At 35.0% G+C, this 144,179-nt stretch overlaps 1 protein-coding gene across 1 annotated transcript; it reads right to left on the reverse strand.

Moving 5' to 3' along the window:
* Window positions 1–13,527: 13,527 nt before the first annotated feature.
* LOC145695192 (G-protein coupled receptor moody-like) lies at window positions 13,528–105,724 on the reverse strand. The gene is made up of 2 exons (XM_081772163.1): window positions 105,490–105,724; window positions 13,528–15,421 (listed from the first exon to the last, which is right to left on the reverse strand). Exons 1-2 carry the CDS (start codon window positions 105,675–105,677, stop codon window positions 14,149–14,151), a joined length of 1,461 nt encoding a protein of 486 aa, XP_081628289.1. The 5' UTR covers window positions 105,678–105,724; the 3' UTR covers window positions 13,528–14,148.
* Between the last annotated feature and the right edge of the window lie 38,455 nt (window positions 105,725–144,179).

Here is a 144,179-nt window from a genome sequence, read left to right on the forward strand (position 1 = left end):
ACGCACAAACCACAACTCACACGCACTACAAAAGTTTTCTCCTAAGATTTTCCAAAAAAAAAGCAATTCGGAGGGAGAAATGCCTCTCGAAAAGGCAGGCAGACATCCACATATATTCTTGTAGGCGAAAGTCGTAATTCATTAGCTGAAGAAACGGACATCGAGGGGGAAGGAAATTGGATTTTTTCCCTCCTTCCTTTGCTTTTCCTTCTACGCTCTGCTCCATTTGCTTCTGACTTGCTTTCCATCAAACGAAACGCAGGAAATAAGAACACAGGCTTTTCCAGATAAAAGCTAAACTTGTGTACGCACTACGGTACACATACACACTACTTCACAACACTTCTGGGACAACTGCTGCCGACGCCTAGCGGTTGAATCTGTCGTCAGTGTGTTTCTACTAGAATAATAATTCTTGTCTGTTAGTGTCTCTCTTTTCGTGGAGTTTCGAAATCATTTTCGTAGTTCTTCTTTCCTTACACTTTTTTCTTGCGTTGTTTAACCTGCTTTTCTTTAAAGTTTTCATAAAAATTCAATCGTGTTTCGAATCTAACGAGTAAATAGAAATATTCTACACTTAATTAAATATATTAAACTTGTGAGCCCATATTCAGAGTCGTTCTTACGTGTAATTTGCGTCAAAATTTAGGGCTTAAGTAATATGAATCATGCATTGCTCAAACCGTTCGTATCATGCTGATCATAAATGAGAGCGACCCTGAATGTCCGAATACGGCTCTTGGTGTTGAATGTGTATTTTATTTATTTTCACTGATATTTCAAGAGTGATTCACAGTACACTCATTACATTTATCATCACAGTTACAATAAAATAGATACTTGTTGTTCAGGCGTGAAGCTATTTCCTTTTCCCCATATGTAAACATTATTATAACGTTAATATGTATAACATTATTATAGCGTTAAAGTTCATTTCAATTTAGAATACTGTTTCCTTAAATTAATTTCATTTGTTTAGTTTTACGTCCTACGTTTATGTTACGAGACTAAGAGAAACGGTGATGATGAATACAATGAACTAAATGGTGGAATGAGGAAAGTAGGAGGAAGAGGGAGAATAATAAAAAAAACCTCGCACACGTAGTTTGTCTTCCACAAAGCCCACTTGGTTAGAGCTGGTATGTACTCAGATACCCCACACATCAGATCACTTAGCCACTGCGACCTCAATCATAACTTCATATTTATCTTACAATAAAAGGTACAAAATCTTACACAATTTCAATCGCTCCACTCTATATTCATAGTGTATCTTTTATTTCTAATGCCTCTTTTTAATCTTTTATATCTATGGGCGATTTTGCTTATATCTGTTGTATTTCCAAACAAAATTATATTATGTAATTGATGTGTGTGTTGATAATATAGACTTTTTTGTCTAATGTAATACGATATATCTCTTATTTTCATTATGTCTGGTTCCAATTACACTTCCCGTTTGTCCAGCGTATGGAAAGCCACATTCACATAGGACTTGGGTGATGGTGTTTAGTTGTTTTTGCTTTTCAACGGAGCGTAGCATTTGTCTAATCTTTATAAGGTTGCAATGTGTATTATTATTATTATTATTATTATTATTATTATTATTATTATTATTATTATTATTATTATTATTATTATTATTATTATTATTCCGTATTTAACACAGTATTTCTTTTCTCTCTAGCTCTCCTGATCAACGTAGTGCTTTTAGCTGTTGTTAGCAACACCAGGTAATAGCAAACTAATAGCATCGTTGTTTCGAAACGGAGAAACCAAATATCACACAAGATTACCCTAAAAGTAAGAATGGGAACAGTGTACGACAGAGCTGCATCTTTGATATTTAAATCGTTTTCTCGAGAGTGCCAAGAAATCTAATGAGAAGAAGGAAACGTAAAAGCACTAAAGGCTGTGCGGAGAAATAGAACTGTTTTCGTGTCGCGGCAGAGATCATTGAATCCCTTCCAATGATATAGAACATTTCAACAAGGTCATTTAGAAGGCTGCTTATTTTATTTCTAGATATTTTAAAAGCATTAATTGTAACTCAGAATGTGGAAGAAACATCTCATGATGAGTCACAGCATATCGGTTAAGCCCAATCAGGTAAAGTAAGACGTGATCACATGCGGTGTGTTGTGTGCGGATTGTGAAATCGGTGACCAAAAAAAACTGTGTTAAATTTTGTTTTAAACTTAGAAAAGTTGAGTATAGAGACGTTTATCAATATTACAAATAGTATTCGGTGATGCTTTCATGAGCTGCGTAACTATCTTTGTGCGATTAGTACGTTTTCAAGCCAGAAAATTGTTTGTGGAGGATTATTCTAGTTCTAATCTCCTGTCCGTGACTCGGAATAAGGAGGAAATTGCCTTCGTTAATGCACTTATGAAATCCGACCGCCGGCTGACTGTCCGTGAGGTAACCGGAAAGTTAAACATTTCCCCATATCGCCCAATCTTACATGAAGACCTACAGATGTCGCGTGCATTGGCGAAATATATGTCCAGGATTCTCGCACAAGACCACAAGGGCACCCGTATCACCATCAACAGGATACTGGAGGAAACAAAAGCCAACGATCTAACATTCCTGGTCACTGTCACCACAAAAGATAAATCATGGATTCACAGATATGATAATGAAACTATGTTAAAGTTGTTTTAATAGAAGTCATTCAGATTTCCACGATCCAAAAAGGCCAGTGAAATCCGACTCTGATAGGGATCGTACTTTACGATATTTTTTCTACTTCGCCAAACTAAAATAAGAATGTGTACAAAGCTGTGTTGCATTGGCGACAACGTTGGAGTTAGTGTGTATGTGCATCAGTAAAGTATTTCCAAAGGCTCATGCACAAATACGTGTGCCTATGGTTCTTACAGTATTTCCAGTCCTGTACAGTGAACAGTCCTGTAGATTATTAACACGATATCCATGTAAATTTTAGACTTACTTATTTTGTCAATGACTAAGTCGAAGATACCATTAAATTAATGCGAATACTATTAATGCATTTTTCGGTTTATCCTGAAGATAATCAACACCGTGTGCGGGTTCTCCCGTTTCCTCCCACTTCCTTCATTTCACCATTTCATTCATTTCTCCCTTCACCGTCTCCTTTAGCCTATCCGGCATAACCGCGGGACTTAAAGATTTCATTTTCTTTTTTTAAGACAATCATTAGGCCGTTCCTCCTCTATGTTTATAACTAATGAAATGCAAAGACAATTCATTGAAAAGACAGACAACGTGAATAGTATCTTTGTACATAATATGTGTATTCAATTTAAAAGTTAGCTTGTTACACATTCAACTAGATCGCTTCGAAAATTGCGTTCCCTACCTAATTAATCTCAACCATGTACTTTTTAATAGAGCCAAATTGTACATGTAACACAATAATTCAGATTTTACGACTCATAATTACAGTATGTGGTATTTTGTTAGGGAAAAATTATATATATTAAGTTTGTGGCTTAAATATGGTTTTAATTCATGTGAGTTGCAGAGCAGATGTGGCTTGCAATAGTAGAATATTATTGTTTTGTTAGTATTGGGAAATGTAAATGACTATAACTCTTAATATAAATTATTTCTATCATTAATTGTTTGATTGTAAAAGAAAATAAAAAGTACAAAATATGTGTGCATGAACTAAAAAGTAAAATCCTCTTCGCTAGTGCAGATGCAAGGTAGGATTCGATATTGTTGTTCCCCTAAGCTTTTTAAATTCGAATTCACAATAGGATATTTTATCAACATGTAAAATACATTTACGACAAAATCTACCATATTATTAATTTCCAGATTACATTTGTATGATGTACTATTTGTCAAATTACTTACCACTACACCAAATCTAAAAACTTGGAATCTTAGCTAAATCTTTACTTTAAATCTGTACCACGTATTTCACACCTATATTTCCATTACCCAAATACATCAAACGAGCAATTCCTGAATCCGCCTTCAAATTCTTAAAATCAATATCTTCATAATGCCAACTAACAATATCTTCATTTATATATCAACTGTTTCATTTATATATTTGCACATGCTCTCTCTCATAACTTCCTACTGGTTTATGACTTACGGGTTCACTTTTGCCCCTTTTCTTAATCCTTAATTCCTCTTGCAGAATTCAAGTATAGCCCCATCTTTCGGGCAAATTTGTTTTCCTTGTTGATCATCTGAGATTCTCCTGGTAGTTTGTTTCAGCCTCCTGCTCCGGTAGAGAATGTTTTAAAGATTGATGTGTATAATTTATCCAATGATTAAATACTTCGTGTTGAGGCAATTCATCTTTGTTTTCCATCCTTCATCCATCTGACACAATGCATTTTTTCTCTTCCATTAACCAATTGATCCCTTTCTTGAGTAAATGTATGAATTTGATGCTTGTGATACAGTCGAATATAACCATTTACTAATACCGGATAAGTATTTTTCCTACTTTACTTTGAACTATGCCTTTGATAAATTTAGGTATTTGTACTTGGACATTTCTAACCCACACAATCTTTCCACACAATTCCCCTAAAATATATATTTTCTGTTGCAAAGTATGTGGGGTCGTAAACCAGCTGCGAGGCCGGAAAGATAACATTGTTTCCGCCGGTGTTTTGGACGAACATTTGGAATTTGTATGCCACAAAACATTTTTTTTTGCTTTATCCATTTCATAAACATCTTTTGGGTCACATTATAATTCGATTGCATAAATTTTATTTTCAATAATTTCTTACTGATCGTACTGCTCTTTCGGCTGTACCATTACTTTGTGGATGATACGGCGGAGCGTGGATTAATTTTATTCCTCTCTCCGAACAATAAATCTGAAATTGGTTCGATGAATACGGAAGGCCATTTTCCGTAACTATGGTCGCTGGAAAACCAAACCATTGACAAACTTCTTCTAATTGTTCTATTGTTTCTTCTAACCGTGTACTTTGTACTACCCAGACTTTGTTCCACGTGGAGAACACGTCTGTCAACGGTAATACTGTGAAGCCAAAAAAGGTAAAAGTGATCTAAATGTAATCTTTGCCATGCTTGATATTCCTTTGGTCAATTACTATATTGCGTCCGAGGTGGTGTGTTTGCCGTGGATTTACAGTAATTACATTCATGAACCCAATTAATTATATCATATATTATATCAGACCACCAAACTTGTATTCTTGCCATACTTATCATATTTCTACTTCTAAATGATTTTCATGCAGTCTGGTTAAGTAGTTATGTCGTAACTTAGCAGGAACAATTACGCAACCATTAAGAAACAAAAGATTTCCTTGCACTTCTAATTCATATCTATGCTTGAAAAACGTTTTATGTTCCTTGGTGTCTAAATTTTGTGGAAGTTTCTTAGGCCACTTTGATGCAGACGATAAAATATGGTCTCCCTCCAAATCATGTCCTAAGTATGTTATCTTGTGATTAAAAAAAAATCTTATCCTTCCTCACTTTCACATTAAATTGTTTAAATTTTTCTAATATTTGAATAGTTCTTATATAACATTGCTCGACTGATTGTCTCCAAATTAATATATCATCTAGGTATGCTGTTGTACCATCACATTCACGAAGAATATGGTCCATAAAACGCTGAAAAATTTGGGGTGAAGAACTTAACACAAATGGAAATTTCGTTTGTCTAAATAATTCCCAGAGTGTATTTATAACCAGGTACTTTCTCGAACTCTCATCAACCTCTAATTGTAAGTATGCATTAGTTAAATCTAAAACCACATAACGTGCACCTTCCAACCTATTTAAAATATCCTGAATTTTGGGGATAGGATATGCACATTTCTCTGTATATCTGTTTAAGGTTTGCTTGAAATCAAAACATAATTGTAGATCACCATTCATTTCCGCACTACCACTATGGGCGTAGCCAATCTGAATATTCCACTTTATGTAAAATGTTTAAATCACACAATTTGTCTATCTTTTGCTTGACTGCATTTCGTAAGGCATTTGGTATTCCATATGCTTTTCTGAAAATTAGAATGCCTTCGTCTCTCATTGGAATGTTTACTTTGTAGACTTTTACTAGTTTATCAATATTATCTGTAAATACTGAATCAAAATCTTTTAAAATTTGTTGATGATACTGTTGTATATCCTTTTCCTTTTCAAAAACCGGTATCAAAAGTATCTACCTGATTACCAAAATTCATAATGTTTTGTTGTCTATCAATTTTCAGGGTATAAGGATGGATTACATCTCCACTCTCATCTCTCTACCACTTTTCAGTTACAAGGATAGATTTAACCTCTGCTCTAATATCTCTATCAGTTTTCAGGGTTGTAGGGGTAGATTCCATCTCTGCTCTAATCTATCAGTTTTCAGGGTCGTGGGTGTAGATTCCATGTCCGCTCTAATCTGTTTGTCACTTTTCATACTCACTAGGCTTGATTCCACTCTGTTTTAATCTCTTTGTCACTTTTCATGCTCACTAGGCTAGATTCCCCTCTGTTTTAATCTCTTTGTCACTTTTCATGCTCACTAGGCTAGATTCCACTCTGTTTTAATCTCTTTGTCACTTTTCATGCTCACTAGGCTAGATTCCACCTCCACTCTAAAATCTCTACCAGTTTTCAGGGTCGTAATGGTAGATTCCATCTTTGCGCTTATCTTTTTGTCACTTTTCGTGCTCACAAGGCTAGATTCCATCTTGACCCTAATCTCTGTCTCTTTTCAGGGTCGCAAGGCTAGATTTAGGCTAGATTCCATCTCATCTCTCATCTCTACTACTTTAAAGGGTCACAAGGCTAGATTTCATATCTTCTTTCATCTCTCTTTCACTTTTCAGGGTCATAAGGGTAGATTCTTCCTCCGCTCTCATTTCCTTGCCACTTTTCAGCGTTGCAAGGGTAAATTACATCTGCTTTCTCATACTATTAGATTCCCATAGTCTGAAAGCTTCATAATGTGAAAGAAAACTCACTTGTCATGAGGCGTTCCGGGTAGTAAGACTAAACTAAACAAAAATCTTCTTTCTCAATAATTTTTCTTATCATGTTACTAGTGGATTCTGAACGATCGGAAAGATCGTAAATTTATCTTCAAACCGTTATTCTCTTAAGGGACAGACAAACGAAAATCTGTACATATGTAAGTCTCGAAAACTACGTAACTGCCACAGACCAGTTATGTCTATACATCACCATGTCACACATTCAGAACATCTCAGATTGCACATAGTAGCCTTTATTAAAATTATCCTTACTACCTGAAAGAACGTCTCATATATTTAGTCTTAATGCAGTTCTTCAGTAATCTAAATCTTCACAACATTCATCTAGAATATTTATGCCATAAAAATTTGTTCGTTATGGTAAGAACATGAGTAAGCAAGCGAAATTATGTCTTTGCTTCTATCATCCATCTTTTTCCATCAGACTGATTTCATTAAGAATTGGTCCTTAGATCATGTTCATAGTAAGAGGTAAGTTGAGTTATTGACTACTTAAAAGTTCATTACTGTGAATTCCAATATTATTCATTAAAATTTAATGTGAAAGACAAAAAAAAAAGACGTTGAAAATGATTCTAAAAACTGGCTAAATTATGATGAAAGCATGAACCAGTTTAATTTTTTTCTTTTTAGCCATCTTCCCGGTTTCTACTACCACTTTGTTAAGGTCCTCATTCCACCCAATTAGTTATCTAGATTATTTTCTATGCTCACATTTCGAACATTTCCAATCACTTTTCATCATTCTTTTCTTGATGTCTACGTCTACTCCCAGTACTTGCTCCATACAAAGCAATTGGAAAGCCCATTTTTCCAGTTATTTGACTCCCAACCTATGTTGTGCATACATTTCAGAAATTGACTCAGCATATCAAAAGAACACTATTACTTCTGGAACACTCTACTAAAACAGGAAATTGTTGGAATTTACTAGATTTCAGGTTTCAATATTATCACAGAGGGGCCGCGGTGGCTCAGTGGACCGCTGGTCTAGTGGCTAGAACTTGCAACTTTGGTGTACAGGGTCCTGGGTTAGATTCCCGGTAGGAGAGCCTTTGGAATTTTAACTGTCCTAGATATTTCTGTGTTCGTGTCCCTATCGTTCTAGGTTATTGGAAAAGCTATTTCAACAAGTAAAAGGCGACTAAAACAAGTAGAAACCTAGTAATAAGTAGTTAAGCAAGTTAATGAGGCATGTTCGGTTAATCAGTTAACTTTTATAAAAGTAGTAGAGTGTTCACCTCTGGCGCATGGGGTCCCTGGTTTGATACCAGCTCGCTCCAAGTGAACTTTGTGGTGGACAAACATCGTGTGTGAGAGTTTCTTCGGGATCTCCCGTTTCTTCGCACTTTCTTCATTCCACAATTTAATTCATTTCTCATCATCACCGTCTCCTTTAGCCTAACCTGCATAAACGTGGGATGTAAAATTCAAAGATTTCATTTCAGTTTTTGATTATCATAGATAGAAATTCAGCAACCCCAAAAATAGGTTCCACGTCCTAAGTTAACCCTCTATTCAAACCGAAAATGGTTCAAATTAGTCATTTCCGGTTACAACGGTCATCGCAATAGAACGAAAACGGTAACAGATAGTGACAAGCGGCTTTTGGTAAATAATTGAGTCTCAGGCAACTTACCACAACTATCCCGAAAACTCTACCAAAACAGAATTTAGTTCAAATGTAATACTACCACTGGTTTCAATACTGATTTTCATACAGCGAAAACGTAAGATATATATCGAGATGCGGTTTTCTTTAATGAATTCAGCGTCTCAAAAATAGGTTCTGTCATTCGTTAACCTTCTGTTCAAACCGGGAGTGATTCAAATGGATCTCTTTGCCCAAAGATATTAGCCATGTGCAGCAAGGTAATAGTGTCATGTGATGTTTCTTGTTGGATAAGGTATCTATGTTGTACTCCTACGTTATTCTGTACTTCAGAGACAGACAGGATGTCTATGAAGTCTGTGACTGCAATTTCCTACATTATTTTCGTCCTGTACTCAGAAGAAAGACATGGCACTTGCTGACAACTACGCTTACCTTCTTACCTGGCAATACCAGGTGTAACACAGTTAAGACTGTGTAAGATTGCTTGAATAACTACTTGAATATCCGGATGTGAGTCTGTGTGATTAGCTAGGTAAGATCTGTGCGCAAGATGAAAAATACTTCACAGAAACAATTACGATACAAGAGAAGCCACCATTGATGCAGTAGAACAGTCTCTGTAAAACATCGACAGAGACGTGAGCGCTGGAAGTACAGTAAGCCTTGCACAGATGTGGTACAAGATCATAGATACGGCAAGCAATTTCTTGCTTCAAGGTAACTGACATTTACTCTACCAATAAAACCAAGTAAGAAATATACCAGTGCTGCATCTGGTACTTATCTAGCCCTTGTAAATTCATCCTTACCACTGCCATGGCTTTGTTCTGAGGGATCACAATTACTTTCGTCTCTTACGATTAGAATTAATTAGAAAAAATATTATTTGAACGTGCTACTAAGTGAAAAGATTTATGCGATCGGAGATGATTACCATAAGTTAGCACACAGAATGACACCAACCCTAAAAGAATGCAATAAACTTAAAACAATATACAACCAAATAATGGTTTTCTGTTTATCATATGATTGTGTATCTTGTTGAAAAAACGTTTTTGAACTTATTTTGTGAATAATGTACGCAGGCAGTCATTAAAAGTCACCTTTTTGTTACATATAAAAACAAGTCTAGTTTTATTACCATACAAAAAACTGTTTCTCTTCATTACAATGGCAGACGAAAGTGTCTGAAATGTTTCACACTTAATTAATTATATGTGACAGAGATTATGCGTATATAATTTTAATGTTTTGAATACAGCAGTAGTGACAAACATTTTTCTTTTCACACTAACTACCGTATAATAACTGCTACAGATAGAACAGTATGGCAGCATATTTTTTCTTCATAATATACATATATACATACAGCTAAAACATTCTGTATATTTGTTTTTACATGTTGCGCTTATATTTACATATTCTTTTTTCGTTGTTTCCGAAACAACGGTTTCCCGGTGGAAATAAACCACAAATTCTATTATAATTATTTTCAGTCTTTGAGCATAATTTATACTATAATGTCTTCACTGAAATTGTTTCAAATATCATTTCAAATATTATTATTACATCAATTTTCATAGGACGAGATTTATTATTAATAATAATTGGACGAAATATTGTACACTATAAAATATATGTATATATAGAAATACATTCTCGTCTGCTATATCAAGACCTAAGAACAAGAAGCCATTGAAGATATAAATATTATGATTATTTACATCAGTCAAATAGAATTTCTTCTGGAAGCTATATACATCAGTCAAATTTACAACACACTCTCTCTCTCTTCCTCTTCGTACATCATAAACTGAGTTTTGAAACATAATACAAAAATGCTTAAAATTCGAATTACATAGTAAATATTTGCTTTCACAATGTTGGAATTTATTCATTTGTTGATGTTTTTTATATCTTGAAGATACTACTAAACTAGGTAATAATTAACTTATTCTGATAATAGTGCCCTTCTTTAATTCTTATAATACATAATTAAACAATCTTGATGATTGAAATGAGCAACCATTGACTATTTGAATTTTTAGAATCGGTACCACAGGAAGCAAGAATTGCGCGATGTTATACATTCAACACATTGAAAATAGTTTCCCGTAATGAAAATAGTTTGAACGTCATCCTTGAAATAACTTTAAAAGTTATCAGTGCAAAGTTTCTAAGTCATAAATGAAAACAGTTTAAAAATCATCAATGAGAAGAACACAAAAATCATGAATGAAAAAAAGTTTAGAAAATTAGAATAAATGAAAGAGTTTAAAAGTCATTAAGGAAAATAGTTTTAAGTAACCAATAAAAATAGTTTTAAAACGGTCATGAAAATTTTGTAAATTCTCGTTGAAAAAATGTTTAAAAGTTATCACTATTTTGGAGAAAAAAATGCAGTGGAAAAGTGTAATTTTCAACGTAAAATGATCTCTCATAAAAAATATTTTCTTTCTCACAAAATGCTTTAATTAAGACATGTACATGAGATGGCATCATCATAAATGCATTGTTTATTTCAAATTTTGAGAATTTTGAGTAACTAACTAAGGAATTTTAGCCAAATTCTTTGCAAATTTCAAGATAAAACAATGAAAATAAAGGATTATGTCATCGTATCGCAATTTTATGTTTCTAATGTAACATTTACTATACAATAAACATAATTTTGTTGTAATAAATAGAAAAAGAAAAACAGTTAACCTCCATGTTACAAACTTCTCATTACTCTTTCCACTCCCTCCTAAAGAATTACAGACTCTTAGCGTTTATAATCACCTAATGACTTTTATTAATACTTAAATCTTGAAATAAAATTTGAAAATCACCTTCGTCCAGTGTTACATGTTGATTTATACTGTAAAAAATAATAATTTTGGCATATGATAAACAACATGAAATTATTATTATTATTAAAGCACTATCATTATTTCTAAAATACAATTATTTTATAATAATAAATGAGCACAACACTTTCATTACAGTATTACATGAGTTTTTCCAAATAAAAAGTAATCGCAATAAACGTTATAAATTACAATTATTTTGGTAGTTTACAGAATTGTAATTATGTAATTTTCTCTTTGTTATTTTGGGCAACATATTTAATTTCTCTACGTACTTAGAATGTTCTTCTAAGTAAGTAACCTGCTTTACCAAAGAAACAAATCTTTCTATTGAATATATATGTATCTACTTAACGTTTTTCTAGTATAAATTCTAAAATATTAGTGAAAATTTTAGGCTTTCATTGTTCGTTTCAAAATCAGTGCCAGGGAAAGTCCGATGGCTCTTGCTCAGTCATAACAAAAGCTGTAACTCAAAGATCAGCACTGGTAACAAGACAGACAACAATTGTTCTGATTCGTTGATGTTATAAAGGTGTTTCAGACATGCAACAAGCATATTTAGTGTGTCTGTCTCTTCTCTTAAAACAAGAATTCAATAATGTATGTGATGTAATGAAATAAATATATTTTCGGCATCCAATTTATTCGTTTTTCTTATTATTTAATTGAAAAAGATGGTTTTCTTTGTGCGCATTTTTCTTTTTCCTTCTAATATGACACTGATGATAAATAATTGTCGTATAAGTAATCAAATCTCAAGAAGTACTCATGTTAATTTTTACGCACATATACTTTTCATTTCGTTAATAGATTTCACTTACGTAATGGATTTGAAAACTTGAACAGGATGGAACACGAACTAAAAAAAAATACATCACCTATACTTCATGTGCTTAGTCCTTAGGAAATGTTTACTAATAAATAACTCCAAATGATCACTTTAGACGAGCAGTACTACAATGACTTTATTTGGACAAAGTCTTTTCCTTATGCTGTTTTATTTAATACTAGATATGGTTGCAAGAAGAGTGTTTAAGACCAGAGTGGGTTAGGGCGTCCAAGATGTAGGGAAAGGTGGTATTTGAAGTCACTGAAACATGATTCTTTCATTTCTTATTTGAAAGTAACTCTGGTTTCCAATGGAAAATATTTTTCTATTACTCCAGAACAAGCACACTTATTGCATAAATTGTGAATGAACATACGTACAGTAAATACGCACCTTTGAAAACCTACGATTATAGACCATAATTAAGTGTAATTGATGCTTTTCAGAATGGAAGTTTTTTTAAGTAACATTTTAAGAATTTTTGTTTGTTTGTATATTTCTAAAAATTATTTAAATATAAATGCTTTCATTCTTCTATAAATTTTGCAAAATTGTGCTCAGATATTACGAACCAAGATTCAGGTTTTTTTAAACAAAAACTCACAGTATGTAAGCTGTAATGAGGACTAAACATATAAAACCCTAATTAAGCCACCCATCTCAAAAATATACTTTTAAAATAATTCTTAGAACATAATTGAACACCTCCCTACAGTATACCCCAAAACTAACAAATCGTTCTAAATATTTCCGTTTAGTTTTTGGCTGTATAATTCAAATTTCAACTTGAGCACTTTCGACCAATTTTCTATATTTATTTACAGGCACGTTGTAATTCTTTAGTGAAGAAGTTTGTTCGCGAAGATAAATGTAGCAACATCACAAACAGTGCATCTACTATATATCTTTATCTGCAAGGCAGCAACCGAACTTCTGTCCTGGCACATGTAGTTATTTTGGAAACTCTGAAGGCAATTTTAGACACAAACTGAGAGTAAACCTTTCAGAAGTACTTTTTGCTTATCTGTTTTTACTTCAAAATGCATTGTGGTACAATGTATAAAAATATAGCTTTAAGCTATTTGTTTTATAAAACTGGATTAAATATTAGGCACTCGTTTAGTAAAACTTAAGAAAGAACACATTTTTTAAATATATATATATATATATATATATATATATATATATATATATATATATATATATATATATATATATATATATATATATATATATATATATATATATATTGTGTAAACATAAAGCAAATTGGAGTATTAAGTCGATAATATTAGTTAAAATTTCGCAGCCTACAAAATTCCTAATTTCTACAGAGCAATAACTATTTTCGCTTCCACTAGCTTCAAGTCTTCATTAATTAAACATCATACTTACATATAAAAATTAAGACTGTTTACGAAATATGAAGTTATTTACATGTATTTGATGTCAACAAATAACATAACTAAACAGAGTACATATTATCGATATGCATCATGCACTTATATTTGGAGTGTTCTTTGGTACTGATTTTCTATATGGTTAAATTGTAGCGTTTCAGTGAGAAGAATAAGTTTCGAAATTGAATCAAACCATTGTTATTGAATGAAAAGTCTTCACTCCCGTCACTGAAATCTCCGGAAAGAGCAAATCAATTCATTCTGAAATCCGACAGAAATTGTGATCTTCCCGAAAGAATTGTGACTCGTGTGGCGGCAGTGTATCTTTGGTTGTTCAAACCTTCTTATGACATATAGTTCACGTGTTCTCTTCTGAATGTCCATTCTCTTGTTGCGACACTTTGGCTCGTTTCCTCGAGGGTTTCTTTCTCTTGGAAGACGACCCTCGTTCTCTTCTTTGTCATGCTCGTTGCGAAACGCTTCTACTCGGAGCATGTGGGTTTTGGTGGTCAAATTCTCTTCGACACATCAACAGGTTCTTGTACGCTTGACGGTATTCAGAGCTCATTACTACGTAGATAATAGGATTTATGCATGTTGTCAGATAAATCAGTACATATCCGATTATATTTAATCCTGGAAGATCCAATCCCCTGAATGTCTTTGTGATGGTGATTGGTAGGTAACAAACAACAAAAGATACAAATATAACGAATATCATTTTGAGCAGTTTCTTATCTTTAGGCGTCATCTTTCCAGGTTGCATTGGCATCATGTGACGGGGACTTTTCCTGAACACAGACGCAATGTGTGATAGGGCGGAGTTGACGGTTACAGAGGACGGAATTCTTTCTCGTTTAGGAAGTGTTTGTGGCGACGTTGGCCCCGAGCTTGCAGAAGGCGTAACACTTCGACTATGATCAGGAGTTTGTGGCATTGGTGTGTTGTCTGTGCCGAGATCCTCCAAAATACCAGTGTCAACTCCCGACGAGGATTGCTCTTCGATTCGAGATTTGTCGAATATCTTCCCAGGTAATTGAAGACGCATTGGTGAAGGTGGCGATAAATGTTGATGGTGACCTTTATGCTCTGGAGGCGTTCCCCCACCACCATTGACAATTCTAGAGTGATGGTTCTTTGCTGACGACGGTATGTCATTACTGTTCCTATCGGAACCTTCACCAGAAGGACTTGCAATTTTGGACACTTCAATGCGGACATTACCGGACGAATCAGATTTTGCGACACAGCTGGTAGGTAATTTGTAAGTGTGCCCATTCTCCAGTGGTCGGTCTGTTGTTGCAGTACTGGAGGAACCCACAGCTGAATCTTCGTTTGAAAACGCGCGGCGGAATCCTTTAGGAATACTACTGGTTGACATCATCTCCGATCCCGGGATATTTCGTCCACAATCACTCGCGCTACCAATTCCCGAAGACATTGGATTCCATGTCTTCTCGTTCCTTGTTCGTGATTTGATCGCAGTTTTACGAACAATATAAAAGATCCTGGCGTAACATACAACAATTGCAAGGCAAGGAATTAGAAAGGCCACAATAAATAGAAATTCTTTTGGCGACTTTCCTTGATCATCTCGCAATATGGAGCAACTTCCAATCTCTCTGTCCAAACCAAACTTCCCCCACTGCTCCAGCCACGTCGGCAGTAGGGCGCAGAAACCACTCAGCCAAGTGAAGGCCACCATAAGGCCCAGGTATTTCTTTTTATAAAGTCTGAAACGAGAAAAATAAAATAGAGAAATATTAATGACTTGTGTAATTATAATTACCTATTCAAATAATTGAGACTGCACAGAAAATACAAACTTACAAATATTCATTTTTCCAAACCTATGATAACAATTGTTTTCTAATATGGACGAATAATTAGCTCAACTCCATTTGGTACGCTAGTTTTTGGGTGGATTGCAGAGGAATGGACCATCCAGCTGAACCTCGCTTCATATATAGAAACTTTTCAATTCAATACATATTCGGTTACTTAGCAACGTGAGACAAATGAGAAGCTATCCGTATTAATAATCATCGGTGTAGACACCTAAAAATAAAGGCGTTTGTGCCCTGACTACGTACTATTCAGTTGAATAAGCGTTATCGGACTGACCACAGCTCTTCATGGGCTATATCGCCAGGGAAACATCAGCTATTCTAGTCAGGATACTTACTACACAACATTATAACACAAGATTTTCACTGGTTAAAATAGGAAGATATACTTGTAAATTTAATTTAGTTTTTATTTGAAGATCCACTAATTTAAACTTATTGACAATACTTGAATAATTCTTTTAGAATAAAGAATAACTAGTTGTTATTCCCAAGCTTTAGAGCCTCTGTATACTAGAGGTTAAAATCGTGCAAAATTAGAAGTCTCAATCTTTACTTGACGTAATAATAAACAGTTCAGTATCATTAAGTTTATGTTCAGTATCGACATTATCCATTTTCACATAACTATACGTTTAATACATTTTGCACAGATGGGTATAATATTTTTATTAGTTGCAATATGACGATGAAATTTTAGGAGAATATACGATTGTTTGGTTTCAAAGTGGTAATAATCAGTGTACAACATGTGATTACAAGTAAACCACAATGGACACTGAAGTACATATCAAGACCAGACATCGATCGATAATGGAATTCCTGTTCAAAACTGATAATGAATGACCCACATTAATTAATAGGAAGTTGCTTCCGGTTTATGGGGTTCACACATTGGACCGCGCAAGTATTCAACGTTGGTTGCAGCGGTTTAATAAAACATAGACTTTCCAGATCAGGCCAGAAAATTATGACCTCCTCTTTTTGGGATCAAAGCTGTGTCATTTTCATAAACTTCCTGGAGTATAGTTCCACAATTAACAAAGAGTATATTATTTGTTACTGAATAAGGTACGACGTGCTCTCCAGATCAAGAAACCGCAACTGCTAGGTAAGATAATCGAACTCCACCATGACAATACCAGACCTCGCACACCCATAACCACACAGCAGAAAATCGTGAAAATGGGATGGGAAGTCGTCTCTTATTCGCCCTACTCCAGAATTGACTGCTTCAAATTTCTTCCTATGTGGTCGACTGAAGACCTACCTTTGAGGAACAACTTTAAGGACTTTGAGGACAGTGACAAAGCACGCATTTCTCGTGTGAAAGAACAGTGTAAAAGTCAACCATCTGAATTTTATCAAAGTGTATTCAAGGCATGGAAAGAACATTAGAAGAGAAGCATCACAGCACATGGAGCTGAATTAAGTGGCATGGTCTTTTAGTCAAAGGATCAAATTACGTTCACCTAAGATGTTATCACCATATCGCAATAATAACAATGTTATAACAATACGTGCAAAACTTACTGAACGCCTTTCTCGTAAATTGAAGTATATATTTTTTAACCCTCAACCTGTCTTGTTTTAGAAATTTACGTACAACATTTATATACTAATTTGGTTTCTTACTTTCATCTAGTAGTGATCAGAATCCTTTTGCATCACGAGAGCTACACACAGGGTGTGATATAACTACATTTAAGTAATATTTATTATCAGAGTATATCGTGGAATGACTTGCGTATTATTAGATGTTGATAAATGCTCATCATTGTGTTTGTACTATCATTTTATTAATTTATAGTTTTTACACTATGAATCATGTAACACTAAAAACGTGTTTGAGGTAAGACTTGGATAAACTAGTACTTTTCACGAGATACGGGAAAATTCTTGTCTCGTCTCGAATTTATAAAAGATACACTCATGTCCAAAATTATTGTCGCATATCTATAAATATGTTGTTGTGGGAATATATTTTGATAACGAATTCGCCCGATATTTCTTATAATGTTAGTATGTGTATAATCGGCAAAGACATGCATGTGGCAAATTTCATGTTAAAAGAACAGTAAATAAGAACAATAAAACAAAAATAAATCTTTCTTGTCCATTTAGCAACATTTTGTTTCACTCATTTTAATTTTCGCATTTATAATTCTTTTCCTACGAAATTTACCACAAATATACATTTCCCCATTATACACATAGTATCAGTATTAAAAGTACCCTGCAAAATCATTATCAAATTATAATCTTACAAGAAGACAGTTAAATATATGCGACAATCATTTTGGACATGACTGTACTTCTTGTCTTGTTTTCCAAACTAGACAAACAATTGTTCGTCCCGTGGACAACACTAGTTGAGGGTACCATTCTATTCCTTGTAAATTTGGACCTCAAGGGGAAGGGGCTGTAACTGCCCGTGACTACAGACTTGCTACAAATTGGCAATTGTAGAACTTCCTTAACAAAACAGTTGCTCGCGTAATGGTCAAAGGAAATTAACTGGTGCCTATTTCTCAATATAATAAGTGTATCACTTCACAAATTAAAAATCTTGAATCTTGCAAATCCTTGTAATTATTATTTCTCCGAAAAGTTTGAATGGTTGGAAAATTCTAAAGGAAGTATGCAGCGAATTGTATATATATGTATGTATGTATAAGCCTATCTGTCTAAGTTACGAAAAAAATTGTTCTGTTCTCACATTATACATAAGAGCAAACTTTATGTATGAGGTTAATTTTAAATGGTTATTCTTGATGGATTTGAACTTCCGAAAAATATGCTTAATTCCTAGAATTAAAGGAAGGTATATGCAAAATTTCATTAAATTTTTTCCGACACTTATGACAGGACAGAAAATGATATCTTTCAGTTTAATGCCCTTTAGGCTAAGAGAGACGGACGAGTAAAGCAAGTGAGTGATGCTGGAAAAATTGGTGGAAGGAAAATGTGGGAGGAAAGGGAAATATCGCGAAAAAACCCACGAATACAATGTTGTCCACCATAAACTTACTTGGCCAAGTATTGAACCAAGGACCCCACGCACCAGAGGTAAGTGCTCTACCGCTGTTCCACCGTGCCCCCGTTATCCTTATTGCAAGACAGACAGATATACATACAATCGTTTGACAGAAGCTTGCTTTTTTCTGTTAAATTATTTTAAAAGTAACAGCAAAATTGTTAGTCCTCATGAGAAAACGGTCTGTCCTCATTAATTACTACAATTAGATATACCAATGAAGTTCCCACATATATATTTCACCACCTTACAAAACAGCAGTGCATATTAACAGTATAGTTGGAAATGAAATGAAATATTTTGGGTTTTACGTCCCACGATAATGACGGTTAGGCTAAAGGAGGCAGTGGTGATGAGTAATGAATGAAATGGTGGAATGACGAAAGTGGGAGAAAACAGGAGACCTCCGAGGAAACCCACCCACACGGTGTTAGTCCACCGCAAAGTTCACTTGGCGGGGGCTGGGATCGAACCCGGGACCCCAAGTACCAGAAGTGAACGCTCTACCACTGAGCCACCGTGGCCCCAGTATGGTTTGATTCCATGCAAACAATTTACATCCTTGACGTCATGTTCTCAATGTCAAGAGAACCTTTAGTATTAAATTCAACAAAGTATTCTAGTATTGTATGCTCTGCTGGTATTTTGTAGCACATTTGTGTATGTTTCTCGTGTAATAGTGGGTCAGACGTCTAAAAACCTTTAAAGAAACGAAAATTAGAAGAAAAACAGGCTATATTAAAGTTATTTGGTTTTATACACATTAACGGTCTTTGCAAATGATAGATATAGTGGCGCGAGGACACGTGCTGTTGACACCTTCCTTTCCTTGGACGGATCGGCATCTTCTCTCGGTCGTTCATTTTCTGTCGAAGCCCGCACTCAAAGGAAAACTTTACGAGCCTTTTACGACGTCGCTCGTTTGCTATCGTTCCTCAGCGTCGTCGAAATGTACAGAACCCAAAAGTCGTGAAGAAAACGCTGAAGTGACACCTCGTCTGCTCTTTTTCCTTTCCTCAATCTTCAATAAACTTTACTTTGTTCTCCAATCATGATCTTTCAAGGAAAAAGTACATTTGTAAGGAAAACTTTTTCTTTTCTTACTCTACGTACGGGCTCATCGATAGCACAGCCATTTCTTCCACTCGTAAGTTAAAATTTGATGTTTTGCGTAATGCAACTCCATTTGATGAGCTCAAGTGCGCTTGAGTGCAGAAGTAAAACTTCACATAAATTCTTTGACTGAAAAGGTTTCTGCCTTTGGAGACGTGCTTTTAAATGAAATCCTGTGAACTTTTCAAACCATGAATGCAATTTTCTCCCGTTTTGACTACTATAACTTAGTTGTTCCACTTACGAAAGGAAACGAATCTGGAATTATCCTTCAAATTTTATCGTTTAAAAGCTTTGAACTGTTTTAGCTTTCATTTGTTCCTTTTTCTTCCTAATAAGTTAAGGTAATGGAAGATAAGGTCTACGCGAAAATAGTCAACGTTTATGGTGATATATCATAAAGAGTGCTACATGTCTAATTACTGTCACTGGAAATGCCCTTTGACACCAATAGGGTAACCAGGGGGACTTAAAAGTCTTAAAAGCCCCAAGACTAAGAGAGAATATCGTAAACTGATTTTTTAACAGATTTTTTTTTTTTTTTGCTTGCTTTCCATCCTTACATACACCACAGATCCCTGCTGCAATATTATTCGAAACTAGTTTTCCTAACAAGCATTCGGCTTGTCTTCAAATTGGCTGCACTCAAGCGACATCTCTTGGTGTCAGACAGAAGACAGTACAGCTAGCGACAGGACACATCCACAGCGTGTCCACCATCATCCCCAAAACTTCCTAACTCAACATACATTTGTATACTTTCTCGATGAAACTATACTTATTTAAAAGGGAAATGATTGATGTAGCATGACAATTTGATCGTACACTTCATCTGTACTCTTTTTCACATAAAAACAATACAGTTCTATTTTTTCTTGAAAATATAGGTGGAAATATTTTACAATTACTCTTCGTCTTTTCGGGTGCAGAAGAATACCCTTTAATACTACATAGGCGTATGGCTAGTACTATTAGACCCCCCCCCCCCAAAAAAAAACTTGGACCCCTCCTAACAAAAATTTCTGGGTGTGCCCCTGGCTAGCGACAACTGTCAGCCTGACTGTAGACTATTAGAAATTAGTCTAATTGACAGATAAGGGTCTTGGGTTTATAATAAGGATTTACAATATCTAAATATTATCGCTTATATGTTTATGCTACCCATAACTCTAAAATATTTTGAAGTTTGCAATTAACGTTTCTTACAGATTGACATGTTTTTGCTTTAAAATAAACATTGAGATTGTCATTAATATGCCTAGTACTAGAAAAAAAGATGTGAAGAAACTCGGAAATGGTTACACGTTGAAAGTAAGCCTGCCATACGTCCCGTCAAAAAACGGGACAGTCCCGATTTTGGTCCCAAATGTCCCGCGTCCCCGTAAATTTAGTCGGGACAGACAAATGTCCCGTAATTTAATCCCGTCCCATTTTTGCTCTCAATATCAGCTTATCGAAAAGTGAAAAATCAAAAATTTTTACATTGACTGGGAACCCTGTTACTAGTGAATGAACATTAAGCTGTGATAATTAACAGCTTGGAGCAAGTTATTACACCACCCTCTCCGATTTCATAGTGAACAAGCCAATAGACTCGCATTACAGAGTTGCATTGTCCATCGGCAGTCAAGGGGATCTGGAATCTTTGATAAAGTGTACAAGCTGAGCTGTTGTTGATAATACATTGCAAGTGAAGCGTTCCGATTTTGTATGAACGAAAATGCCTAAACCAAAATGCACGGTTTCTTCCAATTTGAAAAAGTACTCTTTTCTGAAAGCAACGAAATAAAACTATGAAGTTGACTGCAAAATTTGGCATGCTACTTTTTCCATCGTACTGTACATGGTGAAAATTCGGACACTCGTCTTCAACACCGAAAAACAAGCAAACCTAAAAAAAAAAAAAAAAAAAAAAAAAAAAAAAAAAAAAATTCGGCGTAAGCTCTAAACTGCGATAAACAAAGCCACGTGAAACTAAATCTCGCTGATTTGCTGTTGTCCTACCGACGCTTGTACTCCTTTGCAAAATAGTTCATGTGATTGCATTATTACTTTTACTATGAAGCTTCATATAAAACTGATTTATATTATTATAAATGACAAAAATATAATACGGATTATCTAATAATACTGCAATCGAGTGTGGCTAATGAAACAATAGAAATAAACACTAAGCATGCGCAGTAATTCTGGCGCCAACTCAAGTGTGGACACGTGTTCTGCTTTTAAAGTCTGAAATATGACTGGCATGAATCTCGGTTCCGCGAGTGTGTGAAAGACGACAAGGCAAACCTTTACTCACTAAGCAACAATTATTTACGAGCAAAATTCAAATACTTTTTTTTTTTAATCTTTCGAGTTTCTTTTCTTTCTTTTCTGCTGCTGCTGTAAGTATCTGGACAACACGAGACAGTATTATCAAAATGCATATGTATAGTTTGCTCCTCCCCGTAGAAGCCGAATAAGTGCTTCTACATCTGCAAGCACAGGGAAAATGAGAGACTTTTTCTCCAGCAATAGGCCTACATTAGATAAATTAACAGAAATTAAAAATACTCTTTTTGAGGGGCATGAGGCTCAGAATTGTGCTTTGGATTAGGGCTTAGAAATGTGTAAATCCGGCCCTGACAATCACACACGACGTAAGGGAAAAATCAGCTAAGTTTTCATCAGATTAAATGACAAATGTAATTTTGGCCAATATATTGTAAACGCGCGAAGAATATTGAAAGTATATAATATCACCGATTTAAATAAAACGTGATTATTTGCATACTGTTTCCTGTAAAGCATGTTTATAAGACGCCATCTTGAGTTTTTAAGGCGATTCTTTTGTAGTTACTTTGCAGAAATATCAATTCTGTACAATTAATTGCAGGGGACAAGTAGCTGCATCTGAGGGAACTTTTGCTTATCATACTGTTGTTCGCAACAGTACGATTCACTGGATTGTGTTGGAAAGTTTATTGCAGGAGGGGGATGCTCCGCAGATGTCCCGTATTCTCATGAAAAAATATGGAAGGCTTAGTTGAAAGTTACCTAGAAGACTACATCTTATACAGGGTGAAACATTTGTCTTGAAACTCTTGTAATTTATAAACTAATAGAATGAAAACGCTGAAATTTTGTAGGATGCACATATCGACATGTTGGCATTGATCAATATTCACTGCCAGACCACCAGAATACAGTGTTGCCAATTCAACATAAAGTATTATTTACAAAAATAGCATACTACGTCATGCTATCACATATTTAAAATCTATATGTTAAACCTAAACTTACAATATCACCATTAATTATTCAGCATTACTAACCAACAGCGCTTATGTATTACCAATATCCAAACTATGGAGGCTTCTAGAATAATAACAGCGCAAGTGAAACGGACGTGGCAATGCATATTCAAGTATCTCATTGTTAAATACTGCGTTCATGATATGATGAATTTCTAATGAACAGAAACAATGTTACAAGGGATTGAAAAATTGGTTTTATCAAAAGATTTTATTTTTTAAAAAAGTGTTTACATCAGTATTACACATAAACACATGGCTTTCAACATACGTAAAAATTAGAACGCTGTTTATAGGAATTTTGTATTCTAATATAAATAAAATAAAGAGTTTGTTTTTGTTTTTGTTTGTCTATCTGTCTGACTATGTGCGGCCAGGAAACCAGACGAGTGGACCGAGAGTTACCAAGTTTTAGTCACGGGTACCTTGGCCCAGGCCCCAGATTAAGACGAAGCGTTTTTTTCTTTCAAATTTCGAACCAGGGGTCTCACGGGGGCGTTTATCGGGACCGGCCTGGGGACCAGACAAGTTAACCGAGAGTTAACAAGATTTGGCCACGGGTACCTTGGGCTAGGCCCCAGACGAAGGCGAAGCGTTTTTGTCAAAATTCGAACCAGGGGGGTATGATGGCAGAATTGGTGGAATGACGTGAGAAGAAACTGGAGCATCCAGAGAAAATCCACGGACACAGCGTGTCCAGAACAAACTTACTTGGTACGGGATCGAACCAGGGACCCCATACACCAGAGGTAAGTGCTCTACCACTGAGCGTTCGTGCCTTATACTTCGGCTTTAAATAAGTACCTAAAAAGCATTAACATCTCTTGAGCATTACGTTTCTTTTTTTTAAAATTATGATCAGCGTCTTGTCTATTTGACTACTTAATCTAATACTATAAGCTAGGATTGCTATACAAGAGCTATTTTCTTGCATTGCAAGATACAAGCAAATGAAGATTAGACAAACAAATAACTTCTCTGGTTTCCTAATACAGCATTAAAGTATATAAATGGTAAATTGTTTATTTCAGTGGTTACGGATACTCATTTTCTGTATATATACACATATTTAAGATATATTTAAAGCATTTTTTTTTTTTTTAGTTTGGACTTGACTTCATTGCGAGCTCCTTTGTGCCTAAGCGGTTAACGTACGCGCCTTTGGCGTGGGAGATCCAGATTCGATTCTCAGCGGAAGCTCATGTGATTTGGATTCCACGTTAATCAGTAGGTCCGTCTCATATAGCCTCGCTGCTGAAAGGGACTTTAAGCTCAAAATCAACTCAACTCAATTGACTTAATTGCCCTAGTTTGTCCGTTGTCCGACATTTAGAAACATCAGTTGTTTGTACATAAACATTTTTTTTTTTTTTAAAAAAACTGACATGTTTGTAGAAATACAAATCTTGGTCTACCTTTGTGCAAGCCGAAAAAAGGAAATGACAATGACATGAAACGAAATCTTTGAGTTTAACGTCCCATGATTATGCCTGTTAAGTTAAGGGCGACGGATGATTTAGGCAAATTAATGGAAGAATTGGTAGAATGAGGAAGTGGGAAGAAACGGAAGTACCCCGATAAAACCCACAGATAACATAAAATATATTTAAACAAAAGAAATATTCTTAAAATTAATAGGCTATTATCAATGAGAAATAATTGAAATATAAATGGTAGCAGTGCAGAGTCAAACCTTCGAAATTCTCAACTTTATATGGAATTAAGTTGTATTTAAAGGAGAAAAGACTTTTTCATTCTACATTCTTTTTTCTTCTTCTTCTTCTTCTAAACGTTTCGATTGATCTCAACCAAATTTTACATAAATATCAAGACCATTAATGGACAGGTTTTTGAAATACATATTCGATTAGCACGTGTCAAAGAGAAACATTCATCAACTAACCACACATACTTCTCTCATAGAACTTAATGAAACAAAGCGATACGTAAATACATACAGTGATGCTATTCAGCCGGTTCGCACCGGTTCGCTAGAACCAGTTGTTAAAATATCCAGTTCGCAGAACAGTTTGTTATACCCAGACATGACAGTAAATTTTACTCTGTTATATCCACGCTCAATAAATTTTATTTCAAGTATCTTTGTGTTTAGAAATCCTTACAGCTACAGGGTTAAACATAAACATCTCTCAGAACAAGGTACAAGCTTTATTTTTTAATTTTAAATGCTCAGATATCAAGAATGAAAACTAGGATGACATGAGTGTAGTTTTAATGGTTATTAATATTTGAAACGCATATATATATATATATATATATATATATATATATATATATATATATATATATATATATATATATATATATATATATATATATATATATATATATATATATATATATATATATCATTATCAATAATTGTTGATCCATTCTTGAATTAAGATCTTTTCAATACTTTTTAACAACCATCTATCTTGGATAAGTTCTTTCCAATATACTAGAAGTGCTACCTAATTTTGTCAAACTACTTGTATTACGTTGAATTCACTCGCGCGCAAAAAACTTCTTTCATAGTGAATATGTGGATTATCCTCGAAGAACTGTTAAGTTCTTTTCTTCCAATTTTGGTTTCTAACCTATCATCATTAAGTTTACAATATTTTCAAGTCTCTCTGGTAAATGTTTTCTTGCTATTTTTTGAAACAAAATCCCCTCTATTTTCACTATGAACGATATCTTTGCTAACAATTGACCGCTATCCGTTTGATTTCTTTTGTGAATGTACTTCTACTTTTAAGCAATCAATCAATCTTGTATGAACTAATTCTTTGGAAAGCAGATTTTTTTTTTCAACAACCACATCATTTTCCGCCTAAACAGCTTCTTCAACCACTGCGTTTGCATTGCAGTGAGAGGCTTTGAGGCCTTTGCTAGAATGAATGGGCGGATATTCATTCCAGAAATTGCTTTTAGGAAAATTAGGTCTTCCGCGGTTACTGTTTGTTCAACACATAAGTGGAGGATATATTGCAGTTATTTTTAGAAAACAACAGCAGCAAACACTCTCGTAAATTATAAATGCATGAAGTATGTGTACTTAACAACCGAGTTATAAACAATGTTCATGGGACATGAACATCGAAACGACAAATTAAATAATGAAAGGGAACTGACTTTTCGTTCTTAAGTTCCTTCCTTTGTTAAAAGAATAAATCAATAGTTTCTAATTAGTTCTACACCTCTCTCATGATACATTTTTTCAGTTGATTTTACGTCACAAATTACGTAATTAGTGAATTAATCAGAATTCCCATTCAAGTTAAATAGATCATATTCTTCAGTACAAGCTCATGTGTTTTATCTACAGTTCCGCCGTGCATGGTTTATGCAAAAAAAAAGTGATGATATGTTTTCTCAAGCTATTGAGTTTTTTCCACTTTATTATTCTGCCAATTACTGGTTTGTACTTTAGTCCTCCCACTGTCTAATAGTAAGCGAGATTGTATTTATAGATTCATAGTGTGCAAGTATTTTACAGTGTTCAATTGGATAGTATGGTTGATTAAAAGTACAGCAATACGAAGCACTTGTCTAAAAAAGGGAATGAATATCAGTTGCATTCTGTCCTTTGGCGATCAGAAATCAAATGACAGATCTATTTCACATTTGACAGGATTTTGTATTATGGCAACCATTTCACCTTACTGCTATTCTCATGTACGTAAATCCACTCGGACAATACTATCTCTGTTGCAATCACAGAATACTAGAGCATGCTTAACTGCATCAGTTTAGCCAACTCTTCGTAAGAAATTATCTGACTTTTTTTTTCTACATGCGCCTCATATATTTTTTACTATTCCTCTTTCTTTCGTAGCGATGCAGACTTAGTATCGGAACTAAGGACAATTGGCAATGTCGGATCACTATTGCCCCTTTAGCCTCCCACCGTATGTTCCTTAAATACATCATTTATTTAGTATTTAATAATTTAGGTCAATTACTGAGATAGGACTGCAACATATAAAATGAAGTGAAATGAAATTTCTGCGGTTATGTCGTGTAAGCTAAAGAGCTTGGCAAAGCTGAAGGATAATGAAAGAATTGGTGGAATGACAATGCGGGAGGAAATGCGAAAACTTCAAGAACACCCACCGGTACGAAGCTATTTACCATAAACTGACATGAATCGAACCAGGGACCCCTAGCACCAGAAGTGAGAGTGCTACTAATAAGCCACCATGGCCCTCCGAGATACATAATTTAAGTTACACTTTCACGTAAAGATAGCACTTGGTCTACGACACCCTCATCGATTATGTTAATTGATACATGATTAGAATACATTGCAATTCTCGTACTATCACATTGTTCGTAGAAATTGTAACATATACAGCAAAAATAGTAATGCAAAAACAACGAGAAATCAGATCAAGTGCATGGGAAATTTATTTACAACAAAAGTAACTAACTAAAAGCACACTGGCGATGTTGAGAAGAACATACACAGATCCATGGAATACACACGTACAGTGGTCTGTCTGATGTGCACTGGAAATGTATACAGCCTGGCAACCTTAAAAAAATTGGAGACCAGCCAAAAAGGTCAAGTGGACAACAATTTCACAGAAAAATAAGTCATCTTCCATTGATATCTTCAGAACAGAAAATAGTTTATTGTGAAAGCTTGTTTTTAAGATGCTCGCCAGCGGAGGAAATTGATAGTACCTACCATTAATCGTTTCATTACATCGTTAACAGTTTTTTTAAAGAAATACTTTCTTGGGTATTCAAATTTATCATTACTTTGTAATAAAATATATTGGATTATCATAGAAAGAAAAATATGGCAATCCCTTCAAAATATATAGCTAATTTCTCAATGTTTCTGTTTTCATTAGTCAATTTAATTCTTCTTTTCTTACTTACACAACTTACACGCTTTTTAAATGTTTTATTATTGTCAAATAAAGAACAAAAAGATTTTAATTTCACTGCAACTTCGCCTAAATTGTAAATTGTTCACCTCTGGTACTACAGGTACACACAAGAAAGAAAGTATTTGACTGTTGACAAAATTTCTTTTGCCAATAACTCGGGAACAAATGAATTAATTTGGATCTTTTTGTTGTTATCCTTTGAATAGTTATAACTTGACAACTTGTCAAAGTCGGTACTCTAATAGGTTAATTTATTGTTGAGTTATTAGGAAAAGAAACTTTATCAACTGAAGAATATTTTCTTTCGTGACTGTACCTGGTGCGATCCACGACCAGGCGTGTATAGTGCACAAGGTCATGCCCGTGGGTTTTCTCAGAATTCTCCCAAATTCTTATTTTCCACCAATTCCTTAATAACCATTCTCTAGCCTACAGGGCATAATCCTAGGCCCGCAAAACTAGTGGCAGGCACTTCAAAATGGGAGAAGACGTTTGCTACTCGTTGGTGCTGAGACGGAAGCCATTTTGAAAACGCCCTACTACCGCAATCAATACAGATCTTCAACTCAAATTTGACCATTCTTCATTGTTGGTGTCAGGTAACATTTGTGCAAAATTTGAAACAAATCGGTGGAGTGGGGACTTTTTTCCAAACTGGTTCACTTGACATGGAATGACCCTTATTATTATTATTATTATTATTATTATTATTATTATTATTATTATTATTATTATTATTATTATTATTATTATTATTATTATTATTATTATTATTATTATGGGAAGGCGAGGAGAGAGGATATTATTTTAAAACATGATAACTACGACACACACTATTTCTCCACTATGTGATAGATGTTGAAAATAACTATTAGTTCTTTAGTATTATTTCGCAAGTGGCTTATTTATCAAAATCTTCGTATTGCTTGTTGTATTGATGAATTTAAAAAACATAGTTAGGGATTTCTAGGGAAGACCAGGGGTAAAAGTGAGGGGGAAGGCGGGGGACGCCATCCTCCACCTCGAAACAATATGCACAGCGTCCCCCATTCCTAAAATATTACAATGGGCAAAGATAGGCAGGGGGAGTGATGTGAAGTCATGCTGCTGCCTACCGTTTCCCAACCTTTTCAGATCCACTTTTACCTCTGGGGAAGACCCTTAAGATACTATTAGTGGATGATATTAGACATTATCCTAATATTCAGAAACAATTTATTACAAACTCAAAACCCAAATATCCATTAATTAAAAAAAGAGAGAGACAGAAATAAATTATCTATTCTGCAGAAAGTGGATAGAGAAGAAGCCGGATTCCACACTGTTGAATAGCAACTTGCGAGAGAGTGGCTCCGTGCAGAGAAGCATTGTCATGCAGCTTTTGCAGCCATCGTTGGGTATAACGTTTGGTACTATCAAAACCGAACAATAAATGGCAGCACTTTCTAATTTTGTTTCTACGCTAACGAAGGATGATGTAATCGTTTAACCTACTTTCGTCATCTCACGATTGTTGCGTCACTTTTAGGCTTCGAATATAATGTACGTCCCCCGTAGATTACTTTAAGTTCTCCTCTGGAACCTTGTATTTACTTATATGTGTATCTTTTTTACTCTATAATTTTTAATATACTCATTTACTTTTACCGTTTCTTCGGATTTTGCTACTTCTTTTTATTATTGCTCTCTGTTGTTTTTCCTTTTTATTTCTTAATAACAAGGGTTAAGTGCTAGAATATCTTGACTGAACCTCGTCCACTTTAGTGAATCTTTGAATTTCATGAATACTGTGAATCATATCTGCAAAACAGGGAACAATGGAGTAAATAATATTTTATTTCGTTTCCTTCACTTAATCTCCGAAACTAAATATGCACGTCAATAGGTACGATTTACAATCGGCCAGCAACTAGCAAGATTTTTTTTTTTTTTTTTTTTTTTTTTGCAACGGGGTAAAAGATCGAAACATAAGCGAAGTCATGAATCCCGACACCTTCATCTACATGATATTTGATATAAAACAGCACGTTGTACCTGGGTATGACTTAATTAACTATAGTAAATACATTAAACAATGTAGTGGATGAGTAAGAAAATATATTATGTTTTGACATGTATTTCGAATTACCGAACCCTTTTGAAAAATTCAAAGGAAAAATTGTCCTTTCGTCTCTGCGAGCTGGCATGCAGTCAGCAATAGATTCGTAAGCGTTTCACGTTCTGCAAATAGCAACAGTCTCTTATTCGTTCTGCATATGTTTATTCTATTGACCTTAAATATTGAGAGTGTGTGAAATCTACAAGGGTCTCTAGAGCACAAAATTCTAAAAAGGTAGAGAAGCAGAAAGAGAAATATGTGTTCGTAGTTGGTGCTGTAAAAACAATGGGAAATACTGAACGTCTCAAGCTCTCCAACGTGTGTGACCTTTGAATTGTTTATCTTTCCAATCCACTAAAAGCAGGAAGGTGCAAAGTAATTTCCCACTTCTTCGCCCAAAAACTTTTCCCAGTTCCCTTTTGTTTTCCATGCAATCAACTACTTTCTTCGAATCAATCGATTCTAATTTAATTTTTGGATCTTTTTTAGGTAAGGATGGATAAAAGGATATAGAATTTTTTAATGCAACTTGCTTTTAGTTCTTCAACAAAAAGGAGTTTTATATTTATCAAGAAAAATTAGTGTTATATTTCAAAAGTATAGACTTTTCTTTTTTTATGGGTGAAAATATCGAAAATGTATAATTATTCTCTTTCCAGATAATTTCTCGATAATTTAGAACTTGATTTTTTTTAAATTTCCAATGAACATGAATTTTCAAGTCTGTTGTACAAAAAGTGTCGAATGTTATGCAGTTTTCATCCAGTTCTTTAGATTAACTGTCATAATGGGACATAGAATTCAGAAATTGTTTTTAGCTAGGCAAGGTGTAAACGCTTTGTAGTGTCATATACCGGATCCATCTAAAGAAACGTATATACCTTTGAACTGTCATAGAAAATTTATTTTAGGACTTACACGGTCAGATTTCTGGGAAAAGTAAGACTACAGTCCAGTTTGAAAAGTAACTGTGCTTTCTGGTGAAACTAAATGTTCCGAATAGTGGTTAAAGTAAATGTTCAAAATGGTGGCTGTCAGCATCGATACATTTCCGAGTGCGGGTCATGACTGCACCCGTACTTCGCACCAACGTGTCCAATGAGATTTATGTGCAACCATTTGAATCTCACCCCAATGTGTGTCCAAGTTACGTAGTTTACGACGGTACACCTCATCTTTTACTGTGGCCCATAAGAACTAAGTGGCGTATGCTCTAGAGAGCGTGCAGGAAACTCGGTTGGTCCCCTACGTACATTTTGATCCAAGTATGCTTGCACATCCCTATGGTAGCGGGCGGGGCGTCAGCTGTTGACAACAAAACCTGTCATTACCGTACATTACATGAATAGTAGGGAAAATTGAATGAGCAAGCATTGTTATGTACTTTTCCCCAATACCGTCGAAAAGGAAAGATCCAATGTGTTTCCTAGAAGACAAACCATATTACACATTTACAGAGGCAAATTTGCATCCTTTTCAACAGCAATGTGGGGATTATCTTCAGCCCAATACATAGAATTATACCTATTGATAATTCCAATAGTGTGCTCTATCCGACTAAAGAATACTACCCATAAATCTCAGTTCACGTGCAACCATCTCCTGAACGCATCCACAAAATTGCATCCTCAGATCAGGGTCGTTGTCACATAGCTGTTACACCAGTCTTAGAATAATCACATGGAACTTATCTTTTTTCAGTACATATAGCACCATTACTAGCATTTATACTACTGTTGCGTGCTCCTTCCCGTGAAGATTTTTGTGATGAACACTGAAACATTTCCAGCACAGCAGCTGAAGATCCAACACTGGTAGCCACACGAGGTCGCTTCGATAGGCCTTACTGTTCCATGAATCTTGAATTTATCTCGTAAACATGTAATTGTTACCCTTGAAGATATATCAGTCCCACATCAACTTCATTGCAACAGTGCCGACTTTCCAAAATTTATATGGGTGCATATCAATGATGGGACGTGTTAGCCTATATGTTTTCAGAGAAGCCTCGATATTTGATTGTTTTATTTTTAGTTAAAATCTTTTATGAACACTGTCATAAAGGGCTGTGCTATGATAAAGTAAAATATACCGGAACTATAAGGATACGTTGAGGCTGCCCTAGCTCAGTTGGTAACACGGCTGACTTAAAACGCAAGAGAAACGGGTTTATACCCGAGTAGAAATTTAAAATCCTGTGAGTGCGCCGCACCCACAAGATTATTTATGTAGGTGCAAGAGGCCTGGAGCACCCACGTAGTCGGCGCGCATGCTTCATTGTCTCAACCGCAGCAACATTCTCAAATTTCCAGTACCGCTTAATAACCTACTTGAGCTCTTTAAAGTCAAACGTCCCTGGGCTTTAACCCCGCCATGGCCGGTCCCAAGCCCGTGCTGAGAAAGAGAGAGGAGAACCCACTGTTCCGCTTGGAAGCACACATTGTGGCAACCGGGTTGGCTCCGGTGGGGGAAATGAATCGGATGGAGCTTGGAAACAGGTTTCTATCTCGGATGTCCTGAATCGCTGGGTCGGCTCATCAATTGAGCTGCACCCTATGCAGCAGGACAACAACTTACCAGCAGATGTGAGGCTTGCCATTCTCTGAAATGGGCGACTAACTCGTGCCATTGAATCCGGGAGAGTACTTGTGACCTCGTTACGTCCTCACCGAGGTAGGTAGTCTTCGACTGCCGCCCCTAACGGCGAAGGTGAGCCCTCGGGTATACTCCGAAATGGGCAACTAGGCCGTGCCCTTGGGTCCAGGAAATAAGGCTACATGGTACCCCAACACGTATGAAAGAGTGGGTAGTTGGTGTGTCCACTGAGTGGTCAGATCCAACGCCCTACCGGGAGGGTGAGTTGCTGTCCTCAAAAGAACGTGTTGTGCATGCCCTTGGGGCCGGTATGGGATACTTAGTATCCTAACACACTCGTAACTCAGGAGTGCTGAGGAAGTGGGGTTATTCCTTCGTTCTAGTATATCTAGGTGCAGAACCTACGACACTACCTGGAAAGCCCCTGCTCCCAAATGGCCATTGTCTTTAAAGGCAGACAGCCTACATCAGCCATTGGGTCTGGTAATGTACGGTGTACCTTTACCGTAATTAGAGGTAGTTCCGTATTGTTTGAACGACCCTACCGAAGGAACGGTGTGGGTGTCCCTTCTAATGGTGGTTTACACGTACCATTGGGATTTGGACAAGTAGCTTTGCTACAACGTATACGTGATACCTAAACACGTAAAAGATAGGTAGCCCCGTATTGCTTAGGCGGGCCTACCAGGGGAGACATGGCTCCCAAATGACAATGTCTGCCTTGAGCAAACGGTCTACATCAGTCATTGGCTCTGGTAATGTACGGTGTGCCTCTACCGTAATTAGAGGAAGTCCCGTATTGTTTGGACGACCCTACCGGAGGGAGTGTCGGATTCCAACCTGCTGGGAAGTGGGGGAGGAGCCAATCCCAGGAATCTGGGTGACGGCTCTGATCCCGCGAAAGGGAGGAAACTCTGTAGGATATGGGCCGGCACCAAACTAAAATAGTGACTTCACACGTACCATTGGATCTGGGATGAGATACAGGAGTATCTCGACGTGTGCGTGGAACCTCTACACGACAAGGCGGTTGCGAGTTCAACGACAGAGGTAGGCAGGGCCGGGATTGAACAGGCCCCCTCGGACATCGCCTGGAGCCCCGGATTTGGGTTGGACTCTGCCAGGCTGTGGTCATACCGTGGGATTCGGTAGTTCATGAAAGCCAATCGCAGGAATCTGGGCAACGGTGAGCATGGGCGGAAGATAAGCTTGCCTTATAACGCTCGGGCTCCATGCCTGCAGAGGATGGTAGGGCTGGCTCGCTAGCAGTCTGCCTCCACCAATATGTTAACTGGTAGGCACTCAGGACTTTAGTCTGACAGCGTAGTGGGCGTATCCCACTCCCTTAGTGAATGGGGGTTACATCGCTTAGGCGAGTCAGGATTAGGGGACAAATCCTGGCGATGCACTACGTGCACGTGGATACAATTCAGTATCGAGCAACTACGGGCGGGATGGTTCACCGGAGCCCGTCCATTAAAGAGACCGAACGGTCGCGGGCATGATCTCCATCCATGCAATTAAGCATGGCAATAGTAAACTACTAGCATCAACGTCCCTGGGCTATGTTGATGTTACTCTATTCCCCACTAATTGACTTGCGTAGCTAGAGCGACGCTTTTGCTACTATCTGTTGAAGAAACACACTATTTGTATGGCAGTTCAAAATGTGTATGCATTTTTTTACGCACCCGGTATATTAGGTTCATTATAATATTGTTATATAATTATAGAAATAAAAATTATAGAGTTTTTCAGAATAATATAAATCTTACGAACATTAAGGTAAATAATAACATTTTCAAAGAGTCAAATGGCATGGTCGGCCTCCTGGTGGTGAACAGATTATTTGATGTTATTCGATGGATCAAAATGTATGGTAAAAAATTCTAGGCTAGAAAGTGAATTATGACTAACGAAGGTTGTGCTAATTAGCCATCTGACACTAAAAAGCCTTCCAAGTCTGCCTTCACAATATTTATTATCATAATTATTATTTTATTTCTTTCTTGCATCTATTTTTACTCTTATGGAAAATGGCAACCGCCAAGGTCCAAGCAAGTTTGTCATTAAATGATCAATCGAATATCATTTTGAATGATCGAAATGCGAATTTCAGGGTAACACTGTATCGTACCTCGTGAAGGTGAATAAGGTGTTCGCCAAATAATAAACAGAGAACTTAAGGAAACGAAAGCTGTCGACCCTCGTCATCTTCTTCAGACTCACTTCCAGCACTGAACCTTTTATACCATTCACAAACACTGTAACGTAAAAAGCGATTGTCTTCATGAACGTTTTCCAACAATTTAAATGTTTCCATTGGAGATACTCCTAAGCAGGGACGTAAGCAGGGGGTGGGTCCTGGGGGTCCAGACCCCGCAAAATTTCGACTTTTGTGTAAATTTAGCCTAATTTTAGGGTCAATTTTAGGAATTTTAACATAAAATACCCTCATATTAAGTTTGGAACCCCCGTAATAAATTCCTACGTACGCTACTCATCCTAAGCATGCACAGAACTTGATATTCAGTCATTGTTCCATTGTTAAAACGAAGACAGGGCATCAGAATACCAATCTCAATGTCAGCTACATCACGCGCCATATTGACTACCGGCCGAGTTGAAAATTTCTGATCGTGTTCCCAAAGTCACACGCAAGATTCACCACTCTGAAAACCTCCCGCGTCAAAACAAACTTAGTAATGAAAAAAATCAAGTCTTATTTTCTAATTCCCGTACTGTGTACAGTTGTTTAGGACTGATAACTCAGTTTTCACTATTTTCAGTTTGATTGCCTCAAATAGAGTAAATTTTCCACTTTGAAACCAAATATGTTTTAGACCTGGAATACATCAATTTGATGAGTGTCACGATAAAATGCAGAAGTATTACAATGTGAAAAAATATATCTCATTATACATTGTGCTATATTGTATATTATCCTCTTTTTCATTGAATTTTATACTTACATAATATATTTTATATCTAGTATATACTCTGTTCAATCTAGTAGTCATAATATTATATATAATGACATAAAATAAGCTACAATATGCTTGCATACAGAAAACTCGTTATTCGTGTAACGACTATAAAGCATGTTAGCAGTACATTGGTAGTAGTTATTAAGCTTAGAGCTCATTATTGTTCATTGAACGACCGACAAATTTCACCGAAGATCGTACAGCAAACGGCCATAAAACCTAAACGGTGGAACTATGCTTGAAATTACGGAAAAAGAGAACTATGGCCCTTTCTCGACTCTCAGCACAAACTGCCCGAAAACGCATTTGGTGTGCAAAGGGCTCCTTTCATTATAACTCTCGAAAATTTATTTCCAACAGCGTTGTCGAATACACAATGTTTCGTAGCTCGTAGCTAGAGATGAAACGTAACTCACACTCTTTTCTCTGAGATTGGAGAAAAAGAAAATATCGTTTCAAAAAAATAAAAACATTTCTCTACGCCAGCATTTTTAATGTAAAAAATTAAACGCAACATTAACAACGAGCAAACGAAAAATTTGACTAAATATTTGTTTATCTTCGTGTTATTTTTCCAGTACACAACGCTCACGTCGATAATGGAAAGGATTTTGCTACTTATCGTATCTACTTTTTTTCGTTTATTTTTAAAATTCTTTACTTCCCTCTGAGTCAAAAATCTGACATTCAAACCAGGCAGTGTAGTGTTGTTCTTATTTGCAGAGCTGACAAAGAAAGAAAACTGTGCTTAATTGAAACTTTTACTTTGATTCGCTCATCTAGTGCAAATATATCAATATTTTAGTTCTAGTTTATTTACCCATTGTCACATAAGAATAAATGTATCCTTCATTAAAATATTATAGATATTATTTGTGAGGTAAGCACGGTGAAACAGTGGTAGAGCGCTTACGTCTGGTGCGTGAGGTCCCTTGTTCGTTCCCCGGCCAAGTAAGTTTGTGGTGAACAACATCGTGTAAGTGGGTTTCCTCCCACTTTCTCATTCCATCAATTATTTCATCATGACTCATTTGCCTTAATCATCCCTCTGTCTTTGCCTAAAGAGTATAAAAGGAGGACGTTAATCAGAAATATTTAATTTCATTTCATATTATTTGTGATTATATCAAACAATTATAAAAAAGTAAATTACGAATCTCATAAAAGAGCTCTTACAAAGATTTATTTTATTAAGTTACGAAATGGGAGCATTTCTTTTTTTTTTGGGGGGGGGCGTTCAAAAGATCCAATATATTTCAATCAAAATTTTTCTTGTAGGCCTTATATCTGGATAACCACATATAGTATAGCCAAACCCAAACTACCACTTAACTCAGTATGGTGTGTTCATTCCGTAGAAAATACGAAAACTCGATTTAGTGGCCGTTCAAAAATTTTGTGAACCCTGATCCAAAAGCTAATTATTGGCCAAGATCGCAATATTTTGATCCATTTTTTGATAATTCCTAAAATTTTTGCCTTAGACATTTAATTATACAGTAAAGTGCCAATGTTTTTATAGCAGAGTTTCGAAACATGGAAAGTTAAAATACAATTTCGCTTAATTTTACAATGCTATTAAGATTTAACGAAGGAAAAAAAATGTTCAAAGGATGAGACATTCATAGGTCTCATACAAGCGTGTAAATTTTCATATGTACTTTTCGAGAATCTCGAAAAAGAAAACGGGTAAACTTTGCCGTAGAATTAATGCTGTACAATAACTACATCACCTATTAAGATGGAGCTCGTACCAGGGACAAGCTGCTTCTGCTAAATAAATAAACAAGCAATCTGTTCCGGTAAAATAACAACTACCATTGGCAAACTTTTACACACTTTTTAGCGCCATAAGAAACAGTTTCTCTTAATTTTTAACAGTAATTTTTATTCGGTTCACTGTCTTCTATAGATTAATTAATTCGACTGCAAACGGAGAATATTCTCAAGGAATGACGGAATGTAACAATTGAGGAGGTTGGTGTAACCCACATTTTTTTTTAATGGAGAAAAATCAAGATAAACACATGTGCTTTTTGTACAATATACCAAAAGCAACCACAAGTGGTTGAATGTGTCATAGATTGTACATATATATATTGTACAAAATACAACATGTGTTTAAGTTTAACTTGATTTCTCTCCATTTTTAAAAATGTCGGTTAGACCACTGTTGCGCTCATCCCCTCTATTGCACTTCGCTGCAGCAAAAAGTATTCAAGCCAATCGAGGTGAAAATTAGTATACAGAAGAAGACTGAGAACTGCAGGGTATGAAAGGACGCTACTGAATATAGGTATACGAGATGGTTAATAAATCACACCACACACACAAAAAGAACTGTAACTCATAGACCTACATGTGTGATATACCAAATGTTCCTTTTTCTTATAGGTTAGTCTCGTTCATGCCTATATTGAATTATATAATGGAGAAAATCATTCCCATTTATTCTTGAGATGAGTTCTTCACGTGACGACTTTTTCAAAACCGACGAAGCCGATTTTGTTCATATTTGATAAATAAATATTTTCATTAATGTCCTTTGTATTATCTTAACAACTAAATCGTCAGTTTTAAGTCTAAAATATATCAACAAAAAAAAAAAAAAAAAAAAAAAAAGAAAGAAAAAGAAAGAAAGAAAGAAAGAAATGAGAAATTAAGGAAAGGAAACTACGTAAGTGATAAAGTTTCAATTCAATAACAGCAAGCTTGTGCTGAAACTTGAGAAGTATATACTATAGCACTCACGTGTATAGAAACTTGGATTAATCTAGGAAATAGTGTAGACTACAGAAAATCATTTTACCTTTATTCTCTGTCTTCATTTCCTTCTTAAATCTAATGATTCAATTCTACCTTCATCTTCTACTTGTATCATTATTATTTATTGAGTCTCGTCTCCGTAATAACTCCCGTACGTACACTCGAGACGTCTGGACATTTTTATGTGTTGACTGAGATCCTCTCGTAAAGGAACAATAATTGGAATAAGATGTCTTCAAGCCTTCAGACTCGAGACAAAGTAACACATATATGACTTTTCGAGAGGCATTTCATTGCCACATATATATATATATATATATATATATATATATATATATATATATATATATATATATATATATATATATATATATATATATATATATACAGGATGTTTCAGATAAAACGTCCAGAGCTTATAAATGCGAAACGGCTGAGAATAAAAAGATGAAACAAAAACTGAGATAGGAAAATGTCATAGGGCGGATCACATGGTGTTGTTGCGGTGACCCCCAGGGCCCTCCTTCAAGGGGGGCCAGGGGCCAACTTCAAATTTTCAAATAGGAACATGTATTGAATCATACTTCATTCAATAGTACTTGAAAAACGAAACAACTTTTGTAGGAAACAATTTTCGATTTGGGCCACCGTTTTTAAATGGCCGCAAAAAGTGTGTCCTATATCAGATAAAACGTCCAGTGCTTATAAATCCGAAATGGCTGAAAATAAAAAGATGAAACAAAAACTGAGATAGGAAAATGTCATAGGGCGCATCACATGGTGTTGTTGTGGAGACCCCCAGGACCCTCTTTCAAGGGGGCCCAGGGGCCAACTCCAAATTTTCAAATGGGAACACGTATTGAGTCATACCTCATTCAATAGTACTTAAAATACGAAACAACTTTTGTATGAAACAATTTTCGATTTGGGCCACCGTTTTCAAAATGGCCGCAAAAAGTGGGTCCTGTATCAGATAAAACGTCCAGTGCTTATAGGCCTAAATCAGAAACGGCTGAGAATAGAGAGATGAAACAAAAACTGAGATAGAAACGATGATAAAGCATATCAAGTGGTGTTGTTGTGGTGATCCTCAGGAAACTTCTTGAAGGGGGCCCAGGTGCCAACTTCAAACTGATACAGGACATTTTGCGACCTCTTTGAAAACGGAGTCCCAAATCGAAAATTGTTTCATACAAAAGTTGTTTCGTATTTCAAGTACTATTGAATGAGGTATGACTCAATACGGTACGTGTTTCCATTTGAAAATTTGGAGTTGGCTCCTGGGCCCTCTTGAAAGAGGGCCCTGGGGGTCTCCACAACAACACCATGTAATGTGCCCTATGACATTTTCCTATCTCAGTTTTAGTTTTATCTTTTTATTCTCAGCCATTTCGGATTTATAAGCACTGGACGTTTTATCTGATATAGGACACACTTTTTGCGGCCATTTAAAAACGGTGGTCCAAATCGAAAATTGTTTCCTACAAAAGTTGTTTCGTTTTTCAAGTACTATTGAATGAGGTATGATTCAATACATGTTCCTATTTGAAAATTTAAAGTTGGCCCCTGGGCCCCCTTGAAGGAGGGCCCTGGGGGTCACCACAACAACACCATGTGATCCGCCCTATGACATTTTCCTATCTCAGTTTTTATTTCATCTTTTTATTCTCAGCCGTTTCGGATATATAAGCACTGGACGTTTTATCTGAAACACCCTGTATATATATATAAAGAGAAAGAGTGTGAAATTGTTTCATCGGTCTATATTCTGTATGAATGAGTACACGTGGAATGTTTTGCTAATCGTAACGTATGTTTACGAGTCCTGAAACCGCTAGTATTTGTCTCCTAGATCAATAATTATTTTCTACAAAGTTTGCCTGGCGGTACGAGTGGACAGTCATACTGTAACAAACAGTGTATCTGTCGTCAAGAGAAAGTTTTATCATCTCGCTCCCGTTGTAGTTATTGGAATGATTAGTATGGTGTAATGAAAATGAAGACGAAACTCAGTCGACGGAACGCGTCACAGTCATGTGTTCATCAAATCTAGTATATATCTTATCTTTGTGCAAGTTAAAGTTGAACAAGCTTATAATATAATTTTGTATATATCTTATTAACTATAATGGTAACACTGTAAACGTCGATGTGTATGCTATTAAACAGTTTCAATTTTTAAGTTTGCAAAAAATCTAATTTTTTCACGATCTCGAAAACTACACATGAGGATTTACACTCACCTCGGTAAGATCTATCACTTGGCTATATTTGGACAATTTTTATTTTTGTAAAATTCTAATAATAATGTAGAAATTTTTATGAAGTCTCGAAACAGGTATAGATATGAGAAACAAATTAAGTAAAAATTAAATCATTAAATACTCGTTCATTTCAAAACACGAAAAATACTTTCCCATATGAATGGGGCAGAAACTCATAGTCTTAAATTAGAAATGCTAATGTACAATTTAAAAACAAGATTCAAAAGAAAACTACGATATTGCAGAACACCTAGGTCTTTTATATAAACTGCACTCCCTGTATTTGGAGTTGAGGTAAGGGTATGGCCAGCCAGAGAACTTTTTGCCTCATAATACAGAGTAAGCACATCTTCCATCGCTGTTGTTAGTATCTTTCAGAACTGGATTGACTTTCTCTAAATTTAAGTGGCTTCCTACGAAACGTAGGCGTGTAATCGAATGATCACACTATGGCACACTACAAGTATAATGTTACAAGTGGAAATACATAAGTTGACACACAAAGTAGTATGCAAACACATCTGACGCTTGCAGATAGAAAATAGACTATTATCATCTTAGATAAATAAGGCAGAATGTTTATGTGTCCCATATCCAAACACACAATGTTGCATAGGCATACTTCTAGGGATAGCATACTTCTATTTAAAAAAAAACTGAAGGGAAGAGACCACAAGCTATTTAGAATTTTCTTCTGGGTATTTGGTGCAGATTAAGAATAGGTGTATCGACACAAAATGATTCGATACATCAGCTTTTTGAATAGCATCAACTCAGTACCTTCAAATATTGCATTTTAAAAAGCAACGTTGTACTCTTTGCTACAGGTTTACTTTAGGAGGGCAAAATTAAAACGGCTACAAATGCAACGTTTTCTGGAAAATATTGAGAGATTGTTGGCTACTTAGAATTCTTCCCGAGCAATGCCCGACAATAAAATCCAAGTATGTGTATAAGTTGTTCAGTGATAAGTTGTCTAATGAATATACTACTGCGCAAATCCGTAGGTAACAGTTGCAATTTTCATTCCAAAAACTTTTAGTTAATTAGCACACGCACGAATAATTAAAATAACTACAATGAAAGGTGATATTGTTAAAATTTAATCAAGATAGTATTACATATTATGTTGCCTTCTATACCATATGAAGAATGTAGGCAACTTTAGTATTATCAAAGTATGATAAGTGTATGGTTTCAGTTAGTTATTATATATGAAAAGTTACTTGAAGCTTGGTAACTCAATTTTCTTACATAGTTAACTAGAATTCTTGATACAATTAAAGGTAAAATGCTCTATCTTTTATTAAAATAATCTAAAGAAAACACACTTACGTCAACTATGTGAACTATGTGTTTTGTTAATATTATAAAGCTTCTTTTCTTAGTACGTCTCTCTCTCTCTCTCTATACACACACACACTCATATATATATATATATATATATATATATATATATATATATATATATATATACGTACATATATCAAATTTTTATCTATTTTTTTAAATAACCTTTCTATTAAACTTCTAACTCTACCAAAATCAACTGTAAATTATATATCCAGCAAACAATACAAAATGAAGAAGAATATAAGGTAACCGTTTACATAACTGGAAGAAGAAAAAGTTTAGAAAAGTTCTAGAGCTCATTATGAGTTATTATTAAGGAGACCGAGTGAGCGTAGCAAGAAAGAACGGAGAGGGGATAGAAAAGAAAAATTAGCACTATTAAATTTTGGTTGGCTAACCTGATGAAAGAAAATTAGAAACAGAGAGAGAGAGCAGGGGAAACTGCTGCTCAGCGTAGAAATCGAATTACCACCTAATTGTGTTTGGGTGTCACTCTTGCGCGAAGAACAGTCTGGTTTTATTTCGATTTTCATCCCTTTAGTTTTATTTTTTTTTTTCATTTCTTAATCTACAATGTTGAAATTCTGAATTTTCTTTTCCTTTTAAACTCTTAATATGTACATACATTTTTCCCACTTATTATGCAAAAATGTACTGATATTCACTTTATTCTATACATAACAAACACTTAACTTTAACAATATTAAGATAATCGTGATATTTAAAAAAAAATAGTAGTGACTGTTGTCACGATGATAAAGATTTTATTAAAAATAGGGAATGGGACCCGTCACAAACGTGCGGAGGAAACTACATCTGGATTAATTTGCAATTCCAAATTTCATCTATATATATAAAAGAGAACGTACAAATCCTTTGTCCGCTCATCACGCTAATACGGCTGAACCAATTTCTTTTATTTTTGGGGGGTTATTAGGATTTGGACCCTAGATGGTTTTTATCATATCACTTTAATTTTCAATTACCAGTGTCTTGAGATAATTGACCATTCAGGTGTCCATTACGTACAAATCCTTTGTTAGTTCATCATAGGTATAAAAATAAACGTATTTATATGCAACCCGCATGACCGTGTCACTCGGCGGGTTAACATAAATGACAGGCGTTATAATGGTTTTTATCATATCACTTGAAAGCGAAAAAGTAAAAATTATCTAAGTAACAAAGTTTATTGCGTTCGGGGGTGACCGCAGCGAAGCGGGGCGGGTTAACATAAATGAAAGGCGATATAATGTTAACATTTACTGCAATCTTCTATGGTTTTTATCATATCACTTGAAAGCGAAAAAGTAAAAATTATCTAAGTAACAAAGTTTATTGCGTTCCGGGGTGACCGCAGCGAAGCGGGGTGAACGCTGCTAGTTTTTTTAATAAAATAGAAATGTTAAAAAATAGTACCAAGTGTAATTGGTTTCAAAAATAATTCAATATTATAATTGATTAAGCTCAACTATCAATTACCTTTTTTAATAAAATACATGTAGGCTTAAAAATAATTTCGAAAAAAACTAATTAACTCATACAGGGAAAAGCAATGATACACCACCAGTCGTTTCTTTACCAGCAGAAATCAGACTGCACGTTCTGACGTCCTGTGTTTCTTAGTTGAAGTTATAATCTACTGATGTGCTGATGTGTTCTCATTGAATTGAATGTTTAGTTGATTTTTCACGGCTTATATTACCTTTGGAGTTTCCTGGTACCTCATCTGTGTATTGCTGACTTTATTTTACTTTTATTTTCATGGAGAGTATTGTGGCTCAGTTGTAAAGGGATTATCTCTGGTGCGTAGGGCTCTGGTTCGATCTCCGGCCAAGTAATTTTGTAGTGGACAACATCGTATCCGTGGGTTTTCTCGGGATGCTCTCGTTTCCTCCCACATTCTTATTCCAGTAATTCACTCATCATCATCATTCACTTCCCTTAACCATTCATCTCTCTTAGCCTAAAGGGTTATAATCGTGAGACGTTATTAAGTAAACTAAGTGAGTGTGACAGTTTTAAAGACCAACGTGATATTACAGATTTAAAGCGAGATTCAGCCCACCGAAATTCGGTTCAAAATAAATACAATATTTCGTGTCCAAATCCAAGATGCCATCGAATTCAAGGCACTTCTAATTATTACGTCAGGTTTAGAAAAATAGTAACTTCCAACCTAATGTGTACATATGTACACCTTACTCTAGTAATGGTATACTTTTGAGCAAAAGCATAATACGAGTATGGGTTTTTATTCATCCTCTTTCTCAATGTCGGTAACACTACTTTTCACTATTACTAAAAATAACTTAAGGTAGATGTCATAGGAAAGAGGTATATATATGGAGCAAAACATTGAGGGAAGAAGCTAGTTAGGTAGATAAGGATTTAGCGTGCCTTTCAGTAGCAAGGGTATATGTGACGTTAAACTCCGTCGGGAATTGAACATGGATCTCCCACAACAAACGTGCGCACATTAACCACGTAGCAGGAGGTATCTCTCGAGCAAAGAGCTTATGCATTGAAGTAGCAAAACATTTCAGTACCTATTATATACTACAAAGGGTTAGTCATAAGTCTTACAATATTTCCGCAATCCAAGCAGCAGGTGCATGTACACGCCGTGATCTATCATAAGCACAAAGTCAAACTCCCAATATGTCGTGTGCCAAGCAGACTATTTAACAAGGAGGCACCCACTCTGTCAGTATCTTCAGTCACTTGTTAGTGGAAGTGATTATAAGTGCGCAAGAACGTCTTATACGTTAACTGTTACTGTATGATTTCGAACTCGTACATAACGCTGCGGCAGGAACGCAATACTCTTGTCACATGAAAGAAGAAAGTGTAGTGAACTACAGCACAGTAGCTCGTTGGTTCCACAAATTTCGTGCAGACTGTAAAAATGTCAAGTTCAGCCATGATTCGGCCGCTCCAAGGAAACAGATTCAGAAGTCATATGACAAGCCATTAAGGAAAATCCACATACGATGGTTGTCAAACCAACTCGGCATGCCCCAGTCCACTATAATGCGTTACCTTCAAAAAATCAGGAAAACTATCAGGAGCTGCTGCATTGTGCCACATAAGTTGACTCTAGAGGAGAGTAGACGTGTGCCAACAACTGCTGCAATATTCGCGTGATGCACGTTTCTTGAAACGGATCGTCACATGTCATGAAAAGTGAATTTTTCGAAATCCGAATGTCAAAAAAAGGGAAAACTTCCAGAACCGGTCGTCAAACAGAGCCGTTTCGATAATAAAGTCATGTTCTGTGTGTGGTGGTATTACGAGGAGGTGATTCACTTCGAGTTCATTCTTAACGGTCGTACCATAAATGCCGACCTTTACTCCGAAATTTAGAGTGGAAGTATGGTGCAGTACGCCAAAAGTATCCTGAATTTGGTGAACCAAAAGCGCGCTCTGCTGCAAAAGGGTACTATAAAACAAAACTCGTCCCGAGAAACGCAACAAAAATGCCATTAAACTGATCTTGCTCCTTCAGATTACTGTTTTGGTCCATGACGCACTTTCAGTAATTATGATGCTTCACCAACCAGCAAGTGCTTTGCTTCTCAGGATAGGACGTGGTATCGACATAGAATAAAGTAACTGACAGGAAAATGGCTGCAGAGAATCTAACATAAGGGACTATACTTTGAATGTTCCATTCAGAACTTTTCTTAGTAAAGGCAACTATATTACCAGCTGAAATTTAGAGAAGACTTCAGTTACAATATGGTGATGGGATGCTCAGCCTAAATAAGACATTTGAATTGATGCAAACGTTTGATGATTGTACATTTGCAACTGACGATTCCAGTCGTAGTGGATTCCAGCCCGCAGCAGTCGTTCCTGGGAACATTGAGTACATTGAACATCTTACCATTGATAATCGTCGCATGATCTGTCGTGAAGTTGCAAAGGCGTAATCTTTCGCTAGGAACAGTATATACAATAATTCATGAAAATTGCTGTTCCGAAAAGTGAGCCACGCTGGTCCCTATACAACTTTTCGCTTACATTGACCCTGGTCGTTCTTGTAGCTATTTTGGATGTTAGTGACCAGTGCGGTAGCTCTAAAACGACAAATGTGAAGGCATCATGATTCACTTCTCGGTCACAACTTCACCGTAACTGTCGACAGAAGTGATATGGAAAAGCAGTTGACATGCGTGACGTTGTTAAATGTGGTGCAAATTCCCCAACAACTTTCTGTAAGAAATCCGAGGAAATGAAGATTTGGCTCAGTAACAAACTGTGTAAATCATCGCCATGGTGATTCACCGCGGAAATGAACGCAAGTTTCAGGTAAGTAAAGAGATGCAGAGCACACGAAGATAATCGAATTTATTGCAGAGCACACGAATTAACTTATTAATTCCGTAACTAACTCAACAAGTTAAGGTAGAAACAATGCAAAATACTTATAACTATGAATTTATATAATAAGTAAACCACATATAAACATTACTCTGAGGTTACATGAAACAGATATTGCAGCAGTATATATTATATAATAAGACAGTAGGTAAGCGTAACATAAAGGCAAGTTTAACAGATTCTATTTCAGTTCACGAGTTAATACCATTGTTAGATTTATTACTTGTAATCATAGTTGCCCGACATATTTGATCTTGGTAACTGCTCTTCTCAAGTATTTTTTGATAAATGGCAGCTTCTTAGCATCGACCTTTAGTTTTGAGAAATATATTTCATTATGGCTTGCAGTGATACCCCATCATTCTTTCAAATTCTTAGTGGCGTTATTAACCATTTCTGATGTTCTTCAGTGACAGGGTATTGTTTTCGGTCTTTCGGTTTTGTAGACTTTTTTGGAGAGGTTTGTGCCTCGCTGCAAGCGCTGATGCTGTATCAGTCATTGTTTTCTGCAACAAATTCTATGGTACCCAAGAATGGATGCATAGAGGAATTCTTCGGAGGCAAACATTTCCATAGTAATGACGAATTCAGAGAGGGTGTCCTTGAATGATTCAGACGTACTGACAAATCTTTGTTTGGTTAAACCTTTCGGTCATTAGTTAAACGATGGGATAAATTTACAGCAGGAGCTTATGCGGTAAAATAAATGCACTTTCCACTATTTGGATGTTTTAGGAAAAGTCCCAGAGTTAAACGGCTCTCATATGGGAAGGTTTTCTTGTTTTAAAGATACTTGTTCATGCAAATTTGATTTTACCGGAATTACGTAAACCCTTACAACTTATCGCTAATTAATCGTTTCCTTACATTTTAAACCGATAGATTCACCCAATTCACGCAATTCGTTGGGCAAAATCTTTATTAATACAGAATGATATATTTCTTCATCTACATCTTTCATATAGGCTGTCTGAACTCGAAGTCTCACGCGAAATTCGAACACCTTGTATAGACACCTTGTGTACCCTTATTTTCTTCCTTTTAAGATTAAGTATCAAAAACGCTGCAACACGTATTTAGTTATTTTAAACGAAAAGTAAATGCCAAATTTCACGTGGCTAACCATAAGGAATTCCGAGATATGGGCATCTCGCTAATCCCCTTTCTGGCCTTTCATATCAACTTTTCAACACCGTTTTCTTCTTCCTAAGTCAAATATCAAAAAGCGAAGAAACACTTTTGTTTACTTATTTTACATGAACACTCCCGCTTCATGGTAACTACAAACTCCATTTCTGTCCCTTCCAGGTTATAATTCCGAAACATTTTTCTTAGTGCTATCTTAGGTAGTCACAAATCTTATGTACTAACCAGATTTTAAAAAAATGAAAAGGAATTTTTGAGTTTTACATCTCACGATTATGCCCGTTAGGCTAAAGAAGACGACGATAAAGCAAGTGAATGACGAGGAAAGAACTGATAAAATGAGAATGTGGGAGGAAACGGAAGTACTCCGAGAAAACTCACGGACACGATGTTGTCCACTACAAACTTATTTGACCAGGGATCGAACCAAGGACCACATGCACCAGAGGTAAGCGTTGTACCACTGAGCCATTATACCGCTGTCCAAATTTGAAAGAAAAGGTTTCTAAGTTGTTTGGCATAAGCATTGACCAGTCAGTCAATCTTTTATGTCGAGAGATTTTCTATCCGCTAGAAACACATACCGTCGTTTCTGCAAAGAACATGCCTCCTCAAACCCCAATGTAACACAATTTTGTTATTATAATACATAGTTTTAATATTTCTTAAAAATTTAGTATTTGCTCTTGTTCTTATGCAACAATAAGATGGAACAAAGATCTTTTATAAAGAACAAAATGTGATTCAATCTATTCCATTCGTGTAATCAAGACATGGTTGTATAAGCATGACAAAAAGGAGTTTCACTAAATAAATGGTATATAAGTATACCATATTTTTATGATTACTAAAAGAGAGTTTAAATAGATGATGATGTTTGAAGGAACTAACTAAATTCTATAGCTCGACAACATTTACAAATACTCTTCTCTGTATCTGTTAACTTAAGCAGTCTTGAAGTCAAACACAAACATTTACAGCAAGCAAGCAACGTTTATTCTCAAGTGAAGAAGAAACTTCTGAACATGCGGAGAACTAAACAGCGTTTATCTTTCGCTGTGTACCTCCAGTAGCAACTGACAGATGAACACCTCACAATACCAAACATTCTTGTTTGTGTTTCAAACTGTTCTAAGCAGTCGTTTTGTTGTATGTTTAGAGTCTGGGTTTAAAATGACAACAACTGACGCTAAACAGTCTGGAAGTATAAGATGGTACTTGACAAAAAGCGGAAGAACTTCCAGCATTTTTGAGAAGTTTGTATTTTAAAAGGTTTGTTCTCGCTACTTCAACCGGAAACTTCTTTTTTGAAAGCGACACTAGTATGTAGTGGTACGTGTTTTTGATGTAGCATACTTCTCTAAATGTTTTCTTTTTTGTTCTTTTTGGACACACACATACATATTTCTGTAGATCAGCCATTTCTAATTGTGTGCTCTGTGACGTTACATGTCCATCTTCTCAGTAAACTATAGGAGAGAAGGAGCAGGTAGAAAATCTAGCCTTGAGAAACAGCAATGGTGGTAGTCAAATAGCATCAACAGTATAATCGATGGTTTGCAGTCATATTAATCCCAGATCCATGACCGTGCATACACAGGCAACACTTCATGTTATCCTATCCCCTCCATTGCTCAATGCGTTTCTTTTAGCTATTTTTCTGATTCTAAAAGCATGCTTCTGGGTCATATTGTACAGGTTAAGATAATTGTTCCATGTATTGTGCTGTATCGTCAAATTAATTCAATAGTTCTATAAACTAGACTTAGTAGGCAATATGATAGATATGTCAATTCTTCAATCACAATACACTAATATAAAGAAAATGTAGAATCACTATGGTTATACCATAAAACAACATTGTACAATTGTTGTTGTACGCTTCAATCGATATTGAAAACTATGGATCATCAAGTATATATCTAGGTGAAGTTAGTATTAGAAGTGACGAAAAGGTAACATTGGTAACTAAGGAAATAGACAGTTATCATCACGCGGGTAACTGCCATATGGAACTCAACGTCATTATTTTAAGTGTTGAACCGAAATACCAATTATGATTTCATTTTAACGAGAAAGAGATTGGTACCAAGCTGTTTTCAATGGTTTAAAAATACCGGATGCTTTTTGGAGTGTTTCTGCAACCTGGTATTTCTAAATGTATAGCCGTAGTTGGTACACATACTGGAATATCGTTAAGTACATATACAGTAGACATGCAAGTTTTATGTGAATATTTCGAGTATGGCTTCGAGCATAGTATGGCTTCGAGAAGCAGCTGAATGCGAAGAAGCTTTAAAGGATTTTTTCCTGTGTATTGGAGATTCGGCATTCGTAGTAGAATCAATTCAGAATGTTGGGAGCGAAACTCCGCGCAAAATGAGCAGCTTATTAAAAACCGAAATGTAGTGTCCATAGTTCAGATCACAGAGAACGTAGTACCATGATCTAATGTAATCTTTGATTGCAGTGTGCTTCTCTTTCTCCAGAGTTCAACTCATTACATATCATTGTGATTAAAATATCGAACTAGGTGATTTCAGACGGAGTATATATCGAGAATGATTCAAAAGATCCTCTTATTCTAGTTGCCCCCATAGACAACTGCATGGAATGAACTCTGGACCACACAGGTGGATATCTCTAGATCCGAAGGACTGGATCACTTTTTAAGGAAGTTGGTTTACCAAAACTTCGTTATATGTTCACTCTGTCTGTCCGTGTGTTCATCCGTCTGGGGGACACAAAATCTCAAGAACTACCTGATGTGTCACCATGAACATTTTTACCAGGATATAGTTGGTCCACAATTGAATATCGAGTTTGTTGATGAAGGCGATCCATGCATAGGAAGCGATAGAAATTAACCATACCTGTATTTAACGCTGATCACTATAGAGCAAAAACGATAATAGAAAAGTAGAAGCTATTTCCTGTAATTGATTAAGAATCTCAAAAATACATTCTAATTCCTCATTCTTAACTCTCTAGTAAAACCGAAATAGATATAAATCCACTATAACCTCCGGATGCAATTTTGATCTGAGTTCAGAAACGACAATCAACACCGAGAAGCGTTTTCTTAATTGATTTAACGTTCTAAGAATAGGCACCATCATTTATCTAAATCCTGCATTCAAGCCGGAAGTAACAGAAATCAAATAGTTCCGGTTTTAACGTTAATCACTATGGAGTAAAAATGGTAATCGATAACGAGAAGTGGTTTCCTGCGTCTCAAGGATATATATCATCCCGTTCTAATCTACTACCAGAAATCCAGAAATGACTGTCACTTCCAGTTTCAATGTTAATTGAAAAAATATTACATCATACAAGCGAAATTTCTTCATGTGGTGTTCAGATGGCGCTGCTACTTGTTCTAATGTTGTACCAGATATTATAATATAATACATTGAGATATGTTTTATGAAACTTATTTCAGTACGATGATTTCTTGCTTTTCTGAAAACTAACGTGTCACTTAAGTAAAAAAGAAAAGAATGAAAAAGAAAGAAGACACACACATACAGAGAGAGAGAGAGAGACAGAAAGAGAGAGAAAGTCTTCTGAATGTGTAAATGACTGTATTATAATAATTGAATTGCCAGAAGTATTTGGAACATAAGTGCCCTAAAAGAAACTTAATAGATTTTTAATTACATCTTCCGAAGAACGATGGTGATGATGACACTATGAAATGAACACTATATACGTTGAAAAAGACTCTCTTTAATTGCGTGCGTCTGATTTGATTAAAGCGATTTTGAGCCACCTTTCTCCTTTAGTTGTTGGACGTAATCACGGCTGATCCAATCAAGTGCTTGGATTTCTTCACTCTATTTGTAGAGCGTTACTCACAGAAAACGAGTGACGCACATCTTTCGTGTGTCCAGCTAATCAATCGATTAATTAGCTTTCTCCGGTATCACAGCGATTGAATTTCCTTCGACCTCTTCTCATATATATATACGAACACCAAAAGGTCGAGAAAGGTTTAGGAATGTATAACATACAAAGGGTACTAGAAATTTTTACAATACAGTTTTATTTATGTATTTTTTTAAATAATCTTCAGTACATTCAGTACTTCGTAGGGCAACTATAACTTTGTTCATAGTTATTGTGGTACATTAGGCCTATTCTGTTTACTTATTTTAACTGTTTGACATATTTTTCCTGTTTGTTTTATTTGTTTCACTGTTTAATATATATTCAGATACAGTGGCGTATTTACGATTTTGTTTCGGGGGAGCTTTGTCTGAAAATGTGAAAATTCTGCAAGATATTTCATATACTTTACTATAGTAAGTAAGATTTCGGGGAGGGCTTAAGCCCGGAAGGCCCCCCCTAAATACGCCACTGTTCATATATATATTATACGCATTTTTAAGAAGTTCAGTTTACAAAATCTCCTTTATATATATCCCCTCTCTGTCCGTGTGTTTGCCTATCTGAGAGACAAGGAAATCGCAGGAAGTATTTGATGGATCACCATTAATTTTGACCAGAATGAAGAAGGGTCAAAACTTAGGAATAGAGTTCGTTGATTTTGACAATATTCGAACCGGAAGTGGTAGTAATAAAGCATTTCCGTTTTCAATGTTGATCACTATATAGCAGAAAACGGTAATAAAAAGCAAGAAGTGTGTTCTACAAACCAATTAAGCGTCCGAAGAATATATTATTCCTGCACTCTAAGTTGTAACCAGAAGTACTAGAAATCTACTTCCACTTCCGGTTTTAATACTGAATGAGAAAATGTTACACCATACTAGTCAAACTTTTTCAGGTCATGTACACATGACACTGTTACTTCTTTTTAATTCAATTAGTTTGTAGGACAAAAGACAAGTTTTGAAATTAAAATGTACTTAGATGTTATATGTAGATATAGGACATAATTAGTGCATTATGTGATACCTATAATCATTTTGTTTTCAAATTGATCCATACTTACATATAACTTAAACATAGTTCAACCGACTTTGAATACTCATTTTCTATTTAAAAGAGCATACTTTTCCAGTAGACCTATATAAATTTCAATAAGATGTAATGATAGTCTTTGGAGCTAGACCATATAACATCCCAACAAGTATAGCACAAAAAGCGTAATTAACCAATTTTAATATATGTATAATCACGCACAACTTCGACATAAGTGGACCGATTTCAATTATTTATTTTTTTTTGTTTAAAAGAGTATACTTTTGTGGTGGTTCCGTATATATTTCGTTGGGATCTAATAAAAATCTTCGGAGTTATATTATGAAATTCTTCAATGACTGACAGTATTAATATCACTGACTGACTTCATTCTCTGCATGATCACGCATAACTTCAATATAGATGTACCGATTTTGATTATACTTTTTCAGTTTTGAAGAGTACATTTTCACACAAATCCCATATCAATTTAATCATGATTTAACCCTTTTAGAATTTATGGGAACTTTTATTACCATGGCGTAGTATCGTCTTTGATCGCTTATTCAGGTTCTATAACAGGTATTTAACCCGGGATTTTTTATTAGTCAAGTCAAGGATGGAACAAAGAACATCCCAAATGCGTTCTGAAACCGGATGGTCAACTTGGCGGCCAACGCCCATAAAACAAAATTGACACGGTCAATGATCCTGGGGTTTCGAAATTTGGATTCTGTGTACAAAAATACATCGAATCCATACCTTGGGGTCCGGTGCACAGAACTTTTACTTATTTATTTATTTATTTATTATTTATTTATTTATTTATTTATTGTGTGTGTGTGTGTGTGTGTGGCTGTGAATTAGAACAATTATCTCGGTCATGCTCTCTAATGGAGTGAATCCGTTAACTTCTTCAAAGGTAACACTGATTTTTAACGATAACTATCCATATATCGTTTTCTGCTATCGAAACAAATGTAGTAGAAGTTACACATCTTCCCACTAGATGTCAGCAAACATTCTCCAGCGGTTCATATCTACCGGACGAAATTGAAACTTGAAGTGCATGATCGTTACCAGAGTTCATTATTCGTATGGTATTCTGTGATCTGTAGACATTATGAACTTCTGTATTGTGTTACTTCTTTCATTTATCTGTCCCTACAGGGTCAAGTGGATAATGCACATGTTTTATGTGCTTATTGTTAGGAAAAAGATTCCATTAGCATGTACTGCCATTTATATTGGCGTGTACTGCAAACTACAATGCTTCGTATGTGATTTTCTTCTGAAGTATGTCACCACCTTATAAAATTCCTTTAATTAGCATAGTGACTGATTTTTTTTTAATAGCCCAATAAGAATTGCAACATTCTGTTCAACAAATCCTAAATATGTCTATACAACTAACCAATCATAACAGTTTATGAATTTCTTGGGGAAGGCAAAGGTACATCCCTAGTTTCTGTTCGAAATTTGCTGTACTTTTTATTGTACTGTACGTCGTAGAAGATATTTTCATGCAAAATGTGCTTGAACTCAGAATAATTCCTGTGCATTATGAAGAGATTATAAAATGTTTGAGGGAATAGAACATTGTTCGTGTCCGTACCTGAGAATGTCTACTCGTAAAAGGTGAAGCTCTGTTTCATAATGTGTACAGTTGAAGGGTAAGGGGAAAAAACAAGGAATGTCAATGTATGTGCTTTTTCGGATGCTTTGTCCTATCTGTTGGCGACTCTTGGTACTATTTGACTGTATATGCCATGCATACGTAGATGTAAAACTGTCCACGTAAAAAGGGGCAAAAGATATAACTAACCCTGATCTTCTTACGCGGTTTTCAATATTAAATTGCAGTTTTCTCGAAAATGCAGTTTTGTGACATTCCTTCTTTTTTTTCCCTTACCCTTATAGTTGGCTGGAACTGAAAGATCTCTCTGTGTTAGGGAAATGCCCATTATTGAGAAGTGTCCGTTGAGGGTAGTTTCACTGTATTTGGTTTTGTGCCATATACCGTTAGCGCTGAAATGAACGACAATCTCTAATCACTACAATGTCTATTTGTTCTTTTACCCTTCTTAAAAGTATCTCAAAACAATAAAATTATCTTCTCATATACAAATGAAAGGATATGTATATGGGAAGATAATTTCGTTGCATAATACACCGCGGGAATTCAGAAGTGGTGATTACCTGATCACAATTACTAATATGTGATTGAGCCTTTTATGTATCGTTTTCCGAACACTGTACCATCTCCATCTCCACAAGCAATCCCTAACTTGAATACAAAGTTTGAACATACTGATTCTGTGGCAGATGTTCCTAGATCAGATGTGTTAATGTGTGACTACAGAAGAAAATCTTTTGACTGAAGTGCAATGATCTGTATATTGGAAATAATAAAGGATACTTTAAACACTTGATTTAGGAAACCTAAATCCCTAAGCTAAACTAATATTGTGATAATTCGATAGTTTCATAGTTGTTAAATAAATCACTTCAAATTCATTTTTTAAATTTACTTATGACACCCTGTATGTAAAAATATTTTATTTATAAATGTGAATGAAAATATTATAAGATATATCAATATTGCTGAAAAATGAGAATTAAGTTTAAATTTAATTGATCTAGAACAGTGGTTCCCAATTACTTCAGAGTTGCAGATCCCCTTTTTATATTTAAGGCAAGGTACGAACCCCACACTTTTAAATTTAGGTATCTATGTAGTGATAGTAGTGATAGTAGTTGAGCGATAGATAACAATATTAACAGTAATTAAACTATAAAACATTTATTTGTGTTAAACATTTGATTTGAATTTTCAATTTAGTGTCCCTTTCGGCAGCGAGGTTATATGGGAAGTAGATCTATAGCTTAACGTAAAATTCGAACTACATGAGCTCCCGCCGGGAAGCGAACCCAAGTATCCCACGCCAAAGATGCGCAAGCTAATCACTCAGTCACGAAGGAGCTCATGTTAAATATACAATATACAGTAGATACACACAGCAGGTCTATGGCATTATTCATATCTTTTATAAATTATGAGATGTAAATAATGCCACGGACCCCTAGGAGTCCGCGAACCACTAATTGGAAAAGACTGTTCTAATATAATCATCTCTTTATGTACTATTTAATTTGAGATCAGTATGAAACTTTCTATTACATAGATAGCTAATTGAAATTTATTTGCTCTAATTTCGCTACAGTCAAGTTCATCGATCAACCCTATCGTTATCACCTAATCTTATTAAAATTATACGAAGATAAAACATATACAATCCTTATACATCTGTAATATATAGCGATAATTTAAAATATACCATCATATTCTTGTTATTCAACGTATACATTCTTAAGAAAATATGGTTCCGATGTTCGTTATCTAGAAGTAGTTTAAAGAGGTACTCTATCATGTGAAAGAAATGTGTCTTTTATATATACACATTTTTCCTATCTTGGATAAAGAGGAGAAGGTAACGTACTGGGATTGGGGAAAAGAGAGAAATAAATTGAGTACATAACCCCAGAATACTAATAAAAGTGTGAAAAGGAATAAACATAAGAAAATTTTATGGTTAGAGGCCGCATATCTTTTCCGATATTGTGTTTGAATAAAATTACCGAAAAGGGCCGAAGATAACGAGAGATGTCTGGGTAATATTTAAGTGCTTGGTGGGAACTTCGATGTTGTTTCATCACCAACTGAGTTAAAAGTTATAGATTGTACGGAACAATAGGATATAAAAATCTCGAGCACCTGTTCCAAGAGAGGTGAAGGTTATTCTTCTAGCTGTCGTTTTCATTTTTTCTTTTCTTGCTCGCTTCCTTACATTGTATGTGTTTTTCACATTAAGTTATCCGACGATAACTCAATATTCATTCCATAGCTAAGCATAAAGGGTTACTTGTTTCGTAATGGATATTTCAATATTCAATATCTGTAGGTTTACTTTAACACGCATTTCCTGAATGTTTCAGTAGTTTGCCAATCCAATAACATAAGAGTCGTATTTCATGCATTCACTCCAAAGCATATGAAGAGTTGTAATTTGCGATCTGCTGTGGTATTTCTGAAACTGTACCTGTTTCTATTGGAAGAACAGCATCTCATTTCGGAAAGTGTATTTGTTTCCATTGGAAGAACTCTCTCATCTCTGGAAGGCATGTTTTTCTATTAGAAAAACACTGTCTCATCTTGGAAAGTGTATCTATTTCTACTATCTCATCTCGGAAAATGTATCTATTTCTACTATCTCATCTCGGAAAAATATCTATTTTTATTGGAAGAACACTGTCTCATTTCGGAAAGTGTATCTGTTTCTATTGGAAGAACACTGTCTCATTTCGGAAAGTGTATCTGTTTCTATTAGAAGAACATTGCCTCATCTCGGCAAGTGTATCTGTTTTTATTGGAAGAACACTGTCTCACCAAGGAAAGTGTATCATTTCTATTGCAAGAATTACCTCAACTCCAAGAACAGTTTTCTCGACATATTGGTATGCGAAATAGGAATTTTCAAACAAAATAGGAAATACAGTGTTCAAGATTATGGCTTCAGATGAGAGTTGGGTGTTCAAGATGATTTAAGTGAAATGTGATGAAGCAAATGGATTCAGATGATAGGTGGTGTTCAAGAATATAACTTTATATGATAAGTGATGTCCAACAAGATAACTTCATATAATAAGTGGTTTTCAAGAAGATGAATTTAGTTGGAAGAAGCTGTTCACGAAAATGATTTCAGGGAAATGTGGTCAGTGAAAAAATGTAGTGTTGAAGAAAATAACTTTATATGGTAAACAGTGTTCAGGAAAATGATATCAGATTAAGTGTGGCGTTCAAGTGTGAAATTTGGTGTTGAAGAACACGACTTCAGATTAAATGAATTCAAGAAGAAGACTTTGAAATGTAGTATTCAAGATGACTTCAGATAAAATGTGGTGTTCAAGATGACGACTTCATATGAAATATGGAGTGCAAGAAGATGACTTCACATAAAAAGTGATTTTAAAGACGGTAATTTCAAATAATATGACGTTCAAGCAGATGTCTCGTACATCAAAACAAAAAGTTACCCAAGGACCTTAGCGCATATAAACTGATCTGGCTTTGCGGGAAGTAACCTGACAATGATGGAAGCATTTTATTATGATGATTTATGGCTATTTTAATGTACCAATAATTATAAATACTATGCTACTAGTTCTGAAATATTGTGAACAAAGACTCAAAAAGATAACTGCCCTACAGTAGCAAAGCATTTGGCACTAATGTACTTTCTAAACATATTACTGGAGTCAATCTTTGGTAGGACATTAAATAAATATTTGCATTCCACATTAATTTTTGATCAACTTCTTACACTAAATGAAAGGCGCGTTTTCTATTTCAGTACTAAAAACAATGAAACTAAATGCTACGTATATCTGTATGCACATGTATAGATATTGATCATGTACTCGAACAAAATGGATCTAACGATGAATCTAAATAATAATAATAATAATAATAATAATAATAATAATAATAATAATAATAATAATAATAATAATAATAATAATAATAATAATAATAATGCAAACTTAATTACATGAGTTCCTCTGATCATATCACATACAATGGTGTTAATTGACAACATCAGCCACTCTCAGAAAACCTGGGGCACCAAGATACTTCTTCACATATATAAACGGATATCGACTACATCATGTCAAATACCTAGAAACCATTAACACTGTCCATAACTTCGACATTCTTAATAGAACATTCTTTGATGTACAGAGAATAGGATTGTCTATACAACACAGAAAACTGTGTATCAATTGGTCAATTATCTTGGAAGTTACTGTCAAATTGCGAAATATCATATACACTCATTTTTACTGACGACTATACACGGTTAAAGCTTTTGTGGTCTAAGCATATTTTAATTTCCAATATCCCAAATTGGTGTCCTATAACAAATGAGCACCATGGTCACGGTACGACACTTAGCTATATGAGAACTTTTAACCGTAGTGTATGCATTAATACTAAGTACGACATCATCACTGGTAACAGCAACAGCTAAGTTTGATGTGCATACATGTTGAAAAGAATTAGAAGTATATGATGGAATTTGACGAAATGCTTTGAGAAGATGAAGCCATTTTGGTGGACTTGTGGAGACTTTTGCCTTAAAGTTAACAGTAACAGCTAAGGACAATAAATAAACATTTCTTATTATAATGCGAACATAAATAAAGATGGGTAATCTATCTGATGGTTCCTAAAGAATAAACATAGCCTTCGCGTGTACTATTCAACAAAAATACAGAGCAAACGTAGAACTGTAACCACTGATTTAACTCAATGTATACGAACAACTGAGTTTGAGAACTGTGCACGTGTTTTTACATGGATGGAACAAGTGCGCGTATCTTTAACGCTCACTTTTTCTCACTTCTAAAGGAGACATCTTAATAGAGCTAGTTCTCTGTGTCATCCTTCATTTTTAGTCCACGATTTACGTGGAGAGTTGTTTTTCTGTTTTATTGAGAATGAACTCGAATTTTAATTATGTGGTTTTACTGATTTCGTTTCCAACTCTAGTTTAATGTCACTTTTCTTTTCCAAAAATAATTTTGCATTATGTATAAATTTAACGCAAATTAAATTAAATTAAATTAAATGTTAAAATAATATAAAACAAATTTAAATTAATTTTCATGGAGTAAAGGATGTTTAAATAGATTTGAAGAGGAAATCAGTAAAAATTTTAGTTAATTTTAAGGGAAAAAAAGAATCTCCGACACAAATCAATACGATAGAAAGCAAAGATGGAACACGTATCTAGCAATGTTAAGAGTTTACTCTGAAGAGCCATGGCTACTATGTTACTCTTTAATTTGACATACTTTAATGTCCCTCTTGATACAAGATTCTAAAAGATTTCCCATGGCTTTGGAAGTCTATAAGATGTAAAATGATAGTTGGTGGCATATCCTTCAAACACTCCTGAAACTTATTCTCGATACTATAACGGTATCCTACTGTTTCAGATACGAAAACCAATCTATACATTTCGACCTAATTGATCATATAAGAACATCAATGTTTTCACCAAGTATTTTAATATTCTTCAGATACCTCTTCTTCCCATTGTGTTTCTTTCGGTAATTTTATTCAAATACAAGAATGGAAGAGATATGCGACTTCTAATCGTAACATTTTTTTAAGCTTCTTTCTTTTACATTTTGCAGCATCAATGTTACTACTTCATTGTCCGTAGAATTAGTTCTGATGACTTCAACCACTTGTCGAAAATTTTGAAGACTATCAAATACTCAATACGTAGGAATTGTGTATTTTAATCAACAAAAAAATCTAAGTGAAACTTTTACTTGTATTTTTAGACTTCGATTCTCTAACTAATGATTTCTTTAGTTCCGTAAAGTGACTTAGTCAAATGAAACATTTGAAAAGAGTTGTCTGTTTCAACAAAGCAAATCAAATCAATTCGACAACTCAAATTTATGAAAATTATCGGAGTTCGAGCTCTGTTGACATTTCCAATTTACATACTTAGCCTAATTTGCTACTAAATAAACTAATTTGATTTGATTTGGCTTTAATTATCTTAAGTTTGACGTCCCCTATCAGTACTGAAGCTATATGAGGCAAGACTTACGGTTTAAAATGGAATCCGAACAGTATTCGGACAAGTATCCTCAAGCTCATCAGGAATCAAAAAGTCACCACTCGTACGAAATCAGTTGCGTTAGTCACTTGGTGAAGAGAAGGCAGAAAATAAATTAATATTTCCCTAACGAGAATAGACTTAGATAATTGTAATTGTAACTAAAACATTGTGGAGAGTTACGTCAGAAATGTATCTTTATTTTATGTATCTTCTGTTCCTTTTTAGTGCGTTTTTCTTTTCACGTCAGCTAGTTAACTGTTTTAGAATGGCTGACCATTATTACTGTTTTAAAGATACAGTAATATGTTATTCGTAAATTATCTATTTGGTTCTAGATTTTTGGGCTACCCTTTTAACTTTATTGTTATTCCAGTGTAGTTAGAATAATTGATACACAGATGTGATAAAATTTCTCCTAAAATTTTACTGTTTGACAACAAATAATGTATCTCTTTCACGGTTAACGGAAAGGTTGTCTGCATATTCAACCCGACGTGTACTACGCATATATCTTTTGCAAAGTAGCTGCCTTTGTTAGAGGGAGCAGTGTTTCGTTTGCCTTTGATTAATGGCGGACCCTCCTACTACATTGCTGCTTTCCACAAAAATAATCACCCCTCTCGTCTCCTACGGCGGTAGTGCACTTTCCTGATTTAGTAGCGAAGATCCGTGGCAGCATCCTTCATCAGAAGCGAGTGGTTTCGTAAACTGCTTTCTCGGCGGACCAACGAGCTGCTTCTCCGAAGATGCTAATGACGAAAGATTAAGCAAAGAAGAAGTAAAGAGAGCTCCCTATTTTGCAATCGAAGCCATAAGAAGCGATGAGAACCTGTTTACGAAAATTGAAGTTTCTGCGATGTTACAGCGAGATGTTCCATTAATGTTATGCTACTCATTCAATATACACTTAAAAGAAAAAACACAAAATCGATGAAGCTTACATCTACTCTTCAGCTTAAAGACTTTTTCTTGGGTTTACCACCAAGTTTTCTAAGGATTTGTTAAGAAAGCTACGATATTGAACAATGTAACGTTTGGAAGGTAGTTAATTTTTAAACAAAATGATTAATTAAACTAAGAAATTTAGTAAAAATTATTAAATTAATTAATAAGATTAATAAAAATTTCATGAAATGAACTAATAATTTTAAAAATCATTAAATGGACTAATAAGTTTAATAATAATTTCATTACATGAAGTAATAAATTTAAGAAAATTTTATTAAATGATCTAATAAACTTTAAAAAATATTATTAAATGAACTATTAAGTTCAAAAAAATTTCATTAAATGAACTAATAAGTTTTAAAAATTGATTAAATTACCTAATAAGTTTAATAAAAATTTCATTAAATGAATTTTAAGTTTAAAAATTAATTAAATGACCTAATAAGTTTAATAAAATTTACTAAATAAATTAATAAGTTTAATTAAACTTTCACTAAATGAACTAATAGTTATGTTCCAGACATTTAATATTGTTATTTAGGGTTTGACTGTAACGCGTCTCAATACATCAGATACCTATATATTAGTTTGTTTTAAATCATTCTAAATGCTAACATAACTTGCTTTTTAAATTTCTAATATCCTTGACTGTATTTGCCTTATTCAAAAAAATCTGTGGGAACATAGAGAATAGTCTGAATGACTTACTAAAACTAGCATTGTAAGGTGAAGTGGCAGAGATAGCGTGGTAGAAGGCTTAAAGGAAAGTATGGGGGTCATACTGAATCTAAAAGATAATGAGCCTTATGCAGAATCGTTTTGACGCATGACTACCGTCATACTAAAGGCCTGACTACTGCAGGAAACATATGTTAGTCGAACTCTTTAGTATGGCACTAATCACGCGTCAGAACAACTCTGCATAAGGCCCACTATATTTTTAAAGTTGTGGAAGCATACTTACAAGGAAAGGAGATGAACCTGTCAACGGGGCTTCCTAATCAAACCTAGTCCATTCGATAAACGTAACAAAGATATGTTCATGCACAAAAAAATTAGGTGCCACGGACAACGGAGTAAGTTCCTGGGGCCCATTGACCCTGTTAATATAAAGAAAATCGTAGACGCGCAGTGAAATAAATATTGCATCTACACTGTTCATTGGAAAATCATGATTTATAGTTCGTTCCCTTCAGTATGAAACAAGCTTTTTAGACGTGCTATGAATTAGGGCTCCCAACGTACTTGAACAGGGAAAACTGGGAGAATGTCAGGAAAATTCCCTCTCATCAACTTTGGACCCCTCTGGAGTGGCCCCGAGTAAAAGTATACAATCCAAATGTATTTCAAAAAATAGTATAGAGGATTTGAAATATGTATACCAAGTTTGTATTGATAGATGGAATAGATATGAGGGAAAACTTTGTATCAATACACAATTTCCCCTCATAATTATTCTGTCTAGCAATACGAAACTTTGTACATACATTTCTTATCTCCTATAGTATTTTTCGAGATATATTTGGATTGTGTACTTTTACCCGAGGTTACTCCAGAGGGGTCCAAAGTTGATGGGAGGGATTTCTGGAGGGAATTTTTCCGATATTCTCCCAATTTTCTCTGTTCATGTACGTTATCAGCACCAATACATAGTACGTCTGGAAAGCTTGTTTCATGCTGAAGAGAATGAACTATAAACCATGACTTTCCAATGAACAGTATTGATGCAATAACTACCGGTATTTCACTGCGAGTCTACGATTTTCTTTATACTAACAAGGTTAATGGGCCTCAGGGACTTACTCCATTGTCCATGGCACCTAATTTTTTGTGCATGAACATATCTTTGTTATGTTTATCGAATGGACTAGGTTTGATTAGGAAATCCCGTTGACAGGTTCATCTCCTTTAATTGTTAGGATCCTTAGAGATCCATTTTAAAAAAAGAGAAAGAGAGAATTGTAAGAAATACGGTGAAGAGCCTTATGGAAATAAATAAAACAACTTACAAAATAAAATCTTAGTTGGAGCGTAGTGAATAGTTTCATTCTCTCTGGCTTCTCCACGCTTACTCTCTACACTTTTAAAATATGATAAACAATTAAACTAGCAGATTATAAATTTAAAGCAGTATGACAAATTTTAGTTCACGAAACCACGACTGACCATCCAGGGAGCTTTTAAATTTAACACACTACTTTTTTCATAAGAAGACTGGTTAGTATGATAGAAACAGGTCTTTATGATAAATTCTTGGAAACTCCACTTGGAAGAGAAGAGGACATTGTACTATTTTGATAGCATGTTTCCTCTCAATTGCTTGATATAAAGTCTCAAAATTAGTATATGAGCACTTTTTTATCTAAGAAATAGGAATATAAAATTTACTCGATCGTATTATGGAAACGATCTTGAACGAAAGTGAGGAAGCAATTGTTATCATATATTACTTTTGAATCGTTTGTCATAAAGAGATGAAATTTGGTATATAGAATGATATAGTCTTTTGGTTGAGACAATATGAATACATTATTCAGTGACATGAATTCACTAAGGAAAGGAACATATGTAGATGAACGTAGGGAAAAAAGAAAAATTTTATTCTTGTTACGAGTTTCTTTTAAACCGTTGAGCTTACTAGGCAAGATTTTAATAAATTTATACTGTTATTCAGAATACGAACACTTGCAGGAATTTTAAAAATCAAAATCTGAATGAAAAACAGGGAAATTTTGCTATCATCATATGTTAATTTTGAAACTTTGAAGTTAAGTTTCCAAATTCTATATTTGTGTACGTCTTACTTCAGAAAGGACTCAAATTTTCATTTACTTGCATGGATTGAATACGGAAAATATGAAATGAAATATCTAACATTGAACGGTTATATCCTTTAGACTAAATGAGACGGATGTATTAATGGAATTGAATGATTGTGATAGAATTTATGAAATGGGAACGTAAACAGCAAACGATAAAACTCTGAGGAAAGAACACAGATACGATATTGTCCATCACAAACTCACAGAGCTAGGATCGAACCAGGGTCTCCTTATAACAAAGATCATTGCTCCGTCATAAAGTAGTATCTTTTATTCGTAGAGAGCTGGGTGTGTATCCTACTTTAAACACAGCTCTCGAACAGTTTAATCTTGCTTGTTGATGAAAACTTGATAGCTATTGCTACGCTCAACGCTCAAATAGTCCCAAACTTCCAACAAACCCTTTCGATGAGGTGTAATAGGATATTCCTATTATAGTGATGGACCGAAACCCTACCGTTATACCTACTGGTAGAGCGAACTCCCCTAACAAGTAGGAATTTAACAGCTACTAGTGTTGCACATGAGACAAGAAGTACGTTCATAAATTCGAGACGAAAAGAGAAATTTCTCGAGTCCCCTGGGTAACAGCAGTTCACCCAAGTCTTAGATGTGAAACACTGTTTTAGCGTTACATGATTCACAGTAATTATAAAAAAAACATAAATACGCAAAGTGATTGCACGAACACAATGAAGAGCATTTATCAGCGTTTAACGATACTCAAGTCATTGCACAATATATTCCAATAATAAATTTGGTTTAAATGTTGTTTACATCACATCCTTCTTTGTGGACCTCTCGTGACGTGAAACGAGTAAGATAGCTTTTAAATGAAATTAAGAAAAAATAGGGCACAAATTCTGTACGTGAATTTGACAAAATGAGAAGAGAAAACATTCGAGACTAGGCGAGAAGAGATCTTCAGAAATCGAGATAAAATGAGAGGACAATTTTTATCGTTTCGTGGGGAACGCTAACGAGCTACTTCAATGTTGGCACCGGGGCGTTTTAAAGCAAGCACACATCCTCCTTTTTGATGCCAGAAGACGTCTGAGATCATCATTGCTTATACCGGGAACCAACTGTAAACCAAGAAAGGGTTACAATCCCAATTCTGCCTTGCTCAGATTACAGTTGAGGTATCTTGTGCACTACCGAAAGCAATGGCTATTGCAACCCACCCACTTGTGCAAGATTATACTAAGATTATACTAAATAACTATTTCATGTTAGTTCCTCGCAAATGTATTAAATCAGTAAATCCTCAAGATATATTCAATATAAAAAGTATGCATAAACATCCGTTATGGGAAAAGCATGCATGTATTCAGTAGTAAGCATTCGTTGGATATTTTGATTCATTAAATAATAAATGTTGAATGGCTCCAGGGTTATTTTAATTATATGTAGATAACATTTTGTATTTCACATTGTAGATTTGAAATTACTGGAGGCAATATTGTTTTTCGCTAGTTATATATGGGAATCAAATTATTTACTTAATTATGTTTTTATGTTTTGTTCAATTTTCAACAATTTATTAGTTTAAAGTTAAGCTCTTAAATAGATATTCTTACGAACATTGCTTAACATTGCTTATATATATTGTTGCTATAGGTTATCTTTACAAACCTTCCTCATAGTAAAATGGTTAGCCTTATTGGATATAGTGCAAGAGATCTGAGTTTGATATCCAATAGAAGCATTACGCGTTAAACTATAAATTTTAGTCTCTTCTATCATTCCCACTTAGAAGAGATGGTGAGCTCCCAATTACTATATTAGGTTGGTGTGAATGAAATATCCGCTTTGACGTCTGGCAGGAAACTCAACTCAGCATCACATCACCGGGATGGACTAAGGTCATGTATCTAGCACCATAAACTCAGCACACGTCCAACAAACAGGCTGTGGTATACTGGTACTCAGGAGGCACTGTGTTGTTGAATAGGGTCGTATAAAAGTGCACTATGTAAGCCACACAACTACAAGTGATTTTCTTTACAAATTCAATCTGGGACACACTGCACAGCTATCCGCAGAACTCATTAACAGTGTATTTGAGTCTGGAATGGCGTTAAACGTATCATTCGCCTTTTATCTGTCAAAGTTCGTTCCGATGACACTGCATTGCAAAATGATCCCCGTGGACACCGACTAACACTATGTTCGGATGAGCTCCTACGGAATACTGTGGAAGCGGACACTCGGAGAAATGTTCATGTAATTGAAGACTAGTTTGGCATATAACACACCAGTATCGTTGGCAAGGTAGATAGTCACTTGAGTTAACAATAGTCATCAAGGATTGCCGTCCAGAGATCCACTACTGTTTCCTAAACCACCTCACTACGCGCAAAAGGTGTTCTTGATGGCATAGGAGTGATACATCATGTCTCTCAGGAGGGGTGAAACCGTCTGTGCAGATCGTTACAGCGATGAACTCCATGAAATGCACCGGAAACTTGTTCACATATATCCAGCAATGGTCAGCAGATATGGCAGAAAATCTCTCTCTTGTAGCAGAAAATTGCTTACCATACATGACGCGCTAAGGACAACGCAGGTTTTCCATAAGTTGCAGTATAAAACCTTTTCTTAGCCACCGAATTATCTCTCCAACTCTCTATTTCATCTTCCAGGATGGTCGATCACTTGCTGAGAGAGAAGACTTCCAAAATTGTCGGGCAGTACAACGTGCGATTGAGGAATTCTTCTCATTGCAGACTCCAGACTCTCCAGACTCCAGTTTCACAGACTCTCCACGAAACCACCCAATTGTTGACTTCACAATGGCAAAACAATATGGTTGAAAACATGAGCTACTTTAATTAATCTGGTAATGTAATTTTTCATTTTTTCCTTTGAAAATGATGCATCTGAGGGCTGAAATTCAATTCGATTAAAATAAAGATTAACTCGAAATGGCATGAATACGATCTTATGGCAAGGTTCTTGAAAAATTGAAAGCTGTGTTGTTGACAAAGTGAAAATCACCGAAAACTTAACTTCTGATATAGATAAGCACATATTGTATCGTATAATCTGTAGGACTATTAATACACTGCTCCACAAAACTTAAGCAACCCGAGAGAACGTGGAATAAGTGACGTGTGGGCCCATTCAACACTGGTTATTGGCATGCACATACATAGAGACACACAGGCAAGTAGAGCACCCGCTCTATCGCATAAGCAGCACCGTTGCAAGCGCGGTGAACACATTATGCCATAAGGCGTACACAACAGCCCAGTAGTGTCCGAGGCTCCAAGCATTGAGTCAGGGTTCTTGTGTGGGGTACACACCTTGCAATGGCTGGTAGACGATATTTGAGTGAGTTTGACCGCGTACGAATAATTGGGCGGTTGGAACTGAGCCGATCGCAAGTGGAAGTAGCGCAGGAAATCAAAGTGAACAAAAGTGTTGTGTCGAGGCTGTGGAGTCACTTCCAAAATGGAGGTGAAGTCAGTAGACGTCATGGAGGAGGCCGTCCGAAGAAGACGTCGGCCGTCGAGGACCGATTTCTCTCAATTTCTGTTAAATGTAACCGTCAAGCTTGATGCTCTCAACTGGCCAATGAGTTGTTTCAGGCTACAGGACAACGCGTGAGTCGCGAAACTGTTCGTCGGCAGTTCAATAGAGCAGGACTGTATGCAAAAAGGCCTGTACTGTGTGTGTATTTGAAACTGGAGCACAAACGTGCGCGTTACACATGGTATCAGGAACATGTTGCATGGGGGTAACACCAGTGGGCACGTGTCATGTTCTCCGATGAGTCGAGATTCAGCCTGTCGTCTGATTCTGGTCGGACTTTAGTATGGAGAGAGCCAGGAACACGCTATCAGCCAAACTTCATTGCTGAACGGCCGTACTATGGCGGTGGTTCCATTAAGGTGTGGGGTGGAATTTTGCTGGATGGGAAAACGGACCTCCATATTGTGCAACATGGCACTTTGACAGCACAACGGTACCGGGATGAATTACACATGTGCGCAATTTCCTCGGAGCATTTGGCCCAGACTTCCTGTTCATGGATGACAATGCCCGCCTACACCGTGCACATCTTGTGTCCAAGTATCTAGAGAGCGAAGATATTACGCGTATTGCATGGCCTGCATATTCGCCGGACTTGTATCCCATCGAGCATGTGTGGGATGCTCTTGGGCGGCGAATAGCGCAACGCAGTCCACCAGCACGCACTCTTCCTGACCTGCAAACAGCTCTCCTCGAGGAGTGGCGCCATCTGTCGCAAGACTTGATCAACACTGTGATTTGCAGCATGGAGGTCAGATGTCGTGGCTGTATAGCTGTTCATGGTGGTTACACGCCATATTGACTGCCTATGCCCTCGCACAATCCAGCTTCACCTGTTGGGGTATCGTTGTGCTGAACTTTTTGGTCACTCTGTACATCCTAACTGTATTGTTCGTCTTCACTTGTGTTGCGTTGTGCATCTAGACCGCCTGTTTGTTCATCATACTTGGTGCAATGACCGTGTCGTTTTATTTTCTGCCACTTTCTTCGAGTTGCTTAAGTTATGTGGAGCAGTGTAGTTGACTAACAATAATTATCGGATGGTGCCATCAAATGAGACATATAGAAGACCAATGGTATTTACACGATTTGTTGTATGATTCACACTGAAAATAAGATAAGAATTAGAATCCCTATAATTTAGAAGATATCACGATAAGAGTAATTAAGCACATTGTCAGGCCATAAGAAAAAGGATCTAAATTATGTATTAATGTCTGACGATCTAAAAAAAGGTTTTACGATAACTATCGATAAAATTGCGCTAATAAATATGAAATCATAACATAATACTTGTAGTGATTGGATAGACCCCTATGGTAATAGTTTTGGCAAGACTTAGTAACATTTAAATATCTTAATTCTTACTGATTATTATATAATCAAAATAAGATTATAGATATTCCAAGTTCTGATAGGAGAAATGGAAGCGAAAATAAAATGAAATGAAATCTTTGAGTTTCACGTCCCACGCATATGCCGGTTAGGCTAAAGGAGACGGTGATGATGAGTAACGAAATGAAATGGTGGATGAAGAAAGTGGGAGGAAACGGGAGAACCCCGAGAGAACCCACGCACACGGAGTTTGTCCACCACAAAGTTTACTTGGCGGGGGCTGGGAGAAATGGAAACGAGTAGCAAAAATACCAAATGAAGAAAATTAGATACCAAAGAGAAAGAAAAATCGTCAACAATATATACAGAACTTTACTATTAATCGTAATGGTGATTATAAATACATACAATGGTTTAATAAATTCTGCTAAACACAGTAAAGGCTGTCACGCGAAACGTATATTTATGAACGAATGAATGAGTTTGAGCTTATAATAAGGATTAAGAATATATAAATATTTTCTCAAGATATTTATGCAATCTGTAACTCTGAAATGTTCTGAAGGTTGCATGTTAGCGTTATGGGAAACGTCGTTAACCACGAAGATGTTAAAGGATTTAGTTTATTAACAAACTGGGCAGAAATTATTGCACTATCTATTGAAACAAATAGAATTCAAAAATTTGGTTTCGTTCAAACGTTAAGTGGAGTAACGGATATACTAACATTACAATCTTATAAGACCTACTAGCGTGATCCTAATAACATTACAATCTTATAAGGCCCATTAGAGTGATGCTAATAACATTACCTCACCTTACCTTACCACTTGGCGCTACAGCCCTGGGTGGGCTTTGGCCTCTTCCACTATTTGCCTCCACTCTTCCCGATCTTTGCATTTTTCTTTCCATCCTCGAACCTTCAGTTTTTTCAAATCACTTTCCACCCCGTCCAGCCATCTGGTTTTTGGCCTTCCTTTTCTTTTGCTGGAGTAGAGTCTTTCTTTCATGATTTTGTATGGCATCCTGTCGCTGTCCATTCTTATTACATGTCCCAGCCACCTTAGTCGATTCGATTTTATAAACCTGACTATATCCTGATTCTCTATTATGTCTTTGATCTCTTCGTTAGTTCTGATTCGCCAGGTTTCTTATTCTTTAATTGGCTGTAAATTTGCCTTACTATTCTCCTTTCGAAAGTTCTGAGTTTTTTCTCGATTTCTTTTGTCAGTGGCCATGTTTCGGAGCCGTATGTTACTACTGGTCTTATTAACGTTTTGTATATTCTCATTTTTGTTCCCCTACTTGTGTTTTTACTTTTTAGTAACTTCATATTTGCGCAATATGCTTTGTTGCCTAGTTGTATTCTTTCCTTTACTGTATCTTTTATGGAGTTTTTATCTGTGATTGTTAGGCCTAAATATTTAAACTTGTCTACTTTTTCAAATTCTTTACCTTCTATTATGATTGATTTTTGATTTCTTTCTGTTGCGTACGCTGTTATTACCATGTACTTTGTTTTCTTTATATTAGTTCGCAGTCCTATTTTGTTAACCTCTTTCTCTAGCTGTGTGTATGTTTTCCTCATGTCTCTCTCTGTGCGTGTTACTATGGCTATATCATCGGCATAGGCGCATATTTGTGTGGTTTTCGTGAATATTGTTCCTCCTTTATATATGTTGCAGATCGCGGCGTGCAGTGCTATTATGAACAATGTTGTGGATAAGCTGTCACCCTGTTTCACTCCTTTATAGTACTTGAATTCTTCGCTTAGACTGTCTTCTATTTTTACTTTTGCTGAGGTTTCCTCTAATGTCATGTGTGTGAGTTTTATCAGTTTCCCAGGTATCTTGAATTCCTTCATGGCTTTTGATGCTAATAACATTACAATCTTATAAGGCCCACTAGCGTGATCCTAATAACATCACAATCTTATAAGGCTCATTAAAGTGATCCTAATAAGATTACAATCTTATAACTGCTACTAGCGTGATCCTAATAACATCACTATCTTATAAGGCCCATTAGAGTGATCCTAATAACATTACAATCTTATAACTGCCACTAGCGTGATCCTAATAACATCACAATTTTATAAGGTCCATTAGAGTGATCCTAATAACATTACAAACTTATAATTAGCCATTTACCTGTTGTTTTTCCGAAATAAATAAATAAATAAATAAATAATGCCGACTATCGTGACCCTAATAACATTACAATCTTATAAGGCCTACTAGCGTGATCTTAATAACATTACAATCTTATAAGGATCAATAGAGTGAATCTAATAAATATGGAGCTGCCTCGTAAATATATGGTTGGCATATTAACCTTTGGCGCGGGAGGCCTGGGTTCGATTGCCGTTAGGAGCTCGACGTCCATGTCTGATATAGGTCTGGTGCTCAAAAAGGGCGATAAGCTCCATTCTAACCAGAATTGATTCAAAAAGAGTTTCGATTGTTCATTTACAAAAATAAATAAAACACGAGTCTAACTGTAAAAGAAACTGATTTCTTTTTTGTTTATCTAATAAATACAACGGAAAATTTATGTAAATGAGCATAGCGTATTCCCCATCTATAGAATTCTAACTGAAATAAAAACTACAGTGATAAACATTGGAAAATTCCGAAACACACTACACTAGAAGTTAAGTTCGAAGAAACTTCTTTCAGAAAGTCACAGTTGAAAAAGATCAATGGCATAATCCAAGTATAAATTTTAAAAATAAAATACCAAAAATTTTGCTGTTCAGTCTAGCTTGTTATAAAGATTTGTTTGGTCTACAAAATTTGTAACTCATTTCTCTTCTTCCTGTTCTTTTTCTAGAATAGTTTTCTATTAAATGTTTATCTAAAGGAAGATATTTCTAACAACTTGAGAAGCAAATACTCTTCCAGAGAAGTACAATGCAAAAAACACACCTACATATATCTATGTGTACAACATTGAAACTTTGTGAAAAGTGTAGCAAATTCTTTAGGAACAACTATCTACAACCAGAAAATCTTTTGTGACAAAACTATTTGGAGGATTCAGTTCGAAAGCAAACTTCATGGACTATTTTCTTTCCACAGTTGTTTCTGGACTTCCAATTCTCATACTTCTAATTTCTTTTGTCAGTGTACTCACATAAACTTACACATTTTCTACAGATCTCTCTCTCTGCTTTTGTTGCTCCACAGAGAAATCCCTTTTGCAAGCTTTGAAGATGACGCCACATTTGAAGTCGTCCAGTCGAAATAATTTCTTAAACGAAACCGAACAACAAATTCGTGAGAATGAATGAAATACGTGTTTGCATGGTGAAAACAATAAAGAAAAAAATCCTTTCGTGTTATTTGGCCAGATTATCCCAACTTTGCAATGTATATACAACAAAAGGTATCGTAAACATTTGGAAAATAACAGACACATGTTTCATCCCGGTTTTCCACTTAAAATGAGAGAAAGTGAGTTTGCTGATCACTAGAAATAAGCTTAATACACCGTTTTAATACAAAGACATAAATCAATATACACCTTAATGATTTTGATATAAAACAAAATGAAAAGAAAATCTATCAAGATATAATAGATATTAGCAAATAACTTCATGATTATATCAAATATTAAGAAAGATCATATATTAATATATCACTAAATATTCGCGTTATATACCAAAGGATATAAGATCGCCGACCAAGAAACTTCGTGATTGGAACGGTAGCTCTTGGTAGAGCGCTTATATCTGGTATGTGGAGTCCTTGGTTCAATCCTCGGCCAAGTAAATTTGTGGTGAACAACATCGTGTCCGTGGGTTTCCTGGAGATACTTCCATAGTCTGATTCTACCAATTTTTGCATCATCATTCACTGGTCTTAATGCTCAGTAACCCTTAGCTTAAAGGGCATATTCATGGGACATTAAACTGAAAGATTACATTTCATTTCAAGAAATTTCCTGAGAAAATTTATCTACAAGTGTCCAGAACAACTGTGTCGTAGGATCACGTTAGTGGGGGTTTCATAAGACTGTTAATATGTTCGGAGTCATTGAAGAATCTTAAGCGATGAGATTCAGGACTACGACACGAATGTATCTACCATAGATTTATCTAAATACAATATAGATTTCAAAGAAATCAAAACTACATCTCCTAATCAACTTATGAATTACGAAGTAAGTACAGACTAAATATACAGATCTTGTTTGAAATGAAATAATTTTAAAAAATAAGAGATGAAGCTCTCAAGTAATTGTATACAAAATTTAATTTCTCGGATTTTCCTTTCTTTATAAGAGTTTCAAGAAGTGCTCATTGCAATGAAAAATGCTTTCGATGTCAGTGGTTCCAGCTTCGATTTTCGTGGGGAAGAAATGGGGTATGTGAGTCAAATAGTTCGATGGCTTGTTTTTATTTTACTTGAAGCAGTAGGCCTGTCTCTCACAGCTTGGCTGTTGCAATTAAAATAATAATTGTTTCAGCTTCTTTCCAAATATGTCTTAATTAATTCAACCTTGTTATTACTAAAAGTGAGATCGGAACCACTGCACGGGCTTTCGTCTGAGGCTTAGTATTCTCTGCGGGGAACCCTGGATTACATGTACAGAAAACATGTGCTAAGAAGACAGGAAGTAGCAACAAATACAATACTCCTACTGATACACTTTATTTTGGAAAGACATTTATTCATCCTAAATCCCTGAAAATTGAGAAAACACAAATCTGAAAAATAGGCAGATTCTTCCCGCCAAAGATGACTGCTAATAATATTCGACCCAATATTTGGCACTATAGAGTTGCTTATGATACGAGAATTGAGGATGCCTTGTCTCGCCAAATGTTTAGAAAGTGATGTCTCGTCTCAAAAAAGTATAAATTTTTATTGGAAGACTCCTGTCTCGTCTTGTGAAGAACTCTATTCGGTACATTAAACCCCTATAGGCATCGAACGAATGAACCACTATAGGCGCCTGTTGTTGAGCAAACGTTTTGTGTGAATCCTGTGAAGTTACGGTTGGTGAATATTTCATGAATAAATTTCACAGTAGCCCGAAATCCTTTAAACTCAGTGGTAATCCCTGTTGAAAGTCAGGTTCAAATTATTGTCAAATGAAGGTTATGAGAGTTTGGACTTTTCTCCCAAACCCAACACAGCCATTAATGCGAATTTACGTCTCCTGTGCTCTTTGCATTCCGCTCCAACGGAAACTAAGACATTCAAAGTCTCGGTGGAAGCGTCTCCTAATTTACAGCTACGATCGTCTCTTTTAAACGGAGGACGCAACTGCGGTTCGCCCCTTCCTGGTTAACAAGTTAATTTCTGGCCGCTACGCCGAAACCTTTTGTCTTTCCTTATACAGAGGGGGAGAACCACATTATCATCCCCCTTGCCCCTACCTTCCCTTAATCACATCCTTTTATGGGAGGCGGGAATGAAACCGAGGGAGCAATGCCAACAATCGCGCACCTCCCTTTCAGCAATAGCTTAGGTAGGGTAGCCGAGCGCTCCGCTATTGTAACCTTTCATACCAACTTGGACACTAATGAATACATATGACAGCCACCCTTGACACAGTCACGAGGGTGGTAACAAGGAAGAGGAACGACAAGATTTTCTTTTTTATATTGTAAATCTGATAAACAGACACATTTTGCCTGAGCCGTACCGTTGTTAACCGCGCATTTTAATTACATTCTCTTGGTTATCTTACTGGGAAAGACGGGCGTGTTAACTGCACTAAATGGCTTAATTGTAAATTGTCATTCAATTTATTGAGATACAATTTCAATTCCTGATAACGAAAATAATGTAAATACACTGTCAAATATAAATTTCTGTTACATTGACATCTACTTGGAGGAATAACAGCTTTCTCTGTCGTCGTCTGATATTGACAATGTTCAAACACGCATTCTGAAGTCTCCTTTGTAATAATTCGTGTATGGTCAATTATAGTTGACATCAGTAAAAGATGTATATATCATAAAATTACTGGAAGTGTACAGCTTTTCCTATGTACCTTTTTCTTATACTCTACAACAGAACTAGTTTCTCATAACTGACCAATAATATCGAATGATTCTTACAACAATACGAAATCCTTAACTTATTATGAACTTCAGATAATGTCTACACGTATATTAGAAGATCTGGTAACATAAACTAAACATTACATTGTTGTTACACATGTATGAATAAGCTCCTGAATTTCATAAAATATACTTGACTATTTGACATGTTAAGCTTGAGAAATTTTACGTTTATGATGAGCTATATGTTTCGTTCTAACCAAAATGTGAAATCAAATTTAACCATCTTGGTAATTTGAAGTGACAAGTAATAGTCTGTGAAAGACAGAAAAGCTGGTAGTCAAAATATATAAAAGATTTTTTTATTTTATGCTTACCATTAAGTACAGTGCTTCCTAATCTTTATGACTCACAACACATTTTACTGAAGGAACTTAGATTAGATAAAGATATTAGAATTCAGCATTGGTGCTGATATTGACTAGAACAGTCTGCCTGAAAATTAATTTTAATTTATCAAAGAATTGACAGTATTACGATAAAAAATAAAATGTGTCGTGTAAACTCTCTTAAATAGCAAAATAATACTAAATAAATAAATTTTCAAAATTTCGTTACATACTTCATGGTACCGTGGGTACACTGGGTGAGGAAACCTGCCTAAATGCAAGACAATACTGTACACCAGCCACCCAAGAAAACTTCCTCAATCATAAGTCTACTTCACAATGAATATTATGAAAATTTTAACATAATGTTAAAACTTTTATGAATGATTACAACGATTATTCTTGTCTTTGTCAGCATTTTTATACGATTTTGATTTTTTGATTTTGCTTTTGAGTTTAACGTCCCTTTCAGCAGCGAGGCTATGTGAGGCATTTGTATACGATTTTATGTGAAGAGAAATACTCGTTCTTGTCTACCAATGTGTACATGCCGATATTTAAATACGAGTAATACATTCTTAAAATATATAGACTTGTCAAATCAGGTACACACTTGGCCGGGAAGAAAACATGGAATTTCCTGAGAAGTAGATCTATGTTAAGGTACAGCATTCATGGCGTTTAAAAGCGACTCCCCCAGTTTCTTTTAAACATTGTTAGCAAATGAGATGGTTGTAGTATTGCTACGTCTTTCTACATAGTCACGTCAGTTTATGTACGAAGATACTCACCATTCACTGCTTAGCCATACCTTTTTACCACGCGGCCAACCTCGAGTTAGTGTATCATTTCATTTCGGGTATAGTCCATGCCATCAATATCCAAGGATTGAATACTAAAATTGCATTTATTGAATTAATCTTTACAACAAATTTTGTTGTTTACAATCTACAGTAATAAAATGAAGTGTTAATTTATGTGTTAGATCATCAATACTAAAACATCTGAATGGATTTTGATGAAATTTTATACAAAGACTGTTCTGGGCCCGGGAAAAGTTTATAGCATTTCAGTTTTGTTGAAACAATTATCAACTGACATAATTGATCACCGAAACTTACATTGTAGCGACCAGTGGTGTACGCAAGAGGGTTTTGGTGTTTAACCTCCTTGAGCAATATGCCACGGAAAAATAAACATTTACTATATTAAAATTTATAGAGGATGTAACAAAAATCCCTTGCCGTAGGTCAACTTTGTTATGAATGCAGATTATTACAAAATGAAAAGAACAAAGTTACCCGAAATGATAGGTTTTCAATCCAATCTCTTAATTAAAAAAAATCGGACCAGCAGTTTTGGCTCTACACTGGTAGTCACCCATGTTGCCAGTCATTACGTTACAATAGAACCATTAATACACGCAATAATTGTACGAAAAAATTACGCTGTAGGAAAGAAACAAGAATATACAAATCTTGGTTGGAATCATTAGCACCTATGGGTACAGAAGCGGGGTAGGGTTTGGATGAATGACATACGTAACAAGTTGAAAATTAGTTCGAAAAAAGTACCCATAATGTGAAAAACAATACATCTATCGCTACGTACTACTACTAATAGTATTACTTTAACTAATACTAACACAAAAATCTCGTACGCTTACTAGAGTATTACTATCTCTTAGTGGGATGCCGCCAAACAAAAAATAATGTACTAACATTCAAAGTAGCTATCATTTTTGAATCGTAAAATACCCGCCCGTCACACGTTTATGTTCTTTTTATTAGCGCTCCCTACAGGACGCTATTGTTATTGTCCTGTCTGTCACACATCCCCTGTCTGTCATACCTCCGCTATCTTGAGAACGGTGATAGAAATATGTTGTTTTCGACACTCCTTCCACATCGAAACATATGAATACAAATCAAATTTTAGACTGCTGATCTCAAGGAGTCACTTCCGGTCAAGAATGAAAAATGTCACTTATTAACAATTCCTGCAGGGACTGCCGTTTACATCCGAGACTCAAAAAACTTGGAAATCGAGGAAAAATAAGGACCATCCTAATATATATATCACTTCGTATCAGTACATGCCTCTCATTCAATCGTATTCACATATGGAATTGGTACTGGAAGGAAACCAGTGTTATTCAAGTTATGAAATAAAAAGAAACAATATATCATTAATTTTAACATTATAAATATCTGATATGTGAACTTGAATATTTGAAACATTACTAGAATGGGCTCTGTTAGTTTTTCTCCTGCACTTTTCGTATTTAATTTAACGCACCACATTCATATCTTGAAGACTAACTGAGGCGGATAAAAGCTGGTGAATTATTATGAAAGACTTAGTGGAATGAGATTGTGGAAGGAAAACAGAAAAATCTCTAGAGAACCCACGGACACGATGTCCTCTACAAAATCTATCCTAGTCTGAGACCGAATAAGGGATACTTGGTCTAGTGGTACTCGCTCTACTACTGATTTGCCATGCTCTCAGTCAATGAAGATACATTCCAAGATAATTATCCTAATAAGCTAAACAAAAGCTGCCAAATTTTTAAAGAAACTTTATGTTCTCAGAGCTAATAGTTCGATCAAGTCAATATTTCTTGAATTTATTTATCTCTTAATTCTTCCCAATTCTTATTTCAAAATTATGTTATGAATGACTTACGCGTTAAACAAAATACGCTTCCAATTTGTCCGGTAGCCAGCATATTGCGCAAATTACGTTGAATACAGTTTGTAGTAATATGAAGAACACCATGCTCCTTTCCAAATTAACAGAATGCAGGCAAAGAAGTGTATTAATTTCAAATTTATTGCCAAAGTTACTGGGAGAGGGTCTAAGAGTCACGTGGTGTTTCGTACGTATTGTAGAAGTGAAAGTTTATTTTAGAGAGAAGGTAAGTATATATTGGTTCGAAAAAAAAATATCAATGATGTCGTGAAAAACAATGTAAATAGGCATTGTTTTGAATTATTTGTTTATATATTAGATAATTCATGATCATACTTGTCGATTACCTAAAAACAGAAGATTATCATAAAAGTTAATAATCCACTTCTATTGTAGATACACGAGTAGACACCATGTTTCTTACGTGGCAGTGTTATTTGTTACATGTGACAATTCATCCCAACTAGTGACGTGTGTTTGATGAAAATATGACATCCCATCAACAGTAGAAATTTCATTTTCATAATCAGTGATTCCAGTAAATTTAATGACCTTGTGTTCTTGCACTGGAATCTATTAAATGTACCGAAGCACATTTTCAGAATGTGATCACCCCTCAAACTTTGTTACAGACTGAACAAATTCCACCAGTACTGATGAAGCTACAGTGACTTTCACAAGAAGAATTAGTGCCACCTACAGTAATCGTAATATTAAGCACTGAGACAATCCCATTCACTACCCTTTTCGAGCAAAAATAAGACAAAACATGATGCAGAACATCTATATCACTAGAAGACATCCGACCGTTACTAAAATCCAGTCATCGAAATAAAATAAAATCACTAAGGAAAGCACATACTGGAACATTAACAGACATCCCAGTAAAAGAAACTAACACTACTAATGTTTATGAAAAAAGAATATCTAGTAAACGACCAGATCAGACTGTATCTCCAATATCGTCCGATGAGAGAAAATGTAGTTTTGCTTGTTCACGCCTGGAATCACATTCAACCGAAAAAATGTGTATCTAGTGCCCTGCAGTTTCATAGATGTTTTGTAATACACACACACACACACACACACACACACATATATATATATATATATATATATATATATATATATATATATATATATATATATATATATATATATATATACACATATATATATACTGCTATGTGAAATTATACAAAATGCATATACACAAATTGCAATTATGCGCTACACTAAACTAATGAAACGCTTCAAACGAAACTATTTAAAATCACAATCTTAAGTTTCTTTCTTAATACCAATGTTAACGCAATAGTGTGGAAATACAATACTACCCTAAAGAATACATGGAGAATGTATTTTTATAATTACATTTGAGTGCTAATGTTGGTGTGGAGTGCTAATGGTAGTGAACATTTCAATATTTGTTTTTGCCATGCATTCTTTAGTATAATATTGTCTTTCCATGTTATTGCGTTAACATTGATACTACGAAAATTTTAAAAGATTGTGATTTTAAATAGTTTCGTTTCGAACATTTCATTAGTTTAGTGTAGCGTATAATTGCAATTTGTGTATATGCAATTAGCATGACTTCACATGTTAGTAGGTAACTAGTTTAAAATGAAAGAAGATACAGAAGAAAAGTAGCATACATACTGTTATATGGCATGTGTTACCATGTTTACATAAACACTATGTAAATCTAGATTTGAAAAAATGCATTAATATTATTGTGTCATAGATAGTGATGTGAAGTGAACATATGGTAGTTTTCCATTCATTTGAAAGATCTAGTATCTTCATAATGTATGTAATGGCAAAAACGTAAAAAGTCAAAAATTATATATACCTAAACGTCCGTTATTATACGTTTACAACTTATTTTTCATTTGTTACAAAAATGTTTACTTGAATGTTATCTAGAGAAAAAAAAAATAGTTTTAATATTGCTATATGACAACTAACCCTCAAACGGGGTAAATTGTCACATGTCGACATGTTTATCAAAAACATTCTCTCTTATTATGCAAGACCATAAACCAACTATTTTATACTAGTTTCAAAGAATAATGATCATTGTTTGCATTGTGGTGTTAAAACTTAGAATACTTGAATAACCAAATAAGATCGTGACTTTTAGCCTCCTCTTTCCTTTAGATTTGATACTGCCTTCTACAAGCAAGTGAAATTATGTCATAACATTGATAGAAGTCTGTTTTATTTTCATTTTTTCCTGAACTGTGTCGTTCAAAACAAGAAGTAGTGAAACGTGTACACCACGTAAAGAAGTTTGGTTTCTTTGGAGTGATTTTTTCTCTATATTGAAACAGGAAGTGATAATACTGTATATTTCAATCCTTTTAGGTTTTAGTACAGAAATTTGAGTGGAGATGAAATATGTTTTGGAATTGATTGGAGAAAACAGTTTCAGGTATCTACGTACGTATTATCGTTTCTACCCTATAGACATCAAATGTTAAACATTGAGTAGTTGATTTCTGCCACATCCAGTTTGAATAGAAGTTTAACTGAGATGGTATCTATTCTTACAAGTCTTTATAATATATATAACTTATAATATAACTTGGTATTACTATCCTTTTTAAATATATCTCTTAATCATTTTATGTATATGCATACATTCTCTTTATTTTCAAAACCCAGACATTGATGTACATTATTTCGCAGTCTTCTCCTTATCATTTTTTAGGTACCGGTGCAACGATATTGCACAAATTTTTCTAAGAATTAAATTGTTGATATAATCTCTGTAATCCATGATTTATTAACGAGGAGCAGAAAGTGCTGAAATTGCCCAAATTTCCACTGCGACGTTGCCAACAACAGGATTCAGGAAATTTGTCCTTGGTGAAATAAACGATATTTAAAGCTTCCCTTTTCTGTTTTCAATATAAACTTTATCCTCAAAGTTTCACTGATGTTTCTCCAGTTTATTGCTTCTTGTTTATAGTACCCTCCTCACTAAAATTTGCTATTAATTCTCGATCCTGATTGGCTCGTTGTGATTTTCGTTCTAATTGGCTTGTTACATTATTCTTATTACATCCACAAAAAGTACACTGACCAGACCACTCATTTTTGTAACAATTTATACAGTAATAATATATAACATATCATTCTCACAGCACCTAAGAACAATAATTAAAATACAAATGCAAATATAAGGATCATTTATTGAAAGATGAAAGGACAGTTACTAAGATACTTGGTAGACACCTGAAATATATAAACAAATGCTTGTTTATGATTGGCCAAAATTTGAAAATGTGAACAAATTCTTAGCTCTGATTGGTCGAACGCCTGTCCACGATATTTAAAGGAAACTTCTAAAAATATTTATATTTCTTGTTTACTTCATACAAGTTTATTTTCCTTACAGTTTTCCAATAACTATTTGCTTCCAATAACTATTTTCTTACAGTTTTAATCTTACAAGCAATCTTAAAGTTAGACGTGAAACAGAAAATTATTGACTAGGACATGTTCCTCCGTCTTCCTCTCTAACAACGCCGAAGCACATATATAATAGCGATAGCTGAAAATGCTATTGTCATCCATTACTTTGCATTTTTCTCCCGAAAACGACTTGCGTTTTGGTGACTGTTTTTATTAGTCGAAATGCTTATGGCAATAATGGCAACGTTGGACATTTTTTTCGCAATTTCCAATTTTGTTGCCTGCTCATTAAGGCTTTATCTGTGTCAATAGATAAGGGAGTGAAAGTTTGCGCAATTTCAGTGCACCCTTAGGTACTAATCAGTATCCTCGGTAAATACTAGAAAGTTATTTACAAAAACCTTAACGACAACCACATCCTTATCCTAAATGCTTTATCAAGATTATTCTGATGTTTATCGAATATCTGCATTATGCTTTTTAATAATTATATGTGTTATTTCTGTAGATACATACATTCCACTGAATAAAAAAAAAAAAGTGCTGACATTAATTTTGAACTTTGATAGGAGCAAATAATAATTCCCTTAATTTGTAATATTACTAGAATTTAGATGGTATCTTCATAATTAATAAGTACTGAATAAAGATTATTTTTGAAATAGGTAGCAAGGAAGAGAAAGGAAAAAAGATTTTCTTCCCCAACCTGTGAATTGAAATTAGCTCATAGCTGCAACCATCTTGACACAAACAAAAAAAAAAATAAATAAATAAATAAATAAATAAATCAATAATCGTAAGCCTAAAGAAATTGTACCGCTTTATTTAACTTTTCCTCACATGTGTAATTAAACCTGCAGAACACTATTGTAAAACTTTGTGTAATGTATTTTATTTTTATTTTTTCCCTTCGGAAGATGAGTAGTAAAAGGGAAAAAAACGATCTTATTAACCAGGTAAAGACTAGAGTTTTTCAAAGGATAAGTCCAATCTTTAAAAAAGTTAATTAAAAGGTAGTAGAAGTTGCAACATATCTAGACCACTTCGTGAAGACGTGAAGACCATAGCGTTTATTTAGAGCTTCCATAACTAGAGTTCTATTTTTAGGCACTAAACAACATTGAAATATGAGATGATTCAGAATACCAACTTCTTCATTACACCAACAGAAGGGTGAATCGGTTAGACGAATTCTGTACAATAGATATGGAATAATTGTTGTGTTGAAACGAAGTCTATAATAAAAGATGATTGTTGACCGTGGCCAAGTAGGAAGATCGTTCTAGGTGGTAGATCGTGCTGGGTTAATCTGCCAATAATATTCTCCTGGTTCAGTTCTGTTTTTGTGTTTCCAAAGGACAGAATTCTCAGAGATAAGCTGACACACAATCATAGTCATACGTCTTGCAAATAAAATCAGAAAAATAAACACACTGCTGAACAAGACTGCACTTATTTAATATAAAAACACATTTACACTTGACGTTTTGTTCTTCTACCCAAGATCCTCATCAGACGTACACTCTATGATCTTGTCTGATGAGGCTTGTCTGATGAGGATCTTGGCTAGAAGATCGAAACGTCAAGTGTAAATGTGTTTTTAAATTAAATAAGTGCAGTCTTGTTCAGCAGTGTGTTTATTTTTGTGATAAGCTGATCAATGTGCTATTAAAAGTTGAGAGGTGATAGTTTTATATTGGCTGAAAGACCAGTATCACAGGATTTTTTATACTTCATCGGCAAATTCATTTGGTTTTATGTCAACATGACTAAGAACATGGATAAAAACTATGATGTGACCCATTTCAAGTAATTTTCGATAACCGGATTTGACGTTTAGTGAAGTCCAAGTAGTTTTAATTGACCAATGAATAGAAGTGAGTGCTTGTAGCATTTTGTAGGAATCCGTACAAATACATGCATGTCGGATATGGTTACGTTGAATGAATAAGAAAATTTTATATTTCTTTAAACCTCATTTTCTTCTTCTTTTCCTTTTTTTTTATTAAATGCAGTTTTATTCTTAAGGCTTAGATCTCTGTCTGTCATTTGCCAGCTCTTATCTTAACGACGACAATAAACCAAACATGATCATAAATTCAAATATAACTAAAATTATTTAAAACAATAAACTACAGAAATAAGTAAATAACAAATAAGTTTGTTATAAACTACTTATCTTCGACAAAATGGTGGCGTATAACCCTTAGAACGTTAAATCCAATGGCGACTTTAGCGTGTAGGTCGGGTAGGCAAGGGTCTACTAAAACTTTCGAAAAATATATTTATGAACACTACAAGATACAATAAAGAGTCCAATATATTTTTCACTATTTATATAAATGGTAGATAATTATTTAACAAATAGCATCAACCACTATTGTAAAAGTAATTTTCTACTGTTATTAATCAATCAAATGTGTATATGTATCCATAAACGAGTGAGAGGGTTTACCTAAAATTAAAATTTTAAAGCCGCCCTTCCCTAAGTCTCTTCCAAAGTATTTTCAAAAAAGCTCGAATTCTCCAAAAGGAAACAAACAATTTGCAGAAAAAAGGCGTATACACATATTAGAAAAAATAATTACTACGGTTTTTTTCTTTTCTGTGAAAAAATGGTTGCACGGGAAGCAACGGTCCCCATTCAAATATCTCCAAATAATAAGTCAGAGGCCACGATTTCGAGGGAACTATGCATGCAGATACTAGACGTAAATGTAAGAAATACGTATTTTTGTTCGCTTCTGTGGAAAGATGGTTTAAAGGGGCCTAATCGATTCCAAAGACACCGCTTCTTGCTATCTCTTATAGCTTTTGGTCTAAGTAGACCAATATTGAAACCGGAAGTTGTATTATTAGATTCTATCACTTGCACTTAAGGATGAAATGAAAGGACGCGTAATCAATTGCAGGAAACCGGTTTCCGCTAGCTATTACCTCTTTTGTTCTATAGTCATCAACGTAAAACAAGAAATGAATAATTTCTACCACATTTGGTTTGAATATCATGGTTCCTAAATTTTGAACCTCTACATTCTGGTCAATATTGATTTATATATATATATATATATATATATATATATATATATATATATATATATATATATATATATATATATATATATATATATATATAGTCTTACAGAGTCTATATATAAAGAGATTTTGGTGAACCGAACACCTTAAAAATCTAGCCACCCTTTTTCTATAAAAGATTGTATTCTTACAGTTATATGAAGAACAATTTAACTTCTTGATTTGTAAGGTCAGAAACAGGTCAGGAAGTTTTGTTTCTGTTTGATTTAATTCCACTTTTCGTAAAGATGGCACAGCTTTCTATAGAGGGATAAGTGTCTAGATTAAAAAAAAAAAAAAAAAAAAGATTGCACTTATGCCTTGAGCTCTTCATATAATAGATAAAACAGAGTGAGTTTCTGTAGAAAATTATGATGGATCAGTGATAGAGCAGTCATCTCTGGCGCAAAGAGATGCAAGTTCGATTTTCGGCTACGTAACTTTTATAGTAAACAATTACGACTCTGTTTTTTTTCCTTTATCCCCGAGCATTTTATAGTTCACTTGTATTTAGCATTTTATAGTTTACTTGTATTTTTAAACAAAAACAATAACGACTCTTTTTCTTTCTCCATCCCCGAGCACTTTATAGTTCACTTGTATTTTTAAACGGACATTACGCAAAAATTATCAAAAACGACTCGAAGCTTTCGAAACGTGGGTGTTGAGAAGAATGAAGAGAACAAGCTGGGTCGAGAGAAAAACAAATGAGAGGGTCTTAGAAATGATGGGGGAGAAAAGAACAATTTTAGACACTTTTAAGAAGAGGAAGAGAAATTGTTTGGGACATTGATTAAGAAGAATTGTATCATGAGTGACATGCTAGAAGATATGGTGGTAGGAAAAAGGGGATGCGGCGAAAAAGACTACAATTAATGGACGACATCAAAACAAAAAATATACGTGAAGACGAAGAGGGTAGCGGGAAACCTTGGAACATGGAAGTTTCACAGTTGCTGCAAGTCACCTGCCAATAATGGCAAAATATTTATGATGACGATGATGATATATTTTTAAAAATAACAATGGTAGACAAAATTGTTTTTTCTTTGAAAGACTGTAGTTAATAGGCGCAAAATTGGTTCTGCAAAGGAATAGGATATGTCTATACAAACACACAATAAATATTTGAAGTAGTTAAGTTTTCGATATCAGCAAAAGTAGGTTGACAGGAAAATTAATTTTGTCAATAGTAGTAACCATTTTCGTGTCAAGATGATGGATACAGTACCAAAAGTGAAAGAAAAAGAAGAAAAATATTCCGTACTACGAAATACGCTTTTCTACTAATATCTAAAGAAAGCTTTTTTAAAACCTTTTCTTTTCCTCCACTTTCTGAATACGTTACGTTGAACCAAAACGGAAAGAAGAATATACTTTTTTTGTTTTTTTGAAAAAAGAAACAAATCATAGAGTTGCTATTGCATCCTTTCTTCGTGACAAACGAGCATCGGGTGTAGATGGCACCACAGTCCAGACGTCATTAATCATGCGTTGGCGCATCTTCGTTTTCTCAGGTTGGACAATCCTTGTCGCTGGCCAATGCCTTCCGGCCGTGATGGACCATTCTTTCCCGTCCAAAATCCCATCTTCTCTTTTGAGGTCTTGTTCTCAATAGCCCTTTCTCGTCCCTCTCTTTTCTCTCTTTAAGTAGCTGGACGTTACATTTTCTTTCGAAGAAAAAAAAAATAAAGTGAAGAAGCAAGTGTTGCCAACAAATTTAGAATATAATTCAATCTATCCTTTATCCAGAATTACATTTATCTCTGGTCAGACATTTTTGCATGCAAAATCCATCAACATCGTACATTGTGATGAAAGTTCAACTGACTAGTTTATCCCTGTTAGAAATCTCAGATAAATTAAATTTGATAAATTGAAGAAGGTGAAATCAAGTACAAATACTATTGTAATGTTATATAGAAGGTGTTTCAGGAAAAAGAGATGATGCGAGGCTTGTTCAAAAATTATCCGATCTTATAAGTATTAATTTTTTTGACGTAAACGTATTTAGGAAAGCGTGGTTTGATTTATGCATATAGGTGATTCTAATGTGTGTTCTTTCAGGGTGTCGATGAGTGAGGAGTTGTAAGTGAGCGAGATAGGATTTCGTTTTTAATAAAATAACTTAAAAACTTGAACAACGCTACTGCACTAATTTCTCTGTTAAACTTGAAGAATTTTTAGTGAAAACAGTCTGGAAGATTCGACAGGTCTTCGGGGGCACCACATAGATAAAAGAGTAGTGCAACATCTACATTTGATACAGATTTATGTGGTTCTTCAATTTCTCTATTTCCTTGACATGGCTTCACGAGATTACTGACTTTTCCACAAGCTGACATTAACTCGGAAAGGAACCAGATTTCAGTATAGAGAAAAACATCATCCAAAAATGCTACGGGCTAGCTATGCATAATCCCCCCTCCCGAAAAAAAGAAAACATGCCAGCCTTTCTTTCAACAGTAAGAGAACCAGGAGAAGTGCATGGCAGCCCAAGGGGACAGCTGTTAATCTGAATGCATCATTTTTTATCAATAAGAATAAAATACTCTTTGAATAAACCTCGTATTTTTTAGGCTCTAAGACAATAATAACCAAATTTTAATGCATTGAGGGGCAGGACAAAATAAGAACCGTAGTTGACAGCCAGATAAACAAACAATAAATACATAAATAAAAAAAACATATAACCATGATAAATTAATAACATATTATTATTACTCAAATATTAAAGCAAATATGTTTAATTTTCAATAGAGGATTATTAGATTTAATGAAAACAATTAATTCTTTTTAGAAGAGCTTAAAAGAGCAGTCATATCCAGGGTGTAGCCACAAGGGGCAAAAGGGAGTCTGGTTCCTCAAATGAGGTTTGCTTGTTTATTACACCTATTGAATAATTACATCAAATTAAGAATAATTATAATAGAGAATAAAATATTTTTTATCTTTTGAAGTTTAAACCACGTCAATAAGTTATTATTTATAGAAAATTAAATTAATTATCCACTTTGTTATCCTCATTTGCAGCTGCGAATTTATTATATTTCTGTATCTATATTCGAAGACAAACAAATGGACTTTCATAAACACTTTTTGTTTCCATGAAAATTTGTTAGTATACTTAACTACAACTTTAATTCTAACTTCGTGCAGTCTGAAAGACCCATGCTGTAATAAGATAGCACACTGAAAATATATAATAATAATTTGGTTTAATTTTAGTATACAAAGCCTGTCTCCTGAAAATCTAATGTCTCCCCTAAAACAAATTTCTGGGCACATTGTGGTCATATATTTTTCATTTTGATTCCAAGGGTGCTATTTGTCCATCACTATCCTAGAATATTTATTGTTGTAACTAAAAGGTTCATAAGGATGTGCACTATGTTGCCCACGAGATGAGAAATAAAGTTATCTCGTCTCGTCTCACGTCTTTAAATTTTGTGGCCTCGTCTCGTCTCGTCTCATTTTTAAAAAATGTATAAAATTTATGCCTGATTTTATTCTTGATTTCATCTAAAAGTTATTAGAATCCTTCCTCGTCACGAGAATTCCACAAAAAATGTGATATAACAACAATTAAACCACATTTGTACCGTAATTGGAGTATATTGTGTAATGATTTGTATATCTTGAAACTCTTCACTAAGTTCATACTATCACTTTATCAATTTTTAACGTTCATTGTACGAATTACGTAACACTAAAAGTGTTTGAGATCTATGGCTTGGGAGAACTAATATTGCCCGCGAGATAGAGGTCTGTACGGGCTCGGGACTACAAATCATATATCACTTCGGGCCCGGGCTGTGAATTTTCAATTAATTATACAACAATATTTGTCGGGCCTTTTCGGGCCTGACCTTGTAAATATACTGTACAACGATATTTATTAGACTGTTCTTTCTGGAGAACTTTTAAAGCACAACTGCAAAATTAAACCTCTAATTGCTGTAAATAAAAATACAATTTTGAGTTAATTACTAAGTTTCTGTAATTCGGGCTCATTTGGTTATCACATGAGCTCGGGCCGGGCTGGGGCCTAAATGCTAAAACCTCTTTCGGACTCGGGTCGGGCCTTACATTGTAAATTCACGGGGCCGAGAAAGGCCCGGGCTAAAAATTCCGGCCCGTGCAGACCCTTACCGTGAGATTCAAGAAATTTCTCGTTTCGATTTTCGTCTCGTCTCATCTCGAATTTGAAAAGGTACTTCTCACCTCGACTCGTTTTAGAGAGTAGACGAAAAATTTTCCGCCTCGAAGGAAAGACTAGATAAGCATAATTGTAGGTATAGGTCCAACTAATGGATGACGATGTTGAAGAATTCCATGATACTCGAAGCACGGACAAGAAGAATATTATGGAACAAGGAGGAAGCGAGCTATAGAGAGTTACAGAGGAGTGTTTTACACTCAACGAGTAGGCATGCACTCACAAATGAATTAATTATCTGCAAAACCATCCAATTCGCCACGGACCTGTTAATTACTGCCGCTGTCGACAAAAATACTTTACATGCCCCTGGTTGTATCAAGCTTTCTAGTCAAAGGAAGTCCATTCTGAAGAAATTTTAGATTAACGCCCTGTATTGGATGAGTTAACAGGTTTATACGTTTAGCTTTCCAACTTTTTAAAGTGCTACAGATTTCCTTGAAAGTTTCTTTCCCTGATTTTAAGTTTCGGTTTTTCGTTTCAGAAAGACATTTTCTTAACAGTGCATTTGTCTTCTTAAATATGATTTAAACTTCTATTTACAGTTGATATTCGTACCCACATAACAGTTATACCTATAACCTATAACTCACTAACTCAATTCATGTCTTAGTATATTACTGCACTCTTCGAGTAGTGTCAGAATTGATGCAATGACATCATTTGTAATTACGTATTTACATGTAGATTCTGAATACAAAAAACTTTTAATAAGTCTATTTTGAGTTCCATTTTTTCTGAGTTTACTTGTTCAAAATTGAAACAAGAATCACTAAACTGTTTAGGATGATAGTGATCACTGTGTATTCAACTTTGATGTTGAAAAATTATGATTAATAATGTTCTTCAAAAATGATGGACGAAGAACTGTCCCACAGACTTAGCAGTAGCAAATTGAACTCAATTCCATTCCTTTGTCATTGAAACAGACTTGAAATTTAGTGTCCCTTTCAGCAGCAAGGCTATGAGACGTGGACCTACAGCTTAATCTGGAATCCGAACCGCGAGAGCTCCCGCCAGGAATCGAACCCGGGTCTCCCACACCAAAGGTGCATACGCTAACTGCTTAACCACGCAGGAGCTCCCTTTGTCATCGAGTTAGATCCATATTGTTTGAATTAGTTTGAGCAAATAACAAGCTTATTGTATGTATATAGTACATCACTTGCTAAGATTTTCCTTCACTATGTATACAAGTACACTAACAATGTTTTAGGATTTCTGTATAAATAGTCTTGTTGCAAAACCTGGCAAATCTTTCAAGAATGGAAGAAGAAAGGAATGAAGGAGAGCCATAGTATCAAAAGAGAAAAAGTGTGTCTTATTGTGCAATGCTACGAAACTTCGTTATACATTCATGTATAATATTACAGTGATGTTATTGAGTACAGTTGATTTTTTTTTTTTCAATTTTCTCATTAAATTGAATCTATGTCTGGCAACCTTGTTGATTTTTATATGTGACAAAAAAGATGGGACAGTCTCTCTCTTAAGAAAAAGAGTAAGAGCACACAGTTCCTTTATTGTTGTGTAAGTGTGGAAAAGTAATAGGTCGTTCGTGACATCTTCCATTGTAGAGTCAGCACCTCCAACTCCATTACGTTCAATCGAAGACAGAAAATACGGCTATTATATATTATCCCACAGTCGCCAGAGTTTACGTTTGAAAAAAAAAAAAGGCCTGCTGCAAGCAATTTTCACGATGGAAAGAATATAACAAACGAATATCTCTGCTAGCATTCTCCATTTCTCCACACAGACGCACAAATACACATTCAATTACGCATACACGAGGGTAATTCCGAAAGTACCCAAGCTAATAAAGAAAAAAATATAACTATCTTTATTTGTCAACGTAGTCTCCTTCTAGCTCGATACACTTTTCCCACCAATGTTCAATAGATTCAATACTATGTGAGCTGTTATGCTCCTCAAAATAGCCCTTAACCGCAAGACTCCACTTTTTCATTGTTAGCAGATTTTTTACTATCGAGCCATTTTTTTTAAATTTTGGAAAGGAAAAATAATCCGAAGGGGCTAAATCTGCCGAATAGGGTGCGCGAGGAAGAAATTCGAAACTTAACTAATTGATTTTGCCAAGAAATAACGGATGTGTGAATTGGTGTATTGTGTTCATGAAACAACACTTTCTTTTTCGTTAAATGCGACTGTTTCTTTCTTCATTCATCATTCAAACGTTGCAATAAATTTACATAATATTTGCCGTTGGTCGTTGTTAATTTTTGAAGATAATCAATGAAAATTATCCCAGGCGCATCCCGAAAAACTGACGCGATCACCTTGCCAGCAGATGAAACTGCCTTTGCCTTCTTTGGAGTCGAATCTCCCCTTTCAGTCCATTGTTTTGACTGCTCCTTCGTCTATGCTATAAAGCGATAGACAATGTTTCATCCATGGTTATGAATCGACTCCAAAAATCGGCTTTATTGCTGAGACACTTCGCCAAATACTCGATCAAACATCCTCTCGTCTCTGCATCTCGTACAGCCTCGTTCAAACTCTGCTACCCGATACTTTCTCCAGACTTCCCCAGAGTAGAATCTAACTCGACTTTGATATTGGTTGGACTGACCTTTCAAATGAAAGTATTGTATCACATAACGATGTCCCATTTCTTGCATGTTTACAAATTCACTGAGAGCGTTCACTACTGATGGCTCCCAAACAAATACTAGCGCCTTCAATCTTCAAAATAACCTTTACAAGGTTGGTACTTTTGAGCATAGTAATGTTTTTGAAATAACCGCCATCTATACATCATATTGGATACTTCTGGGACATCGACGTAAATATATCATTGAAATCTTTTGAAGGCATCTATTTTAAATGTACTTTTACTATATATATATATATATATATATATATATATATATATATATAATTTTATAATCTGCTTTTAAAAATGAATTAAAAATAAAAAAATATCGAAAAGTGTACGGCTAACTCAAAATGTTGAAAAGCAAATCCTTAATTAAAAGTTCATTGTACGTCCCTTTCATTATTACTGAAGGTATGAACTGTGAAAAAAAAAAAAAAAAACTATAAATGTAAGGATTGAAATACAGCATGCAAAGAACGGTTGGTGATACTTAAAGGACATTCTAAATTAATTATTTTAACAAAAAGAACCTGTGTGAAGTATTACACTACTCCAAGAAGAACATTCATAAGATTTAAAGAACATGTAGCAATGCAAGAACGTACACCACGTGAAGAAGTTTGGTTTGATATTTGGTAAACCTTACCAAGCTAAATTTCACCAAGCCTGGGCCCAAATTACCACAAATTAAATGAAGCATAATTTAAGATGAATGGATATTTAAAAATTAACTTCTAAGGTCTTTACGTCTAAGTCGATATTTAATTCTTTAGGATTTCTTTGGATAAAAAGTTATTTAGTTTTATTTTAGCGTTGTGTTCCACGAACAGATTAGTACTTTGAATCCTGACCCTTATACTAACCCGCAAATCTCATCAGCGGATAGTCTATCAAGCATAATAACTCCCATAGGAATATATGGGAAGGTGGTTTTTGATTGGTCATACGTTGGAATCAAATCCATCAACGAATTCGATTAGTAACGTTTGACCTTCTACGTTGTGACCAAAATCGATTGTTATCTACCAAGTAATTCTTGAAATATTATATTTTTCGGACAGACAATTCCTTTCTGTTCTGCCTAACAACCTTCCAGCACTTCGCAGCACATTTTTTGATTGTATCTTATATTTCGACAGAACAGGAATGCATGTTCTGCCTAATTTTCGCCAAAAGGAATATTCAGATTTCAGGGAAATTTAATAGTAATTATTTTTCCCGACAATTGGGATTTACTTCAGGACCTCTTGATTTTAGTACATCACATCATGTGATTTTAATCGTATTTGAAACTGGGATTTATACAACTTCCCCTTTTTCCATTGGTCAGAAACTCTGATTGGTTAAATGGTGGTCTGTGATTGGCTGGGAGTTATTATTTGGCCTCTTTTCCAATCGATGTATTGGATTGGAAGTATATTAAAAGAATATACAATATACATAATTATTGAACCGCAAATTAGTGAATCAAGTTTGAAACTCTTGTAGTTAATACGAAAAAGCTTTATCGATTTTTATATATATTGTTTTAGAAATTAGATACTTGTTCTCATGGAAAAAAGACAATATTTATTTGAGATAATATCTGAAATTACTCATCCAATTTGGACAATTCTTCTACCATTAGAAAATATGCCTTTAGAATAGAATAGAATAGAATAGAATACTTTATTAATCGTTGAACAACTACATGTTGTAATAGATTTCGTCTGGAATAAAATTAATATAGATACATATAATATTAATCAGAAGCAAATTTCTCGGAAGCAGAAAGTTACATATTACTATAAAGCTTGAACTCATGTGTGTGGGTAAGGATATCCAACTGGAGCGGACAAAGTAAAGTTCACCCAACTGTTGTTTAGGCGACAAGGAGAGATCGGTAGATTAACCATACAGTAAAATAATATTCGTCCGTAATTTATTATGTGATATGCAATTTCTCTGTTAGATCCTATTATTCTACTTAATATAATTATGTTACTAATATTCTTAATATTTCTCAACTTTTGGATGTGGCAGTGTTGACTGAACGGTGTAAATATCAAAAGTCAATTTTTCAGACTTCCAAACTACGCTATCCATAAGTGTCAGAAGTCTTATACAACGGCTTTGTCTGTCAGGTGTGACAGGTATCAGAGCCAAGGAGGTAAGAGATAAACCCTATCGAAAAAGAGTTTTTTTTTTTTTTTTTTTTTTTGCAATCAATAAGTTCCATCTGTTCCATTAATCCTCTATACAAAACGGAAGTGGTTCAAATTAGATATTTTCGGTTTCAAAATTTATCATTAGTCTGTAGAACGAAAACGGTAACAGAGAGCGAGAAGCGGTATTTTGCAAACGATTCAATATAACCAAAGTAGGTTCCATTTCATTCGCTAAAGCCTATTAATCATTTCCGTTTTGAACATTTAACGCCATATAACAAAAATGGTCATAGATAACGGCTTTTTTTTTTTTTTTTTTTTTTTGCAATCGATACAGCGTCTCAAGAATATTTATATCATCACAACTCTCAACACAGTATCGAAACCGGAAGTGGTTGAATTTACTAATACTTATGGTTTTAATACTGATTTTCATGGAGCGAAAACTGTAAGAAACATCGAATAGCGTCTTTTTACAATCGATTCAGCGTCGCAAGGATAAGTTTTATCACCTCGCTTAACCCTCAATACAAACCGGAAGACGGTTCAAATTAACGATTTCTGGTTTCAACATTGATCGCCATAGCTCGAACAAAAAACAGTAAAGGATAGCGAATAATGGATTCTTATTATGGATTTAGTAACCGAGGAACAGGTTTTATCTTTAAGAGACCTTATCACTGCGAAATTAAAATACCGCTAATTTTACAGTAATTTTGTGATATCTTCAGATAGTTAGAAGATAATCAAAATGTGGAACAAGATCGCCCTAGACAATATTAGTTTGCATGAGGTACCGTTATCACGAGTCACCTAGTAGCTTTCCGTTTGTAGCCATTTAGAAACGCGAAAATAAATGCCGATTTTCTAAATGGTTGGAAATCGAAAGCAGATACGTGAGTCATAATAACGGTATTTCACGAAAAATATTTTAGTCTAGGGAGCTCTTGTTCCATTTTTCGACTATTTTTTTATCTATTTGAAAATATCACATAATTACTGTAAAATTAGCGGTATTTTAATTTCACAGTGATGCGACCAGTACCTATGGATATACTGAGCTTGAATACTGCGTTCACATAGTTTGGAAATCTACCGTAGCCTAGCTTCATACTGTAAAGCGAAACTCACATTTAAAAAATTCGAATTATCCTATTTTAATTTCGTGTAAATTTTCCACTTTAGAGATAGTACATCCACGTTTTGGTGGAGGGAGATACATCTTTGTAATTATGTTACTGATTAGTTGCATGCTCGCAACTAGAAAAATCAGCTTCCTCCAAAAACTGTTGGATCTCCGAACTTATGAAGTATTATTATTATTGCATTTTGTTAAAAATAATTCCTATTTAGAGTTAACAAGGGAAAAGCAATGAAAAACGTAAATATACTTACTAGGGATGATACCATACCGGGACCAAGTACCTGGGGGAAACCTATATATTGTCTGAAAGCTCTTGCCATAAGTACGAAACCGTTTTCAAATCACGGGCAAACCCGCAAACTGACTCTATATGGGGCCAGTTTGTTGGTGTTTGTGACCATATGTATGGTATATTCGACAGAAATAAAAATGAATATTACAATGCATCACACGTAAGCCCCTGAGCCCACCATGTTCCTGTTTGGCTCACTGCTAAAACGTGACTCGGGTAAGGGTTTGACAATACCACTTTGCACTCAGACGTACCCATTTCGTCAGTGTTGCCAACGAATTGTAAATACAACGTGGCAGATGGTTTCTGTACCACTCGATGTATATCCATGAAAACGCGGCATAAACATCATTCGTTACTAGAGAAAATATACTTCGGACATATTCCTCTTCCAAGGACCCCAGTATATCAGTGTTGCCAACCAAGTATAAAAATAAGAAATTGTAAAATACTTTTCGTACGAAGAGACGTTTATACACCAAGCTTGGCAGAAGCATCACACGAACTATAGCAAAAAGATGTTGAGTGTGGTCGTCTCCCAACCATTCTAGGTTGTCAGTGTTGCCAACAAGTGTAAATATCACAATGTTGAAAATGGCGTGACTGCCATTGAAAGAATATATGTCAAATGTGACAAAAGCAGCATTGGACAATGGAAAACAGTGTATGTCCCCATCTCCCAAGCACTCCAGTGTGACAGTGTTGCCAACCAATGCGAACATTCAAGATTTTCGCATGAAGTCTACCGCATTCGCAAACATGACAACATGGGTGCTTGTGGGTTCACTAACATACTACAAACCTAGTATGGGCCACAGTCTAATTTATGCGCTACACTCAGTTGATTGGGAGATGGGGATACTCACACTATCTTTTCCATTGTCCAATGCTGCTTCTATCACTTTTGTCATATATTCGTTCAATGACATTCACGCCATTTTCAACATTGTGATGCTTACACTTGTTGGCAACACTGACAACCTAGAATGATTGGGAGACGGCACACTCAACATCTTTTTTCTATAGTTCGTGTGATGTTTCTGCCAAGCTTGGTGTATAAATGTCTCATCGTAGGGAAAGTGTTTTACAATTTCTTATTTTTATATTTGGTTGGCAACACTGATATACTGGGGTCCTTGGAAGAGGAATATGTCCGAAGTATATTTTCTCTAGTGACGAATGATGTTTATGCCGCGTTTTTATGGATATACATCGAGTGGTACAGAAACCATCTGCCACGTTGTATTTACAATTCGTTGGCAACACTGACGAAATGGGTACGTTTGAGTGCAAAGTGATATTGTCAAACCCTTACCCGAGTCACGTTTTAGCAGTGAGCCAAACAGAAACATGGTGGGCTCAGGGGCTTACGTGTGATGCATTGTAATATTCATTTTTATTTCTGTCGAATATACCATACATATGGTCACAAACACCAACAAACTAGTTCCATATAGAGTCAGTTTGTGGGTTTTCCCGTGATTTGAAAACGGTTTCGTACTTATGGCAAGAGCTTTCAGACAATATATAGGTTTTCCCCATGTACTTGGTCCCGATAGCTCAAAAAACCAGAAATCATATCTGGGACATATTCTACTACTTTGGAAATCCAAAAATTAATTGTCTTTAATTGCTTTCAAAGTCTTGACTGGAAGACCAACCGGAAAACGACCATTAGGAAGACCTAGGTGCAGATGGGAGGACAATATTAAGATGGATTTCGCAGAGATAAAAATACAAAGTAGAACTGGATCCAGTTGGCTAAGGATAAAAGTCATGAACGCGGCATTGAACCTCCGGGTTCCATAAGCCATAGAGTTAGTTGGTTAGTTAACTGTCTTCAATAAAGATTCATTCAGTACGTATGACAAGAAATTAAGTGAAATATGGAGTAAACTTTACAATACACCCCCTTCCAGCTGCGCCTCGGTAAGTAGGATCGCTTTAAAAAGGTTTAATAGGGTAGGGTAGGGTAGGGCAGAGTAGAGTAAGATAGTGATAAGTAGGGTAAAAACCATATATATACCATTTTGTTCGATGAAATGCTATTTTTCCAGCAACACCTTCACCTCATTGCTATAGAACATTTGCGTTTCTGGTCAAAAAGTTATATAACACGTGATCTTCACAGGCCTTTTTTGAAACTAACTTAACACCAATCATTAGTTCAGAAGAGATCGAAGCAAATCATAGTTTGATGATGCCAGGTCCAGGCTATACGACAGTGGATATATTAAAATCTTTCGGCCAAGTTTCCTCAACTTTTGACATGTTGTTGAAAATGTACGTGGTCTGGTGTTGTTAGCGTGATATACGAGACCTTTTCTGTTAGCTAGTTAAAGCCCTTTTTTGTTAATTGCTAGGTGCACTTGTTCTAATTCTCGACAGTACAAATCCGAGTCTATCCTTTTGTCCGGTGACACCAGCTCGTGATGCACGATTCCCTTGTAGAACTGATCCTATGTTAAGCTGTGGATTCAAATGCTATTTGATTCTCATTTGATTTTTAGTTTTCCGTCTCGTTCGGCAACGAGGCCATATGAGACGTGGACCTACACTTTTACGTAGGATCCGAACTACATGAGCTCAAGCCGGGAATTGAACCCGGATCTCCCATGCCAAATGCGGGTATGCTAACCGCTTAACCACGAGGGACCTTATTCAGGTCTCATACAAACTTGACGATGAGAAGGAATACGTTGAACTTGAAATAAATAATAAAAAGGATAACCTGTCACTCGAGTTAACAATAACTTCTATGTATCTAACTAATTTTGCATATTCCACAGGAATATGATGAAAAGTGATTATTTGATAGAAAATATTATATAGTTAAATATGAAATAAAAACATTTTCTGATTACGTTAACAGTGCATCAAACAGATTACTGCAGCGTGTTTCAAAACATTAATAATGCATGAAAATATCGTTTTAAAAAATATATATTTACAAAAGCTGTCTAGAAAACATAACAACGAACATGTTTGTAGGATTTACAATTTCTATCACGCCTAGTTTTACCAGTCTCGAAGTGTTTGTAGAACCGTATCCGTCAATTAATATTTATACAGTTCTGAAACCTCGCGCTGTCGAGACGGGATGTCGGCGCGATCTTTCAAGTGACTCTTCGACAAAAGAAAAAAAGGATAAAAACTAGACAGAGAGGAGAAGCGTGTGAGAGAGAGAAAGAGAGAAAAGGAGAAGAGACAGACACCCATGATAGAAGGAAGGAGATGGAGTTTGCTTAGTGGAGGAAGTTGGTCAGTGAAAGGACAAGAAAAACAAGGAAGAAACTGGTTGAAATAGTCGATGCAAAAACCCCATTTTCTGGAGAACTTGCTGAGAGTTCGCAGTGACACTAGGTCAAACGTCCAAAAATTAAGTTTTATGGAGCTTGAAGTTGTATTCTTTAAAACTCAAAAGGCGCGCTCACACTTTATTTATAATCTTTCATGTCATGAAGTCCTTTCTTTTCTCACACTCTGTCACAGAAAGAAATTTGATTTGAATTCAGAAAAGAAAACATCGTGGATAGTGTCACAAAAGAATGAGAATGAGAACAAAAGTGAATATTTGTTTTCCTCTTGAGCAGAAAAACAAGTTGTTTGATATCTTTCATCGGTCACTGAATGCAAAGTTGATTCCAGTTGAAACTTTATTTAAAAAAAATCAAGAAAATACAGACTATAATGTTAAACATAGAAATGCAAAAAAAGAAGAAAAAACAGTCAATTTATTTATTTTGTTTTTAAGTTATTATTTAGGGTAACAAGTATTTCAATAGACATTCTTTCTGTAAACGATACTAATTTCAGAGTAGCTAGTATTTAGATACACTTTCTTTCTATGAAAATTTATTTATTTTACAGTTTATTTCCTATTTTAATGTATTTTTTGTATAAAATTATTTATTTAGAATAGTTAGTGTTTTATTACTCTTGCTTTAGATAAAAATGTACTTATTTTAATCCACTTGATTTACATAAAACTATTCATCTTAGAGTATTTAGTGTTTTAATACACTTTATTTGTATGAAAATGTATTTATTTTAATGTAGATAGTTTCAATACACTACCTTTCTATAAAAGTTATTTAGAGTAGTTAATGATTTAGTATTCTCTCTTTCTTAATATAAAAAATATTAATTTTAGAGCAGCTTAGTTTTAACAAATTTTTTTAGTAATATTGGAATTATATTTACCAACAGTTATCTATTTCATTATCTAGTAGGAGAACCAACAGTTAATTTTTAAATTATATTCTCAAAAGCCCGACCAAATATCATAGGTTGCCAATATATAGTAGGCAACAGCTATTGAAACTGGAATCAAGCTTTCAGCTTTGATAAGTACGCTAGTTACTGACTTTTAACAAGTCTCTGAACATTTTATGGAAATGAATTTTAAATTGAATCCTTCTGCTAACTGGATATACCTAAATTAAGGACTGCTGAATATTTTTTACACGTACAATTATTCTTTTTAAAAATGTACTTTTGAGAAACATATGCTGTGATAGGCACAAAATACAATGTATGTGAAGACCCACAATAATCAATAGCAAGCTGAAAGCTATTTACAATTGTATAAATAACTATTATTATGAACCCTTAACGTGTTCTTCTGAACTATACATTATATATTAGTTACCCAGTACTTAATAATTTTAAAATATACCTTATAAACTGAGACAATAGAGATAATATTATGTTTGGTGAGACATGCTTAGCGTAGCTGTGGTTAAAAATGTATCACGTAGCCGCCGGCGGAAAGCTGAAGAGATGTCACTTCTGCAGGTGTTCGAACTGGATCAGGGTACTAAATGAGACTATTTTCTGTCAGGATACGAAATGAGAATATACGGAATGCCACTTTACCTAAACCACAAGGAAGAAGTTGATCAGACTATGCTCCTTCTATCCGTAATCGCCCGAAGAAAACTTTCTAGGGGGGACTCAAATCCCTGGTTGCCATACTACTTTTGGTATTTTTTAAATTTGTATTAAGAAAATCTTAAGAAATTTAATACATTTTTGTGAGCCAGGGGGCTCGGGTCCCACCCTGCCCTTTCCTTTGGGCACCCATGCTTCCATCTAGTCTAGTAGACATGGCTAGTTTGCTAAGCAAATTGATTAGAATTTGCCTTTGGGCGGAACACGTACATGCCATTCGTATACATGATTTAAACATAATTTCTCAGTTTCTAATTAATCCTTCGGTGATTCCCTACCCAAGTACGTTTCTGTATGAGTCCTACTTCGTATAATTACTCTGTTCTTTGGTGTAAGAAATACCAAATCTATATATATAAAAGAGAACGCACAAATCCTTTGTGAACTCATCACGCTAATACGGCTGAACCAATTTCTTTCATTTTTGGGGGTTATTAGGATTTGGACCCTAGATGGTTTTTATCATATCACTTTAATGTTTAATTACCAGTGTCTTGAGATAATTGACCATTCAAGTGTCCATACGTACAAATCCTTTGTTATTAGTTCATCATAGGTAAAAATAAACGTATTTATATGCAACCCGCATGACCATGTGACTCGGCGGGTTAACATAAATGACAGGCGCTATAATTTTAACATTTACTGCAATTTGAAAGCGAAAAAGTAAAAATTATCTAAGTAACAAAGTTTATTGCGTTCCGGGGTGACCGCAGCGAAGCGGGGTGAACGCTGCTAGTTAATTAATGAATTATTTCATAATAAACATAAAAATATTTTTTGGTTATTATTAATTATCAAATTAGCAATTTATTCTTTCATGAGTCAAGAATTTACTTTTATGTTAAATCAATTTTGAAATGCTGATAGTGAAAGATGTACAAATGAGGCGTTGGATAGCAAAGTGTTGTAACACATTAAAAAAAAAAAAAAAAAAAAAAGAGAGAGATTAAGTAATTTCCGTGAGCTTGAAACCATAACCTGTTGGATGGCAAAGTTGAGTATCTTAGAGTTAAAACACCATTCCATAGACCAAAAGATGGCAGCACAAAGAACTGATTTTGTCCGCTTTTTCTATATCGATTCTAACAAAAGTCTCAACATATCACAATGTCTCAAAACTGAGTTACGCCACCTTGCCATTCAACTCCTCAAATATTGTTTTGTGTAGCTATCTGTAAGTACCTATTTTACTACTTTATATGTGTGTAGCTATACAAGTATTTAAAAGAATATGATATTTTGCTCACTTATAAATCTTAATTTCTAACTTCGTTAGATATGCACAATATTCAAAATATTTCATTTATATCTCTCATGATTTATATGTTATTGAATTAAATTCACCTCCCGCATAACTAGACAATAGGATTCTTCACAGGAATTTCAAGGAAAAAGAATGATTAATTGTAGTTTTCTTAGAAGTACTATCTACGTTTTCTAAGATTTCGTTATAGTTTTTTTTTTCATCCACTACTTTTTGAGACAAAACTTCAAGAATAAAATAAGATGAAGTTCAGGAAAAAAACACAAGACATTTGAACACAAAAGCAAACTCTGATAATTATTACAGAATATGAATAAGTTTGAGCATGACATGATTTGATATAAGACACAAGGTTATACACATATAAAGTACTATATTACAGTAATAAACCAACATATTTTATATTGTTCCTTTAACTAAAAATAGTATGGAAGTTTTCATACTCAAAAAAACTGCTTTTCTATTATAAATACAAAAGAAGACATAAAAGGGTGGAATTATTGAAAAGAGAAAGAACGTACTGCCCAAATCACGGATAGAAAGGAAAAAAATTTAAACGGGTGTATTCTGAGGAAGAAAAAGAAATAATAAAATGATTTTCCATTTAATTAAGGACTCAGAGTAAATTAACACCTTCTTGAAAGGAAAATTGGAAGAACAAAAGATGTTTTACAAGAATGGAGTATTTTGGTGAAGGAAAGAAACAATGACTGTGTCCACAAGATAAAATGAATAGCACTTCTCTTGGAGAAGAAACAAACAGATTATATTATTACAAGGTAAAGTGATAAAAGGTTTAATTAAATATTTTTCATATGCCCTTTGAAAAAGCTCAAATTAAAAATGTCAAGTTGACGTTGAGAAAATTATAATGGAATTCTATGATTAGAAACGCTACGTAATGGCAAGATATGAAGTTGTTTCTCCTATACCAGGCAAACAGTTCTTGGGTATTTGCTGGTTTTACTCTCAAATTGGTACTATTTTGAAAAGTACTAACTTGCACATATTTTTACTGCCACTGAATTCATCATATACGCTATATATATGTGTATATGTGCGTCACTATCAGGAATAGGTGTGTCGTTATTAGTAGCATGTGTCACCAGGTACTTAAGCACGAATTTATTTCGGGAGAGGTCTAAAGCTTTTGGGGTGGGTCCCAATTCAATATGAGGCTAAATTATATTAAAATTTGTAGAAAATGGTCCCTAAAATGTGATTTATTTTACAGAAAAATAGGGATTTTTCGAGGAGGGAAGTCCGGATCCCCAGGATATACCATCTGTATACGTCTTCGTGTGCCACCGCCACTGTTCGAAGGCAAACAACAGCAAAATTAATCGGATACTTAACAATATACTGTTTAGATATGCATAAATGCTATCAGCAGAATTTTAAAATGTATCAATTATTGTTGGTAACGATCGGTATACTTTTTAGAGCCATTAATATTCAATTCTATTTTCTCGAAAACTACGCATCAGAATGTGCCCTCGAGAACGTCATTTAATTAAGCCTGACATCATTTATCGATTGATGTAAGTCATATCTTTAAACAAAAATTGAAGATTTAGCTCGTCATAATGTTGGGCTGTATCTTATTCACTGTATGGTGTACTGTCGCTTAGCTAGTGCCATAATGAACAGCTTGATGAGCGCATACTACAATATCACTTTAATCTTAGTAAATGGCGTGGTTATTGCGTAGCATCTATTTTTAGGTTTACAAAAAAATGTTCGTTCTCGTAAACTACGCATGAGGATATACACTTACCCAAATCATTTTGTTCAGTTCAATGAGATTCATCGATTAGTATACAATGTTTCATCTTTGAAATTTAGTTTCCCCGTTCAGGGGCGTCATTTGGGACTGCAAACGGTCCAAATACCTCACTGCGTCTGAGATAGATACGCATTTTAATCAATAGAATAACATAACAATTACAAATATGTAATCTACCTACATCAGGGGTCCTCCCCCTCAGCAAAATTTAAAACGGCGCTGCTCTTTCCCTTATGTACTAATCTATATAAATAAAAATGAAAGTGACTATGTTTGTAACTTAATAACTCTTGAACCACCCGACTGTTCTCGATCAAAGTTCCAATGATGGTACAACTTTGAGGAATGGAAGGGTATATATATATATATATATATATATATATATATATATATATATATATATATATATATATATATATATATATATATATATATATATATATATATATATAGATAGATAGATAGATAGATAGATAGATAGATAGATAGATAGATAGATAGATATAAATTATCAAAATGACCTATATTAGTGCTGAATTCATAGTTTTCGGGGTCGCTGAGATGAACAATGACACTTCCGATGCCGTTTAAATCCAAATTCAGCCAGCAATAGTATTATTATTTTTTTTATTTATATAGATTACTTATTATTTTCTGATTTTTCATTATATTTTCTTTGTTTCTATCGATTTAGGAGCGCTTCAGTAGTAGTAAAAATTAAGTGATTAACGGAATGGAACATATTATTAACTTTTCTTATTTCAACCTAACGAAATGGGTAATTGAGAATTAACTAGTAATATTATAGGGCAAAAAGACAGGTTCTTTACATTTACACAGAAATCATTATACAAAAAAAAATTGTAGCAAAATTACAAGTTTGATGCGTTTTTAATTAGTGAACCAAGTCTATCTGGAGAAACATGCTAATGTCGCTCACTGTATTGCAAATATAACAAAAATGTCACACATCGCCAGTTCAAGATATAGTCATGATAGACAGACAGTTGCTAATTGTTTAATACCTGTGTCTCTCCTTGAGATTCCGTTACCACACAAAGCTTAATACGAAATAATAAATTTTGTATCATACACTATTAATCAATGTCAATCTATTGTCATGTACAATTGTACACGATTAAGTAATGTCAAGATGAAAATGGTTGTCTCGAATATCCAGCATAAGAAAGAAATTTTGAACGAATTGTAGAGGTCATTATAAACATAGGCTATTTTCATAATACGTAATTATTTTAATCTTTTTTTCCTCTACTCCAAAATTAGTGAATGTTCCAAAAAACTCCTGTCAGTTTCCATTAACAAGAATTATGTATTGTGAGGAAAGTAGATTTGGAATTTGCGCTGGAGTAATTAATCCTACGGCGAGTAACGAGCTCAAAACTGTGTAGAGCCACAGAAGCGTCTGTGGGAGCGGTGTCACGAGGGACCAGTGGAAAAGGCTGCTGGAATGATGAATTGCTGCAAAATCTCCAAAATCCGTCTTCCGTGGCCTTTCTTTCCGTCTGCTGGGTCTCCCTTTGTGATTAATGTCGCTTGCAAGGAAATGTTTTTACTGTCTTTCACTCTGACAGACACAAGGAACGAACTTAGCCACCTGACATATTGATAATAAGTACACATGAACAAAGATATCCCCATTGTCTAAAAAAAATCTTTTTTATCTACTCCTACAAATACAGGACATATGAGAAAGGAAAGCATTCCTTCAATATCCAAGTGCCGTTTCTTAATGGAAAAAATTTGATTTACAAATTTATGTTTCACTAAGAAATAGGGTATCATGATTTTCATGAACACAAAGAAAAATCAATGATTATGAAATAATTTGGTGGAATGAGAATGTAAGAGAAAGTGTAAAACTCCGGGTTAACCCACGGACACGTTTTCCACTGCAAACTCACTTGGAAGAAAAACAAATCGAGGAGAGGCGAGCGTCTTTCTATTGAGCCCGCGTAGAGCACAAAGGAATTCAAATTATTGTTTTCAATGTAGTACCGACCATTTTATTTCATACGCTGTTTCTTCTTTTTAACAGTAGGTTAAAGTGTCACCGAGAATTCCTTCTTCCTTTTTTGGACTTTACATGAAACAAAGACCACCATATCATCACGTGTGTGTTCTCTCGCTGAGGATCGAACCCGGAACTACGAGGATATAAAGCAAGATTTCTTTTTTACTGCTATTATTACTCTGTAAATGTTTTCCCTATCTCCTATTTAATGCACAATTCTTCGATGTTTTTCTTATAATTATGAGAATTGCAATTCAAAATGTATGCCTCGTCGAACAGCAACATTTACTTAGTTTAATTAGGCAAAACTCAGTTTTTCCACATTTTTATGTATATTAATTACTAAAAGATCTACAGGGTCTTATCGTCCTTTTAAAGCATTTAAGCCTCTTCACACAAACGTAAAAGTCAATAATCTTTGAGTATTTCTGCTTATAAGATGTGTGAAATCCCTGCTATTAGAATAAGAATGTTACATTTTTGGTTACTTCGACTGTTCGAACAACAGAACCACCTACAACACTAATGATCTTTCTTTCCTAATCTCTATAGTTAGAGCGGAGGAAGTTCCTTGGGACGTCTCAAGGTGAAAATGAAGATATTCATCAGAAGCTTTAATGACTGAGGTCCCTCGAGGTTAATTACACTAAACAAAGGTAAGGAACTAAGTACTGAACTTACTTGGGGTAAAGCCTCGGATGTCCAATCATCACATAGCGGTTGATGGTGATTGCGAGGACGTTAAACAATGACACAGCGACGAGGACGTACCGCAGCATGGGCATCAGCTTGCAAAGAAGATCTCCGTGCGTCCATGCACGGTTGCTGAACACAGAGGCAGTCAGTGGCAGATTGAAGCAGCACAACATCAAATCTGACAGGCTCAGATTGATGATGAACACAGCAGTGGCATTCCGCACCTGCAAATACATAAAAATAACAATTGTAAAACCAGAAGAAAATTAAAAATTTCATAATGTATTTGTCACCAAAGACTCTATTAGATAATGATGTTGTTCATATCTAAATACAGTGGTCTCCAACTTTTTCTCCCCATGACATCGTGGCACACTTGCTTGATCTTTATATATATAACATAAATCATGGTAATATAAGCCTACAATTTTCTACAAAGTAGTGACTCTATAGTCTATGTAGTACTGAGTATTATTGCTGCTGCTGAAGGCGTTGATTAGTATTGTCGATCAAAATATTAATTTCAACTAATTATTAAAGGCTTCATCATTTTAAAATTCTAAAATTTCGCGACACATCCAATGTAACCTCTTAAAACACTGGTTAGGAACCACTGCTTTAATATATGCAGAATAAAAGAAATACTACTAGTGAATTCTCGAAAAGTATCATATCACAACCTTGATCAGATGAATTGAATTGCAAATTTGATGTTACATTATTTACGGCAAAAGTTATTCATAACTCATATGCAAGGAAAACACACTGAGGAAAACCCGTTCTCCGGACAGCGGTATATTGTACAAATATATGTTATACTCTTGTTTACTACAGAAATCAGTACGGAGCATACGTTATCCGTATGCTACATAGGCACTGCCCCTGGATGTTACGTTGCAGGATGTCTGACAACTAACAGTTTTCCGTATATCACATGCATATACTTACATTACATCCCTCAGCTATATGTTATATACGTCCATTTGTATGTGAGATTCTGACCGCCTACATTGTTTCATACAAAAAGTACGTATAGATGGAACACTTATACAGAAAGTATTATAAAACATTAGTTTTCGGTTATATGTCTGTTGTACGTTAAGTCCATAAACTACAGTAATTACGCATGTAACCTATCTTTTTAAATACGTCACCTACAATTTTATTTCTCAGTGTAAGATGTTTCCGGTAACACATGTGTATTTTTTACAAGGTAACACTTATTTAGGGAATATAAGCAACCAGTTCAGATTCAGAATGCACAACACTGAATCTTAAACTCAAGGGATTTGGTAATTTTTGTTCTTACTTATGTACTTTATATGTAAGCAAGTAACAATGCAACATGTGCACTACATGAAGGAGTTTTTGTGTATGTGTGTGTGGTGTGTGATATTTTCTCAATTAATATTAAAACCGAAAGTGGCAGTAGATTTCTCGCTCGCGATTTCAGTTTTAGTAGACATATTAGAGTGGAGGTCGAATACATTCTTGAGAGGCTTAACTGATTGCAAGAAACAACTCTTCGCTAGCTATTACCGTTTTTGTTCTGTAATGATCAATGTTAAAACTGGAAGTGGTTGATTTTGCCACTTTTGGTTTTAAAATATAGATTTAAGTAGGAAGATTCAGGCCCGTATCCAGGGGGGTCAAGGTGGGGGCGGGCCCCCCTAAATTTTGGTTGGCCCCCCGTAAAATTTTCACGATAGACTGGCAAATGAACTATAATATGATGATTAACTATAATATGGTTGCATCGGGCCCCCTACATTTTTGGGCTGGCTACAGGCCTGGGAAGATTGTATATATTCTTTTGTTAGAACGCTAAATCGATTCTACAGAAATAGCTTCTCGCTATCTATATATCGTTTTTGGTCTATTGTAAATCAATATTGAAACCCGAAGTTGTGGTGGATTTCTTTCACTTCAGGATGCAGATAAAATGTACTCTTGAGACACTTAATCAAAAAAAAAAACTACTTCTCGCTATTTATTACCGTTTTTTCCACTATAGTGATCAATGTTAAAAACCGGAAATGGTTGATTTCTATCACCAACAGTGAATGGATCACCTCTATCAATGAACTTCATTCGTTACTTTTTTCCTTCTACATTCTGGCCAAAACTGATGTTGATGTATCAAAGGTAAATAACGGAATGATTTGACAAACGAAAATCCTTTAAAAAAGAATACGATGCTAATTAGCAGACTGCATGTATCATTGTTTGTCTTGTACTAATAGTGACGCAAATATTCCTAAAAAGACACATTCATACTACTTGCAATATTCTCAAGTTTATGTACTTCAAGCAGGAAAAGCCAAAGTAGTAGTACAGACATGCTGTTGACTCTCCTCAAAGTTTCTCATTAGCTTATAGTAGCAAAGATAGCATCCACTCACATCAAACATCGGGGCTGATGTGTAAAAATCAATATCAGAGAACATGAAAGCTTTTCACACTGACTTAAAGGCTAAATTGAAGTAGTAGGATTTTTTAATTCAGATAGAAGAGTTCGTAGGAGGAATTTATGGGTGCGGCATCTTACTCATAACAAGTCACAAAGGAAGCGGCAAAGTCTCCCTTGTTCATTTCCTCCCTGTTCTTCAGGTATTGACAGAGCGCAGGAAGGGAAAGAGAAGCCCTCGATTTATACGCGATTTGAATTGCGTGCAGCAATCGATGAACAGGAAAGGTAAAATTGGTTTCTATCCACAACACACTCTGATAACTAACCGAGTGGAAGTTTCACGTTGCGTTGGTGTGGCAACGAAGAGCTTCGTTCACAAAATGTTAGGGTTCCTTCTTCAAATATGACAATATGAGATAGTTGGGGGAGAACACAGCAAATATTGCTGTATATAATAGAAACCTTTTTTTCTTTTTCAATGCGTAGCCTGTGTATTCTTTTCTGTGATTCTATTCAAAAACATCCTTTATTTCTGTCATTTTGTATTGAATTTCAACCCTAGAAAGAGATTGTTTGTTGAGAAATGTAAATTGTAATATTGGATTCTTCAACCTGGTATTCAGATGCTGAAATTTATTTTCAACTTCCTCCTCTGTTAAGATATTCGTTTCTCAACATTTTTTACTCTAAATAACAAGTGTCGTCTTTGGGCCAACTGGCTGATGCAAGTGCCCTCTGAGGGATGATTGCCTCCTATAGCAACCCATATTAATTCGGATCAAGTCACATGATGCCTCAGTACTGAAAAGAAACGTTAATTCTAGCGAACCGATCAATTCCTAAATAACAATGTGAGAACTACTTTTCTTTTAAGTTTCTGATATTTAATACTGAAATTCCGTCCTTTATAACAGTGATTGGTGCCGAGGCCGGTGGGGAATGAACTATGTATTCAAGTTGATTCTACATGATGGTCTGTGTTTTCGCCAACTGCAGCGGATCCCAACTCCAGTTACGGTTCAGAACATATGCGAAATGATATGTCCCTTCCTCAGGTCTGGCTCGCCCATAAGTAGAAATTAAATGAAATGAAATCTTTGAGTTTAACCTCCCACGATTATGTTCTTCAGGCTAAGGAAAACGATGATTAAAGCAAGTGAATAATGATGGAAGAATTGGTGGAATGAGAAAGTGGGAGGAAACGGTAGTACCCCCGAGAAAACCCATGGACACGATGTTGTTTATCACATATTTACTTGGCAGGGAATTGAACGAGGAACCCCGCGCACCAGAGGTAAAGCGCTCTACCACTGAGCCAACGTACCCCCTCCTCATAGGCGAATTAGGCACAAGCCGTAACTTTTTTGGTTGCTTTGCGGAGTCTGCAATATTAATAAGGTGAATGGTTATTACTATAAACTACTTATCTAAAAGCATTAAAGCTACCTACCATATATGATACCCAGCTTCACCGCATACTTGATCGAAGTAGAATTGAGATTAACTTATATTCAGGTCAGAAGGGTATTTTTAACTTAGGTAAAAGACCTTTTACCTCTCTCTCTCTCTCTCTCTCTCTCTCTCTCTATATATATATATATATATATATATATATACATATATATATATATATATATATATATATATATATATATATATATATATATATATATATATAAGCTGATAAGGACTACCATCCACAGTTTTTGGAATTTGAAATAGAGCCTGTTGAAATTTGGCTTTTTCGTGATTTTGAATAGCCCTAACTCTGAAACTATGCACTTTTCCCCACAGGTCCATATGAACTTTTTCTCTTATTTTGATGTAAGGAATCACCTCTTACAGTTTGTCGATATAGTTCATTAACACCCCATATATATATATATATATATATATATATATATATATATATATATATATATATATATATATATATATATATATATATATATATATATATATATATAGATATAGATATAGATATAGATATATAGATATAGATATATAGATATATAGATATATATATATATTTGTGTGTGTGTGTGTGTGTGTGTGTGTAAATGTGGTATCACTAAATCAGTGGCGGACGAAATATCACAGAGGCACAGAAATATTTCTCGCCTAGACTGTCAAAATACTTAGTTAGCCCTGCCCGTTCTTCATAACCTATATGTTTGCATAAGAACATTTCTTCTAAAAAAACTTGGGTGTGACTCATAGCATCCTTTTTGAAAACCTATTAAGTATTTGGTAAGCTTCCATTGCCGGTTTTTCAAGTAGGAACCAAAATTTCAAACACACACTTTATTTTATTAAATCTGCCATTACTATTCCGCAAACGAGAACAGTTGAGGAAAACAACACTTCGATCAAACGTTAACCTCCTACGCAGACGCCGTTTGGACAACTGATTTGGGAATCTCTACTACACTCACCTAGCGGGAGAACTCTCTACTACCCCTATGAATGCCCGCGTGCATTCAACTTTGTTTCCTTTCGGTCCCCCCTCCTTCGTGTTGCTTACAGTTTGAAAAACAGTAAGGTTGGAATAAGACTATCCTGGCACACCTAGAGGAGTGAGAAGGGGTGATATATATTAATGATCGAAAACAACTTACATTAGTTTCGAATCCATAGCTTTCGGGGTCACTGCGAATAACAGAACACGTCCAAGTCCAAATTCAGCCTCTCTTAGCACCCTGTGGGGGAGGGAAAGGTGAATTGTAAAATTAATTGAAAACGACCGATAATAGAGTCGAATCCATAGTTTTCAGATTACATAAATTGATTGTTGGCAGTTCTGATGCTCTTTAAGTCCAACTTGAGCCCTCTGTGGGGGTCGTGCCCCTACAATACATAGGGGAGTGGGAGGTATGACAAACATGATCGAAAACGACTGATGTTGGTGTCGAATTCATAGCTTTTGGAGAATCCATAGTTTTCTTGTTAATTAATGCCTTTTAACCTTTAATTATCCAGAGTCTCGTAAATTCTCTTGTCCGTGATAGGCTTTTTTGGAACATTTAAACTCACAAGTAAACCTTACGTTTGGGTGAATCGAGTTGCTGACTGAGACACATATGAGAAAGTAGTACTAAATGTGGTCAGTATTTCAGTGAAGTTGTAGGTGCGAAGCTCCAGAGGTTTAGGAGATACAGCTACCAGAACATCACATGGAAGTACAGAATAGTCTTCATACAGTTGGAGGTAAAAGCTCTGTAAGACCTCTTGTAACGACAAAAGGTGAATAACAAATATATGGGTACATATTAGAACTAGGGGAAGTCATATAGTAAGGGTATACTTGACGGCGACCATCTTGAAATCCGCCATTTTGAATTAAGGTTAAGTTTTTAAAATAGGAGTAGGGTCATGTGATACATGATTTAAGGCGCAAATTTAATCAGAAGAACAATGGTGACGTTCATTTTGTTTTTCACGCAACTGGTAAAACATACAGGGAAATTAAATTTTGTTGCAGCATATGTATTAGTCCTTTACCCCCCCCCCTTGTAAATTTTGTGTTAATGATAATAATTAAATAAAAAGCAGGTGGATAAATATTAGGTCTATGGTAAGAGTTGCCTTGATGGCAGCCATGTTCAAATCCGCCATTTTGAATCAGACAAAAGTTTTAAACAAAACGCATAACATTGACGTTATGGTAAAATTTGCTATTAATAAGGTGTCACTATTATGCGTTTTGTTTAAAACTTTTGTCTGATTCAAAATGGCGGATTTGAACATGGCCGCCATCAAGGCAACTCTTACCATAGACCTAATATTTATCCACCTGTTTTTTATTTAATTATTACCATTAACACAAAAATTTACAAGGTGGGGTAAAGGACTAATACATATGCTGCAACAATATTTAATTTCCCTGTAACTTTTTACCAATTGCGCGTAAATCAAAATTAACGTCACCATTGTTCTTCTGATTAAATTTGCGCCTTAAATCATGTATCACATGACTCTATTCCTATTTTAAAAACTTAACCTTAATTCAAAATGGCGGATTTCAAGATGGCCGCCGTCAAGTATACCCTTACTATATGACTTCCCCCTAGTCCTAATATGTACCCATATATTTGTTATTCACCTTTTGTCGTTACAAGAGGTCTTACAGAGCTTTTACCTCCAACTGTATGAAGACTATTCTGTACTTCCATGTGATGTTCTGGTAGCTGTATCTCCTAAACCTCTGGAGCTTCGCACCTACAACTTCACTGAAGTACTGACCACATTTATTACTACTTTCTCATATGTGTCTCAGTCAGCAACTCGATTCACCCAAACGTAAGGTTTACTTGTCAGTATGTTTTCCTAACATTAATGTAATAATGTAGTATACTATTTACATTTTCTGAAAATCAATCAACTTTCATAACATTTTTAATGTCTTCATACACTGGTGGAAAATAAAATTGCAACACCATCAAATTGTTTTTCAATCTGAACCGCATTTACTCCACAGACAGTACATAATAAGCGTATGAAATAATTACACTGCCATCTTTACATTTGTATTTTATAGAGCCTCCATGGACAGCAATGCAGGCACGGATTCTTATATGCGTGCAATCATAGAGATGGCGGATACGTACTTATGTACATTCTGCCATGCCTGCTTGACCGTGTTGCCGAAATCAGCCACAGCTATAAGTGGTCATGGAGCAGTTGTCAGTTGTCGACCTATGATGTCCCATACATGTTTGAGAGGAGACAAGTCTAGGGAGTGTGCAGGTCAAGGAAGTCGTGAGACACCTTGCAGAGCACGTTCTGTTGAACGGGTAGTATGTGTCCACACATTATCTTGCTGAAAATGTACATGACCCTCCTGTCTCAAGATGGGCAGTAGAACTGATTCCATCACATGTCGCACATAAGAGGCGCTTGCCAATGTCCCATGCGCAAACACTAAAGATGAACATAAATTGTAGCTGATTGCATCTCACATCATAACACTTGGGGTGGGACTACTGCGTCTTTCGTAAACGCACTGTGGGTGTAGACACTCTCCAGGTCGACATCGCACTTGTAGTATATCATCATTCGCATACCGACAGAATCGGAACGCCATTACCCCTCCAGGTGATCCTTTGCTAACACAAGGCCAGCTGTGTACGCAATGATGTGGCATCAGTGGATGACGGGCAATTGATATGTATGCCCAAAGTTCTGCCGCTAGTAATCGGTTACCAATGTTGTGTGTGGACACTCCAGAGGCCACATTTCGTCAGATGTTGGAAGTAGCACTTGTGTGGTCTGCCAATGCTGCCCTCACAATACGTCGATCTTCGCGATGTCCGTACGACAAGAACTTCCAGAACCTTCTCTGCGTTCATGGGAATGGGCTGATATCCATCGCTACACAACAGATGTATAACGGTCAGCGTGGTGGCCGATTAGATGAAATGCCCAACCAGCCTCTCGAAGACACAGAATACGACATCATTCGAACTCACTCGTTTGACTGAATGGAGGACAATTGCGTGGTCGTGGCGTGTTGTCTTGCTTGTGTTTACTGTTTGAATCACATTAACTCACCTGCTAATCTTCTGCTTCTACTCATTCTCAAGACAGAACACAGATGGCGCCAATGTCACTCTGTGGCGCAGCCATCTGTTGGCGAAACAGGTACAAAGTTAATCATATACTCCACTACAATCATAGAACCTAATAGTGGAAACATATCTGTAAAACTAATGTATCAAAGGGTGTTGCAATTTTCTTCACCAGTGTATAATTATCTAAAGTTTGTTCTTACAAAAACATATACTAGTCCTTGAGCTTGTGTGATATTTACATGGAGTGAATTTAAACTTTAATTTATTCAAAAATAAAAGGCGTATGATACTTGTCAACTTTAATGGATTAATATTTAACCCTAATTGAACAATTTGCAATATTAGTTAAAACAGGATCCAAGATACGGAAATCAAGAATTGTAGGGTGGTTGCACTGGTTCAAGTTAAATATTGAGGCTAACTCAAAAACTTTAACAGCTTTGGATTTCATGCTTTAACAGCTTTGGATTTCATGCTTTTACATTTCCATTAATCCAATTTATACATAGAGAATTACAGACTTTGGGGCAAGAACCCAAGTCAAAAAAGTGAACGTGTAAAAGAGATAGCTTCATAAGGATTTCTCCTCATCCGATTTTCTTCAAACTTGGCACATATATACTAGACTGAAAATAAATCGACACATGTTTTTTGTTTCTTTCGGAAAATAGGTAATGGGGGGCAAAGGAACCCTTTTCAAAAAAGGGTTCCCTTGATTAAAATGGCCACTTTAAAGAAACGAAGCTCTGCCGATGCAAAGATGACTTCAAAGTAGGAAATACGGATTCTGTCGTTTCTGTGAGATGATGATTGCAGGAACAATGCCCCATTCGAAATGACAAAGGACCCCGCACAATCCTTACGGAAATTGGATTTCAATGGAATTGCTTGAAACCGTGATATGTTGTAGATACTGTGTTCCTAAGAAAAAATCTCAACGGGCACTATCACAAAGCACAGACCGTTTAGCCACTACAGGGCCACTTGTTCTGAAAACAGACGAAGATAACGACATTCTGGATTTCGGTAAAAATGACTGAAACGTTGATATGTTATAGATATTGTGATCTGAGAAAAAGTCTTAATGGGTATAACCACTAATCACTGATTGTTTGGCCACTACGAGGCCACTTTTTTGAAAGCAGCCAAAGATAGTGATATTCTGGATTTCGATTAAAATGACTGAAACTGTGACATGTTGTAGATGTTGTGATCCTGAAAAAAGTCTCAATAAGCACAACCACCAATGATTGACGTTTGTCCACCACAGGGCCTTATTTTTGAAAACAGCAAAAGGTGGCGTTATTCTGCGTTTCGCTGTAATTGCTTGAAACCGTGATAAGTTGTAGATATTATGATCCTGAGAAAAAGACTCAATTTGTACAACCATCCATCATTGACCGTTTGGTCACTACTGGACCACTCTTTTATTTTAAGTGCTTAAGGTAACGGTATTCTGGATTTCGGTGGAATTGCTTGAAACCGTGATATGTTGTAGATATTGTGATACTGAGAAAAAGTCTCAATGAACACAACCACCAATCAGTGACCATTTGACAGCTACGGGGCCACATTTTGTAAAACAGCAGAATGTAAGGATACTCTGGAATTTTGGTAGAATTGCACGAAAACCTGAAAAGTCATATCCCACAACCCGGAAAAGGGATGGGGAGAGTAACGGCCAACATCATTTAAGCATAGACCATATTCACAAGTTTATCTTACGGGACAAAGGAAAGCCCTGGAGAGCCCTAGACAATTTTTCTCAGGATCACGACATGTGCAACATATCACAGTTTCATTCATTTACAGCAAAATCAAAAATATCGTTATACCTGGCTGTTTAAAAGAAATGGACCTGTAGTGGCCAAATAAGGTTGCCAACTGGCCGGTTCTTGACCGGCCTGGCCGAAAATATTGCTGTTATTTTGATTAAAGCCTGGGATCGATACAAACTTCTTACAACACCCTTTATGACCGTTTTTTTCTCAAATTTGTATCTAGTTCGAAGTATACATTTAAAAAGTAACTTTCATTCTGTAAATTCAAAACTGTCACCTTTCACCATCTATAAATGGTTAATAAATTATGTTCATCTGTTTAGATAATTTTAAAGAGAAGACAGATACTGTATCAGGGAAATTTTGAAATTTGTTTGAATTTGAATTTTATACATTTATTGAGAGTGAAAAAGAATTTCTTAAAGCAATTTCCTGTAGTTGAAGTATAAGTGGAGGAGTGAAGAATAAATTTCATTTTCCAAATGCAAAATTGTCACGTAAAAATTAATATACTTCGATGACTTTAAAGAAGTGGTAGTTACAGGTAAATACAATAAAATGATCAATGCCGATTTCAGTTTCTCATTTATAGCATAATATATATATAAAGCTTATTAGTGATTGTACTAAGGATATGCAGAATACAGGTAATGGTGCACTTTTGTTCACGATAGTACATTTCCTTCCCATGCATGGGTCCGAAAAGAGATACTTCACACTCAGACCTATACCATAGGGAATTTTGAGGTGGTGCCATTTTTTTTTTATTTATTTTCCAGCGTTGGCAACCCTATAGCCAAACGGTCATAATTCGATTATTGTGTCCATTAATACTTTTTCTCATGATGAGGAGATCTTCAGCATATCTCAGTTTTACTCAATTTTACTGACATCCAGAACATCGTTATACATGGATGTTTTCAAGAAAGTAGCTAGTAGTGACCAAACGATTAGTGATTTGTGGTTGTGTACATTGAGACTTTTCTCAGGATAACAATATCTACAACATATCACAGTTTCAGTCATTTTCATCGAAATCCAGAATATCATTATCTTCAGTTGCTTTCAAAAAAAGTGGCCTCGTAGTGGCCAAACGGTCAGTGAGTGGTAGTTGTGCCCATTAAGACTTTTCCTCAAGGTCACAATATCTACAATATCACAATATCACGGTTTCAAGCAATTCCACTGAAATCCAGAATAACGTTACCTTCTGTTTCCAAAAAAAGAGACCCTGTGGTGGCCAAACAGTCAATGATTGGTGGTTGTGCCTATTGAGGTTTTTTTTCTCAGGATCACAACATATCACACTTTGAGTCATTTTAATCGAAATCCAGAATATCACTATCTTCGGCTGTTTTCAGAAAAGTAACCATGTAGTGACCAAACGACCAGTGATTGGGATTATGTCCATCAAGACTTTTTCTCAAGATCATAATATCTACAACATATCACGGTTTTAGTCATTTTTACCGAAATCCAGAATGTCATTATCTACAGCTGTTTTCAAGAAAGTGGCCCTGTAGTGGCCAAACGGTCAGTGATTTGTGGTTGTGCCCAATGAGGCTTTTTCTTAGGAACACAATATCTACAACATATCATGGTTTCAAACAATTCAATTAGAATCCAATTTCCGTAAGGATTGTGCGGGGTCCTTTGTCATTTCGAAGGGTGAATTGCCACTGCAACCCTTTTCTCATTAAAACGACATAAGAAGTATATCCCACGTTGAAGTCATCTTTGCACTGGTAGAGTTTATTTCTTTAAAATGACCCTTTTATTCAAGGGGAGAAACCCTTGTGAAGCTATCTCCTTTACACTTTCACTTTTTTGACTTTACTTGTTTTTAACCCAAAGTCTTCAATTGAAATTACCAAGAAGTAATAATTTCAAATCTTTTGATTAACATTTTATTTAGCCAATCACAATCATTTATAAATTCTTTGGGTAGTGAATTAGATGAGAAGGTAATGTAGTTCCAATAGTATTGGAGTATTGTTGGTTATTAATAATTTTACTGTAGTAACATTTAAGTTCTCAAGTGGTACCCGTATTACAGCGTAAGCAAATATTTTTTTAATTAATATAAAAGAATCTCCATATGCCCTTTTTCTTGATTTTCTTGAGTTTCAGATTTCCGTCCTTACATGTTACATTATATTGTTCAGTAAGTTGCTCAAAATAATCTCTATCCTGTACCCTGTTTAAAACAACTCTTAACGTATATTATATCATAATCCACACAATTAACTTCGTCGATAAAAACAGTTTCTTAACTATTAAGACCTTTTATATTTTGATGATATAATAAAACTGCATTATCTAATGCCTGCTCATAATGTTTTTATGCATACACACAATATGTATTTTTTGGAGCCACGGTGGCTCAGTGGTAGAGAGTTCATCTCTGGTGCTTGGGGTCCCGGGTTCGATCCCAGCCCCCACCAAGTGAACTTTGTGGTGGACAAACACCGTGTGTGTGGGTTTTCTCAGGGTTTTCCCGTTTTCTGCCACTTTCTTCATTCCACCATTTCATTCATTACTCATCATCACCGTCTCCTTTAGCCTAACCGGCATAACCGTGGGACGTAAAACTCAAAGATTTTATTTTCATTTTCAATATGTATTTATGTTTTTATACCTGTAAAGTTCACACTTAGAATACGGTATCTTTTCCCTAAGTTTGTCATAGAACTCAGTAAATGTACTTCTTCAGATCATATATTATCGTTACAGATATCATCACGGTTTCTTCTCGCGAAGGGGACATGAAATGAAGAATAGTTATTATATTTTGTTTTAAATTTAACACATTTCATTATTTCCATGTCTTTAATAAAACTTGTTAATCCTTCCGCCTGTAACAGTAGGATCAAGTCTTTTGACAAAAACTGCTTTTGTTTGAACTTTCTTCTTTACTTTTAGTTCATCGGTCACCTTTTTCCTTGACACTTTTGTTAGCTTCACGTAACACTATGTAGTTTACTTCTAAATAATTCTTATTACGAATTTTGATTTTTGAACAATTTGCCACACACTGTCTGCGCTTTTCCTCTGCGACCTGACTTTGGCATCACTGACCCGCACTCTGTTGCTATTATTACGATGTGTTTGATCTACATTGAGTTCAGTGGTGCCTTGTTTACTATTTCATCGTTATGTCGAATTTTCATGGTTTTCTCGAATAACTGAACTGTCTTTCAGTCTTCTTGTTTAAGAGAAATCATCTCATTATTTAATGAATCATAATTTTCCCTGACAGTTTGTAAATCCACAAATACTTCCTTTATGTAGCCCGACACAGCACTAAAACTCTTAGTGCAATTTTCATACTGTAATTTTCAGAGCAAATATCCTCAATTACAAGAGTGAAAAGAAAATCTTTAATAAATATTATTTCGAAACGTTTTAAAGAGGTACACTGATTTTGAACTTGTGAAACGATATCGAACAGAACAGTGATTAACCCAATAACGCAACACTTGCATGTTGTCCACGAACTATGGTTGACGCGAAAACAAAACCTAAATTTATTATGGAACCAGTGTAAGAAGATTATATGAGTAGATAACAGTGTTAAGTTTCGTAGTTCATCTTGATTCATAAGCGAAACTATGACTACTAAACCGTAACAGCTGAATCATGACTCCTAAATTTGATCTTGTTTCCTGTAATGTTAAACTCTTTGGCAAACACTGATTCATAAAAGTGACCATCTTAATCCAAGACGGAGGTGGGATTAGATAAGGAACTCCCCCGAGGAGAAGCAGAACGTGACAACTTCCCTTGTAGAAGGAGTAAAGCCACTCCTGAAGTAATTAAACCAAGAGGTAGGAGTCACGTTTATCTGATTTTCTTGTTAACAAAGTTCCTAACTTATAATAACAAGCGACGAGGAACTACACAAACACACACAGGAAGCTTATTAACTGTCTGTCTATAAATAGATTCAAATCGCTACTTCTTCACCATCGATTATTGGGTATATATTTTTTTAGTCTTGTTCCGCTAAAGAATTACATAAAGGATATATTAGAAGATTTGTAATGATGAAAATGTAAGAGATATTTTGAATGGTCGATGAACATTATTTTTGTTAATTTTTAATATATATATATATATATATATATATATATATATATATATATATATATATCGCCCAATTCCAAGCTCTAATTATCACTGTTTCACAGATTAGTTTCATAAATAACTAATTAGGAACAAGTAGTTAAGAAATTCTTCTTCAAAGAACTAACGATCATATCAATGCTAGCAAAAAGTGTCCACGTTTGGATACGTTTGTACACAGTAATTGTACATTTTATATTAATTTGATACTTAATTGTAGCCGGGGTATAATATGCATTAATGCACACATATAAATATCCTGATATTTAGAAGTATTAGTGTAAATTAACATAGAATCTTTATCGATCTTTTGTAATTACCTGCCAAATATTTTGATAAATTTTATTTCTTTTAAAATACTTTTTTCTAACTGAATAGAATTTGAAATGATTACTTTTATACAAACCAAATTGACATCATACTTCAATAGAATATAGACAAGGGAGGTACATTATGTATGTACGATTGTAAATATTTTATTCTATGGTAAGCCTTAATGATCCAAGGGCTATTACTTACATACGGTGTTTTCTTAATTTATATAATAGATTCTAAATTATGTAATAATCGGTGAATTGCTTCTATCAAAAACGTGTTAAAAGAAATTTACATCCCAGTTTTAATAATTGTATTCGTAAAGGATTACAACCCGATTCTTCTACGTAATAAAGCTTCTTTTTGACAAAAAAAAAAAAAAACTGGGTTGAGAGAAGATTGTTTTGCAATATTATAAATTATTTGTTCCACTTTGTTGAAATGTTTACATATATTAGAATAAAAGACTTCACCGTAAACCATTTTAGCTACGTTACATTGTTTTAATATTATTAGTAGGCTAAATGGATTAATTCCCTATTTTGTAGCTGCGAAACTTCTAATTAATCTACAAATTGATGTTGATCTTAGATCAAATAATTTATATAAAATTTATTTGATTAAGTAATTTATGCGATTACACCAATTGAGTTTTCTATCAAAAAACATTCCTAAATATTTGATTGAACGCTTTGTAAATATTTTAATATTGCTGTACTATGTTTGCAATAATACAGTAATTTGTTTGATCTCTTTTTGTTTTAAAAAATATTCATTCTGTCTTTTTCCAATTTATTTCAATTTCATTATCCTTCATCCAATTTACTACTTTTTAAACGTTTGTTTTTCATATTGTTTATCCTTGTTTAAATTTTATTTGTGGGAGTACTAATTATCAAATCATCAGCATAGATTGTGATTTTAACAAACAATATTACGTAATACAGTAATTTACTTCCCTGTAGCAATCCGGTGGAAGTTATTCTTGCCACATAAAATGTGTTTTCGATTTTAATATGAACTTTCCTATTTATTAAGGTATTGTTTGTAACAAATTATTTTACCAGGAATTTACATTATGCATTTTCTTCCAAAAGAATCATATGTTTTTATATCTATTGAAGTAATTAATAAAGAGTGCCTCATGTAAAAACCTTAATAAGTATCCAAAATTAACAGTCAATGAGTCAATGCATCAAAAGTTAATGATTTTTTTCTAAAACCTGTGATATTATTTGGGAGTATTTGGTTATATTCAATGAACAAGTTTAATCTATGTGTAACAAATTCTCCAAAAAAAAAAAAAAAAACTATACTACATGACAGCAAAGCTATAGGTCTAAAATTTTCAACTACTCCTTCTGAGTTTTTTTTATTCTTTGGAATTATTAACATTAAAACTTTTTTCCCATTCTTTAGTAATATGCCCTGTATTCCAAATCTGAATCTAGTAATCTAATAATAGTTTGAGTCCAGTACGTGATAAGTTTTATAATGATTACAACTAATCCCATCAATATCTGGTGTAGTAATTTTTGTAATGTTTTAATGACCAATTTTAGTTTCATAATCGAAAAGTCTTTATCCAGAACAACATTTGAATTACTAAAAAAGAAAATTTTTAATATTTTCCTGACATTCATTACTGATGTGGAAATGCACCCACCCAATTCAAATCATTGAAATAATTAAGAGAATCTGGGTCATGTTCGTATTTTTTTTTTCGTCCAAAGTTCCAAATTTTAATGGATGGGGTCACAAAATTTTTGTACCTTTCTCTTTTAATATTATTGATTGCTTTTTGGCTTGAGTTTTACATCATTTTTTTTAAAAGTGTTGTTTGGTTCCATTGATAAGGAAAGTTTACAATTTTTTTAAACTGAGATTTATACTTTTTTGACAAGCAGAATTCAACCATATTATTTTCTGAGTGTTTTATTTTTTCTTCGTGTTATATTTATTATTTTCAAGAGAAGAATTATCTTTTGATAATAAAGATATAGATTTAATCAATTGAAAAATTCTGGAATGATCATGTATACTCTGAATTCTGTCCTGAATAATATTTTGATATTTATTCCAGTCTACTCTTACATTGACATTCTGTAATTTCGATGAAATGCTAAGTGACTTGATTAACAAATGACATCCGAACTGTGGAGAAAATAACTTTTAAAAATGATAGGATAAAGGTCACTGTCAGAAGTATGAAAATATGTATTCCAGTCTGTTTCAATATAAAATTTATTTTTCGTCAAGGTAAATCTGGAGCACTATACTGTAAAATGCAATTCTGGTAGGTGACCCATCATTAAGAAAAAAGTATAGAGATTTTGCTAAAGCTTATGAAAATAACTTGCCAGCCAAGACATTTCTATTAGACCACCAGATTCGGGAATGTATGTTAAAATCGCCTTCTATATAATTTATATCTGCATCATAGTGAAGTAAATATTAAATGAATCACGTCCATCAACGAACTCGAACGTCTCATATAGCCTCGCTGCTGAACGGGACGCTAAACTCAAAATCCAATCTAACGAACTCAATTCCTAATATTTGGAAGTCTACATTCTGGTCAAATTTTTGACCCATCATGTAGCCTAGTTACGAGTTTTATGATAAACCAAACTCCTTAAAAACAACAGTAATGTAAGGTAAAATGCATATTAGGGAAAACGATACTACTAAGAGGAAAATATTTCATATTTAATTAAGAATGAAGTATTTACAGTAGTTTCTGAAGGGGGATGTCCACTCTTTATTTGTGTTAATCTAAAACAACAACACCTAGAATTAATATATATATATATGTTACTTTTTTGTATTCACAACATTACATACATGTAAGGTAATGGAATTCTAAAACATTCACGCGTCATGCTTCTTCGGAATTGACTAAATAAGTATTAAGAGTCTATTCAAGGTCGGGGAGATCGTTTTGCATATATACAGGTAGCACATCGTATAGTAAATAGAGTGAAGTCTGAAATATAGATGTTTATGTAAGTAATAAAGGTCTAGATGATTAGTTACCTAAACTTACGGTAGATATAAATATTGCATTTTCCCACTTCGTAAAGGAGCACTATTGATACGTCCGAGACAAAAATGTTACAGTTCCTACTAAAATGTTACAGATCCTACTAAATACAAGATAAGAAAGTTGAATATTTAAGCAGGTTATATTTTACAGCAAAACAATAGTACTCTTTGTACGTGAAGATAATTTTATCATAAATAGACCCGTATTCAGAGAAAAACTAAGGTGCAGATTAGGAATATGAGATTACTATTTGGGAAAATTTACTAGAAAATCTATTAATTTATTCACAAAGGAAAGAAATATTTACGTTAGCACCAAACATATGTCATCTGTAAACATAAAAACAGCGGTAAAAGGTGTGATTCATTATTATGCAACTGTAATACAAAGCTAGCTTTTAGCTACGATTTATCATAGTTTGCTGTGTCTTTTTTGCATTTGTCTCTCTGTACGTGAATATCCACAGTTGCTAAGCCACTAAAAGTATGCCTTTATGGCACATATGTTCGTTTGCAGGAATATTGTAAATTTGTATGCAGTTGGTGGGCAGTCGTCAACAAAAAAAATGTGGAAGATATTAGGATATTAATTTCCACGGAGAAACGTGATGTTGAAGTGTATTAATATAAGCAGGTATGCTTAATTTACACGGAGTTGAGTTGAGTTGATTTTGAGTTTATCGTCCCGTTCAGCAGCGAGGCTATATGAGACGTGGACCTACTGATTAATGTGGAATCCGAACCACATGAGCTCCCGCCGGGTTAATTTACACGGAAGCCTTATTGTTAACCTAATTCATGAGCAAACAAACGATTGATTTCAGAAATAAAATAAATAAATTAATCCCAACTGGGATTCGAAATGAACACAGACAATAGTTAAATGAACAAATATCATGTACTTGATGTCTTCTAAGAACACTTTCGACTTCACTGATCTTCTCATCCTTTTCCTTTTATTTCAGCTACGCAATGATCTGTATTCCGTGCGAACAATTTTGCAAAACATGAAAGCATCCACAGCTGGCAACCTTCTGAATTCCGGTTTTACATATCTGTTTTCAATAAATGATTGAATCAGTCATTGATAAGATTCTACGCTAAGTTCACCGCCATTTCTTTCAAATTTTAGTGAATAACTTAAAAGACAAAGGAAAAAATCAAAAAATGTAGCAAATAAACAGGATATTATTTATAAAACGATATTATATGAACTAATTGTTTTCCAGGTCTTTAGTATAGTGTATATTCCTACATTTGGGTACTCTTATATACTACACACCCAAATTTCTGTTGTATAAAAAGATTTGGAAACAGTTACTATTTATTTTGTAAATACTACCTGGCTTGTTTTCTACATTTTTGATATGCTTCACTGTTTCGAAGTTATTCACTAAAATTAAAAAAAAAAAATGTAGAAATAAGCAGCTTAGCAAAGACGCTTGAAAGTGGATATATATATACACCATATAAATATAATTGAATGTATTTCCATTAACGAACGATTCAATTGTTTAAACTGTAAAGATAACCTTCTTTGCATTATCACACTCTTATCTATGCTTGACAAAGTCTGATGTTGCCTGCATTTAACATTTCTGACGTGGACTAATATGAAGGCTGTTCGGAAAGTAACTTCCGATTGGTTAAAAAAGAAACACCAAAGTAAATAAGAATTTATTATATACATCTAAAAACTAAGTCTTTGCTCTATTTTCCTACATAGTTGACATAAACATTCAAGCACTTATCATATCTCTATACTAGCTTAGAAATTAAATCAGCATAAAAATCTCCCGCCTATGCCTTGAGTTAGCCTATGACAGCATTTTTCAATTTTGGGCACCCAATACATCCTGTAGGACTAGCTCGGGAGAGTAATGCTCCCGGAAGTTGAAACGAGAAACACAGTTCTGATTGGTTGACGTAATCTACTTCTTGCTACGTTGCGTTAAAATAGCAGAAATCAAACGCTTGTTGCTGTCGGCCTTCGTGCTAGTAATGATATTGTTTTGGCGTGAGTTCAAACCCGGCCCGAGGAAAGTTTTTTTTTACATTTTTTTACGTTTTTATAACACTTATTAAATTAAAATAATATTAAAATAATACTTAAAAAAGTAATTTATTTACTTTTGTGCAGATAAGTACTTGTAGTACTTATGCCCTTGTACTCCATGATATAGGGCTCGTTTTGTTCCCCTTGTACTCCATGATATAAATTTTCTGACCAACTTAAAACAATTGGCTAGGATAGGGCGTAAAACAGCTGGCTAGAGTAGCGCGCGGAAAAACGTACTTCCGGGAGTATTACTCTCTCGAGCGGGTCGTCATCCTGTAGCCTAACCTGTGTGTCACTACGCCATATAACACAGTCCTGGGAATTTATGGAAATTAATCGGAAAGTTCCGATTGTGAAACGTCGATTTTCACGAACTTTCCATCAATTTTCTGAACGAGTTCATCAGTAACCACTAATGTCCTGCCGCTCATTTCTTCATCATGAATGTTTGTTCATACACGGCACAAAGTTGCCGATGAATAGCTGGTGCCGAATATTGTTTTGCCGTAAGAAAATGTATAACAGCTCGCGCCTCGCACTTGGAAGGGCTTTCTATTGCAGCACACATTTTGAGACGCTACAAAATTCCAACTAGTGATCAGACAACCTTCACTCTATCACGGCTGGATAAAGACTGATCTACCACGCAAGTCTGTGCAACTGCTCCCAGTGCTTCACGCGCAGTGACCAATCGGTGATTACTTTCCGAACGCGCCTTGTATATTCCTTCTCTCTATATTTCTTCGGAAAGTTCTAACGTTATTTATCTCACTGATCATATCCAAATATTGAAAAGACTCTGGTTTTCGGAAATTTTTCCATAAATGTTTTAAATTTATATTTGGATTTAAATCTGCAATCTCTATTTTAGTGGAAATCCCCACTTTTGAATATTATCATAAAATATTTAAAAACGGAAGGTCCTCGGCGCTTTCGAAGCCATCAGGGAGATAAAAAGACGTCCATAGGAAACAAATTTCAGAACTGGAAGCAACACCCAATTTCTTTCAATAGCATGCATCTTGCGGTTAAAAAAATAGGACTCCAAGATTTCCAGAATAAGAAAACAGGATGCCCTATGAAAATTTACGATACAGACGTAGTTATCCACTTGCTTTTCGCTGAAATATCAGATTAATTAAATGACAGATCAACATTTAACAAAAGTAATTGACAGAGAGTAAAGTATTTTCATTAGTTGAGTGACTTATAACAGTGGGATTTTTAAATATCGCATGACTGACATTAACCTATATTTTGAGGAAAAAGCAGGGTATGTGAAGTTCTGATTTTTTTTTTTCAAGGCGATAGATGATGTAAACCTAGGAATGTCCGAGATATCTAGAAGCCATAACTATAAGTTATCACACCTCATTTACTTGAATTTAAGTGCAGAATACACTACATAGTCTACATTCTGGAGGTAACTTTAGTTGAAATTCAGTAGTTCAAATTAACATTTCCAGAAACTTATGTTAACACAAGAAAGATCGCTCGTCGGAGGAGAAACAAGGGAGTACAAAAATCTAACTTTCCTACATTACATTGTATCCAGGGACGTACGCAGAAAATTTATTTCGAGAGAGGGAGTCTAAATTCAATATGGGGATAAATTATATGAAAATTTGTAAAACCAACCTTCAAATTAAACTAAATTTACAGAAAAGCCAGGATTACGGGGAAGGAGTTTGTACTTCCTGGATCCCATTGCCTGCGTAGGTCCATGATGGGGCCCCATTTTTTATATTATTGAAATATATTCTTACCAGGCCTCAAACAAAGGGCCCCAAACAGGATTGTATAATACAGGTCCTTTTTTTAACGGAATACTGGATTATTATATCATTTAACAACCTATATGGACATTTTTTCGAACTATCGATGTTTGAAAAAGCAATTAAATGAGTTTTGGCGAAACAATATTACTTTTGCACTATTTGTTGACCGTTTTTTTTTCTTGATATTTACCTGTATGTTAGCATTTCTCTGTGTAAAATGGTAAAGTTGTGCTGTATCTAGGAATTTGTTAAATAAATAAATAAATATTTAGAGAGGGCTTCGGCAGGAATTCCTGCCCTCCTGCCCTGGCCATTCCGGGTCTGCATGCTGCATTCTTTCCAGGGATGTCATTTGGATCTTCTGGAGGTGCAATTGCCCCCCATCTAAGTTTGATATTTTTATACATTTTAATCCATAAAATAATAATATATCAGTGAAAAAACCTAAACATTTACTAAACATGTAAGATTTTACCCCCTTTCTCCCAAGCAAATTCCGAAATGGAGCTGCTAATTTCCCTTGAATCGGTGTGATTCTGACGACAAGAAAAAAAAATCAGTCTGTTCATAAAGAATCTGTTAACAAGAGTTTTCATCACACTGGTAAAAATGCTGTAGCAGTGGCACTACTGGAAAATAATTTTTGTAGCTCTATACACAACAATGTTGGAAAAACATCAGTTGCAGCTTTGTTAAATTAACGAAACAGTTAACCGCCCCTCTTTATCTTCACCCCTCACAGATGATGGTGACTCCTTCCTTCCCTGTCTCTGGCAGTGTGGGAAAATTACATTTTTTTCCTTCAGTTTTGTGGCTGTAGGATTTGGTAGGGTTTTTTGACAAAGGAGGCGCGAGAACAAGTGAGTGTCACCAGACGCAAGCCGCAGCGTCAATCAGAGTTTTAATTTGTCCTCTCCCTTTCTGCTTTTTCCATTCTCTCTCTTTTCCCCTTTCTTTCGTCGTCTTGCAGACAGACTCTTGTTTGTACGAGACGCAAAACATTGTTTCCAGACAGGAGATCGGACCAAAGGGAATTTTCAACCACGAATGTGAGTGAAGGCAAGGAAATTTATTTTGAGGAACCTTACTGTGTGACACATTATCAGTAAGGTGAAATTCAATGGAAATTAAATCACTCCTCTGACTTTCTCTGTGTAAAGTAAAAGTGAAGAACGAAAGAAAAAGTAGATTACTATTTTATTTTTAGAAAAGCATGGCCATGTAGTTGAAACAGAACAGATGAACATTTAAAGATTTGTAAGGATAGATTCTTGTGAGCTACTTTCAAAAAAAAACTTACTGCTAATTTATCAATATAGCTTGACATAATTTTGTTTATTTTTCTTGTTGTCATCTATAGACATGTTTAAATGGTCTGCAACCTGTTTAGAAAGCTACGTCTGTATTCTTATGCATCAAAGGAGATCCCATGGGGCCGGGTGGCACTCAAATTCCTAGTTAATGGCAACTGCATTTTTCATAAGTATCAGAGATGGCTATTTTACAATGGGAATTCAGTTAGATACGTGTCACGGAGTAATTTAGGTTACGACGTTTCTGACCGGGTCATCCGACTCTGGTGTTGCTTCTTAGATCAAGCAACCTAGAAACAGCCACAATATTAGCTCTACATATTTACAGCAGAATTTCACTGTAGATTAACGATTGCCCACTGAAATGAAATGAAATGAAATCTTTAAGTTTTACATCCCACGCTTATGCCGGCTAGGTTAAAGGAGATAATAAGAAATGAAGGAAAATGGTGGAATGAAGAAAGTGGAACGAAATGGAAGAACCCCAAGAAAACTCACGCTCACGGTGTTTGTCCACCACAAAATTCACTTGCCCTGAGGTGGGATAGAACCAAGGACTCTATACACCAGATGTGAACGCTCTATCACTGAGCCACCGCGGTCCACGATGCCCAATGCTAGAGCTCAAACATATATATGTTTGATTCTCAGTGTGAAATTTCTTAATCAAGATAACATATCTTAAATATTTCAAATATAATTTCATGCTTATTCGTCTATTCGTGTTGAAAAATTATACAGTGGTTTCTGAACATGGGCTATAAAAAATATTCAACAAAACACTTTTTTGGGCTCAGCAGCATCTTTCACATTCTAAACGACAAGTTCTAAGGAATCGTTCGATTAAACTTGACGACCTCTCATAGAAAAATGTGTAGCTTAACTTTTCTGTGACTTGCAAGAGTTTATATTGTAAAAAAATTCTTGTAGTTATCTTTCAGTGGAATGTTTTGACTCACAAGGACACCCATAAAAAGCAAGAAAGAAAATTATAGATTTAATGAGAAGATAAAGAGAGAGAGAGAGAGAGAGAGAGAGAGAGAGAGAGAGAATCGTATTTATTAGAATTGTATTTGCAGTCACACACACTCCCTGAGTATATGACGATTTTTTTTTTTTTTTATCGTCTCCGGGTCACTAAAAGTCATGGGGTTCTCCGAGTCACTCCAAGTCAAGGTTCTGTTCGGGTCACTTTGGGCCATGGATTTGTCAGGGTTAAACTGGCTCACTCTGCGTTATGGATTTGATTGATTTCGTGTCGCAGGTCAAGACTCATGGCCCATTCTATCACACATGTAAGTTACAAGGTGGAAAATTTATCTAAATACGGCTTTGTAACTTTCAAGTTAACAAATACAAAATGATGAAATTTCACATCATGCTAATATCGATAAAAGTACATTGTTTGATATACTCTTCAATACTATCAGATTAACAGTGTTGCCAACTCAACGCAAAGTTACATTTTTCAAATAGTACTACATCAGGTTATTATATGTAAAACGAAAACTTACAATTTCAGCAGTGTTGCAAACAAAGAATGCTACAATATCACAAACATCGAAAAACAATCAGATTTTGGGAAGTTATGGAAGAGTAATAACGTAAGTTACACAGACGGGGTAACGCACATCCAAAGTTCCCTAGTATCGAATACTACGGTCATCATATAGCGTATTTCGAACAAGTGGAGACAAACTTACAACAAATTGAAATTTTCATTTTCTTCAAAGGAACTTATTTTGAAAGTGTGTTTAGATAAGTATCTCATCTAATTACATAGACGGTTTTCAATAAACGTCATTTATATTTTATATCTTAAACCATTCCGGAAATGTGAAAAAATTCGTTAAATTTAAAATAATGCTCAAAATAGGGGTACTTGAGGGAACTTTTTAAAAATAATTTTTGATTTCCTTTCCTTCTACAGCATTACAGCAGTACTTTACGGTAGGTATATATTACAGCAAGTTCTCGAGATTACAATTTCTGTAAACGGCATTATGATCTTTATGTCTACTGAAAGCCATCTATGTAATTGGATGAGGTACTTATCTCAGCAATTTTTCGAAATAAAGACTTTGGGATAAAGTCAAATTTTCTATCTCTTGTATATTTTTCTATTCATTCGAAATCTGTGATATCGTGATCATATAATTAGACACTACAATGCTTTGAATGTAAATTGCCCTGTCTCTCTCACTTGCGTTATTACTGCTATAGATGGAACCAAACAATAGATGTCTGTGATATAATAGATTCCTTAGCTTGTAACACTAAGTAACAAGTTTGATATTCTAAGTTTTCGTTCTAACATGCTAATATGAAATATGCAATAAACTTACGTAGTCCCATTTGAAAAAACATATAACTTTGTTGGGTTGGCAACACTGTTCACCTGGTGGTATCACAAAGTATGTTTAACAACGCCCCCTGCCAATATTTGCATGGTGAAAAATTTCAGCTTCTTTTGTCTATTAGTTTAAAAGTAAAAGGGAATATATCAAGGTAAATGGGCCATCCTCTATAAGAAAAATACTATATATATTAGTTTGTGACTAGTTACAACTATCTTTTGCTGACCCTTAAAATTTCAATATCGAACTTTGACATAAATATTGTGGGTATCCCTGCTTTAATATAATAAAGTTTATAAGACAAAAAACAATCATTCCCAAATTTATGTTGTCAGTGTTTCCACTTTCTTATACCTCTTCCATACAATTATGAATGCGTGTAAAGATACCACATTGAATGCGTCTATGAAGACCAGACAAAATATAAAACTCTCCCACGTTAAATAATCTAGATGCGTGTACGTACATACGTTGTGGGCATTTGTATCATTCAAATTATTTAATAACAGGTTCTGTGATTAATATAGTAAGTTGACTTACTATTAATATCAGTAATATATACTAATATTGTTAGGTACAGATGGTGATCAGAAAAACGGAAACACCTGTAGTTGGCAACACGTCAGATGTATGGGTTGGCAGTGTCGTGGCGCCCGCAGCGCCGGACCACTGGTAGTGGTGTGTGAGGTCGGTCTCCATACTACGTCAGGCGCAGTGGAACAGCAGTGTCCAGTGGCTGCAGCAGACGAAGGTAGTGTAAAATGGGAGACCTCTCAGATTTTCAAAGAGGGCAAATTGTTGGTGCGCGGTTATTTGGAGTGAGTGTGACCGCAGTGGCTACTGTGTTAGGTGTGTCGCGTGGGAAGTGTCGAAGGTGATGACGGCCTACACAACACACGGGAAAACCACATCGGGGAAGCGGAACAGTGGGCGGAAGAAAATCATGAGTGACAGGTCACGCCGGGTATTAAAGCGTATTGTCACGCAGAACCGTGGTGCCACTGCGGAGCAAGTGACGGAGGAACTCAATCAGCAGCTCCCCCACCCTGTTTCGATAATCACAGTCCGCCGCGAATTACATGACATGAACTTACGGGGTCGTGTTGCACGGGCCAAACCGCTCATCAGGGACCATAACGCTTTCGCACGCCGCAAATGGTGCCGCGACCATGCAACTTGGACCGTTGAGGACTGGAAACGTGTGATATGGTCGGATGAGTCATCCTTCACCCTATTCCCAACCACCGGCCGTGTTTATGTGTGGAGAACGCCCAAAGAAGCTTATGATCTGCAGTGTCTCCGCCCAACTGTGAAACATAGCGGCGGCTCGGTGATGCTGTGGCCGCCATATCATGGTTTTCATTGGGTCCTGTGGTCACACTTAGCGGACGAATCACTGCCAACGATTGTGTCGCAATTTTAGGATACCACTTGCATCCTATGGTCCGGATGTTGTTCCCGGACAATGACGCCATCTTCCAGGATGATAATGCACCCATTCACACAGCTGGCGTTGTTGCAGCGTGGTTTGAGGAACACCGGGATGAAGTTCAACACCTCCCCTGGCCCGCCCAATCCCCAGATCTCAACATAATTGAACAACTGTGGTCCGTCTTGGAAATACGACTCCGACGACGATTTCCACCTCCATCCTCTCTCACAGAACTGGCCTATGCCCTGCACGTGGAATGGTGTAAAATTCCACTTGCTACCATTCACGACCTCTATGCCTCCATCCCACGTCGCATCAAGGCTGTTCTGAAGGCGAAAGGTGGCCCGACGCCATATTAATCTGGTAAGTTCCAATTTCGTTCAAGTGTTTCCATTTTTCTGATCACCATCTGCATTTATTATTTATTTATTCGAATGATATTAGCAATACTGACTAGGATTAAATCATGCAGTATATGTTTATTGGCTCTTTGATGGCAAAACTCATCAACTATGAAAATAATCGTAGAATAAAATAAGAGGCCACAAGATTCGTCGATATGTAGGAAAGTGTTTTTTAACCTTTCGATATTTGCGGGCTAAGATAAGATAGGGACAAATATTGGGGACCAGCAAAGCAGAAAGCAACACACTTCATTTTGATACTTAACTCTAATAGTGTTTATTTTTATTATTTAATATGTTCATTTATTACTGAAATTAGGCAAAAGTCATAGATTTTAGAAAAAGAACTACATTTTACTATTATGTTAGAAATTTTACAATCGTATAGCTACTACATTTAATCTATTTTCTCTGAAAAATGATTTTATGGACTCTAATGCAACATTTGATGCTGCTTATTTGCCAAATTCATATCAATTCGTTGATTCAATATTAAAAGTGCAAGACCTAGAGGAACATGAACGCCTAGGTAGTTCCTGTATTATTTTGTGAGTGTGTGTGTCTTAATTGCACAGACAGCAGAAAAAGTTGTTTCAAATAAGTATGTAGTTGAAAAAGTTACTAAAAATTTCAAAGTGTTTCTACTCAGACTTGCATATTCTTCACTCACAGATAACAGAAATTGATTTAATGACTTGCTTTTGAATCTGAAGTTGAGAGTTCCATAACGAGAAAGTTTCACGGATGACCACAGTAACATAGGTCAAACATGATCGTCCATTCCTGCGGAACAGCAACTGAAGATCACCGGTTTTATAATATTCGGATGTTGCTTCCTTCTTAACCCAACCAATTAGCAGTTGTATGATGTCCTCCGTATAACAACGATTTCATGAATGGCGTTGCATCCCATTCTTCTGAAGGCTTTCCTATAAGATTTACTGTCATGAGCTGACATTTATTTTCAACAAAGATTTTTTTACGTCATTCATTAAATTGAAATCCCTCAATAAAATTTACAGCAATAACTTTCATTATATTTGTTGCATCTTGAAGGTTCGGTGAATTTCTGTGTTAGCAAAGTCTTGACTAGGCAAAAATAATTTAATGAATTGTTAATTATCTCCAGTTTTGTCTGTTAGAGAGGAACGAGAAATGTGCGGTAATTTTAATACATGAAGTTGGCATCTGTGCCGAGTTTCAGCCGCTTATATCGTTAGTTGTAAGTAAAGTGCAAATGGCGACTCGTTTGTGAAATCGGTCTCGCAAAGAAGTCCGCTCAGTCATTCGAATTCCGTGGGTGAAACATGTAACCACGACTAAAATTCACCGGCAGCTGGTAGAGGTTCACGGAGAGACTGTGATGTTTCTTCAACAAGTCGCAGAATGGTATCGCAAATTTGCAGCTGGTAGATAAAACGCCAGCGACGAGAAGCACAGTGGCCGACTTGTAACGCTAATTCTGTCGTGAACTGTTACATATGCCCTGATTCTAAATACTTAAGCAATACACGAGGTTATCTGGAATAATTCAATGTAATAATGCATTTCAAATATATATATATATATTATTATCCTTCAACGTATAACTTGTTTGACACCTTAAAACATTGTATATACATTCAGATTACACAAGATGGTTCCTCGTTACACCTATATCTTTCTAGTTACTATAGCAACGACATTAAAACAGGAAAACAAATCGTCATAGCAACGATAACAAACAAAATCTCAATATAATATATATTATTTAAATTATTTCTTCATATAATTTCTTCTTCTTCTTCTTCTTCTTCTTCTTCTTCTTGATAGTTTGTGCCTTTATAAATAGCTCATTTAGCCCGTAAATACAAATAATACTTAAAAGTACATAAGATATACATTATCGTTGTAGACTCAGCACGGCATCTACAGATATGATCACAGCTGTCGAGAAGCCGATTCAGGAACACAGGAAGATTACGTTTTCGACTTTACCTGTTCCAGTACTTGAAGAAGCACCTAGAAGGCCGTCGCTTCTCTTCAAACGAGGAGGTAAAACATTTCGTGACAACGTGGCTGAATTCGCGAGGACAGGATTTTTTCCAGGAGGGAATCTTCAAACTCATCTCACGATGCGACAAGTGCCTTAACCGATATGAAGGCTATGTGAAAAAACCACCTAATGTATGTACTATCTATTGGCTTTATTGGTTGCATGAAATAATATGTGTATGTGTCACTGCAGGCTTTGCAACCGTACTTTCTGATCATTTCTCGTAGTTTCTCAAACAATAGTATAAAATATTTTCTTAACGCTGAATCTAGAGGCGCAGAGTCTATTTTAATAATGGTTCGGTCGAACCAGTTGAATAACACCATCGGTGGGTTACATGTGAACTTCGTATTTTGCCTGCAAACTTCCACATTTTGGATTTCACTTTGCCTCTTATCCCTCTTACACATGAATAAAGTATATAAAAATCCTTGATGTGTTGTAATAAAGTATGTAAAATGATGGTAACAGCTTTTCTCCAACGTTTGCCTTTCAATGTGAAGTTGATAAATGAATATATTTTATAACTTTAGCTGGAAGAGAGAGAAAGAGAGAGAAGAGCAGCCTGGAACTCGAGCGTAGGAGAAGCGTCTCGCAATGACAGATCCTATGTGAGTAAATCACCGTGAAAGAATATCTCGTGAGGAGCAGCCGAAACGAGATTTACTACCGAGGACACTCAGGCGACTGGTTGGAAGCTCTGCCTCGCTTCGCCTTGTTTGCATGAATTGACAGTTGGAACACAAATGCTTTATTCCTTTCGAATTTTCTTCTCTTCGTTCGAATTTCCACCTGAGGCAACAATTATTTACACACGGATAACCTCACGTTTCTTAAGAATACGAAATATTTCCACTGTTATTATTATTTGATCAAAGTGCGGTAGCTAAACAACGCTGCAGAGTGTTACGAAATGTTATTGAAGGCAGATTAATCGAATTACACTATAATACAATTTTATCCTGAAATTTGCCGAAATACATGTAGCTTATAAAAGTTTAACAATAAGATCTCTTGTAATGTAGCTAACGTGCTGTAGCAGCCATCTTCGTCTTTCGTTCAATAAACTTCTCTCTATCCGTTTGTAACTGCCCAGCTGTTACATGTCCTTCCTTTCTCTTAATTATTGTACTTCCTACAAAATTAATATCTTATTTTAATTTCAAAGATTATTATGTTTAAGTTTTGTGTTTGTTCATGTTTAATTTACCGCAGCGTGTCTGATCTCTTGTATGTAATATTTTCTATATTTAATTATCCATTGTCATGTTCTGTAATACATTGCATACCGTCCCATTTTGGACAGCCCTAATTCTACATAATATTATACAGGGTGACCACAAAGTCTCGTTACCCCTTAATATCTGGACATGTTGCAGAGCTGGTTTGTTTCTCTCTTGGAGAAGCACAGCATCAAAGATATATAGTTTCAGCATGATGAGGCACCTGCCTATTATGCCCTAGCCGTATGCGAATATCTTACAGAAGTCTTTCCTGAGCGTTGGATTGGCCGTGGTAGTCCTGATCTGCCTGTCCATAACGAAGCCCAGACCTTACCACCTGTGATAATGTGTTATGCGGGTTTATAAAGGACATTGTTGCACAAAACCGTTACGATACCACTGCCAAACTGACAAAAGCAGTGAAAAAGCTTTCACTCCAGTTACATCTGCAATGGTCTGCAAAATGTCGCACAGAACCTGGAGGCGTATTATCCTTTGTCTTGAGAATGATGGTCAAAAAACTGATGTTCTGGACACTTGGTGTTGTCTATCTCAACTCAATAAAACTTCTCGAAAGCATTGTTGTTCATGTCATTCAGTTCTTTCCGTGTATGTTTAGTGATTTATATAAATTATTTTGAAGAGTGACGGGATTTTGTGGCCACTTTATAGAATATCATTAGATGATATTTTATTTTTCAAATACTTTTTAAAGTCTGATTTAACGTTCTAGCTGTATTTGAGTGTCCTATCTGCTTTGAAAATATATTGTTATTGGAAGTTACTATACTTTCATAAACTGGGATGCCCGAAGATAGGGTTCCCAAATTCTAAAGTGCCAAACACAGATACACTTCCATTTCGTTAACTTGTTATATAAACATTAATTTTCAACATAAGAATGGTAATTTTTATCTTTTTCTTTCAAGTGTAGTTTTAAAATATTATGAAAAATGTACTCAAACGTATGAACATTAATTAAACAAGAGTACTTAAATATCAACATGTTGGCTTTACCTATCCATACTTTTCAGTAGAATATTCCAAAGTTAAATTTTGAAAATTTTCACTTTGCTCTTTGTAATTCACAGCAAGGTTTCCGTTCCACGAAAACAAATTCTACAAAGTGCAAACCAAAAACTTACAACGGTTTCGCAGAAATTTCTGGTTTATGTTCCACCATCATCTTAGAACTGAAAAGTGCAAAACAAGAGTTTGCAAAGTTTACCGTATTTTGCAAAGAGAAGTATCGCTTTGCCTGTATGACTGAGTAAGAGCCATTATCGTTTACAAATATTTCGAGTAGTTAATTTATTCATCAAGTCCGGATGACATTCCACCAACAGCTACGAAGATGAGACTATTTTTAAATATAAAGAATGTTTTGCTTGACAAAAGAACAAGTGGAACTTTGCTATTGGAAGTTTAACCAATTTGGCCGGCTTTGCCAAGAACGAAATTGAGGAAAGCTCTTACAGCAAGACAAGTAATACTTCGTTGTCTTTATTGGTTGGATATAGTGCTCGTCAAGTGTATGATGTGTCAAAGGCAACTGTTTGTACAACAATGCAAGCAATGCTTTTCCAAGCATACTTCCCGAGAACTTTGCCCTTCGGAGTTGGCCGACCTTCCCTCATCTGGAACTAAGATAAATTAAATTGTAATCACATTCCATTCTTGGGCAGGGCATGTCCTTTCACTGACCAGTGCAGCCCACTCACATTTCTGCCTTCCCCCGGACAAAATTTTGAGGAAGAAAGTCTGAGTACATGCGGCTGCAAACTCTATTATCAACATATTTTATGCAATCAACCACACTGACTCTTTTCTGTACCATCTCCGTGGGACTTCTTGTAGTCTGGACCCCAGTTATGCTGTAGGTCCACGTCTCATATAGCCTAACTGCTGATAGAGGCACTAAGCATTAATCAACCAAGTCCTTCCGTAACCAAAGTTCCAGGATGATTTTACGCTACATTTATTGGGTTAAACATTAAAGAGCCCGCTCCAGTTCGTATCCTAATGCAGACACACAAATTATTACTCGTATTAGCAAATGTTAAAATAAAAAAAAATCTTCCTTTATGTTCACACTACCCTTCGCTAACATGCCTGCTATGTACAGAGTCATCCCGGTATGGACCCTCCTTTGAACTCTGCTCTGACGCGGACTAGATGGAATACTAGATTGTAATGATTACCTAATAAAATAAACTAAAGTGTGTGATATTGCTTAGAATTTGTTTCGATTCCTGTAGAGTGATCGTAATGGATGTACAGATAGTTTAGTAGATGTTGCATGTAGATATATTATTACTAGTGTTCAACATAATTAAGGTTTGTTCTGAATTACTGTAACATCCGGTGAGAAGAGAATAAACTGTTCACAATGTCATTACCAACTTTCTACCTGCATCTCATCTTTAAGAAGAAAACGATAAGACATCATTATTATTTGGAAGCATTGTCAGTAGTTATTGTATAACGCTACGTCCTTCATTTGGTTTTTAAGGACCCTTGTTTATGAAAAACTCCTTTAAATATTTTTGTTTAATTTATGTGTTTATTCGTTCGGAAGACACAAAATCTCAAAAGCTACTTGATGGATCACCATCAATTTTAGCCATGGTGTTGACGGTCAAAAGTTAGGAACCAAGTTTGTAGATGAAGGTGTTTCATCCACTGAAATTGGTAGAGATCAAACGTTTCTTGTTTTAACGTTGATCACTGTAGAACAAAAACAGTAATAGATAGCGATAAGCTGTTTCCTAAAATAGTTTAAGTGTCTAAAAAATACATTCATCTGCATTCTTAATTCTGTACTAAAGCCGGAAGTAGTAGAAATCCACTACAACTTCCGGTTTTTAATACTAAACTTCATAAAGCAGAAATTATCATCACAGATAACAAGAAGCGTTCTTTGGGGATCTGCTTAGCGTAGCGTTCTAAGAATAGGTATAATTTTCTCTCTTAACGCTCTTTTCAAAACCGGAAGTAAAAGAAATCAACCAGCTCTCGTTTTAATGTTGACTACCGTACAGTAAAAACGCTAATGGATAACGAGAAGCGATTTTCTATATCAATTAAGCGTCTCAAGAATATATTCCATGTCCACTCTAACCTTTTTTACTAACACCAGAATAAGCAGAAATTTACTACTTCCGGTTTCAATATTAATTGGGAAAATATCACAGAAACCAAATTTCTTCACGTGGTGTACACGTGACACTGCTTCTTGTTCATATTTTAGATATATTTTGGTTAAATAGTAGTATCTATTGCCTAAAAGGTAAGGAAAATATCTGTTGTTTCATGCTCCTCAACATGCGTAAAATTGCATTGTGCTTTGACATGTTTATCTCTATTATAGAGTGGTGGCATAGTGGCTTAGTGATAGAGTGCTTACCTCTAGTGCGTGGGTTTCCTGGTTCGATTCCCAGCCAAGTAAGTTTGTAGCAGTTTGTCCGTGGGTTTTCTCGTAGTACTACCGTTTCCTCCGCTAATTCTTCCATCATTATTCATTTGCCGTCATCATCGTTTCCTTTAGCCTCAAAGACACAATCATGGGATGTTGAACTAAAAGATATTTTTCAACATCATAGAGAAGCTCCAATCATAATCCCGTAACGTGACTAACAGTTAGATAATATTGAGCAGTTAATGCGTAAAATACCTTATAGTATTTTAGAATGCAGAGGCATCTATCGGTGACATTAGAGCTGCCAATAAAAGTCACAAAGAATCTTTCTTCGGGGAATTCTTTTCTCGTGTGTGAAAGGAAGTGAAGTGAGGTGGAAGCACAGAATGTGCATTAAGTTCTTTCACTAAAATAAAATATGATATAGAAAGGCGGGGTTTTGCTGAACGTCCTTGAACTTGCGTGGTGTAGAACTTCGCAGAATGTCTTTTATAATTCTTCGACAACTCGATGAAGAATCGCTTCCCCAGAAGGACGATAAAGAAAAGTTAAAAAAAGAAAAGAAAGTAAGAGAAAAGAGGAGAAAGTTGTGTTGAGTTAGAAGGAAATTTCAGCGCTTTCAAGCTCCAAAAGAAATTGGCTTTTCTCCAAAACACTTTGGTGGCGTCGACAAACGGATTCACCTGACCACACATACGTACATACACTTCTTTTTCACTACACATGCGGTACTACTTTAGGCCATAATGTATTTATCACCTCGGGGGGAAATTACTGCAGGGAAACTCCCAAATCGTAATTTTACTCTATAATTTATATATACGGATATGGTGTACCGTTTTTCCAGCCATAACGTCCTCTTGCAACATCAAAATATAGAGGGTACATTAAGAACTTTTACAACAAAAACTGACGTAAAAGTCATGTTTCTTTTTTAGTTTGTCATTAACTTACTGAAACCACAATCTGGTGGCTTAGGAGACAGTGTTAGTTCCTCTATTTCAGGCAATTCTGAACTCAAGTTCGCGACCTTTTCATTAAAAAAAAATCATGATTTTTATCAATCATTGCATTCAAAATAACGGAAAGAAACCTAAATGTAAACTATCTGTAAATTATTTCAGATCAGGTAGTTACTAAAAATAAAATTTCTTTAATATAATTATTGTATTTATTTATTCCTGTCGTGGTATTTGGATATTAGAGCATCGTGGATACTTTGGTATTCAGTTATCTCTAGCTACAATAAGTAAAAAGTGGTTAAAGTTATCTAGTGCTTGGGATGAGTTACAAACAACAAATAATAAGTTTCCCTATTGAGGAAGGAAAAATATTTTTTAAAAAATATTTATCATAATTACACACACCGAACTTACAACATAGCTAATCACCTGTCTCATTATTTTTCTTATACTTCAAATTAATGCTTAAAAGCATATCTATTAAAGAGGAGTAACTACAGTGTGGTTGGACTGGCAAACAACCAGGGGTCTACAAAGATGAAGGGGGCTGGTACAAGTAGATTTGTTTATTTATTTGTTATACGAGGGTAAATCAACTCTGCTTTTGATCCACTTCCTCTATACATAAGACTGATAACTTCGTGTTTGTTATGGTATCACTTTAAGATTTAAGAATAGCATGTATTATAATAATCATAGATATGAATACTATGTGTTTATTTTCATTAATATTAGGAAAGATTTCTAAAAATAAAAATGAACGTACTGTAAATAAAAAATTATCTGCAATGTACCTACAACTTTTTTTTATGGTGTTCGTACTGACCTCTGTCCTCGTTTATTTTATTGTTATGCTCTTATAGTCATGCTATCAAAGTTTGATACTCGTTTCTCAATTTGTCTTCCTTTTGTTGCAGATAGATCATGGCTGCTTCATTAGAAGTTTGCACCAAAGAAGAACAATGAACAGTGATTCGTTTTTTGTAGCCGGAATGTGTATCAGGGGCCGCACTCCATCAAAGACTTTCGGCACAATACAGGAAGAGTGTATTGACGTAACGGAGTGTCTACGAATGGATTAAAACATTCAAAAATGGTCGCACAAGTGTTACGCACGAAGAAGGAGTCGGATGATCATCTACGGACACAAATGATGATAACATGGAGCGTGCACGTCACATAGTTCTGCTACACAGACGAGTGACTATTGATGAAGTAGAACATCGTCAGGCTCCTGATACACCTTCCGACCACAAAAACTGGATCATTGCTCGTTGTTCCTCTTTGGTGCAAACTTCTAATGAAGCGGCCATGACCTATCTGCAACAAAAGGAAGACAAATGGAGAAATTAGGATCAAACTTTGATAGCATGACCATAACAACATAACAATAAAATAAACGAGGACAGAGGTCAGTATGAATAATGTAAAAAAAAAAATATATAGCCACATTGCGGATAATTTTTGACTTACAGTACGCTCATTTTTATTTTTAGAAATCTTTCTTAATATTAATGAAAGTAAACACATAGTATTCATATCTATGATTATTATAATACATGCTATTCTTAAATCTTAAAGTGATACCATAACAAACACGCAGTTATCAGTTTTATGTATAGAGCAAGTTGATCACAAGCAGACCTCCAGCTTTACTTTCCAATATAACTTTTTCATTTGACTTCAGAAGCTGTAGAAATTTATCATGAAACATTCCATGAAACATTTATCATTCGCACTTTAATCCTGTTATCTTTCAAGAAAAAGCGTAACGAATGTATTATTAATTTTTACGAAGAAAGGTAAAGTTGCAATTTAAAAAAAAATGTTCCTAAATAAGACGCCTATTAAATTCCCATGGGTAACTTCATATTTCTTGTAAAATCAAAATATTCAAGCAGTTTGTACCCTTAAAATTGTGTGAAATATGAAATTTCACTTCAACTTACAAAGTAATGATTGAAAATACTTGTTTTTTCGCAATATATTAACTTAGCAAATAGCCTGGAACGGAATACGATAGTATAGAATTATTATTTAAGAAATTAATAAAGTAAGTTTGATTTAAAAATGGAAGCAAAAGTGGACAAATAGCACAAGAGTTTTCTGTGTATTAATCCTTCAAATTACATTATTATAAAAACAGGCCCATGACTGAATATTTTTCATGGATCGTTGGTCTGCGTGTCCTCGTAGTAATTCACAAGTCCACAGAGAACTAAATGTTTATGTAACACCATAAGAAGTAGACCAAAAATTCTCGATCACAGACACTAATGCCAGAAGTCATATAGCCATGATGTCCTTTTCTGCACTCGACCAATTCATATAAGCATTGCACGCACATACACAAGATCCACATTTTCTAAACCATCATACAATATTTTCCGTGGTTTCCGGCAAACTATATATTTTGGGTGACTTTTTTCAACTCATAGTCTTGGAACGAGTGGCTCTAATAATTCAGGCCAGTGGCGGATCCAGGATATGACCAAGGGAGGGGCTAAATCCCAGTTTGCCACTTTATCCAGTGTAAAGCAGGATTGAAGCCCATTTTATTCAGTGTATACCTGAGCGTCAAGGGGGGCTATAGCCCCTATAGGCCCCCTTGGATCCGCGCCTGACTCAGGCCATGCTTTCTTCCGACCTAGTTCTCTTATTTTCATTCTTCTTTCTGAAAATCAAATATAAAGTTTATGTGCAGGTGTGAAAATTTGGCACTGTCCAAACTCTAACTTTGATTGTCCAAAGCTACAGAATCAATGACCTGTACTTAAGAGTGTAGGAAGTAAGTTGTTCTTGGAAAAACATCTTTTCAGCAGGTGAGCATTTTCACATACTAAAAATAAAGCAAAAGAATTCTTTAAAGATTAATAGCTCATAATACATATTACGAGCTTTAAAGATTAATTGCTCGTATTATTATTATTATTATATTTTCAGTATCCACTCTTATTGAAGAATGGCATGAAGTTAGTGTCACAGGTTGTTGGAAATGTGCTGTCTGTCTGTTCGTAAGCATTCTTTTTTATTAATGGAAGTCAATTTATCTAACTGCCTTCATATCGGTAAAGAAAGGAAAATTTCGGAGAGAAAATAAGATTAAGACACTGTTATGCAATAGTATAGTAATAAATTTGCAGCTGTATGCATTCAGTTTAGCAAATGAGAGCATCAAAATAGCTGATTAATAAAAATTGATTTAAATATATTAACTTGTTTACATTGCTTTCATTTTTATTATAAACAGTCTTAATTCGTTGTAAGTATTAAACAAATTTAATAAACACATAACAGATGAATTCCATTTGGGATAGAAGGACATCTCTTGGGGTGTCCTGGACCCCATTTATCTCTCCTTGGTTATATTCCTGCTTGTACACCATTATATTCTATATAAGTACTAAATTCGTCAAGGTCTACCACCACAATCGTTTTATCGATCGCGTATGGCATATCTTATTTTTTAAAAAGAAAGAAAAATGAAACGGACTAAAATAATGAACATTTACTAAAAATACATGGTATGAAGCTGCCTCAAACCCCTAATACTTTCAATTTTTTTATAAAGATTTATGTGCCCTTTTCAAATAGGGCACATATTCAGATGAACATTCCCAAATAGATGTTCAAAATGTGTATTTCTTGTCATATGATCAAATTCATCTTCTATGCCAGATATGGTATTACGTTAAACTTAATTATATGTGTAAGTTTTCACTATGTTCAAATCATGAGAAACACATAACGAAAGTCATTAATTACGTAAAAATTGTTAACGATCATTTTATATGTACAATTTATAAACAAATCACTGTTAATAGGATAAGAAGCATCATAATTTAACAATGATTTATTGTAATAATATAATTGACGAGTACATGGTAAGCGTGTGAGCAACTCTTAGAAAGCGGATTATATTGATCTATCAGAAGTTAAATTAATCCTATATTTTGTTTATTAATTCGAAAGAGAGAATTGCATATATAATTATTTTTTTAATAAAATAATGTGTCTAAATTCTGATACATTTTTTCGTCACTTGCAGATCAGAAAGATTCTAAAATTGAGAGTTTAAAACTAATATGCATCATATGATACGGTTTCATAGCATAATTTGGAATTTTAAAGGAAATATTTTATATGGACGAATTTTATATAAATGTTTTGCATTTATTTCTGTAATATCCACTTATGTGTGTCTGTAGATGTGGTTGATGCGTGTATCAGTGCTGCCATTCTGGCTTTTATGACTTCACCGCCGAGTTTCGTGTTTCACCTGTGTTAGACCGGTTAGGCCATTGTTGTTAAACTTTTCTTCAACTGCAACGATGTATTCTCTATCTGATGTTGTTTTGGACATTTGCAATTCCTGTTCTGACCGCAGCTTAATCAGTCTGTCAGTTCCATATTTGTACGTGGCAATTGAATGCTAGTAACACTCGTTT

This window comes from Thermobia domestica, chromosome 9 (genome assembly GCF_964235325.1).
Source record: "Thermobia domestica chromosome 9, izTheDome1.hap1.1, whole genome shotgun sequence".
Lineage (NCBI taxonomy): Eukaryota > Metazoa > Arthropoda > Insecta > Zygentoma > Lepismatidae > Thermobia > Thermobia domestica.

What these genes read in the sequence shown, in the direction of transcription:
- LOC145695192 (XM_081772163.1), bottom strand. Translation starts at nt 105,677, where the DNA reads ATGTTGTGCTGCTTCAATCTGCCACTGACTGCCTCTGTGTTCAGCAAC. An exon ending in CATCCGAGGCTTTACCCCAA is followed by an intron (nt 15,422 to 105,489) that starts GTAAGTTCAGTA and finishes TTCTCGTTTCAG; the next exon opens with ACTTTATAAAAAGAAATACC.